The sequence below is a fragment of the Oncorhynchus mykiss genome, chromosome 18, assembly GCF_013265735.2.
Source record: "Oncorhynchus mykiss isolate Arlee chromosome 18, USDA_OmykA_1.1, whole genome shotgun sequence".
NCBI classification, from domain to species: Eukaryota; Metazoa; Chordata; class Actinopteri; order Salmoniformes; family Salmonidae; genus Oncorhynchus; species Oncorhynchus mykiss.
The window spans coordinates 30958587-31102765 of NC_048582.1; the positions used below are offsets into that span (position 1 = coordinate 30958587).

Genomic DNA, 144179 nt, shown 5'->3' on the forward strand with positions numbered 1-144179 from the left:
ATAAAGCAATCACAGGTGTTGATTGGGAGAGCTAGCTAAGACAACAACAGCTAATCAGCTAAGACAACAGGTAAAATGACGATGAATGGGCAGAGAGGGTCAGTTAACTACACACAGGGACCGAGTTCGAGGCTGGGGCCAACAGATAAACAAAGAATAAACAAAATAGAGTACTGGGATCAATGAACAGTCCAGCAGGCATCGGCTATGTAGCAAAGTGATCATAGGGTCCAGTGAACAGCAATAGATGAAACAGGGAAGCCGCTGGGTATTCGTTACTACTTAGCAAGCGGGAGACGCAGCGTTTAAAGTTAGCAGGCTGGGGCTAGTAGAAGCGCCTGCTCCGATGTCCGGCAATGACCGGTTGGAGTCACAGCGGATGTCGTTATGTCTGCAGACCAGTCATGGTGGAACAGCGGAGCCTCGTGTTGACAAAAGGGTCCAGGCCAGTTGGCGAAAGAGATACTGTGGTTGTAGTAATTTTCGTTTGCTAGCCGGGAGATGTGCCTGGCTCGCGGCTATCTTGGTGTAGTAGTGCATCTCTATTAAATTAATTACACTTTATGGACAAATAACTTATGGTCACATCCACACAAAGTCCAACATTTATTTGAAATACCAAAGTGTCAAAATACTGGTAAAACTCAAGCAGATTTCTACCACATCAAATGTTACAATAAACAGTAAAAACTTCATAACCTTGGCAAAGTTGCCCCAGAAAGACATCTGAAAACTACCACATTCAAAGTAAAAATCTCAGCAAATGTACTTAAGGGAGAAAAGTTCATTGTACATTCACTAAAAAGGCAGGCATAATGAGAAGAAATGTACTATTGCACTTCCAATCATATGATTACTCTGTTGGTAGGAAAGCAGATTCAAGCACTGACAAGTTACTCTTGAAATAACTTGTAGCTGCATCTGAAGGAAACATACAAACGGTACACACGACAATAGTAGCAACTACAGCATCAGTATTAATAAATAACCACTACAATTACAGAAATAATTTTAAGGCATTCGAGTGAAAACATTTGCACAGACCAGCGAGATAAATACTTGAAACATAAAATAAGGAACAGGATAGAGAAAGGCTATTAAGAAGGGTGAGAGGTAATGGAAAGAATAGAGATGGAGTGGAATTCACCCACGATTCAAACCATTGTGCATGTAGCGGATTGTCATAAATATCTGATGTATACAGCAGGAAGAGTAGGAAAGTGTAAGCCCCAGAAAAGTACATAGCCCTCACAGTACAGTCAAAAGTCAAAATAACCACAAAGAATACCAAAACCAAAGGAAGGTGAATGTGAGCACCTGCATCGACCACTTGAAGCCACTGTACAATAAAGTACAGCTTAACATGCCCATGTAAATACAACAACATTGTACTGAAAATAACTCAACTGTCATAAGTGACCAATATGTTTGCCACCTTTTGGTTTGAGAGTAGCATGTATCTTTGGTCGCTCTGTGTTGTCTCTCTATTCATGCGTGTTTTGTCCTAGATTTTTTATTTTATTTTTAATCCCAGCCCCCGACTCCGCAGGAGGCCTTTTGCCATTTGGTAGGCCGTCATTGTAAATAAGACTTTGTTCTTAACGGACTTCCTAGTTAAATACAATTTTAAAAAGTATCAGAAGAGAGATTGCGTGTGAACACGCATGTGCATGTGAAAAGGCTTGCCAAGAATTTAAACTACGTACTGCATTGAAACTTTTTCTGCTGTGTTAATATCCCACCACAAGTCAGTGTAAAGGTGCTGTAAAACATTCAAGCAAGTATTCTTATAAAACATCAAAGTCAAGTTGAGGCACAGCAAAACCCTGTGATTCCAAGTTCATGTGTGTGTCCCAAATGGCACCCTATTCCCTATACAGTGCACTACTTTTGACCAGAGTTTTTTGGGCCCTTGGCTTAGTCAATCTACAAAATATCTCAGATTTTAACTGACAAAAGAAAATAAGAAAATTATGGTGCCAGGATGACAGTTGATTGTACTGGCAACCAACCTCTGACACAGCAATCTAGTTCTCATAAAACCAGAAAAATAACTGCAAGTCAATTTCGTAGTGCTTGGCATGTTAGCTACTTCATGTAGAGTCCTGAGTACCTCCCTCTAACCAGCTATATTTCAATCTATTAATTTAATATATAAAAAAATCTCTCCCTAGCAATTGGTGGTATGTAATTGTCCCTCAGTGAGGATGGAGGCGATGCTGTTGTCGTAAAAACCATCCTCGTCCTCAGAACTGAGGTTGGAGGCTCCCAGGACAGGTCGACGCGTCTGATACACCTTCCGCCTGAACAAGTGAACAAGACACGGTTGTCATTGACTGTAGTTGTTACTAAAAAGGGACACAAATTCCAGTATATTCAGTAGGAACTGAGTATTTTTTGTTGTTCCCTGAACCATTCCAATGTCTGCTAATGCATTTCAAAAGAGGACTAAAACAAGAAATAGGTATTTCTCAATTTGTGCAGGTTTGAGCAGCGGGCTGAGTGACATTGAAGCACCACCTGCTGGCCCCCGAGGGGTTTGACAACACTGGTGAAGGTGTCTGTACAGGAGTGTGGATTATAATACATAATCATATCTGGCATAACTGGTATAATAACTGGTATGACAAGATGCAACGCTGTACAGAACAGTCATATAGAGGGTATGGGATACTAGAGAATACATTTGGTGTATACTGCTAGTATGTACTGTAGATAGATGTGTCAGAGAGGGAACTCACTTTAGCTCACTCTCCAGTGCTGTGGCTTTTGCCTGCAGATACTAAGGAATTTGTTTGTTTGTGTGTGTGTGTGTGTGTGTGTGTGTGTGTGTGTGTGTGTGTGTGTGTGTGTGTGTGTGTGTGTGTGTGTGTGTGTATGTATGTATGTATGTATATATATATGTATATATGTATATATGTATATATATATATATGTATATATGTATATATGTATATATGTATATATGTATATATATATATATATATATATATATATATATATATATATATATATATATATATATATATATATATATTTTTTTTTATATCAGGGAACTCACTTCTCAGACTCCAGTGATGTGACTTTGGCCTGCAGTGCTTCCTGCAGCTCCTGCTGCTCCTCCAGGTCCCTAAGAGCCTTCCTGCGGACCCCCTCTAGTCGTTCCACCTCGCCTTCGCTCTCGTCCAGCTGACGCTTCAGGGCCTTCACACGCAGGGACAGCTGGGGACAGAGGTGGACAGGTGGTTAGGATACTGTAGCACCTAGAGTTTAGGATACGGTCACACAGCACAAGGGACCAAGGAAAGGTCCACGATCAGCAGGACACAGCAAGTCCGCTATTAAATGCATAGAAAAGACAACGTCCTGAAGAAAATGTGTGCTTGCTTGACTTGAAGTATTTATCGTATGTAGTTGTAGAGTGAGGAGACAATAGGAATCTCCACCAAAAACCACCTAGTTCTCTGTCATTACATTCATTTTCATGTTATAGTATACATACTGTATGTACATAGACGTGAATGTACTAAGTGATAATGAATGAGGGGCTATGCGTTCCCTGGAAATTAATGAACATGGAAGGTGTGCTCCATGACGCGCTAGCTTTCAAAAGCAACTCAAACATACAGTAGAACATGTAAGAACTATAGCCATTGAATTCTACCGTGTGTTATAGGGAAATAATGAACATTCAAGAATGCCCTTCAAGCCAAGCAAAAACTAGTATTCAACAATGTATGAAATAATAATAAAAATAAATGCCATTTAGCAGACACTTTTATCCAAAGCGACTTAGTCATGGGTGTATACATGTTACATAATGGTGGTCCCGGGAATCAAACCCACTATCCCGGCGTTGCAACCGCCAAACTCTGCCAACTGAGCTACAGAGGACCAACCGTATCCATTAACATGTACCTGTTCTAGTTGCTCAGCATGCTGGTTCCTCTCAAACCGTTGTGCATGAAGCGGATTGTCACAAATATCTCATGTATACAGCAGGAAGAGTAGGAAAGTGTAAGCCCCAGAAAAGTATATAACCCTTTGTTACAGTACAGTTAAAAGTAAAAATAACCACAAAGAATACCAAAACCAAAGGAAGGTGAATGTGAGCACCTGCATCTACCACCTGAAGCCACTGTACGATAAAGTACAGCTTAACATGCCCAAGTAGATACAACATCATTGTACAGAAAATTACTAAACCGTTAAACATAAGTGACCAATACGTTTGTCACTTTTTGATTTGAGAGTAGCATGTATCAGAAGGAAGAGTGCATGTGTGAACACATACAGTACCAGTCAAAAGTTTTGAATGTGTAGGTGTGTCCAGAGTTTTTATTTTTACTATTTTCTACATTGTAGAATAATAATGAAGACATAAAAACTATGAAACAACATATGGAATCATGTAGTGACCAAAAAAACAAAACTTAAAATCAGAATATATTTTATATTTGAGATTCTTCAAAGTAGCCACCCTTTGCCTTGATGACAGCTTCGCACATTCTTGGCATTCTCTCAACCAGCTTCATGAGGTAGTCTCCTGGAATGCATTTCAATTAACAGGTGTGCCTTGTTAAAAGTTCATTTGTCGAATTTCTTTCCTTCTTAGTGTGTTTGAGCCAATCAGTTGTGTTGTGACAAAGTAGGGGTGGTATACAGAAGATATCCTTATTTGATAAAATACCAAGAACAGCTCAAATAAGTAAAGAGAAACAGTCCATCATTACTTTAAGACATGAAGGTCAATCAATACGGAACATTTCTAAAAAAAACGTTAAAAGTTTCTTCAAGTGCAGTTGCAAAAACCATCAAGCGCTATGATGAAACTGGCTCGTGAGGACTGTCATGGTCGAATTACTGCAAAGAAACTACTTTAAAGGACACCAATAACAAGAAGACACTTGCTAGGGCCAAGAAACACGAGCAATGGACATTAGACCGGTGGAAATCTGTCCTTTGGTCTGATGAGTTAGAATTCAAAGCACGCTTAACCAGCATGGCTAACACAGCATTCTGCAGCGATACACCATCCCATCTGGTTTGTGCTTAGTGGGACTATCATTTGTTTTTCAACAGGACAATGACCCAACACACCTCCAGGCTGTGTTGGGGCTATTTGACCAAGGAGTGATGAGCGCTGCATCATTAGACCTAGCCTCCACAATCACCCGACTTCAACCCATTTGAGATGGTTTGGGATGAGTTGCTAAAGCAGCCAACAAGTGCTTAGCATATGGGGGAACTCTTTCAAGACTGTTGGAAAAGCATTCCAGGTGAAGCTGGTTGAGAGAATGCCAAAAGTGTGCAAAGCTGTCAAGGCACATGGTGGCTAATTTGAACAATATAACATATATTTTGATTTGTTTAACACTTTTTTGCTTACTACATGATTCCATATATGTTATTTCATAGTTGATGTCTTAACACTATTATTCTACAATGTAAAAATTAAGAAACTCTTGAATGAGTAGGTGTGTCCAAACTTTTGAGTGGTACTGTATGTGCATTTTGAAGAAGCTTGCCAAGATTTCACACTATTCCTGCTGTGTTACTATCACACCAAAATTGTCATCAGTGTAAAGGTGCTGAAAATCGAATTCAACAATGTTTTCAATTCGACTTTTGCTTTCAAAAGCAGCTCAAACACAGAACATGTAAAAATTTTAGCCATTGAATTTTACCGTGTGTTATAGGGAAATAATGCACACTTGAATGCCCTTCAAGCCAATCAGAAACAAGTATTCAACAATGCCATGGTATAAAATAATATGCCATTTATCAGACTATTTTCTCCAAAGCAACTTACAGTGATGCGTGTAAACACTTCACATATTGGTGGTCCCGGGAATTGAACCCACAATTCTGGCGTTGCAAGTGCCATGCTCTACCAACTGAGCTACAGAGGACCACCAGTATCCATTAACATGTACCTGGTCTCGTTGCTCAGCGTGCTGGTTCCTCTCCTGGTCCAGAGTGACGATTATTTCCTTAAGCTTTCTCTCTACTCTCCTCTGGGAGGCCTGGATACTCAGCTTCTCTCTGAACACGGAAACATATCATTACACACAATATTCATTCTATTCAGATCAACTATAGTATCCACAAAGCCAGGACTACTGCTAGTTAAAATGATGGTGGGTGTCATGTTAGTTCTTCATGTAGTATCCATAGTACTTGAGCAGTTACACATCATGGCTAAGTATAGCATGTACACACCTCTCTTCACTGTGTAGCCTCTCCTCCAGCTCCTGCACTTTACCCTCTAACAAAGTCATTCCAGTGGAGGGACGGGACTGTGTCTCCATGTCTGCCACACGGGACCTCAACTCCTTCACCTGAGGAGAGCGCGTTGGCATATCAAGATGTGTTTGAGCAAAAATGTTTTTGAGGGTGATGAAACTTAGAATTAGGCATTTTCTGTTACATAAAATGTTGGATATGAAAAGTGAAATCTATACCTGTCTCTCTAGGACACTCTTGTCCATCTCCAGGTCGTGTACGGTTGAGCGCTCCTTCATCAGGTCTCCACGCAGCTGGTCAATCTGAGAGAGAATGGAAGAAAGAGAATAAGCAAACATTCTGAGTGACTTAGTCTGTATGGAAATCAGTACCTGCTTGTGTGTATTCAAGTGTGTGTGTGTATTGAAGTACAGTACCTGTTCTCGACTGCGTGCAACACGATCATTGAGAAGCTCCACGCTGCTCTTCTCCTCATCCAATTCAATTTCCATCGTCTTCACTTTGTCCTGACACACATCCATCCAAGTTGTAAACAAATTAGTTTGACCATGTCTTTTCAAGCTCTCCTCCCCTTCCCAACATCATATACTCCATGCTGATAGTCCAAGGCAAGTCTTTCACATACAATTCCCAAAGCCCTCAGAAGAACCCTTGACCTCTAACCTTCATTTCTCAGACATACAGTATTTCCACACCTATAATTCACCCCAAAATCTTTGACATTTAAAGGTAATGACCTTTGACCCCTCACCTCCAGGCCTCTGAGTTCCCTGTTGCGGTCCGTCTGAGAGCTCCTCTCAGAGTCCAGTTCGCTTTCCAGATGTTTGAGGCGGCTGCTGAGCAGGTCTCTCTCCAGCTGGGCGCTGTCCCTCTCCTCCCCACACACCAGCAGCTCTTTCTTCAAACGAGAAACCTGGACCACGGAATGGGGATGGAGTCAGTGGTTCAACATTTGGAAAGGGGACATAATATTCCCAATATATTGATAAGCCACGTAAGGATCACCTCAGGTTTGTCTCATCAACTAACTCCCTTCATACCGTATCTTTATATTTTCTTTCTTCTCTTCCCTCAAATCCTTTTCTTCTCCTTTCTCTCTAAAATATACCTGCAAACTCTCTCTCCACTGTTTACTCCTTTCTCTGTACCTGAACACCATCTTCCGGTCCTTTCCTTTGCTCTGCTCTCCCTCCCCTCATCCTGAAGTGTCTTTAGGTTGGCCTGGGGCGTCTGTAGCTCAGCCAGTCTGTCCTTTCTCGCTCCCTACTCTCCTCCACCCCCCCGCTCTCTACCTCACCTCTTCCTGCAGTGTCTTCAAGTTGGCCTGGGCCCTCTGCAGTTCAGCCAGTCTGTCTTTGCCCTGCCGCTGGGCATCCTGTAGGTCTCTCCTGGAGCGCTCCCTGTATTCATCCATCTGGCTCTGCAGGGCCTGCACCGACTGACGGGAGTCCCCAAGCATCACCTCCATCTGACGGGTAGAGAAAGGGTGGGTGGAAAGGGCATGGATGGGAAAGAAGGATAGGGTGATCTTTGTCAATTCAGTTTTAAAGCAACCCAAAATCCATACCAGGGCAACAGAAAATAAGTGCATAAAAAAGCAGATGAGCGCACACACACAATGCCGCACCTCCTTGCTAATCTTCTCCAGGGCCCGGTCTAACAGTCTCTTCTGCTCCTCCAGGTCACTCTTGCCCTTGCGCAGCGCATCTCTCTCCAGATCTCTCTCCTCCAGCCGTTGGCCCAGCTCATCCCTGTCCTTGCCCAGACGGGAGGCTCCTCGCCTGGCTTCCTCCAGTTGGGACCTCAGGGAGCGGTTCTCGTCTTCCAGTGCCTGCTCAGCCTCCGAGGTCTGGGGCACGCTGGAGTGAAGCCTCGTCTGTGGAACAGAAAAATACTCCTAAATAAATGGGTGTGTGTATTTAGGTATACCTTAACGTAATAACAGATCAGAGAGTTTATGAATCCATGCATTACTGTGTAGTAATTATGTGTCCTTTTCTAAGATATAAAAGTCTCACACTTGCATTTGTGCCTAGAGGTGTAGCTTATGTTTGCCAAGTGTTACTCCTGTGTGTTTTTCCATAGCTATATACGCATGCTGCGGTTTTGGTAAGTGTATTTTACCATGAGAGTCAGTCTCTCTCTCAGCCTTGTGTTGGCTTCCTGAAGCTCCAGACTCCCCTGATCCAATGGTGAGGACCCACCTGATGACTAGAGACCGCGAGAGAGAGGTAAAAACTCAGTCAAAGTTTAGTTGTAGCAAGTTGATGTCACCTCACCTGCTTTGCCTTCTCAAGTGCCATCTCGAGCTCATCTTTCCCCTGCCGTGATTGGTCCTTCAGTCGGTCATTCTCTGACCTCAATTCAGACTCCCTTACTTGGCTAGCCCTCCTCAAGGCTTGAAGCTCCGCCTCCTTCTCATTTAGCTCAACCTTTTGTCTGTCGACCTCCATGCGAGCCTGCTTAATATCATCATTACAACGCTGAAGATCCTTGGAAAAAGCAAATTGTGACCAAGATGAATAAAGAGGATGAGGAACAGGATGTGTGAAACTGCCTTTTGTGTGTGAGTGTGTGGGAGAGAATGAGTTAGAATGTGGGTGTATTAATTGTGTAAAGTGCCTTCAGAAAGTATTCATACCCCTTGACCTAATCCACATTTTGTTGTGTTACAGCCTGAATTCAAAATGGATTAAATAAATATATATATATATATATAATCCATTTAATCCATGTTTCTCACCCATCTACACACAATACCACATAATGACAAAATTAAAACATGTTAAAAATTTCAGCAAATGTATGGAAAATGAAATACAGAAATGTATTTTACATATGTATTCACACCCCAGAGTAAATACTTTTTATTAGCACCTTTGGTAGCAATTTCTGGGTAAGTCTCGAAGAGCTTTACACACCTGGATTGTGCAACATTTGCCTATTATTCCTTTCAAAAGTCTTCAAGCTCCTGTCAAATTTGATGTTGATCATTGCTAGACAACCATTAAGTCAAATGTTTTAACTTGCCCACTCAGGAACATTCACTGTGTTCTTGGTAAGCAACTCCAGTGTAGATTTGTCCTTGTGTTTCAGGTTATTGTCCTGCTGAAAGGTGAATTAATCTCCCAATGTCTTACAGGAAGCAGACTGAACCAGGTTTTCCTCTAAGATTTTGCCTGTGCTTAGCTCCATTCAGTAAATGTTTATTCCTGAAACTCCAGTCCATAACGATTACAAGCATATCCATAACATAATACAGCCACCACTATGCTTGAAAATATGGAGAGTGGTACTCAGTAATGTGTTGTATTTGCACCAAACAACACTTTGTATTTAGGACAAAAATGTAATTACTTTGCAATTGTAGTGCCTTGTTGCAAACAGGATGCATGTTTTGTCATTTAAAAAAATAAAAAATTACAAAATATTTTCACTCTGTCAATTAGGTTAGTATAGTGGAGTAACTACAATGTTCTTGATCCATCCTCAAATTTCCTCCTATCACAGCCATTAAACTCCGTAACTTTTAAAGTCACCGTTGGCCTCGGTGAAATCCCTGAGTGGTTTCCTTCCTCTACGGCAACGGAGTTAGGAAGGACACCTGTATCTTTGTAGTGCCTGGGTGTATTCATACACCATTCAAAGTGTAATTAATAACTTCCCCATAGTCAAAGTTGTATTCAATGTCTGCTGTTTTTAGTTTTACTCATCTACCAATAGGTGCCCTTCTTTGTGAGGCATTGGAAAACCTCCCGTCTTTGTGGTTGAATCTGTGTTTAAAATTCACTGTTCAACTGAGGGACCTTACAGATAATTGCATGTGTTGGGTACAGAGATGAGGTAGTCATTCAAAAATCATGTTAAATACTATTATTGCACACAGATTGCATGCAAGTCATTATGTGCCTTAAGCCATTTTTTACTCCTGAACTTATTTAGGCTTGCTATAAAAAGCATTCTACTTTGACATTATGGGGTATGGTGTGTAGGCCAATGACAAAAAAAAATCTAAACTGAATCCATTTTAAATTCCAGTGGCAACACAACAAAACGTGGAAAAAGTAAAGCGGTGTGAATACTTTCGGAAGGCACTGTGTGTAAGAATGTGTGTATTGTGACCATGAAGAAGCTTACCTCTGCATAAGAGTCTGCCTCGTCAAAGCCAGGCATCTGCTTCTTCATGGACATCAATGAATCCTGAAGCTCCTTCAGCTCCCCCTCAAACTCTTCCTTCTCCAAACGTGCTCTCATGAGCCTACACAAACACAGAGCATGTACAATAACCATGTGAACACAACAGCTAATGCACAACAAACAATGAACACTTTTTGAATCTTCACACCGTCACAAACCTGTTGCCTTCTAGGAATCTGAACAAATCTCAATACATTGAAAACTGTATCATCGTTCACTTCAATAGTTTAGATCATATGTCTGTTTATAATTTGTCAAGATGGCTTGATTAATAAAAATAGCTTGAGATTCATTTGAGAAGTTATAGAAATTGGTAAATAAATCTTGATTGATATTTGCTCAGTAGATTGTAGTTAGTATTTATTCTTCTAATGATCAGATCAAAAGTCACTTTGGCCAGCATCAAAACTTGATACGAGCATGTTATTTGCGGAACAGAACTCAAGTTAAAGATTTGGCCCCATGAGACTAAACTATTCTACTCAAACCAAACAGTCAGTTTGAGTTTCTTGCTCATGTTGGTGTGTTGCTCTGCTCCCCGTTCCTGCTAAGGCACATGTATTAAAGGGAGGGAATAGAATAACATTTAACATTTCAGGTCAGAACCCAAGCCACTGGACACATTAGTTTCAACAAAAAATGTAAGTATTCAAATGCAATCCAAAAAAAAATAAAAAAAATAAAGGTGTGACCATCGGCAAACATCTTAGGAAAGTGTGACATTGCTAACTCAGGTGTTCCGAAACAGACTCCTATTAAAATTAAAATACTCGGGAGCAAACGGTCTCCCTTTAGCAGGGCTGGGAATTTCCAGGGACCATACAATATTATCACAATGCTTAGGTGCCGATACGATATGTATTGAGATTCGCATGACTCATGATTCTATATGTACTGCAATTCGATACTCTGATTTTGTTGCAATGTTATGTTACAAACATAGTGCTTACTATGTCTGCTGCAGAGAGAGCGAGCATGAAGAAATTTGTTTTGATCAGTCCTGGAAACAAAAGTGCTGAAAACATGTGTGCTCACTACTTAAAAGATGGAGAACAAGCTATAGGATGAAAATTACAGGTGTTTTGGAGCAGGTACAGCAGACTAGCGCTAGCTGAAAAGATACTTTCAAATCAAATTTTATTTGACACATGCACCGAATACAAAAACTACAATCTACTTACAGTGAAATGTTTACAAGGCCTTAACCAGCAATGGGGCGGCAGGGTAGCCTTGTGGTGGCAGGGTAGCCTTGTGGTTAGAGCGTTGGACTAGTGACCGGAAGGTTGCAAGTTCAAACCCCCGAGCTGACAAGATACAAATCTGTCGTTCTGCCCCTGAACAGGCAATATGCAAGTAGTCTGGGTAGCCATTTGATTAGATGTTCAGTAGTCTTATGGCTTGGGGCAGAAGCTGTTTAGAAGCCTCTTGGACCTGGACTCTGGTACCACTTGCAGTGCGGTAGCGGAGAGAAAAGTCTATGACTAGGGTGGCTGGAGTCTGACAATTTTTAGGGCCTTCCTCTGACACCACCTAGAGGTCCTGGATGGCAGGAAGCTTGGCCCCAGTGATGTATTGGGCTGTACGCACAATTTTAAACCCTTTGCGGTCGGAGGCCGAGCAGTGATGCAATCCGTTAGGATGCTCTCGATGGTGAGGATCGGAGGACCCATGCCAAATCTTTTTAGTCTCCTGAGGGGGAATAGATGTTGTCGTGCCCTCTTCACCTTGGTGCCTTGGTGTGCTCGGACCATGTTAGTTTGTTGGTGATGTGGACACCAAGGAACTTGAAGCTCTCAACCTGCTCCAACTGCAGCCCCGTTGATGAGAATGGGGGTGTGCTCGGTTCCTTTTTTCCTGTAGTCCACAATCCTCTCCTTTGTATTAATCACGTTGAGGGAGAGGTTGTTGTCCTGGCACTACACGGCCAGGTCTCTGACCTCCTCCTTATATGCTGTCTTATCGTTGTAAGTGATCAAACCTACCACTATTGTGTCATCGGCAAATGATGGTGTTAGAGTCGTGCCTGGCCGTGCAGTCATGAGTGAACAGGGAGTTCAGGGGGCTGAGCACGCACCCGAGGAGCCCCCGTGATAAGGATCTGTGTGGCGGATGTGTTGTTACGTACCCTTACCACCTGGAGGCAGCCTGTCAGGAAGTCCAGGATCCAGTAGCAGGTGTTTAGTCCCAGGGTCCTTAGCTTAGTGATGAGTTTTGAGGGCACAATGGTGTTGACCGCTGAGCTGTAGTCAATTAATTGCATTCTCACATAGGTGTTCCTTTTGTCCAGGTGTGAAAGTGCAGTGCAATAGAGATTGTATTACCTGTGGCTCTGTTGGGACGGTATGCAAATTGGAGTGGGTCTAGGATTTCTGGGATAATGGTGTTGATGTGAGCCATGACCAGCCTTTCTAAGCACTTCATGGCTACAGACATGAGTGCTACGGGTCGGTAGTCATTTAGGGAGGGCAGGGCAGGCACCACCAAAATCAGTACTCTTTAGCAATCATGTGTAAGTTTGCCTTAGAACAGTATTTCCCAACCCTGGTCCTCAAGTACCCCCAACATTACACATTTGTATTGTAACTCTGGACAAGCACACGTGATTCAACTTCTCAACTAATCATGAAGTTCTCAATGAGTTCAATGAGGTGTGTTTGTCAAGGGCTACAACGAAACTATGTAATGTTGGGGGTATTTGAGGACCAGCGTTGCTAAACACTGCCTTAGAATACCAGTGATGCCACTGAAAAGGTGCCACAATCTGGTATTTTGGATCATAGGTCAAGACAATAGAAAACTGACCTGACAAAGACTACTAGTTTAAAGCTAATATTAAGACGACTTCATAGGTGTAGAGACGTGTATGACGCACCATTGATATACTACAGCCAATGAAATAATTATATTGAGGCACTCACTCCTGCTTGGTGCTGTGAAGCTCCTCTGTGGTGGTTTCCAGCTGCTTCCTCCACTGGCCTCCCTGGTCCCTGCAGCTCTCTAGTTCCTCCTCCAGGCTGAGCATGGCATCATTCACCCTCTGCCTCTCCTCCTCAATCTGCTGCTGGGACTAACACATAGCAGGAAGAGATCAGACATATGGTACACATACTGTCAGAAGTTTACATACACCTTATCCAAATACATTTTTAAAAAAACTCAGTTTCCCACAATCTCTGACATTTAATCCTAGTCAAAATTCCCTGTCTTTGGTCAGTTACGATCACCACTTTATTTTAAGAAAGTGAAATGTCAGAATAACAGTAGAGAGAATGATTTATTTCAGTTTTTATTTCTTTCATCACATTCCCAGTGGGTCAGAATTTTACATATACTAATTGAGTGTTTGGTAGCAATGTCTTAAAATGGTTTAACTTGGGTCAAATGTTTTGGATAGACTTCCACAAGCTTCCAACAATAAATTGGATGAATTTTGGCCCATTCCTCCTGACAGAGCTGGTGTAACTGAATTAGGTTTGTAGGCCTCCTTGCTCGCACACACTTTCAGTTCTGCCCACATATTTTCTATTGGATTGAAGTCAGGGCTTTGTGATGGCCACTCCAATACCTTTAATTTGTTGTCTTTAAGCCATTTTGCCACAACTTTGGAAGTATGCTTGGGGTCATTGTACATTTGGAAAGACCCATTTGATGTCTTGAGATGTTGCATCAATATATCCACAATTTTCCTCCCTCAAGATGCCATCTATTTTGTGAAGCGCACCAGTCCCTCCTGCAGCAAAGCAACTCCACAACATGATGCTGCCACCCCCGTGCTTCACGGTTGGGATGGTGTTCTTCGGCTTGCAAGCATCACCCTTTTCCCTCCAAACATAACGATGGTCATTATGGCCAAACAGTCCTATTTTTGTTTTATCAGACCAGAGGACATTTCTCCAAAAAATACAATCTTTGTAATTGCGGTTTTGGAGCAGTGGCTTCTTCTTTGCTGAGCGGCATTTCAGGTTATGTCAATTATAGGACTCGTTTTACTGTGGATAGATACTTTTGTTCCTGTTGTTTCCTCCAGTATCTTCACAAGGTCCTTTGCTGTTGTTCTGGAATTGATTTTCACTTTTCGCACCTAAATCTCTAGGAGACAGAACACATCTCCTTTGTGAGTGGTATGATGGCTGTGTGGTCCCATGGTGTTTATACTTTCATTCTATTGTTTGTACAGATGAACGTGGTACCTTCAGGTGTTTGGAAATTGCTCCCAAGGATGAACCAAACTTGTGGAGGTCTACAATTTATTTTCTGATGTCTTGATTTTCTCACGATGTCAAGCAAAGAGGCACTGAGTTTGAAGGTAGGCCTTGAAATACATCCACAGGTACACCTCCAATTGACTCAAATTATGTCAATTAGCCTATCAGAAGCTTCTAAAGCCATGACATCATTTTCTGGAATTTTCCAAGCTGTTTAAAGGCACAGTCAACTTCGTGTATGTTAACTTCTGACACACTGGAATTGTGATACAGTAAATAAGTGAAATAATCTGTAAACAATAATCATCTGTAAACCATTTTTGGAAGAATGACTTGTGTCATGCACAAAGTAGACGTCCTAACCGACTTGCCAAAACCATAGCTTGTTAACAAGAAATTTGTGGAGTGGTTGAAAAACAAGTTTTAATGACTCCAACCTAAGTGTATGTACACTTCTGACTTCCAATGTACATACAGTGCATTCGGAAAGTATTCAGACCCCTTGACCTTTTCCACATGTTTTTACGTTACAGCCTAAAATGGATTAAACTGTTTTAAATACTCTCTCGGAGCTCTACGAACAATTTCTTCAACCTCATGGCTTGGTTTTTGCTCTGACAGAGTCTCTTTCCAAATCATGTCCAAGCAATTGAATTAACCACAGGTGAACTCCAAGTTGAATAAACACCTCAAGGATTATCAATGGAAACAGGATGCGCCTGAGCTCAATTTAAGTTTCATAGCAAAAGGTCTGAATACTTATGCAAGTAAGGTTTCTGTTTTTTATTTGTAATACATTTGCAAAATGTCATTATGGGGCATTCTGTGTAGATTGATGAGGATTTTTTTTTTTTTTATTCAGTTTCAGTTTGTTTGGGGAAAAAGTCAAGGGGTCGGACTACTTTCCGAATGCACTGCACATACCACAGGAGGTTGGTGGCACCTTCATCGGGGAGGACGGGCTCGTGGGAATGTCTGGAGCAGCCAGTGGAATAGTATAAAATACGTCAAACATGGTTTCATGTGTTTGATGCCATTCCATTTGCGCCGTCCCAGCAATTATTATGAGCCTTCATCCCCTGATACATACAGACGGACATAAATAAACCAGTCCCCGTTTCTCAGGGACCTCCAACCAATGCATATACTGTGTTGTTCCATTTCAGCACTACCATACCGGATTTAACTAATGAAGGGGTAAATTGGGATTGGATGGCGAAACACTGAACATTTGACATATGAAGGGTTAATTTCCAAAACGCTATATCCACCAATTTCGCATGTGTTATTTCATCAGAAATGATTTCTTATGGGTACCTTCATGTGTGTGTAAATTATTACTGTTCAGTTTTTTTTATCCATAGATTTTTTGGGGCAAAACGTTATATATCCGTTGTTTAGCTGGAATGTAATGTTTGTATCCTGTATATTCACAGTGATATGTGGTTGTCTCACCTAGCCATCTTAAGATGAATGCACTTCATGTTTATTGCTCTGGATAAGAACATCTGCTAATGACTAACATTTCAAATGTAAATGTTTTACATACAGATCTCATATTACTGTGTTGAATATTTATTATTATTATTTTTTAAATAGTGATGTCAAATGTATACTTTGTACAGTTCATTAATTTCGTTATGTTATATTTGACCGTGTAAAAACTAGCGTACTACTTATTTCTCTGACAGCGAGGCGGATATGTCAAGTGATAGATTTGAAACAAATACATGTCTGTCATTGAACAACCCCATGCCATGCTTAGATAGTTTTCACTCACTAATCTCTCAACAGCTTTAAAACAATAAAAGCTAATTTACCAAGATTTCTGAAAATGGATATATAGCATTTTGGAATGAAACTTCCACACAAACACAAACCAACGTATCCACCTGTGACACCTGTTCCATGGTGCTTCTCAGGGTTTCCATGTCCTGGCTGTATTGCTCCCTGAGGGCCTCCATCTCCTGGTCGTGGCTCCCCACCTCTTCCTTCAGTGCCCCCTTCAGGGCTGTCAGCGCTCTCTCCCTCTGACGCAGTACCTCCTCCTGACGCTGGCGCAACATTGCCGCCTCCGCCAGGTCCGCCTGCAACGACATCACATCCTGCAAGGGAGAGAGAGTGTGTGTAAATAGCACTGAATGGCTGCCGTTCATCACCTGGGAGTTCATAAAATGCCCCCAAACAATGTAAAGCACTTTGAAGAGTGCAACATAAATGCAAGACATCATCATTGGGGCGGCAGGTACCCTAATGGTTAGTAACCGAAAGGTTGCTAGATCGAATCCCCGAGCTGACAAGGTACAAATCTGTCGTTCTGCCCCTGAACAAGGCAGTTAAACCCACTGTTCCTAGGCCATCATTGTAAATAAGAATGTTGTTAACTGGCTAGTTAAATATAGGTTAAATATATATATTTTTTTTTAAATCATCCTTGCCGTACCGTCTGCAGTGACATGGAGTCGGTTTGTGGTGTGTTCTCTGGCATTCCCCTCAGCTCCTCCTGAAGCTCAGCCAGCTGGTCTTCCTGTTGACGCACCCGAGACTCTGCCCCCTCTCTGGCCATCCGCAGCTGGGTCAACCTGATAGGGAAGACAGAAATCGATACCTCAATCAATATACTCATTAACGTGTCAGTCAATTAGACAATCAATCCATCAACCGAACAATTAAAGCAGCAGGAGATGAATGGGCTGCTTAAAAGGTGCAATCCATAGGTTGTCTATATTCTGACAACAAAATGTAGAATAAATACATACGGTGACTTTTGGGGGTCTTAACACACGTGCACTGCAAATGCACACAGATTCCAGACAGATTAAACCTAGTCTATTTAAAAGTGCATTTTAGTCCAGGGCTAGGCCTAATCTGTGACAAGCAAAACCGGCCATAGGTGTGTGAAGCCTAGCTTACTCTTCTTGGGCCATCTGTAGTTCGGTTTTGTTGCGGTCCAGTTGTTCCTGAAGCTGGTGGTTCTCATTCAGACGCTGCTCCAACTCCTTCTTCAGATTCTCATGAGACCCTTGTTTAGGAGGAACCTGAGAGGAGACAAGTCAATGTACATACTATATATTGTACGGCATTCAGCGGTGTACTCAGGTAGCCTAGTGGTTAGCGCATTAGGCCAGTAACCGAAAGGTTGTTGGATCGAATCCCCTGAGCTGACAAGGTAAAAATCTGTCGTTCTGTCTCTGAGCAAGGCAGTTAACCCACTGTTCCCCGGGCGCCGAAGACGTGGATGTCGATTAAGGCAGCCCTCTGTACCTCTGATTCAGAGACTGACTAGGTATCCCCCTTTCAATCTATAATTCACTACCCCATCAGAAATGCCTGGTTTCTATGCGTTTCATGCATGGCACAGTCACGTGAAACTGTATAATGGCTCTGCGTCCCAAATAGCACCCCATAAAGTGCACTACTCTTGACCAGGGCCCACAGTAGGGTACCATGTAGGGAATAGGTTGGCATTTAGAACACAGACTGGATGTTGCTCAGTGACAATACGGATGAGGGTAAAGTTTTGCCCTGCGGAACTAACATTCCTCTGACAATTTCCTCTCACATTATCAGTGATAGATTATGGTCTGTGCTGCAGAGATTCTGCTCTCCTCAAGGAAACTGGCAAATCACTTTGTTTTGGTTTTATCTGTTTGTAAAGAGGGGTAATGTAATGTAGAGTTGAATTGACTATGAACTGGACAGTAGATATAATATAATTTAGCCAATGGACAGGACAGTTAGCTACTAGCTATATCCTTGCGGGAAATCTATAAATGAATAGTACATTCAATACTGAATATCATACAAATTAGATAACAGGTGTTCCTTCTGGCCGTAGGAGGCACGCACGCACACCACCTGCTTCAAGTAACCCAACACACCAGCTTGTGTTCCACCACACAGGTAGCAGAGAAACTCTATATATATATGTCTGCTATTTCACTGATACCAGTATACCATTTAACACTGCCCTAGAGCCAGCCAAAACAATCTACTGATGTTCAGAGAGCACTTAAACACGGAGTTGAACCAACAATCATATCTAGTAGAGTGAAGAGAACACGTTATACTATATTTGTACTAGGATTGTCAAATCTCTGGCTGCCTATACAGTATGCTTAAGCAGAATTAAACTATTACTAATGGTATCCAAGCTATTAAGAAATGTTGATACACTACTTGATCAAAAGTATGTGGAGACCTGCTCCATCTCATTCCAAAATCATGGGCATTACTTTGGAGTTGGTCCCCCCTTTGCTGCTAGAAAAAGCCTCCACTCTTCTGGGAAGACTTCCACTAGTTGTTGGAACAATCCTGTGGGGGTGGGGGGGTGGGACTTGTTTCCATTCAGCCACAAGAGCTTTAGTGAGGTTGTGCACCAATGTTGGGCAATTAGCCCTGGCTCGCAGTCGGCGTTCCAAATCATCCCAAAGGTGTTCAATGGGGTTGAGGTCAGGAATCTGTGCAGGCCAGTCAAGTTCTTCTACACCGATCTCAACAAGCCATTTTTGTATGGACCTTGCTTTGTGCACGGGGCATTGTCATGCTGAAACAGGAAAGGGCCCTCCACAAACTATTGCCAAGGTTGGAAGCACAGAATCGTCTAGAATGTGATTGTATGCTGTAGGATTAAGATTTCCCCTCACTGGAATTTAGGGGCCTAGCCCAAACCATGAAGAAACAACCCCAGACTATTATTCATCCTCCAAACTTTGCAGTGGGGCAGGTAGCGTTCTCCTGTCATCCGCCAAACCCAGGTTAGTCCGTCGGACTGCCAGATGGTGAAACTTGATTCACCACTCCACAGAATGCGTTTCCACTGCTCCAGAGTCCAATGCCAGCAAGCTTTACACCACTCCAGCCGACACTTGGCATTCAGATGTTGATCTTAGACTTGTGTGCGTGCGGCTGCTCGGCCAGGGATACCCATTTAACGTGGCTCCCGACGAACAGTCCTTCTGCTGACGTTGCTTCCGGAGGCAGTTTGGAACTCGATAGTGAGTGTTGCAACTGAGGACAGACGATTTTTACGCGTTTCAGCACCCTGCGGTCCCGTTCTGTGAGCTTGGCTGAGCCGCGAAGTGTTGCTCCGAGACATTTCCCCTTCACAATAACAGCACTTGCAGTTGACCGGGGCAGCTCTAACAGGGCAGAAATTTGACAAACTGACTTGTTGGAAAGGTGGCATCCTATGTATGAAGGTACCAAGTTGAAAGCCACTGAGCTCTTCAGTAAGGCCATTCTACTGACAATGTTTGTCAAAGGAGATTGCGTGACGGTGTACTCGATTTTATACACCTGTCAACAAGGGGTATAGCTTAAATAGCAAAATCCACTAATTTGAAGTGGTGTCCATAAACTTTGTATATAAAGTGTATAGGTGTAGTATTTAGACCTAAACGGTGTTCGAAAACTCATACTAACCGCATTATTTAAGACATAAATTGTGTATGTAGTATGCTTATTGGTCATAGTATGGATATAAAAGGGAAAGGGGGATACCTAGTCAGTTACACTCAGTTGAATGCATTGTTGTGAGTCTTCCGCATTTAACCCAACCCCTCTGAATCAGAGAGGTGCAGGAGGCTGCCTTAAATCTAAATCCACATCCTCGGCATCTGGGTAACAGTGGGTTAACTGCCTTGCTTAGGGGCAGAATATATTTTTACCTTGTCAGTCCGGGGATTCGATCCAGCGACCTTTCGGTTACTTGCCCAACACTCCTACCAGGCTACCTGCCACCCCAATATAGTTAGTATGCCAAAGGTTCACGGATGTCGTACTACATTCACCAAAATACAAAGTATACAAGCAGTAGACAGTATTTCCATGCTTTTAGGGCCCATGATGAAATTCTTCAGAAAATGGGCAGGCTTCATTAGATTTTCAGATTTGAAGAACATTTTGGAAAATATGCAGCCTAAATCCGACAAGAGCGGCTACAAATTCTTACTTTAACTAATTATGACAAATGTTAAGCTATGTAATAAAGTAATGACTTTTCAATAAGTTATGTTGGCTGACAATTTGTAGGCTAAGCTAGCCTTACGAACCGCATATCATAACAGTACATACAAGCAACTACTGTAATGTTAGTGAGCTACCTAACGTTAGTTGGCTACTAAGACATGAAAATTGCCAGTATATTAACGATATGCTAACTACCAAACGTTTATTAACTTGATTATTCATGTCATTCTTAGCTTAGCTAAGTGGTATAGTTGTGCTTTTTCAATGGACATTGTTAATGAAGTCGTAAGATGTCTAGCTAGTAATTGTTATGGTAACAAGCTTGGAAGAAGTTGCATAGCAACAGCATCAACTTCCGGTAGACAGGTGAAGCGCTAGTACACGCAACTGAAAGGATACCGTTCGTTTACAGTATACTAAAATGAACTAATGGTATATATATTAAGTGTTATACCGTATGTTAGTATGGGTATTCAAACAAAGCGCAAGTCTTGAACCAGAACTAGCCTGGGGAACAGTGGTGTTAGAAAATGGCATCTCATTATTAGAGCAGTCCTATAACGGTGCCAGTCCATTTTACCACCCCCCTCAGGCCAAAATGTCTCAAGAGCCACCACTTGTGGTGATGAGTTAAGACGGCCACCCTTCACAGCATCACCATGGATACCACCATAACACTGGGCCCCACACAATTATTGATAGATCCCAATGACAGAGCTCTTAAAACACTGACTGGGCCCATCCTAATCAGCTTTTCTCTTCAGATGCTCTGTTGTCAAGATACCCCACAGATGATGTACATGGTTAGTAGCTACAATCACACAAAAGGCTATGTAATGAGATATAAATGACAGCTCATATACATACACAAGTGGTCATACCTGGAGGTTGCCATGTGCACACATAAAATGAATGTCTGCATAGAATTAATACTAGGCCAAGGCTGTGGATCTGTAGGTAACCGTCCTGTCCCACACGCCTGTATCCCTTTCCCCTACAGCTAAAGTCCAAATCAAGTTCTGTGCATGTTTCTTTACCTCTAATTTAACACAAAACATGTTGGTCACCCTCCCTTCAGATTTCTCACTGTCAATCATGAACGATAAGTTTGACAGGTGAAATATCCATGCAGCATCTGCATACCAACCACTTAATCTCAATCAGTTTCATGGGGATATGATTTTAGACCTTGAGTTATACAGTGTTGTAGTGTTGTTTTGAATTATGTACAGTGTGCAAAGTTTAGAGCAGATGGTGTTAAAGGCCCAGTGCAGCAAAAAACGTGATTTGTCTGTGTTTTATATACATTTCCACCCTACGAGGTTGGAATAATACTATGAAATTGTGAAAAGTATGGTAATATTATTTTCATATGAGAGCTGTTGGGGAAAAAAACACCTGAAATTTCAGCCTGTGGGATGGAGTTTGGCCTGCCTGGTGACATCACTAGAAGGTACATTTGCTAATAAACCAATAAGAGAGTTCCAAACCTCTCTGCCAATAACAGCTATTTTTCAGTTTTCCCCTCCCCACTCGGACCACTTCCACAATTCTAACTCTTCACTAAGAAGCCATTTATATATATACATTTTTTTTTTAATTGAAAACAATCACAGTAAGCTACTTAATTGTTCCCCGAAAATTAGGGCCTAATGCATTTATTTCAATTCACTGATTTCCTTATCTGAACCATAACTCAGTAAAATTGTTGAAATTGTTGCTTTCTTTTCAGTATCTTTTTTTCTAGTGGTGCGCGCTGCAAAGTTTTGGCAACATGTGAGAAATTTTACCATTTGCACAATCATCCTAAAATCTCATCACAAATGAAGTGATGTTCTGTCTTACAGTAACGTTATACTATTATATTCAGTTATGTAGAATACCAGCTTTGTGATCTTGCAGACATTGATTCAGCTTTGATCTAACTTTATTAAAACGAGCACCATTTGCCAAACTAGCCTGTTCTCTACAAGTAGAACAGAAACTGTGCATGAAGTAGAAAATAGACTTTTAGCTGTCAGGAAGAGGGGTTCAGAAAAACTTGGATCCTCAGCCACTCTGTAAATATCATATGCATAAAGAAAATAAGACTGCTGTACACAAATATAGGCTACTGACAGCAGGAACAAACTGTACAGAGGAGAATACAATTTTGACAGTGCAAAAATGCTGACTGTTGCCAAAACTGACCGTATCATTTTAAATACCCTGCGAGCCGCTTGATCTAATCTCCACATTTTTGGGGTGTCAAAACGGAGCTCTTGGAGACACAGAATATTACTATAAAGGTTATACAAACTCCCTCTTATATGTACAGAGAACACACACATCCTCAAGCTGTTACTCTTACATACAAAGCTCAAACACACACATTTATAAACAAAAACACTTTTTCTTTGATATGAGCACACTAAAATGGGTCAATCTCGGCTGAATAAGCACACAGCAGTACAAACACTTTCCCCCCTTTTTCGTGATTATCTAATTGGTAGGTAAAGTCCCATCGCTGCAACTCCCTTATGGACTTGGGAGAGGCGAAGGTCGAGAGCCAATGCGTTCCCCGAAACACGACCCTGCCAAGCTGCACTGCTTCTTGACACACTGCTCGCTTAACCCGGAAGCCAACTGTACCAATGTGTCGGAGGAAAAACCGGCCAACTGGCGACCGGAGTCAGCTTGTAAGGCGCCAAGCCAGCCACAAGGAGTCGCTAGAGCGTAATGGGACAAGGAAATCCCCGGCCAGCCAAACCCTCATGACGTTGGGCCCAATTGTGAAGCGCCTTATGGTCTCCCAGTCGCAGCCAGCTGTGACACACCCTGGGATCGAACCCGGTCTGTAGTGACGCCTCAATGCCTTAGACTGTTGCACAACTCGGGAGGCCATAATTTCCTTAAAAAAAACAACACTTTCATTCTTACCTTAGCACCACTGGTCGTCTCGTAGACTAGGTTTCCTTTACGTTTGATGGATAAATCACTCTCACTGGTCCTAATGCAGAGGGCAGAAAATTACATGAAGTTGAGCTTTAGTAAGATAAGGATACCTATGAATGCAAGTGGTAAACATTATAATTAAGCAATAAGGCCCGAGGGGGTATGGCCAACATACCACGGCTAAGGGCTGTTCTTAGGCACGACGCAAAGGTATATTAGCCATATATCACAAACCCCAGAGGTGCCTTATTGCTACTATAAACTGTTTACCAACATAATTAGAGCAGGAAAAACAAATGGTTTTGTCATACCGTGGTATACGGTCTGATATACCACGGCTGTCAGCCAATCAGCATTCACACACACACATATTATACATTACTCATATGAGCAATTGTTGTCTGAGAGTACAGGACATTTTTGGTACAGGAGTAAGAAAATAAATTATAATTTACAGTGAAACATTGCCCAATTCAAGCTTGTGTAGGATCTCTTGGTTTTTACCACCACCACGATAACGTCTATCACAATGTAACAGCAGAGACTTGGAAGCAACAGTGTTCCAGGTCACATGTTTGTAAATTTCTTTACCCCTCTTTCAGGATGGTGTAGATAGCTTGTTTGGTTTGTGGTTCCTCTCCACTGATGACCTCTACATTCCTCAGAGGGGCCGGCATACCCTTCAATGGTAAAAGATATTGAGGGTCAGAACAAATACATTATACTGCTCAAACACAAAAAAACTAAACTTGTTACTTACTGTCTTCTTTGGTGGGATGGCAGGAGGGGTATCCTTGACTAACTTCCCAGGTGACTTTATAAAGCTCAGCTTGGGGCCAGGGAGGGCTGTCACCTTGGCAACTGAGACAGGGCTCATTCCTAGGCTACTGTACGGAGGTGTGGATGACGTGGATGAGGAGGTGGAGGAGAAGAGCAAGGAGGTAGTGTTGGGAGTTGGCGAAGGAGGGGAGACCTCATGATGAACGTCTTTGCAGGCATCCAGACTTCTGGAGCGTCTGCGTTCATCGAACTTGAGCCGCAGCCTTGTTCCGGAGCGCCCCCTACTCTGTCCAGTAGGAGTGCCAATGTTGAACTTGCTGATCAGCTTGTTGATAGGCGCCAGGGAGGTCTTGTCGATGGCAGGAACAATCGCCTCATTGAATGACGCTGGAGGAAGGGGTTCTGGGATGGACGAATCAAGTCCATTTCTGCCCAGCAAACCACCGAGCCCCACCCCATTCTGTCTGGCCCCTCTGGGACTAACCGGTTTGAGCCCTGCCTCATTAAATTCCTCCCCATTGACCCAACCTCTCTCTTTCATATCCACTCTGTATGGTTCTGCTGCTGTGGGACTGGGTTCTTCCTTGACCTTTACCTTCATCTGTCCTTCCCTCCGGGGCCCACCCTCACCCTCTCTCTGGCTCCCAGCCTGGCCATCCCCAGGAGGTCTCTTGAAAGGACTCCCAAAGTCCTCCCTGCCCTCGCCCTCTGGTGTGGACTTTGGAGAGACCGGAAAGCTGAGTGTTTGTCCAGTAGGGGCGTAAGGGTTCTGGATCTCCCCCCCTTCCTTTCTCTGGGGCAGACTGTTGTAGGGCGAGGAGAGGCCTGAGTTGGGGTTCTGTGACTGGGCCTGCTGGGTCTTCAGCTGCACCCCATACGAGTCTCCCTTCTCCCCATCCTTCAGCACCACGTAGGGCTGGCCGGAGATGCCCTGTACCCGGACAGCCACCCCGTACTTGTTGGAGGGGGGCATGGCGCCGCTGCCCCCTCTGGTCTTCTCGGGGTAGCCCCCGCCAGTGTCATGGAGGTCCTTGATGAAGCGGATCTGGACACCGTAGTCAAGTGGAGGCTTCCTGTCTGTGGAGAGGGCCATTTTGACTTCCTGGTTGGGCTAGAGGATACTTGGGCAGAGGGTGAAATTCTAAATCAGTCCACACACACACACACACACACATTGCAGTTGACAGCCAGCTTCACAAGTAATTTTTTAAAGAACAGTTGTACAGAAGTCAAAATAATATTTGTTCTCTTCATCCTAACAAGTCTCTCCATTTCTATCAAAGCTATTGTGTTTCAGGTTCTACACCTGACAATGAGCAGGTTACTGGCACAATGCATTCACTGAAACTGACTCGCATCACACAGTTAATCATCCACTTAGTGCACCGCTTTCATTCTCACAAAGACATACTGTCCACAAGAAATAAACATCGCAGTCTGGTGTCTCACTGTTTCTCTACTGGTCTAGAATTTGCCTGGGGCTGTTTAGTTTCCTCTTAGTCACTGCTGCCTGCCACCACAGTACGGCCATTGATGGGGTTTGCATATGACCTCCATTATACGGATTGACATCCGCTTGGATCTTCTTCATATTTCTCCTACTTCAATTCCCAGACCTTACTTTATACTTGCATAGTGTATGACCCACTGTTGCATAAGGACAAAAAGTATGATGCAACTGCTATAGTATGAGATATGGCATATCTTCATGATACCCTATTCTTTACAATAGCTTTTCTCACAGGATGTAAAGTATTCATTGAGACAATTATGCCACTAGGCCACTGAGCATTTCTTTGTGCTGGTGTAGTCCTTTCTGCGTGGGTGTAATGCGTGAGAGTAGGAGAAAGAGAATGACTGAAGAGAGTGGGTTTTGAGGGCCTGCGGGTCTGATAGCGACCATTGTGACGTGGTCAGAATTTTTCATGCTGCCCGCTCATAAAAAGATAAGCTATATCCTATATGCAAAACGTAGCTCAAGAGAATGTGCAAGTGTCCACGCTCATCATTCTTGGTGATTCAAGTTCAATAGCCATAGCCTACCTCTGCGTCCGAGATCAGGTGTGCATGTGGTCTCCATTAAATAGAATAATAGGCTATAGCCTATGCATTGGCGGAGAAGCACACAGTTATCTTTCTAAATAGTTTAACTACATTGCCTAGAAATAAATGTTGATCACCCATATGTCTCCATCTGAAAATACCTCTCCTAAAAAAGGTAGGCTATATGCAAAACGTAGTTCAAGAGAAAGTGTCCGCTTTCTCTCCAACTTTGTTTTATGTCCACGATCCCATTTTGATATCTGAAATTTCACAACAATGTGAAAAAAACAACCTAATTTAACAGCAAATGTTAACTTTTTTTATTTGAGTCTATGGCAGTCACTGTTATACTGATATACGACTTCAGGTGTGTTAATATACTGGCAAATCCGATGTATTAGTAGCCAACTAACATTACGTTAGGTAGCTAGCTAACATACGGTACATACTGCCGTAATGACATGCTATGCGTTTTGTAAGATATCTAACAAATTGTCAGCCAACATAACGTGAAACGTAACCTATTTGAAAAGTCATCACATTGCTTTAATTAATAATAATTAATTTAATTATGACAAATGTTGAGCAAAACATTTTCATCCACGCTCATCGGACTTCGGCTGCATATTTTCTGCCATTTACTTAAAATCTGAAAATGTTGTGAAGCCATGCCCATTTTCTGAAGAATTGCATTATGGGCCTTAAAAGAACGGAAATAGTGTTCACTACTTGAATACTTCATATTTTGGCTAATTTAGTACGACATCTGGGAACCTTTGGCATACTAACTATTAGAGGTCGACCGATTATGATTTTTCAACACCGATACTGATTACTGGAGGACCAAAAAAGTCTGATGTCGATTTTTATATATTTGTAATAATGACAATTACAACAATACTGAATGAACTTTTATTTTAACTTAATATACATAAATAAAAATCAATTTAGTCTCAAATAAAATGAATATGTTCAATATGTTCAATTTGGTTTAAATAATGCAAAAACAAAGTGTTAGAGAAGAAAGTAAAAGTACCATGTAAAAAAACTAACATTTAAGTTCCTTGTTCAGAACATATGAAAGCTGGTGGTTCCTTTTAACATGTCTTCAATATTCCCAGTTAAGAAGTTTTAGGTTGTAGTTATAGGACTCTCTCTCTCTCTCTCTCTCTCTCTCTCTCTCTCTCTCTCTATACCATTTGTATTTCATATACCTTTGACTATTGGATGTTCTTATAGGCACTATAGTATTTCCAGCCTAATCTCGGGAGTTGATAGGCTTGAAGTCATAAACAGCGCAATGTTTGACGCACAGTGAAGAGCTGGTGGTGTAACCGATGTGAAATGGCTAGCTAGTTAGCGGTGGTGTGCGCTATTAGCGCTTCAATCGTCGACGTTACTCGCTGAGACCTTGAAGTAGTTGTTCCCCTTGCTCTGCAAGGGCCGCGGCTTTTGTGGTGCGATGGGTAACGATGCTTCGAGGGTGGCTGTTGTCGATGTGTAGTCAGCCTGCCACGCAGTCTCCTCGTGGAGTGCAATGTCATCGGCCATAATCGGTGTCCAAAAATGCAGATTACCGATTGTTATGAAAACTTGAAATAGGCCCTAATTAAAAAATAAATAAATAAATATATAAAACAAATATATTTTATTTTTTTATTTTTTTAAAAACGGCCATTCCGATTAAATCGGTCGACATCTACTAACTAAAAGCATACTACATACTCAATTTACATCACAAATAGTACAGTTAGTATTACTATTCGAACACAGCTACATTGTTCCTTCTCAGTATCTATACACCATCTTGATATTATTGACCATAACCTGCCGAGTGGCACAGTGGTCTAAGGCACTGCATCTTGGTGCTAGAGGCGTCACTACAGGCCCTGGTTTGATTCCAGGCTGTACCTCACGGCACAACGCCTCTCCCCTATTTGACCTTGATAGTGTGTGTGTTTGTATTGGTATAGATATATAGGCTACATGTGCCTTGAGCTGTTCTCGTCTATTAATGTTCTGTATTATGTAATGTTTCAAGTTGTGTGGACCCCAGGAAGAGTAGCTGCTGCTTTTGCTACAGCTAATGGGGAGCCTAATAAAATACCCCCCCCACAAAAAATGGGTAAACATACCATTGTTCCACCTCACCTGGAAAGTGCTTTGATTTATAAATCAGTAGTACTCAACATGAACATGACCTTATTCTGAACAAAAATATAAAAACACAACATGTAGTGTTAGTCCCATGTTTATGAGCTGAAATAAAAGATCCCAGAAATGTTCCATATCCACAAAAAGCCAATCTCAAATATCCAGCAACTTCGCATAGCCAATGAATAGGAGTGAGACAACATTCCACAGGCCACAATCAACAGCTTGATCAACTCTATGCGAAGGAGATGTGTCGCGCTGCATGAGGCAAATGGTGGTCACACCAGATACAGACTGGTTTTTCTGATCCATGCCCCTAACTTTTTTTAAAGCCATCTGTATTCCCAGTCATGTGCAATCCATAGATTTAGGCCTAATGAATTTATGTAAATTGATTTTCTTATATGAACTATCTCAGTAAAAATCATAGAAATTGCTTTTATATTTTTGTTCAGTGTATATAATACATACACAATGCACACTTACAATAACCCCTAATGACAATTAATTGATGTCAATGTATCAATCATGTAATGATTTGGATCAGCAGTAGATCGTTTCAGATAGCACATTGGACTGGAGTATGCATTGGCTGTTATAAAACTGTTGTGAATGCTTATTGCCTACGACAGGTATCATGCTATGGTTAAATTGCCGTTGTACAAGCTTTATGACACAGTTTCAGTTACATGTGGCCCATCAACCATGTAGCCTTCAGTATAACCTACCAATACAGGGGTTAAATGTCAAACCTCTCCCCCAAAAACACTGGGAGCGGGGGGTGGACAGGATACTCCTATTGTCCCAACTCCTTGGAGCATGATCCACCAGTGGCTATGCTAGGAATGGGCCTTTCTCCTCTCAGCTACCACAGAGCCATCTCCCACAGACTTCATAGACCCATCAGTCAGAGTGTGTTTGCAATGGGCACACCTGCAGTGTGCACACCCCCCACCCATCGGTCTCAATACAGAAGCTGCCTCACTCCTCTTTCCTTAAATTTTCTTGCTAGTTTCGGGTTACAGATGCTGCCAAACTGCTCGAGTTTATCCCACAGCAGTTGAGTGAGGGACGATTAATTGGTAACCGGAGGGTAATGAATCAATAACCAGAGGTAATGAGCTATTGGTTTACACGGTAACAGCCCATGCATTGACCATTAGGCATTAAGTGAGATTAACAAGTCAAAGTCAGCCTTTTTCAAAAAATTCTCAGGATTCCAGACATTCTCTCTATACTAAAATGTTCTGCGTGAGTTTCCATTGGTTTAAGAAGCAGATTATGAGGAAGTTGTACAATTGGAAAATTGGGGCATCTAATGTATGAGTAGGGAGGTTTTAGTTTGAGGGTTTAAACAGAGTTGATCGAAGGGGTTAGTAAAGGCTAACTGCCATCTCATTCCAAAATCATGAGTAGCAATATGGAGTTGGTCCCCCTTTGCTTCTATAAACAGCCTCAGTAGTGAGTGTTGCAAAAATCATCTGTCCTCGTTTGCACGCTAAGCGCTTCAGCACTCCCATTCTGTGAGCTTGTGTGGCCTACCACTTTGCGGCTGAGTCGTTGTTGCTCCTAGACGTTTCCGCTTAACAACAACAGTACTTACAGTTGACTGGGGTAGCTCTTGCAGGGCAGAAATTTGATGAACTGACTTGTTGGAAAGGTGGCATACTATGACAGTGCCATGTTGAAAGTTACGGATCTCTTCAGTAAGGCTATTTTACTGACAATGTTATTCTATGGAGATTGCATGGCTTTGTGCTCGATTTTATACACCTGTCAGCAACAGGTGTGGGTGAAATAGCCAAATCCACTAATTTGAAGGGGTGTCCACATACTTTTGTACATATAGTGTACAATAGGACAGAGAGTAAACATATCTATATTAAGTTAACTGGCAAATATTATTACAAGGGAGACTCCTTGTCAAAACATGGATGAATCAACTGTGTTGTGGTACTTTGCCATTAGAGAAACTACAGGATTTTCAAATGGGAGACATAAACCCGGATGGCAATGTTTGGTGAACGTATTGGGAGGCTACGCCGTTACAACCCAGTAGCTGGCCAGGGTTTTGCGCCATTGGTCTCACTCTATCCCACACTCTCAGACAAGGCCACGTCACAATGCATTACTATGTCAACAGAGAGCGGAATGTCACCGAACAGGACTATTTGCCAGCCAGCCAGCCATCGTCCTTCCCTCTCCCACTCGCCCCTCCCACTCGCCCTCTCTGCCCCACTTTCTCACCCATGCCGTTTGCCCTATATGTGACACACACACACAAGGGTGAGAAAGCACCACCACTGGAGTCAAAATACAGTATGAATGGATTTTTTTTTTTTAAGTATGGGGGTTTGAATGACTAAATTACATTTTTTTTATATCACAACTAATGCCACTCTTGCAACACGAGGGAGTACTGTAAAACTAAACAAATCTACACAACCCTAAAGCCTAAAAAAGGTGACAAATCGTTTTTTTTTATTCAAAGAACACCTGGATTGTACAATATTTGCACAAGCTCTCAAGTTCATTGTTATTCATTACTAGACAGCCATTTTCAAGTGTTGACAGATTTTCAAGCCGATTTAGGTCCAAACTGTAACTAGGCCACTCAGGAACATTCAATGTCATCTTGGTAAGCGACTCGAGTATATTTGGCCTTGTGTTTTAGGTCATCGGCCTGCTGAAAAGGTGAATTTGTTACCCAGTATCTATTAAAAACAGAACCAGGCTTTTCTTTAAGATTTTGCCTGTGTTTAGCTGTATTCTTACTTTTTATCATTATTATTATTTAATTTTTTAACTCCCGGAGTCCTTGCCGATGACAAGCATACCCATGATGCAGTCACCACCATGCTTGAAAATATGAAAGCGGTACTCAGTAATGTGTTGGATTTGCCTCAAACATAACACTTTGTATTCAGAACATAACGTTCATTTCTTTGCCACATTTCTTGCAGTTTTACTTTAGTGCAACAGGACGCATGTTTTGGAATAAAACATTCTGTAGAGGCCTCCTTATTTTCACCCTATTGTGAACTACAATGTTGATCCATCCTCAGTTTAATTGCTATAATAAGAGAAACTGTTTAAAAGTCAGCATTAGCCTCATGGTGAAATTCTTGAGCACTTTATTTCCTCTCTGGCAAGTTAGGAAGGACCCCTGTATATTTGTAGGGACATCTACCGATAGGTGCCCTTCTTTGCGAGACATTGGAAAACCTCCCTCGTTTTGTGGTTAATTCTGTGTTACTCGAACAGTGTATTTCAGAGGGACCTTGCAGCTTGATGTGCACCCACACTGCCCGTTCATCATTTCACAATAAATAAGAAATGATGGCATAGCACTGGGAGTCATTACTTGAATGTGTCACCCATGTATGGGATAGTCGCTTGTTGCCCGTTTCCACCTAAGTGGAAAGCCTGAGTCTCATTGCTCAACTTGCACACATAATTATCTGAGAAGTTAATGTGGACGACCATCTAATTGTGCTTAATATTCTCTTTGATTTATCTGAACTGACCTGGTGAATCCATTTGTTGTGTTGACTGCCATTCTCCTCCAGCTCTCTGTTGAACTCTTTAAATCAACTCCCCTATGATTCCTATTTTGGTTCTTTACACAGTTTTTATAGTTATCACCAACTGCGACATTCTCTCTGCGAGTGCTCCCATGTGGCCTTTCCATTAGGGTTGTGATCAGCAAACTGTACTTCATCGAAGCAACATTCAGTGCATTCACGGCACATGCATCTTTTGTCCTCTTTACTACATGTTATACTTGACAGGAGTGGGGACAGACTTTTAGTAGGAACCATGTCTCCGTTTGCCAAACTGTCAATGAGAAGATTCTGGTACTTATGTGGATGGCATGCACATGTATTGCGGTCACTATGCTTAGTCTCGAACATAGAATGTCCTGTATCTTCTGAACTATCTGTAGGACAAGCGGTGCTGCCTCTTACACTTTTGAGTGAAGTCCTTGTGCAGTATTCTCCTATCTTTCTTCTTTCCTTTCAACAGTGTCTCTTCCCTGGGAGCAGAATGTTTTTTTGCTTTTCACTGGTAGATTTATTTTTCTGTTGCATGATGGGCAATCGTATTCCTCACTGACCGTTGACATTAGGACTACAGAACAAAAACATAACTTTTCTGTACTTGAGCCTTTCATCTCATCAGCATCTTATTTTTGCTCTAAGGTTTTTCCATCTCCCCTTTGAGTTTCACTCGCTCTGCCAGGGCCTAGTGTTGATCTTTGTCTGTTCCTTGGTAGGATAGGTGAATGCTCTGGTGTGCTGAATTGTACAAGGGCTGGGTCTCCCTGGATTTCCTGCTCTTAGATTAATTAGTTCATGAAGGTTATTTTCACTACACCTCTTCTTTGAGTTTCTCCATTTCTCCCGAAGCTTCCCTTTACATTTTTCAACTGTTTTTATTACAATCTCAAAAGTAAGCCTAATATTCAATTAGGACAACAATTTAGATTTGCATAATGACTTCCTTTCTCCTCTCAGGATCAGCATTTTGTCTCTCCCTGTATCTCAGTGTTCTCACATCCTCAAGCTGACATTAATAAAAATAAAATTAGTCTATAGCCAACCCTTCTTTCCCCCCAGTACAACAGTGCCTCTTCAACCTCAGGAGGCTGAAGATATGTAGCTTCCTGTCGGGCTGTATCACCGCCTGGTACGGCAACTGCACCAACCGCAGGGCTCTCCCAGAGGGTGGTGCGGTCTGCCCAACGGGGACAAACTACCTGCCCTCCAGGACACCTACACCATCCGATGTCACAGGAAGGCCAAAAAGATCATCAAGGACAACAACCACCTGAGCCACTGCCTCTTCACCCCGCTATTATTCAGAATACTAGGTCAGTACAGGTGCATCAAAGCTGGGACCGAGAGACTGAAAAACAGCTTCTATCTCAAGGCCATTAGAACGTTAAACAGCCATTACTAGGCAGCTTCCACCCGGTTATGTAACCCTGCAGCTTAGAGGCTGCTGCACTACATACATAGACTTGAAATCACTGGCCACTTTAATAAAGGAACACAAGTCACTTTAATGATGCTGACATATTTTTGCTTTACATATATATACACATATATACACACACACACACACACTATTCTACTGTACTTTAGTCTATGCCACTGACATTGCTAATCCTAATATTTATATATTCTTTAATTCCATTATTTTACTTAGGTTTGTGTGTATTGTTAGATATTACTGCACTGTTGGAGCTAGCGTTTTACTACACCCGCAATAACATATGCTAAACACGTGTATGTGACCAATAAAATGTTATTTGATTTATAACTATACTGAACAAAAATATATAAATGCAACGCGCAACAATTTCAAATATTTTACTGAGTTATGAACTGTAAGGAAATCAGTCAAATTTAATAAATGCATGTGGCAGTAATCTATGGATTTCACATGACTGGGAATACAGACATGCATCATTTGGTCAAAGATACCATAATACCATAATTTGTATTTATTTTATAAAGTCAATACCTGGTGTGACCACCATTTGCCTCATGCAGCATGACACATCTCCTTGGCATTGATATGATCAAGCTGTTGATTGTGGCCTGTGGGAGAGATGTCCCACTCCTTTTCAATGGCTGTGTGAAGTTGCTGGATATTGGCGGAAACTGGAACATGCCGTTGTACACCTTGATCCAGAGTATCCCAAACAGGCTCAACGGGTGACATGTCTGGTGAGTATACAGGCCATGGAAGAACTGGGACATTTTCAGTTTCCAGGAATTGTGTACAGATCTTTGCGACATTGGTTTGTGCATTATCGTGCTGAAACATGAGGTGACAGCAGCAGACGAATGACACGACAATGGGCCTCAGGATCTCATCACGGTATCTCTGTGCATTCAAATTGCCATCGATAAAATGCAATTGTGTTTGTTGTCTGTAGCTTATGTCTGTCCATACCATAACCCCACCATGGGGCACTGCTGATGTCAACTTTTAGAACAAACTGCTCGCCCACACGACGCCATACACGTACGTGGTCTGCGGTTGATCATGATTGGACATGATTTGGAAAGGCACACACCCGTCTATATAAGGTCCCACAGTTGACAGTGCACGTCAGAGCAAAAACCATGCAATGAGGTCAAAGGAATTGTCCATAGAGCTTGTCCAATTGTCCATACAGGATTGTATCGAGGCACAGATCTGGGGAAGGGTACCAAAAATGTCTGCAACATTGGTCCAAGAACACAGTGGCCTCGATCATTCGTAAATGGAAGAAGTTTGGACTAATCCATTTTAGAATAAGGCTGTAATGTAACAAAATGAGGAAAAAGTCAAGGGGTCTGAACATTTTTTTTAATGCACCGTATGGCCACTATATCTAGGAAAACCAAAGTCCCAAAGGCTGGGCCTAATAGTGTATAACAGGTCATACAAGACGTTTTGTAGTGATTCCTATGTTGTTGATGTAAAGAATAGTTGTTGGTCCGTGGTGTGTAATCAAGAGCAAACAGACGCAGTTGACATGAAATGACTTCCCCCAGTTACTAATAAGCACGCACACATTAAGAAAATGACTAAACTTGAATCTCAGTGGATTGATGAGGAATTGAAAAACTATGGTTGAAAGGGATGAAGCAAAAGGAATGGCAAATAGGTCTGGCTAAACAATCAATTGGGAAACGTACTGCAAATTTAGAAATCAATTGACTAAACTGAATTAAAAAAGTAACTACACTATGAAACAAAGATAAATGACATCTAGAACGATATTAAAAAGCGTTGGCGCACCTTCAATATAATTTTGGGGAAAAAGGCAGACTCCGGTCCATCATTCATTGAATCAGAAGGCTCATTCGTCACAAAACCGACTGATATTGCTACTTTAATTACATTTTCATTGGCAAGATCAGCATAATGAAGCATGACATGCCAGCAACAAATGCTGACACTACACATCCAAGTATATCTGACGGAATTTTGAATTCCATAAAGTGAGTGTGGAAGAGGTGAAACTATTGTGTATCAACAATGACAAGGCACCGGGGACTGACAACTTGGATGGAAAATGGCTGAGGATAATAGCAGACGATATTGCCAGTCTTATTTGCCATATCTACAATTTAAGCCTCCTCTTAGGCCTGGAGAAAAGCAAAAGTAATTCAATTATCCAAGAATAGTAAAGCCCCCTTTACTGGCCCAAATAGCCAACCAATCAGCCTGTTACCAACCCTTCTCAAACTTTTGGAAAAAATGGAGTTTGACCAGATGCAATGCTATTTTACAGCAAAGAAAAATTGACAAAGGTTCAGCATGCTTATAGGTGAAGGACATTCAACAAGCACAGCACACAAATAACTGATGTTTGCCTGAGAGAAATTAATGATACAAAGATGGCGGGGGCTGTTTTGTTAAACTTCAGTGCGGCTTTTGACAATATTGATCAGTCTGCTGCTGGAAAAATGTACAGTTGAAGTCAACATACACTTAGGTTGGAGTCATTAAAACTTGATTTTCAACCACTCCACAAATTTCTTCTTAAATTAACAAACTGTAGTTTTGGCAAGTCAGTTTGGACATCTACTTTGTGCATGACAAGTAATTTTTCCAACAATTGTTGACAGATTATTTCACTTATAATTCACCGTATCACAATTCCAGTGGGTCAGAAGTTTACATACACTAAATTGACTGTGCCTTTAAACAGCTTGGAATATTCCAACAAATGAGGTCATGGCTTTAGAAGCTTCTGATAGGCTAAATGACATAATTTGAGTCAATTGGAGGTGTACCTGTGGATGTATTTCAAGGCCTACCTTCAAACTCAGTGCCTCTTTGCTTGACATCATGGGAAAATCAAAAGAAAATCAGCCAATAACTCAGAAAATAATTGTAGACCTCCACAAGTCTGGCTCATCCTTGGGAGGAATTTCCAAACACCTGAAGGTACCATGTTCATCTGTACAAACAATAGTACGTAAGTATAAACACCATGGGACCACGCATCCATTATACCACTCAGGAAGGAGACGCGTTCTGTCTCCTATAGATTAACGCATTTTGGTGCGAAAAGTGCAAATCAATCCCAGAACAGCAGCAAAGGACCTTGTGAAGATGCTGGAGGAAACCGTTACAAAAGTATCTATATCCACAGTAAAAGGAAGAATGAAAGGAAGAAGCCACTGCTCCAAAACCGCCATAAAAAAGCCAGACTACGGTTTGCAACTGCACACGGGGACAAAGATTGTATTTTTCGGTGCTCTGGTATGATGAAACAAAAATAGAACTGTTTGGCTGTAATGACCATCATTATGTTTGGAGGAAAAAGGGTGAGGCTTGCAAGCCAAAGAACACCATCCCAACCGTGAAGCACAGGGGTGGCAGCACCATGTTGTGAAGGTGCTTTGCTGCAGGACGGACTGGTGCACTTCACAAAGTGAAGTATGTGGATATATTGAAGCAGCATCTCAAGACATCAGTCGGGAAGTTAAAGCTTGGTCGCAAGTGGGTCTTCCAAATGAACAATGACACCAGGCATACATCCAAAGTTGTGGCAAAATGGCTTAAGGACAACAAAGTCAAGGTGTGGGCCATCACAAAGCCCTGACCTCAATCCTGTCGAAAATTTGCAGAATTGGCAGAACGGAAAAAGCGTGTGCGAGCAAGGAGGCCTACAAACCTAATTCAGTTACACCAGCTCTGTCAGGAGGATTGGGCCAAAATTCAACCACCTTATTGTGGGAAGCTTGTGGAAGGCTACCCAAAACATTCGACCCAAGTTAAACAATTTAAAGGCAATGCTACCAAATACTAATCGAGTGTATGTAAACTTCTGACCCACTGGGAATGTGATGAAAGAAATAAAAGCCTAAATAAATCACTACTATTATTCTGACATTTCACATTCTTAAAATAAAAAAGTGGTGATCCTAAGACAGGGAATTTTTAGTAGGATTAAATGACAGGCATTGTGACAAACTGAGTTTAAATGCATTTGGCTAAATTCCACCTTCAACTATGTATTATGGCTTTACATCCCCTGCTATATTGTGGATAAAGAGTTACCCATCTAACAGAACAGTGTTCTTTAATGGAAGCATCGCCAACATAATCCAGGTAGAATCAGGAATTCCCCAGGGCAGCAGTTTAGGCCCCTTACTTTTTACTAACGACATGCCACTGCCTTTGAGTAAAACCAGTGTGTATGTATGCAGCTGACTCAACACGTCAGCTACTACAGTGCGTGAAATGACTGCAACGGTTAACAAAGAGCTGTAGTTAGCTTCAGAATGAGTGGCAAGGAATAATTTATTCTTAAATATTTCAAAACTCAAAGCATTGTATTTTGGACAAATCATTCACTAAACCCTAAACCTCAACTAAATCTAAATGTGGAAATTGAGCAAGTTGAGGTAACTAAACTGCTTGGAGTAACCCTGGATTTGTAAACGATCATGGTCAAAACATTGATACAACAGTAGCTAAAATGGGGAGAAGTCTGTCCATAAAGCGCTACTCTTGTCTTCTTAACAGCACTATAAACGAGGCAGTTCCACCAGGCTTTTGTCACACCTGGACTGCTGTTCAGTCGTGTGGTCAGGTGCCACAAAAAGGGACTTAGGAAAATTGCTATTGGCTCAGAACAGGGCAGCACAGCCGGCCCTTGGATGTACACACAGCGCAAATAATAATATACATGTCAATCTCAAAGTGGAGGAGAGATTGACTTCATCACTAATTGTATTTGTGAGAGGTATTGACATGAAAGCACTGGAGCTGTCTGTTTAAACAACTAGCACACAGCTCTACATAGAGCCATGACTACATGGAACTCTATTCCACATCAGGTAACAGATGCAAGCAGTAGAAAACAGACAACAAAAAAAAACATAAATACACACCTTATGGAACAGCGGGGACTGTGAAGCAACACAAAACACATGCACACACGATAACATACAAACTATACAGATGTCCACATGAATTTTGTGTTGTAGATATGTGGTAGTGGAGTAGGGCCCGAGGGAACACAGTGTGCTGTGAAATGTTATGAATGTAATGTTTTTTAAATTGTATAACTGCCTTCATTTTTCTGTACTGTCTTGGTAGCAGCTAATGGGGATCCATTTGAAATACAACCGGAGTGACTGGACATCACTGGCTACAACAAAATGGTTCCAGTCTGGCTATCTACATTGTCAGATTACATTTCTAATTTTGTCAGATAGTGCACTTGAACTTGCAATGAAAATGACTGTTAGCTAGCGAAAGTTAGCTTGCTGACTAGCTACTTGTATGATCTGTGTAGTAATATTATTCAAATCAGAAACCATTTGCATTGCTAGTTATAGCCTAATGTTAGCTGACTAACGTTGAACCTAGTTGGTTAGCCCTTTAGCTACCTGTACATGCATACAACAGCTATGACAATGTTTGCATTGGTAGTGGTACGAGTTGGGATTATGCCGGTTCATTATAGCTATCTAGATGAACCGACACACAAGTTTCTACTTTAATTCAACGTAAAAAAAGACTATTTAAAATTTAAGACTAGATTGAGATGGTCGTTCACATGAGATGGGGAGACAGGCAAATGGGAGAAACAGTGGTTGGAAGTAGGGATTGTTCCCTGTTCTCAGGTGGAAAGTTGTATGTGACATGTGCCGGAGATTGTTGGCACTACACCAAGGCTCTGCACAGGAAATTATAATATTAAATGGTTGATGGCAGTGGGTAACCAAATCACAGATTGCATTCGTCTTGTCCAAACATTTTGGGACGGCTGATCTACGTTTCCCAAGTGCTGGGTGTTTGAAAGCACTCGTTATCACAATTTCTCCCAACAAAAAAAATCTCCCAACCTTCAAGAAAAATCAAATGAATTTCAATATTCCTACTAGTTGAAAATCATTGCCATTTTCTTACTCTACATAAACAAAATATGAGTTTGAGTTGTGCACAATAATAAATTGTCAAATTATATTGGAGGCCTGGAGCATTTAATATCCAATTATTTTTTGGAGCTAGGGACTGCGTAAATAGGTATCGCCACTGACGTGGGCATGTCTTCAATACAGACTCCTTTTGTTGCACAGTATTCCATATAAGGCATCCAGCCAGACCTTATGAAAGTTGCACAGTTTACCCTTAATCTTAAAAACAAATCTAGTGATATTGTACATAACTTTCTATTTATTCCATGCATTGTGGAAGGATAACCAACCTTCCAATCAATGGCAATTCATTTAATAGCCAACATAAATGCTAGGTTGTACAGTTTATTCTGATAATTGCGTAAATAAAGAATTCTCCACTATTATTCTGACATTTCACATTCTTAAAATAAAGTGGTGATCCTAACTGACCTAAGACAGTTAGGATCTCCAGTATCAACATTTCCCAGAAAACAAAAACAGGGACAAGGGAGAACCGGTAGACATGCTGAGCAAAGAACATACTCTTTGCCAGAATTCAGCCAGCCTTCACAAGACCACAACATACAGTTGAAGTCAGAAGTTTACATACACCTTAGCCAAATACATTTAAACTCAGTTTCACAATTCCTTACATTTAATCCTAGTAAAAATTCCATGTCTTAGGTCAGTTAGGATCACCGCTTTATTTAAGAATGTGAAATGTCAGAATAATAGTAGAGAGAATGATTTATTTCAGCTTTTATTTCTTTCATCACATTCCCAGTGGGTCAGAAGTTTACATATACCAATTGTTTGGCAGCATTGCCTATAAATTGTTTAACTTGGGTCAAACGTTTTGGGTAGCCTTCCACAAGCTTCCCACAATAAGTTTGGTGAATTTGGGGCCATTCCTCATGACAGAGCTGGTGTAACCGAGTCAAGTTTGTAGGCCTTCTTGCTCGCACAAGCTTTTTCCTGTTCTGCCCACAGATCTTCTATTGGATTGAGGTCAGGGCTTTGTGATGGCCACTCCAATACCTTGACTTTGTTGTCCTTAAGCCATTTTGCCACAACTTTGGAAGTATGCTTGGGGTTATTGTCCATTTGGAGGACCCATTTGCAACCAAGCTTTAACTTCCTGACTGATGTCTTGAGATGTTGCATCAATATCGCCACATAATTTTCCTTCCTCATGAAGCCATCTATTTTGTAAAGTGCACCAGTCTGCAGCAAAACACCCCCACAACATGATGCTGCCACCCCCATGCTTCACGGTTGGGATGGTGTTCTTCAGCTTGCAAGCCTCCCCCTTTCTCCTCCAAACATAATGGTCATTACAGCCAAACAGTTATATTTTTGTTTCATTAAACCAGAAGACATTTCTCCAAAAGTACCATCTTTGTCCCCATGTGCAGTTGCAAACAGTAGCTTTTTTTTTTAAACGGTGGTTTTGGAGCAGTAGTTTCTTCCTTGCTGAGCGGCCTTTCAGGTTATGTCGTGGATATAGATACTGTGGATATAGATACTTTTGTACATGTTTTTTTCTTCCAGTAGCTTCACAAGGTCCTTTGCTGTTCTGGGATTGAGTTGCACTTTTGCGTGTGGAAATTGCTCCCAAGGATGAACCAGACTTGTGGAGGTCTACAATTATTTTCTGAGTTATTGGCTGATTTATTTTGATTTTCCCATGATGTCAAGCAAAGAGGCACTGAGTTTGAAGGCAGGCCTTGAAATACATCCACAGCTACCTCTCCAATTGACTCAACTGATATCAGAAGCTTCTAAAGCTATTACATCATTTTCCAAGCAGTTTAAAGACACAGACAACTTAGTGTATGTAACTTCTGACCCACTGGAATTGTGATACAGTAAATTACGTAAAATAATCTGTCAATTGTTGGAAGAATGTCCTAACCGACTTGCCAAAACTAGTTTGTTAAGAAGAAATTTGTGGAGTGGTTGAAAAACGAGTTTTAATGACTCCAACCTAAGTGCATGTAAACTTCCGACTTCAACTGCATGTCCCCTTGTGCTTTACACCTCCAGGAGAATAATCATATTTCTGAGTGCATGATATTCAATTTCACTGGCATATAGTACGTTCTATGGAGGTTCTTAAACTGCAGTCATTTACAGCTGAGATTATATGAACATGTCTGGGTATGCTAACATATATGTACCCATTCATCATCAATAGCGTCTCCCAAGTCTTTCTCACAGTTTTGTTTTACATGTTTTGCTTCATCGGGAAAAGCCTCTATCAACCCTTCATAAAGTTTGGAAATCAACTTGAGGTTTGTCAGACTTCCATAAAATAGGATCTGGACAATCCAGAAAACATTGGACAGACTGGTCTTCCCTGGCTGCCTGACCCTGCAGAGACCCCTATCAACATCTAATCCTCCTAAAATGAGGCATGACAAAGAATGACCTTGGTGTACATTTATACATTATCCCAGAACAGAATCAATGGTTCAATAATTGAAATAACCATTTATCCCAGACTGTAGCTTTAAGCTTAAACTGCTGTCCTGTAGCTACTGAATGTCTACCCATCAATGCAAGATGGAACTTTGTTTCATTCACTGAATTTACTGCAAAATCACATTGCAGTTAACGTGAATATGAAGAAAAGAAAAACGTAAATATGATTACCCTGCAGTTTACTAGTGTCTGTAAATAAATATTGATAATGAAAAGGGTGCTCAACCAAAGTAAGTCGAAGTGCAATCAAAACATGTAATCATTGAAAACGGCACAACGCGCACATAGGTTAGGCTAGTATGGTGAGCGAGAATTGCGCCTTTTTTTTCAATAAGTATGGATTTATTACCCATTTATTTGTCTTGGCCTGCCAATCGTCCTCCTAAAAAGTTAGGGTATATCCTATAGGACTCTGAGCTGTGTCAGATATGCATAAAATAACATTGCAGGACTGCAGTTGGGTTTGGAACCCGTTCTTGCGGTAGCGGGTGGTAGTGGATAGAAATCCAGCAGGTGTGGGTGCGCAGACCTCTAGTGTGCACCATGACAGTGACGCCTGTAATTTTAGAGCTGTTTGTTATTGTGTCAGTGTAAAAAGTAGGGAATTAGCAAGGGAAACTGACAGATCAATAACGTTACATTGACATGATGACTAATACAACTCACATTGCACTGAGAAAACAGAAAATCAATCTTCAATCGTTATACTGATGGTTTCATCGTTTGATTCAGGTCTAGTTTGATTGAGGAAAAAAATAGTTAATGTAGGCCAACTTTTTGCCAGCTCTCTCCCACTTGCCAAGTTAATTTACTTCTGAAACAGGACAAAACAAAGTTCAGTTGTTTGTATGGAAATGTTTGCTGTTAGATAGGGATGCTAGTGCTGACCTGGCTGTGGTAGTTACTCACTAGCACAGCTTATTTCATTCATCTCAGTCGAGAAAGGATGAAACATTAGCTGACGTTACATGTCAGCACTGCGAATAAACACTAGTTAACAGATTTTTTTTTAGTTAAACAGCAGTTACATGGCCAGCTACATCAGTCAACTAAAGAGTAGCAATTTTCTGTTCTGCATCCGTTCACAACTTGGTGAAAGAGCGCAACGCAGACACACTGAACGATGCTCAACTCTCCCGTGCTGGTCCAGCCAGCCTTCCAGAAGTTGCCTTCACACAGCCCGGTCCTAAATCCAGTCAGATAAAAACACCAAACAGCCTACCCAACCGCTCGGAGGCATCCACATGGTCCTAAAGCACACAGTTGCCATGTTATGGATCATATGCCAATTTGTTTGTTATTCGATGCCCTCAGTTTGTGAATATCAGAGCTTTGCCTGGCTATTTCTGGTGGGCCCATGAACCATTTGACAGGAATCTAGTTGTCATGATGACTGCTTTAAGCCTATTTTTGCCAGGGTTGTCCATCCAGTTGATATTGAAGTCACCAAAAACCAGCCATGCAGACTTGGATTTAAGATATTTAAGTAGTTCTTCTAATTTTGCATAATATTGTACATCACATGCAGGGGGATTATACACAACTAGAATAAAAAAATGCATTTGTGATGACAGGAACACATTTACACCAAGACATTCCATAGGCAGCTCACTTCCCAGGAGCACTTCTTCACACTTAATGGAGTCCTTTATGTACATCAAACCCGCCCCTCCTCTCCCAGTGGTTCTCTCTTTTTAAAACATTTGTATCCAGGAACAATCAATCATATTAATTAAAATGTTACTATGAAACCAGGTAAGACAACAAATATAGATTCGACCCAGGAAGCAATGATCTAATCTCATCACTACTTATATTCAGATGTCCTCCAAATATGCCTTTTGGTTTCACTCTGGGACCACTTTAGCACAATTGAACATATTGATCTAGCAGTGTTCTTCAACCATGACAACCATATTGTCAATCAATACTGTTCACACTACTTCAGTACTGGGAGCGAATGAGTTTGGACAAAATGGGATGGGCAGGCTGGGTTGCGTAAAACAACATTGCAGTGAAAGTTTCACATTGTTGCTCTACGTATCTGTTTAACCAGTTTCTCATTGTAGCTCTACATATCTGTTAAACCATACACTTTCTATTGAGCTATGAATGTCAACCCTTAAGCACAGGTTTTAGGCCAAGTTCTGCTCTATTAACACAATTTGCTTAGAATTTGTGTTCAAATGTAGCCTACTGGTAGCAACCCTTCACCCTAGCCACCTATTCTCCAATCAGATTGGAAGATATACGAAAGGAAGATTAGAAGAGGACACAGGTATCATCATGCCCAGGTGATAGTGAAGTCTTGTGGTGAATGTTTACAGGGAAACTATTTTATAATACAGGCTACACCAACAAATCAAATCTTTGTCACACTTCCTGCCTGAATGACGTGCCCAAAGTAAACTGCTTGTAGCTCCAGATATGCATATAATTGGTACCATTGGAAAGAAAACACTTTGAAGAAGTTTGTAGAAATGTTAAAATAATGTAGGAGAATATAACACATAACACTCCCTGGATGCAATTCATATGGCTTCCACAGGGTGTCAGCAGTCTATGTTCAAGGTTTCAGGCTTGTAACTTCATAAACGAATAAGAAATAAAAGTTTTGGTAGAGGGACACAGCTACTGTAAATCGGATTTAGCAGTTAGATTAACGAGAATTTAAGCTTTCAGCCGATATAAGACAAATGTTTAAAATCCATAATATTTATGATTATTATTTGAATTGCGCACCCTCCAGTTTCACAGGAAGTTGTAGCGGGATTCTAACCTTACCCAACAATGCTGTTTAAAAATATATATACACACGAGTAAGAATAAGAAATAAAAGGTAACAAGTAATTAAAGAGCAACAGTAAAATAACAATAGTGAGACTATACACAGGGGGGTACCGGTAGAGTCAATGTGCGGGGGCACCGGTTAGTTGAGGTAATATGTACATGTAAGTAGAGTTATTAAAGTGACGACGCATAGATAAAAACAGAGTAGCAGCCACGTAAAAGGGGGGGGGGGGGGGGGGGGGGGGGGGGGGGGGGGGGTAATGCAAATAGTCTGGGTAGCCATTTGATTAGATGTTCAAGAGTCTTATGGCTTGGGGTTAGAAACTGTTTAGAAGCATCTTGGACCTAGACTTGGCGCTTAGGTACCACCGTAGGGTAGCAGAGAGAACAGTCTGTGTCTAGGATGGCTGGAGTCTGACAATTTTTAGGGCCTTCCTCTGACATCTCCTGGTGTAGAGGTCCTGGACGGCAGAAAGCTTAGCTCCAGTGATGTACTGGGCCGTGCGCACTACCTTCTGTAGTGCCTTGCGGTCGGAGGCCAAAAAGTTGCCATACCAGGCAGTGATGCAACCATTCAGGATGCTCTCGATGGTGCAGCTGTAGATCCCTTTGAGGATCTGAGGACTCGTGACAAATCTTTTCAATCTCCTGAGGGGGAATAGATTTTTTTGTGCCCTCTTCACGACTGTCTTGGTGTGCTCGGACCATGATAGTTTGTTGGTGATGTGGACACCAAGGAACTTGAAGCTCTCAATTCTGCTCCACTGCAGCTTCATCGATGTGAATGGGGGTGTGCTCTGTCCTCTCATCTTACCAGACGCCACTGTTCTGTCCTGCCAATACAGAGTATAACCAGCCAGCCATGTTGATAATTTCGTTGTTCAGCCACGACTCCATGAAGCATCAGATATTACAGTTTTGAACGTTCCAGTCATTGCTTAATTTTCTGCGTAGGTCATCAATTTTATTTTCCAAAGATTGCACATTAGCTAGCAGAATGGAAGGAAGTGGGGGTTTATTCAATCGCCTACGAATTCTCAGATGGCAGCTCGCCCCCTGGCCCCTTTTTCTCCGCTTTCTCTTCACGCAAATGACAGGATCTGGTCTGGGCCTGTTCCCGGCTTGTCGACTCAATAAAGGAAAATAAGGATTCTGCCAGTCCTGGGGAGTAATCACAGTTCTGATGCCCAGAAGTTATTTTCGGTCATAAGAGATGGTAGCAGCGACGTTATGTATGTATCAAATAAGTTAAAAAAGTTAAACGCAAAGAAACAAACTAAAAACACTATTGGTTGGGAATACGTAAAATGTCAGCCTTGTTCTATGGTGCCATATTAAAAAGGTGAACTTCAGAGGAGTAATTGTTAACATACAGAGTAGGCCTAACTCAATTTGACCTGAATTATTTTCATGTTCAAAATCTTTATAAGGTGACAGGAATAAATACACGCAAACTCTGCTAATTAGGAAAACTGAAATAATTTCTCAAATTTCCTCAGAACATCAACACGTAGCTTATTATTTAGCAGACAGTTGCTTTTAGATATATATAAAAATGATGTTTATATTATAGGCCTATGACAAATAATAAGCATTATTGAGGGCCTAAAGACTAACTGTCACCTGACCTCATCGAAATAATTGCGTCACACCCACCCAGTATCTGTGTGAACGAAACTAGGGATGCGTGTGGCACGATGACCACAGAGAAGCGGAAAGATACTCGAATATGACCAGATATCAGCCTGTATCACGTAACACTTGCGACCTACTCTATCTATCAACCTACACGGAGATATGTGTTCACTATTCTATCTACAAAATGCTCAGGGTAGGCTGCTATTGCCTATCGACCCCGATATGCAGCTTATAGGCTACGTGTCAATATGCATACAATTACAGCGCGATAATACGATTTATATCATCACTCTGTAGTTGTGGCCAGGAAAAGCGGAGTATAAGTAAGACTGCTGCCAACGCACCACAAAGCCACAGGTGTCCCCCTCTGTGCTTATCCCAAATGAACGCTCGCTCTCCAAAACGCTGATCAGCGAAATGCAGAGAGAGGCTATTTAATACGAACGATTCAACAATTCCCTTTGACGTTCCTTTACTGGCCCCGACCGACGCCAATAACAAATAGACAATAACCTAAGCAAATAATAAGTAGGCTACCCCAGTATATGGGCGTTATAAATGTCGGCGATGAGTAGGCTATGGTTGACGTCTCTAACGCAGATACTGGAGAAAATAAGTAGCGTCGCTGAATGCAGGCGCGTTGTTATACTCTGTCGCCTACCTGCTAGAATGGAGGAAGGTCCAGGCGAGATATCAGAAGCGACGTCTAAAGTACCCTTCGATTATCAAGAGATGCGTGTGCTCACTTGCCGTGTTGTATCCCAGAATATGTTTCACAATACACTGCAGACATGAACAAACTCCTCCGGCTTCTGCTACCACCGCCGCCGCTAAAGCAACCTGTTTGCCAGTAGGCTACGTCAGATAACATCACCCCGCCCTCGAAACAAGCCGATTGGCGCGGCGCATATTGAATGTAAGGTCTTTTCTATATCGGCGGGACAGTGCTGCCAATCAAGGGTCTATCTATTACGAATATCTCACGCCTATTTGCGCTCCATGGCACCATTTGCTATAGGCTACATGAGTACATTAATGCGGTTCATTTGCATTAGACTAAAGAATGTTGTAGGGCTATTCTCAGATAGTCTAGAGATATATGATAATTTATTGATCACCAATGACCATTGATTGATCACAATTCATATTGTAATTAAATATCACAGTTGAATGCTACAGGAGAAATCTGGCAGGAGCTTAACATGCGTGTTTACGCTACAAAATTATATAAAGTGTCCTGTACTCCGAGCATGCGGCTGACCAACTGGTAAATTGGGGCGGCAGGTAGCCTAGTGGTTAGCGCATTGGGCCAGTAACCGAAAAGTTACTAGAGCTAATAAGGTAAAAGGGTAAGGTAAAGGTAAAAATCTGTTGTTCTGCCCCTGAACAAGGCAGTTAACCCATTGTTCCTAGGCCGTCAATGTAAATAAGAATTTGTTCTTAACTGACTTGCCTAGTTAAACATAAAAGTGTCGGTAATAACATGTTTCAAGCAGACCACCATGTGCCCAAGAACACTAAAGTAACCTGCCTGTAGCCATGAAGTGCTTTGAAAGGCTTGTCAAGGCTCACATCAACACCATTATCCCCGAAACCCTAGACCCACTCCAATTTGCATACCACCCCCACAGACGATGCAATCTCTATTGCACTCAACACTGCCCTTTCCCACCTGGACAAAAGGAACACCTATATGAGAATGCTATTCATTGACTACAGCACAGCGTTCAACACCATAGTGCCCTCAAAGCTCATCACAAAGCTAAGGACCCTGGGACTAAACACCTCCCACTGCTACTGGATCCTGGACTTCCTGAAAGGCTGCCCCCAGGTGGTAAGGGTAGGTAACACATCTGCCACACTGATGCTCAACACGGGGGCCCTGTCCCTATTCACTCATGACTGATTGGCCAGGCATGACTTCCAACACCATTGTCAAGTTTGCCGATGACACAACAGTGGTAGGACTGATCACCAACAACGATGAGACAGCCTATGGGGAGGAGGTCAGAGACCTGGCCATGTGGTGCCAGGACAACAACTTCTCCCTCAAAGTGATCAAGACAAAGGAGATGATTGTGAACTACAGGAAAAGGAGGACCTTTCTCATCGACGGGTCTGCAGTGGAGCAGGTTGAGAGCTTCAAGTTCATTGGTGTCCACATCACCAACAAACTATCATGGTCCAAACACACCAAGACAGTCGTGAAGATGGCACGACAAAACCTATTCCCCCTCAGGAGACTGAAAAGATTTGGCATGGGTCCTCAGATCCTCAAAAGGTTCTACAGCTGCACCATCGAGAGCATCCTGAATGGTTGCATCACTGCCTGGTATGGCAACTGCTCGGCCTCCAACCGCAAGGCACTACAGAGGGTAGTGCGTATGGCCCAGTACCTCACTGGGGCCAAGCTTCCTGCCATCCAGGACCTCCATACCAGGCGGTGTCAGAGGAAGGCCCTAAAAATTGTCAAAGACTCCAGCCACCCTAATCATACTGTTCTATCTGCTACCGCACGGCAAACAGTACCGGAGCACCAAGTCCAGGTCCAAATGGCTTCATAACAGCTTCTACCACCAAGCCATAAGACTCCTGAACAGCTAATCAAAGGGCTACCCAGACCCCCGTTTTACACTGCTGCTACTCTGTTTATCTATGCATGGTCACTTTAACTCTACCTATGTGTACATATTACCTCAACTACCTTGACTAACCGGTGCCCCCACACATTGACTCTGTACTGGTACCTCCTGTATATAGCCGCGCTATTGTTATTTTACTGCTGCTGTTTATTATTTATATTCTTTGTCTATTTTTTCCTTCTCAAAGCATTGTTGGTTAAGGGCTTGTCAGCAAGGTATATACTGTTGTATTTGGCGCATGTGACAAATACAATCTGATTTGATAAGGTTGCAGTTCCCCTGTGACCATATCAGGTATGCATTTGAGGTGATTTTTGCGTGAATGCAACTAAGGGTTCATTTAGTTTTTGATCATGACTGGTAATATAGTTGTTGGAGTGCAGTTTCTCCTGGCCCATAGACAGACTACTTACATCATGCCATGGTAATAAACAAATCTCTAACATGACATTTCTTCATAGCTCGCCTATCACCAAAAATAAGTTCCGTTGGATTGTTATGCATCAGTGGAAAGTTATGAACTCAATACATTTCCACAGAGCAGAACACAATTCTCTTTCTCAGACATCAAGAGTGCATTTAGATGGATATAATCCCCATGATAGACACTGAAGGATGGAAATGGCATAATGGTTATCAAAGCTCATGCGAGGGTTGGTCAGTAACGTTCAGGGTTTGGGTAAAAAAAAAAATATATATATATATATTCACTCAAATCACTCTCAGAAATCCCAGACCTAGGGCAATAGCACTATATGTCGTAACATTGTGGGAGGCAACCCATCTGCCTAGGGCTGGGTTCCCGTACTGGCGGCCTGCAGGTGGTTTTATTTGGCCCCACAAGTTCTCTGAGCAAAAAAACATACTTTAAAAACAATTGTTGGACATAAGACTAAGGAAAACATTTTAATTTTGGGAATCTTTTCCAAAGTACTCCCACGGCTAGATGTGATCGTATAGGGAAAAAAAAATGAGAAAAATTTAGATTTCAGTTTACTACCTGAATTGACTGATTTGAAAGGGAAATGACTCAACCCTGGTACTGCCATTAGACAATTTGAAGTAACTAGACTAGAGTAGCAGCATATCTGTTTTAGCAGGTTTAGTGTATCCCCATGTTTAATACAACAAAAGCCACAAATAAAAAGATTTGACAAGGGCGAGTACAAAAACAATTCTCTTTACTTCTTCAGAGTTCAGTATCTTTCCCACACTGTGTGGGCTGGTCAGTGCCTCAGGTTCCCACCAGAGGGCGCCTGAGTAGAGCACATTATTATACAGCAGATAGCAGTACAAAAAAAATGAATGGGGTGAGAAAAAGGCAACTTGGACAGAATGTTTTTTTTTTTTTTTTAAGAAGGAAAATTACAAACACCTGACATGACAATAATATGAACATTGATATTATTTGCTCTGTTATTTGGTCTACTTCGAGGCCTCTAGCAGAGACCAAATTACAAAAAAAACAGATTGGACAAAGTTACTGCATTTGTTCACATGCATTCCCAAAAGACTAGTACACACATTGGATATGACCATGATGTCACTACTTGTAGCTATGCCAACACCATCCAACAGCACTGATATCACAACTTCTGTGTCCAGTGAAGGAGATATAAAACGGTTGATTCAATGTATAAAAACAAAAAGTCCATTGACATAACCAAGACATTATATAATTACATTTTTTTGTTCATTGGTTGATTCTCCTGCATTCCAAGATGGACAGAGGCGTGTTTTGGGCAAACGTTCAGGCTGCATATCTACACATTTTTCTGTGGCGCCATTCTTTTCTCTCTGGAGGTGTGGGTGGGAGGACAGTCTAGTACATTGAGGAGTGGCCTGGGTCTCCTTTGGATTCATCTGCTCTGGGTCAAAACCAGGTATGTATGTGTGTGTAAGATGACCACGCTCCCACCAGGGGTCAGTCAGTCTGTCAGTGAGGCGTCTGTGTTGGTCAGTCACAAAGTATGAGGTAGTGTGTTGGTGTCAGTGCTTTGCTTGTCTCCAGGCCAAATGTCTGGGGGGGGGGGATAATGTGGACAGGGCATTGTCATGTACGGGGAAATCAGTTGTTCAGTCCAAAAGAGTCACTAAAAGTGCTTCATGTACTCACTAGCCAGTTTATTAGGTACACACATCTAGTACCGGGTCGGACACAGCTTTGCTTCCAGAACAGCCTGAATGTTCCATGCAATGTTTTTCCACTCAATTGTCCAATGTTGGTGATCACGTGCCCACTGAAGTCGCTTCTTTTTGTTTTTAGCTGATAGGAGTGGAACCCGGTGTGGTCATCTGCTGCAACAGCCCATCCTTGACAAGGATTGATGAGTTGTGGGTTCCGAGATGCCATTCTGCACTTCACTGTTGTACTGCACGGTTATTTATTTGTTTGTTTGTGGCCCACCTGATAGCTTGCACAATTCTGGATGTTTTGTTTGTCACATCATTCTTGGTAAACCCTAGACACTGTTGTGCGTGAAAAGCCCAGGAGGGAGTCTGTGATCCTGGACCCGGTGCGCCTGGCACCGACAATCATACTACGCTCAAAGTCACTTGCTTAGGTCACTTGTGTTGCCCATTCTAACATTCAATCGAACAGTAACTGAATGACTCGATGCCGGTCTGCCTGCTTTACATAGCAAGCCACGGCCACATGACTCATTGTCTACAGGAGCGATCCGTTTTCGTGAAAGAGGCGCTGTACCCAATAAACTGTCCAGTGGGTGTAAGTGTTTTTGAGTATGTAAAAGAGAGATTTGGGCATTGTAAACAGCTTATCAGATAAGGTTGGGCGAGAGAGATCAGAGCAGTCATTGTCTCTTCCCCTGCAGCCCTCCCAGTCTCTCCTCCTCCGCCTCCTGTTCCTCAGCCTTCATTGGCAGCCACCAGCTGGCCCAGGCCCTGGCGGACGTACACAGCCTGGATCTCCTTGGTTTTGAGGCAGAAGTCGCAGGCCCAGACGGCAGAGCTCTCCCGGGTCAGCAGCCCGTAGGCCGGCTCAGTCAGGCCCGTGCAGTCACGGTGGAACCAGCGCTGGCACGAAGCCTCGCACAAGATGGCATCCTGGTCGTCGTGCACCTCTGACAGACAGAAGCCACAGGGGAACACCATTCCCGGGCCCCCCAGCTTTCCTGGACCGACGCCTGGGCCCGTGGAAGTGTTGGCGGGGCCGGGGGGCAGCGGAGACTGGGTGTTGGGAGTGGAGTTGGAAGGGGGGTTAGGGTTGCTGGCGGGGGTGTTGCCCCCGCTGTTGGTCAAGTTGTTCTGGGCAGAGTTGGGGGGAGCATTGGGCATGGGGCATCCACCAGGAGCGTTGTTCTGCTGGTTGTAAGGGGTGGAGCCAGGGGCAGAATTGGGCAGAGTCGACTGCTGCTGGGGCGGGTTATTGGAAGAGGGGGTGTTGGTAGAGTTGGGCCCCTGCAGCTGATTTGGCGGCACCTGCTGAGGCTGGGATCCGTTGAGGGGGCCGGTGGGGGAGGAGTTAGGGTTGGGCTGGGGCGGTGCTGAGGGGGGCTGACCAGTTGTGTTGGGGTTGGGATGCTGGTCAGGGTGTCCAGGGAAGCCTCCTCCAGGCTGGGGAGGGCCAGAGTTGGGAGGCCCGGGGGGAGTATTGTTGGGACCTGGGGGACCAGAGGAGTTTAAGTTAGGCTGCTGAGGAGGCCCAGACTGGGGCCCACCTCCACCAAAGTTCTTCCCCTCCTCATTTCCTGGACCCGGGGGGCTGGGTCCTGGGTAGGGCCCATCTTGTGAAGGAGGGAACTGTCCTTGAGGGGGTAGACTTGGCATCCCTCCCATGTTTCCTCCTGGGCCACCTCCCATGGCCCCCATCATGTTCATCCCTCCAGGCATGCCCCCCATGGGGTTCATGGGGCCATGTGGGGGTCCCCTGGGGCCTCCGCCACCTGTTAAAGGGGGGCTGTTGAAGGGGTGCCCACCCTGTCCGTGCTGTTGCTGCGGGGGCATCCCAAACCGAGGGTGCGGTGGCCCCCCTCCTCCAGGACCCCCCATACCACCAGGGGACAGCATGGGGTTGAACGCCGGTCCAGGGTGCATGGGGGGACTGAAATTGGGGGGCATGTTAAATTGCGACGGACCCCCAGGCCCCGGGAAACCTCCCCCACCCCCGAAGCCAGGCATCCCCCCAAAGCCCAGCTGGTGGTGCGGTCCTGCGTTGGGTGGTCCTGGACCGAAAGGCGGTCTCCGACCTGGACCTCCAGGGCCTCCTACGGGTCCTCCGGGGCCCCCCATGAAGCCCATGCCCCCAGGGCCCATCCTGCCTCCACCCCCATACGGCCCTCCTCCTCCACCTGCCCCGGGGCTGGGGAGGAAGGGACCCCCTCCTGGACCTCCAGCCCCACCGGGTCGGGACGGCAGTGACGGGGGGCCAAAGTCATCGTCAAAAGGGTTGGAGGCAACCAGGTGGTCCACCATGGGGGTGGGAGGGGGCGCAAACTCAGAGAGGTGGGAGAACGCGCCACCAGGCCCCTGAAACACACAATGAGTAGAGACAAGAGAGAAAGGATTATTGAGATTGAACGATGTCAGTTTGGTAAGAGCAGAGAAGCTACACATAGTGTAGAATGGTTGAATAGTAAACTAGTGAAACCACTGATCGATGTAACAAGTTGTCAACTATGTTACCACAAAAACTAACTTGACGAGTTTAGATCATGATTAAATGTGTAACAAATCACAAGACCAGCACAAGAAAAAGTGAACACAACAAGTAAAACCTTCTCCCAGACAAGGCCACCAGTCAAACATGTTTACGTTAAGGAAGAATGTCTTCAGATCAGAATTGCCAAGGCAGTCGTTACCTGAGCATTGGATTTCCTCTTCTTCTTCTCTGGGCTCTTCATTTGTCCACCTAAAGAGGGGAAGAGGAGAACAGGAGAGATAAGAGGGACATTCTAGCAGTATCTTTCCGGTTTACAGATTAACATACACATGGTCTATTTTCCCCTCATTCCCTAAGAAATGCTTTTTGTGAGGGTGGGTTTGGAGTAAGTAGTGGGAAGATTAACCATGTTGACATTGCTATAAATACAACGCAATACTTTACATTTGTAACACAGAACCCAGATGTAAAGATCAAAGTCCAGAACCAGGAGAGGACAGAGACAACATTCCTGACTGACTGGCATGAGGACAGTGTGTGGAGGTGAGGACCACAGTCACCCAAGCCACGGACTGTTCACTCAGCTACCTTCAGACAGGTGCATCAGAGCAAAGACAGAATAAAAACAGCTTCTATTACCAGGCCATCAGACTGTTGAACAGCCATTACTAGCCATCTACCATGTGATGCACACCCACAAAAAAAAATATATATAGATATACATAAAAACAACTCATACTGCTGAACATACCCTTCTTAGTGTCTCGTGTAAATGTATCCTGGGTAAATATGTATAGATTGCTCGAAACAGAAGTATATCACATCACTCGCAACCAATACACTCATTTGATTTCAGTGTTGAACAGCCAAGCAGAGAGATGCCAGGTTTGGCTGAGTATGAGACACAGAGAGGAAAATAATGGACATCATGAGAATGTAGAAATTAAGTTAATACCAGGCCATTTACCAGCATGCAAGACATGCGAGTAGCAGGACAAAAACGATGAGACAGAACAACTGACTGCAGACACGTGGATTTGCAGCAGTGGTAACTAATGGTTAGTTCTGATCTGAGACAGACGGGATGGATGGATAAATTATCAAAATCCTACCTTTGCCTCGCTTTCCTTGGCCTTGTCCCGCCAGGAGTCTCCCCGATTCGGCAGCCATTAATATGACTGTTGGTGCTGTGCAATGTCACCGTTCATATCATGTAAGAAAAATGTAAAATGACGAATAGTCTTGAGAATTTGGACCCGAGCAATACTAGCATGTGGAGTCAAACAGTCTTTGGATTTGAGGACAGTTTCTATAGATAGATAAGTAATGTGCGTCTTCCCTTGCAATTTACAACTCGATATCTTGTTCCCCACACTTTGACTGTCACGGGGTTTGCTGGCCAACACACATGCTCAAAAACTGTGGCTAGCCAGGTTTACTTTCAGCAGCCAGCTTGTACAAAATGAAGAGCTGGGCTGAATGAAACTTAACACCCCCCCCCCCCCCCCCCCTCTAAAAATGATCACTTACAGATGTGTAACGTTAGCAATTAAGCGAGCTAGCTGTATAGCAACGTTAGCTATCACATTTGGGTAACATTAGTCATTCGTTTTTTTTATAGATTACATGTAGATTATGATTTATAACAATGAATAACCTACATTCAATTTGGTTAATTTACACATTTCGCCTCTATAATAGCCAGCGGCGCAAAATAACCGGTCTCTAGTTAATAAAATGTTGATTAACGTTAGCTAGCTAGCCTGTTAGCATTATTGGGAAGCAAACTATACCCTTTCTCCGTTGCTTGCTCTGTAGTCGTTAATATGAACCTCTCCAGTGTGTCATTGCCGATATACCAGTCCTCACACGGTATATGCTTTCTTTTGTGGTACAGCTTAAAATAATAATTGAAACAAACACACACATTTTGCCATATTAATCACGGCCTACTATCGCCGCCGGACAAAGAGGGCCAGGCAAGAGAGACGCGCATCCGGGAACATTACAACTCAGAGGGAAAGTAAGGTTGTCCTAAAAACGAGTTTTCTTAATTAAAGTCACTTTCTGCATCTAGATGAACAATAAACGTAATCACACTTATCAATAATTGTAAGTGTAGTTTAACTGATTTATTTTGTGTAGTAAATAGCACACATGATATAATTAATTTGTTCATTTCTGAAATTAGCACCCCTTTAATTTCAGGTTATGGAGCAGTCTAGAACGGACCACTTTCAACGCTGAGGTAGGGATGGACACACATAGGCGTTCCGTTTTACAATGCAATCTGGAATCCTTGGGGCGTCCCTAACCTAAACCCCAACGCTAACCTTAAAAGTAGCTATTACTGTAACCTTACCATTAACATTTCAACTTTAATGGGGCAGGGACGTCCCAAGGGTCCCGGATAGCAAGGGGCAGGGACGTCCCAAGGGTCCCAGATAGCAAGGACCATGGGGGTGGCTATCAATCATAGGGCAAGGTATCAAGTGGCTCCAGCAACTTGTACTTAGTCTACTCTATTGTCCATACATTGAATGAAACGTATAATATATATATATATATATATATATATATGAAAAAAAGGAAAGTAAAGAGAATCTATCAAAACAGAGAAATAATTATGAACACTTAAAATGCTGTCAACAATATATATACACAATATATACAATATATATATATACAATATATATATATTGTTGACACCATTTTAAGTGTCATTCAATGTATGGACAATAGAGTAGACTAAGTATAAGTTGCTGGAGCCTCTTGATACCTTGCCCTATGATTGATAAAATTCAAACCCAAATTTTAACCCAATTTTAACCCCAAAAAATAGACTCTATTTGGGTTAAAATTTGGGTTTGAATTTTGCAGAAAAGCTGTGCCACCTGGTACCTATGTCACACAATGTTGCTATGTAGCTTTTTTCATAGTCTGCTGTGTATAAATCATAAAACTGCATAAGAATGTCATATTCATGACTGAGTCTGTTTTTCGATGAGGATTATAGACCCAGGTCAGCCTGGTCTCATAGACTAGATGTAACATAGTAAACGTCAATCTGAGACACACAAATGAGTATGATATCAAATCAAAATCAAATCAAATTTTATTTGTCACATGCGCCAAATACAACAGTGAAACCTTACAGTGAAACGCTTACTTTACAAGCCCTTAACCAACAATGCAGTTTTAGGAAAAATACAAAAACAGAAGAAAATAACATATAATTAAAGTAACAAATAATTAAAGAGCAGCAGTAAAATAACAAAAGCGAGGCCATATACAGGGGGAACAGAGTCAATGTGCGGGGGCACCGGTTAGTCGAGGTAATTGAGGTAATAATGTACATGTAGGTAGAGCTATTAAAGTGACTTATGCATAGATAATAACAGAGAGTTGCAGCAGCGTAAAAGGGGGGTCTGGGTAGCCCTTTTTCACGCTGCTGGGTAGCCATTTGATTAGATGTTCAGGAGTCTTATGGCTTGGGTGTTGAAGCTGTTTAGAAGCCTCTTGGACTTGACGCTCCGGTACCGCTTGCCGTGCGGTTGCAGAGAGAACAGTCTGTGTCTAGGATGGCTGGAGTCTTTGACAACTTTTAGGGCCTTCCCTCTGACACCACCTGGTATAGAGGTTCTGGATGGCAGGAAGCTTGGCCCCAGTGAGGTACTGGGCCGTACGCACTACCCTCTGTAGTGCCTTGCGGTCGGAGGCCGAGCAGTTGCCATACCAGGCAGTGATGCAACCATTCAGGATGCTCTCGATGGTGCAGCTGTAGATCCCTTTGAGGATCTGAGGACCCATGCTAAATCTCCTGAGGGGGAATAGGTTTTGTCAAGCCCTCTTCACGACTGTCTTGGTGTGCTTGATGTATGGTTACATAAGTCAGAAGGTTACATTAGGGTTGATGGGTATTGTATTGCAATTTGTAACATATCATACAAATTGTAAATCATAATATATCATACAAAATGGATGATGGACATCCACAAATTAAAACATACCATACTATGTAATTGTACTGTCCTGGACTTACATTTACTATGTTTTGTCTACCCCTGAGTCCAGGTTTCCCTAGTGAAGACAACTCTGCAAAACAAGGTTGTTGGGAAGGATGAAGTAGTCTAGCCAATCCTTTGGTCCAAGCTATTAACATCATGGACAAAAACCTATAAAAATACTTTCCTCATCTTGCATCCATGACACAGGCAGCCAGGATAGTAGACCACTCTAGAAATAATCACCTCCCACTGTAGGCTAGTCTGTGTTCCTGCTATGTTATCCCACCCCTCTTTCCCACCCCTCTCAACTTTTGGCCACAGTCAGTGGGCTACATTGTAAGAATAGACAGCCACAAGATTTGACACTCTGGGAATGGGATCACTAATAAGAACCAAGAAAAACTTTCAATTCTTTCGAGTTTTCCCACTCCAAAGACTTCTCTTCATCCAAAGGGAATAACTCTACATGCAGCTAAATGGAAGAGGGATACGACCTGACTTAAAGAAAATCACAAATGGGATAAAAGTAGGAAGAAATCTTCCAATATAGGCTACAGCAGGTTTTTATTTTGTTATAAGCTATCACATGTAGGATATTTGTTATTTATTTAATTTTGGTTTAATCTAGTGGCCTTTATTAGAAAACGAAATTGAACATGCCTATTAAGTTAGCCTAATCAATGTTTCATCGGATTATCAAATGAAAAGAATCATATTCTATTTAATTTGGAATTTCTTATAGCCCAGAATTAGACAATTTGACTATTAAAACAATATACGCTATTTTTTTCTCAAAGTAAAAGATAAGCCAGTTAGGACTTTGGACTACATGCAGAACATCTCAAAAAACAGCCTTGTGTTGAAGCAACGCAAGTCTTTTGTGTCAGAATAGCCTACTCTGATTTCTAAAGGTGCGTCTTTGGGGCTGGCACAGTGCATGGCGCATAAAGGTGTTGGACCAAAGAGAGTATTAGCTTTATACAGAGACCATGGCAAAGTGGTTCAAAGAATTCCCCATCAATTTGAAGAATGGTACTGATAGGATCCGCTCAGCTTCAGAATCAGGTTCCCAATCCAGGGGTAAACTTGGACTGGTAGCTGGCATTGGCACCAAAGTAACCAGCTCCAAAGTGAGTTCGAGCAAAAACTCGGGAACGGATAGTAGTGTTGGTGGTGGAGCTGTTGGTGCTCTACCGTCTGGAAGAAATAGAAAAAATTCTGCCGAACTGGGAAGGAATGGCACACGTTCGATAAAGGATGGAAAAGTTTGGGATAGCCTTATAGGTAAAAGTCGCAAAAATTCCAAAGCAGAGACGCCAGTGTTTGATGAGCACCAGCCACTGAAAAGTTCCAGATCTGCGAATGCCTACATCAGTCGTCTGATTAAAGTCGATAAGAAGGACAAGAGCCCAAACTTCAACAGCAGCCCAGTGGTACTCGATACAGAGAAATCACAGCCACTGTGCAAAACAGAGACGGTAAGAAATGTTGAAGCACTTTAGAAATTGTAGACTATTTCTATTTTCAACTGTGATGCTGGACTCGGGGGTAGACCTAACATTGTAAATGTAAATCTGTCTCCCTACATTTAGTATGATATGTTACGTTTCATATGGTATGTACAATGCCTTCAGAAAGTATTCACCCTTTACCTTTTCCACATTTTGTTGTGTTACAGCCTGAATTGAAAATGGACTAAATTGAGCTTTTGTGTCACTGAGCAACACACAATACGACATAGTGTCGAAGTGGAATTTAGTTTGTAGAACATTTAAGAAATTAATACAAAATGAAAAACTGAAATGTCTTGAGTCTATAAGTATTCAACCCCTTTGTTATGGCAAGCCTAACTAAGTTCAAGAGTAAAAATGTGCTTAACATGATTTTAGAATAACTGCCCCATCTCTGTACTCCACACATACAATAATCTGTAAGGTCTGTCAAATCATCAAATCAAATCAAAGTTTATTTGTCACATGCATCGAATACAACAGGTGTAGTAGACTTTACAGTGAAATGCTTACTTACTGTACAAGCCCTTAGTCCTTAACCAACAATGCAGGTTTAAGAAAAATAAGTCTTAAGAAAGTTTTTATTAAAATAAACTGAATTTAAAAAAATAAAATAAGAATAATAATAGTAAAATAACAATAAACAATAACAATAAAATAACAGTAGCGAGGCTATATACAGGGGGCACCGGTCAATGTGCTGGGGCACAGTTTAGTTGAGGTAATTGAGGTAATATATACATTTAGGTAGAGGTAAAGTGACTATGATAATAATGAACAGAGTAGCAGCAGGGTAAAAATGGGGGTGGGGGATGTCAATGCAAATAGTTTGTGTAGCTATTTGATTAGCTGATCAGGAGTCTTATGGCTTGGGGGTTGAAGCTGTTAAGAAGCCTTTTGGACCTAGACTTGGTAGCAGAAAGAACAGTCTATGACCAGGGTGGCTGGAGCCTTTGGCAATTTATAGGGCCTTCCTCTGACACTGCCTGGTACAGAGATCCTGGATGGCAGGAAGCTTGGCCCCAGTGATGTACTGGGCCGTACGCACTACCTGTATGTACTACCCACTAGTGTCTTGCGGTCGGAGGCCGAGCAGTTTCCATACCAGGTGGTAATGCAGCCAGTCAGAATGCTCTTGATGGTGCAGATGCAGAACGTTTTCAGGATCTGAGGACCCATGCCAAATCTTTTCAGTCTCCTGAGGGGGAATAGGCATTGTCGTGACCTCTTCACGACTGTCATGGTGTGACAGTTTTTCACAATTCCTGACATTTAATCATAGTAAAAATTCCCTGTCTTAGGTCAGTTACGATCACCACTTTATTTTAAGAATGTGAAATGTCAGAATAATAGTAGAGAGAATGATTTATTTCAGCTTTTATTTCTTTCATCACATTCCCAGTGGGCCAGAAGTTTACATACACTCAATTACCATTGCCTTTAAATTGTTTATCTTGGCTCAAACGTTTTGGGTAGCCTTCCACAAGCTTCCCACAATAAGTTGGGTGAATTTTGGCCCATTCCTCCTGACAGAGCTGGTGTAACTGAGTCAGGTTTGTAAGCCTCCTTGCTGACGCACACGCTTTTTCAGTTCTGCCCACAAATTTTCTATATGATTGAGGTCAAGGCTTTGTGATGGCCACTCCAAGACCTTGACTTTGTTGTCCTTAAGCCATTTTGCCACAACTTTGGAAGTATTGTCCATTTGGAAGACCCATTTGCGACCAAACTTTAACTTCCTGACAGATGTCTAAAGATGTTGCTTCAATATATCCACATAAATGTCCCTCCTCATGATGCCATCTATTTTGTGAAGTGCACCAGTCCCTCTTGCAGCAAAGCACCCCCACAGCATGATGCTGCCACCCCCGTGCTTCCTGGTTGGGATGGTGTTCTTCGGCTTGCAAGCCTCCCCCTTTTTCCTCCAAACATAATGATGGTCATTATCGCCAAACAGTTCTATTTTCGTTTCATCAGACCAGTGGACATTTCTCCAAAAAGTATGATCTTTGTCCCCATGTGCAGTTGCAAACCGTATTCTGGCTTTTTTATGGCGGTTTTGGAGCAGTGGCTTCTTCCTTGCTGAGCGGCCTTTCAGGTGATGTCAATGTAGGACTAATTTTACTGTGGATATAGATACTTCTGTCCCTGTTTCCTCCAGCATCTTCAAAAGGTCCTTTACTGTTGTTCTGCGAATGATTTGCACTTTTCGTAACCCAAAGCACGTTCATCTCTAGGAGACAGAACGCATCTCCTTCCTGAGCGGTATTCGTGGTCCCATACTGTTTATACTTGCGTACTATTGTTTGTACAGATGAACGTGGTACCTTCAGGCGTTTGGAAATGACTCCCAAGGATGAATCGGACTTGTGGAGGTCTACAATTTTTTTCTGAGGCCTTGGCTTCTTTTGATTTTTCCACGATGTCAAGCAGAGGCACTGAGTTTGAAGGTAGGCCTTGAAATACGTCAACAGGTACACCTCTAATTGACTCAAATGATGTCAATTACACTATTAAAAGCTTCTAAAGCCATGACATCATTTTTGAATTTTCCAAGCTGTTTAAAGGCACAGTCAACTTAGTGTATGTACACTTCTGACCACTGGAATTGTGATACAGTGAATTATAAGTGAAATAATCTGTCTGTAAACAATTGTTGGAAAAATGACTTGTGTCATGCACAAAGTAGATGTCCGAACCAACATGCCAAAACTACTTTGTTAACAAGAAATTTGTGGAGTGGTTGAAAAATGAGTTTTAATGACTCCAACCTAAGTGTATGTAAACTTCCGACTTCAACTGTAGGTAGGAATAAAGTATAAATATATCAATGATGTCGCTCTTGCTGCTGGTAATTCTCTGATCCACCTCTACGCAGACGACATCATTCTGTTTACTTCTGACCCTTCTTTAGACACTGTGTTAACAAACCTCCAGAGGTGCGTCAATGCCATACAACACTCCTTCCATGGACTGCAACTGCTCTTAAATGCTTGTAAAACTAAATGCATGCTTTTCAACCGATCGCTGCCCGCACCTGCCCGCCTGACAAGCATCACTACTTTGGACGATTCTGACTTAGAATATGCGGACAACTGCATATCCCTAGGTGTCTGGTTAGACTGCAAACTCTCCTTCCAGACTCACATTGTGCATCTCCAATCCATAATTAAATCTAGAATCGGCTTCCTTTTTCGCAACAAAGCCTCCTTCACTCATGCTGCTAAACATACCCTCGTAAAACTGACTATCCTACCGATCCTTGACTTTGGCGATGTCATTTACAAAATAGCCTCCAACACTCTCCTCAGCAAAGATGTAGTCTATCACAGTGCCATCCGTTTTGTCACCAAAACCCCATATACAACACACCACTGCGACCTGTATGCTCTCGTTGGCTGGCCCTCGCTTCATACTCATCGCCAAATCCACTGGCTCCAGGTTATCTATAAGTCTTTGCTTGGTAAAGCCCCGCCTTATCTCAGCTCACTGGTCACCATAGCAACACCCACCCATAGCACGAGCTCCAGCAGGTATATTTCACTGGTCATCCCCAAAGCCAACTCCTCCTTTGGCCGCCTTTCCTTCCAGATCTCTGCTGCCAATGACCGGAACAAATTGCAAAAATCACTGAAGCTGGAGACTTATATCTCCCTCACTAACTTGAAGCATCAGCTGTCAGAGCAGCTTACCGTTCACTGATCCTGTACACAGCCCATCTGTAAATAGCCCAACCGTCTACCTCATTCCCCAAATTGTTATTTATTTTTGCTCTTTTGGACCCCAGTATCTCTACTTGCACATCATCATCTTCACATCTATCACTCCAGGGTTAATGCTAAATTGTAATTATTTCACCACTATAGCCTATTTATTGCATTACCTCCCTAATCTTACTACATTTGCACACACTAGACATAGATTTTTCTATTGTGTTAGTGACTGTACGTTTGTTTATTCCATGTGTAACTCTGTGCTGTTGTTTTTGTCGCACTGCTTTGCTTTATCTTGGCCAGGTCACAGTTGTACATGAGAACTTGTTCTCAACTGGCCTACCTGGTTGAATAAAGGTGAAATAAAATTTTAAAAAGTGACTAGGCAACAGGATATATAATAAACAGTAACAGCAGCATATGTGATGAGTCAAAAGAGTTAGTGCACAAAGGGTCAATGCAGATAGTCCCGGTAGCTATTTTAACTAACTATTCAGTAGTCTCATTGCTTGGGGGTAGAAGCTGTTCAGGGTCCTGTTATTTCTAAACTTGGTGCGGTAGCAAAGAGAACAGTCTATGACTTGGGTGGCTGGAGTCTTTGACCATTTTTATCAAATCAAATCAAATCAAATCAAATTTTATTTGTCACATACACATGGTTAGCAGATGTTAATGCGAGTGTAGCGAAATGCTTGTGCTTCTAGTTCCGACAATGCAGTAATAACAAGTAATCTAACTAACAATTCCAAAACTACTGTCTTGTACACAGTGTAAGGGGATAAAGAATATGTACATAAGGATATATGAATGAGTGATGGTACAGAGCAGCATAGGCAAGATACAGTAGATGGTATCGAGTACAGTATGTACAAATGAGATGAGTATGTAAACAAAGTGGCATAGTTTAAAGTGGCTAGTGATACATGTATTACATAAGGATACAGTCGATGATATAGAGTACAGTATATACGTATGCATATGAGATGGATAATGTAGGGTAAGTAACATTATATAAGGTAGCATTGTTTAAAGTGGCTAGTGATATATTTACATCATTTCCCATCAATTCCCATTATTAAAGTGGCTGGAGTTGAGTCAGTGTCAGTGTGTTGGCAGCAGCCACTCAGTGTTAGTGGTGGCTGTTTAACAGTCTGATGGCCTTGAGATAGAAGCTGTTTTTCAGTCTCTCGGTCCCAGCTTTGATGCACCTGTACTGACCTCGCCTTCTGGATGATAGCGGGGTGAACAGGCAGTGGCTCGGGTAGTTGATGTCCTTGATGATCTTTATGGCCTTCCTGTGACATCGGGTGGTGTAGGTGTCCTGGAGGGCAGGTAGTTTGCCTCCGGTGATGCGTTGTGCAGACCTCACTACCCTCTGGAGAGCCTTACGGTTGAGGGCGGTGCAGTTGCCATACCAGGATGCATATACAGCCCGCCAGGATGCTCTCGATTGTGCATCTGTAGAAGTTTGTGAGTGCTTTTGGTGACAAGCCGAATTTCTTCAGCCACCTGAGGTTGAAGAGGCGCTGCTGCGCCTTCTTCACGATGCTGTCTTTGTGAGTGGACCAATTCAGTTTGTCTGTGATGTGTATGCCGAGGAACTTAAAACTTGCTACCCTCTCCACTACTGTTCCATCGATGTGGATAGGGGGGTGTTCCCTCTGCTGTTTCCTGAAGTCCACAATCATCTCCTTAGTTTTGTTGACGTTGAGTGTGAGGTTATTTTCCTGACACCACACTCCGAGGGCCCTCACCTCCTCCCTGTAGGCTGTCTCGTCGTTGTTGGTAATCAAGCCTACCACTGTTGTGTCGTCCGCAAACTTGATGATTGAGTTGGAGGCGTGCGTGGCCACGCAGTCGTGGGTGAACAGGGAGTACAGGAGAGGGCTCAGAACGCACCCTTGTGGGGCCCCAGTGTTGAGGATCAGCGGGGAGGAGATGTTTTTGCCTACCCTCACCACCTGGGGGCGGCCCGTCAGGAAGTCCAGTACCCAGTTGCACAGGGCGGGGTCGAGACCCAGGGTCTCGAGCTTGATGACGAGCTTGGAGGGTACTATGGTGTTGAATGCCGAGCTGTAGTCGATGAACAGCATTCTCACATAGGTATTCCTCTTGTCCAGATGGGTTAGGGCAGTGTGCAGTGTGGTTGAGATTGCATCGTCTGTGGACCTATTTGGGCGGTAAGCAAATTGGAGTGGGTCTAGGGTGTCAGGTAGGGTGGAGGTGATATGGTCCTTGACTAGTCTCTCAAAGCACTTCATGATGACGGATGTGAGTGCTACGGGGCGGTAGTCGTTTAGCTCAGTTACCTTAGCTTTCTTGGGAACAGGAACAATGGTGGCCCTCTTGAAGCATGTGGGAACAGCAGACTGGCATAGGGATTGATTGAATATGTCCGTAAACACACCGGCCAGCTGGTCTGCGCATGCTCTGAGGGCGCGGCTGGGGATGCCGTCTGGGCCTGCAGCCTTGCGAGGGTTAACACGTTTAAATGTCTTACTCACCTCGGCTGCAGTGAAGGAGAGACCGCATGTTTTCGTTGCAGGCCGTGTCAGTGGCACTGTATTGTCCTCAAAGCGGGCAAAAAAGTTATTTAGTCTGCCTGGGAGCAAGACATCCTGGTCCGTGACTGGGCTGGATTTCTTCCTGTAGTCCGTGATTGACTGTAGACCCTGCCACATGCCTCTTGTGTCTGAGCCGTTGAATTGAGATTCTACTTTGTCTCTGTACTGGCGCTTAGCTTGTTTGATAGCCTTGCGGAGGGAATAGCTGCACTGTTTGTATTCGGTCATGTTACCAGACACCTTGCCCTGATTAAAAGCAGTGGTTCGCGCTTTCAGTTTCAAGGGGCCTTCTTCTGACACCGCCTGGTATAGAGGTCCTGGATGCCAGGGAGCTCGGCCCCAGTGTGATGCTAATGATAAATTCTAATAATACATGTGATAATTAGTCTTTATTTGTTTTTTTGTTTAGCTTGCAATAAGTTGTATTATGGGGGTATAGGCCTATATAGCAGTAATTGTATGAGGGGTGTATAATGACTACAAATTCAAAGTATAAACTTGAACTTGGATGACTATCAATCAATCAATGAAGCATAACTATTATATTATATTAACAGCCATGATTATTATAAGCTATAGTAGGCTGTAACAGGAATCCTACTCAAAAATAACATGTGGTGTCATTAATACTGTTGACACTGAAAAGCAAAGGAACAGTCGAAGCTGTGAAAGTTGATATCATTGTTTCAGTTTTCCTCCCTCCCCTTTGTCTCTGAATCTCATTGTATCCACTCCTCCTTGTCTGCCTATCTTTCCCTTCCTTTCCATCTCCCTCTAAATTAAATTAAATTAAATTAAATTCAAAGGGCTTTATTGGCATGGGAAACGTATGTTTACAAGTGAAATAGATAATAAACAAAAGTGAAATAAACAATACAAAATGAACAGTAAACATTACACTCACAAAAGTTCCAATGGAATAAAGACATTTCATATTTTCACCCCTATTGAAAGTTATCCCTCCAATCCCCTCTGTTCCTGGCACAGTGTTCCCCCTCTCTCACCCTTCCACCCCATCCTTCTCTTTTCTCTCATTCAAGCCCCAGGTGAAGGCTATCATGTTGTAAAAAGCATTGTGTGCTAATCCAGGTCCCCTCTGGCTAGGCTTTGAAAATAAAAAAGCGAGTGAAAACGATGTAGAGAGATGGTGTGAAGAAAAAAAACATAAAAGAGGGAGGAGAAATAGAGAGTTTTATGTTTTGAGGGGTAAATCCCTTCCCTGACTCCTGAGTGCCCCAGTCGCTGGGGTTGTCAATCTGCCTGTCTTTGTTTGGCTTTGAAAGGGGAATATCTCTCAGGGGCCTCAGAGGAAGCTACAGTTTTTCAGCATTTCCATTATAAGACTTTATCCCGGTGTTTGGCTTAAAGACACAGACTTTTGTGTTTCCACCTATGAGGCCTGGCCCAAAAAAAGTATACCTGGCCCTAAAAAGACCAAATCTGACATGGGGCTGAGTAACTCAGGGTGTGATAAGTTGTAGCCTATATATAATTTCGCTTATCCTACACACCATATTGTGGTCAGGTCACAGGAAGTGCTAAAGCATGTGTGTGTGAGACAGAGATTGTGTCTGTGTGTGTTGTTGGAGTTGTCCCTAAAAGTGCTAAAGCCATCACCAGTTGAATCAGATTTGGCATACTCTGTGCTATTAGATCCTGGTAGAAGGATGGATGGATGCATTGGGGCCTACAGATGAAGGATCCTAATTTGATCAGTCTTTTGTTGATGATAATTTTCCTTGCACAGCAGGAAATGCAAACTTGTAGTGTATTCAAGTTTTTAAAAGTTTGTAATTTCCACTTTAACATTTCAGACTTGATTTGCCCTAACGTAAAATGTTTAATTCCCTACAAAAAAATGTCCAAGAATTATGATCCACATAATTATTCACATTTCCTGTTGCTACAGCAATGTTTTCCTGCTGTAGAAAACTGTCTCAATTTAATATCCTACATCTGTATCAGTCATTGTCATTTACCATTATCATGCTTGTTAAATAACCTTTATTTAACTAGGCAAGTCAGTTAAGAACCAATTCTGATTTACAATGACAGCCTACACCGGCCAAACCCAGACGATGCTGGGCCAATTGTCCGCTGCCCTATGGGACTCCCAATCACAGCCGGATATGAAACAGCCTGGATTCAAACCAGGGACTGTAGTGACGCCTCTTGCACTGAGATGCAGTCCCTTAGACCGCTGCGCCACATGGGAGCCCAGGTTAGGGATGACAGAACAAGAACATTTATTACAGCAAAACGACCCCCTGTACAGACACTGACCTGGTATCTAATATCAGGCAGTGAGAAACTTGAAAGGCCTTGGCACTGATAAAAAGACAGAGCAGAGCAGTCAAGTGTGAATGAAATCCTTTTGCAATGGTGGAATTTACCAGATACTGTAGGTGGTGTTGTTAGGATAATGGTTCTGGGACAAAGAAGATGAAACAATGATACCGCGGTACTCTCTTTGAACATTGACAATAGATGGGCCTGATTGGGTACTACTTTGTATGACTGATGATATATGTCTGTTTGATCTCTTTGGGAAGCAGGGCAATTTAGATAATATATAAGATAATGTCACCAAAAAACCCTTGACGTCTCTTTGTTGTTATCTCACCTCTTCCTTTCCCTCTAGTGAATCATACTTCTACTCAGTGGGCACAGATTAAGACTAGTCTTGGACTAAAAACCATGCTCAATGGATAATCTCAATTGGAATAGTTTTGAAATCTAGGACTAGCCTTAATTTGTGTCTGGGAAACCAGAGTCTTTGAGTAGTTTTCATGCGTATTAATTTTGCTGTGCTCCTTTGCTTCAGGTGATCATTCAGGACTATGCAGATCCCTTTGACGCCCACAAGACTCGGGAGCAGAGGGATGCGGAGAGAGAGGGGGAGAATGATGGATACATGGAGCCTTACGATGCGCAGCAGATGATCACAGGTGACACATACTATTCAGTATTTTGGCCTACTAAAATGTGGATAACAAGCATTGATTTTGGATTAGGTCCCAGCTTTGAAGATGAGGGATTGGCCGTTGGTAATCTGATCTGATATCAGTGGCCAGGAAAGAGCAGAGTTTTGGCTGTTTTTTTCTATTGTTGTTCGTATGCATATTTTTTGTTTTAGACCTATGTGTGTTGGTTTGTGCAGGCATGTGTGCGCCAGGCCTCATTGGCTGAATTCTATGTATGTGTGTCTTTCATGGGTGAATGATTGGACTGCCATTTTCAATCTAGCCAGAAAAGAGCGATTAGAAATGTTGAAGAACGTGAACTCAATCGCCTAGCACTGGAGGTTGCTATGGCAACTGTGTTGTGCTAGGACAATGGGTGAAGTTTCCTGTCTCTGCTTCCTTTTTCCTGTCTCTGTTTCCTTGTACTTTTCTCCTGAAAGGAAGTTGCCCCCCCCCCCCCCCCCCCCCCCATCCGCTATCCTCAGACAGAGCCCCTGCATGGCCCCCTATATGGGCAGGCTCTGACCATTTCTCAAAACATCCAGGAAGACAACTGATCAGTCGACCAATCACTTACTCTCTTGACCTCCTTTGATTCTGTCGCTTCATTGTTTTACCCAACATGGTACAATACACTGCTGTGACACTGAAAATGGCCTGTTACACACTAATCATCAAGGCTTTACCAATGTATATCTTACTACCTGGCTAATTTGGGAAAGCCCGTTTATATTGCCCTGGGGAATATGGCCGACCGCAGATAACAACATTTTAGTAGCGTGTCATACTTAAGTACATTCTCATATTGAAGTGGTGCAGGAACACATGTGACCAGTGCATTGTGACATACAGTATTTAACAGTGGTGAAGTATTTTGTGACAGTCCAAGCTCAGCACATAATGTTTTGGCTTTGACATCATACAACAGCTGACATCACTCATCAGCTGCATGCTATGTCAAGTGAATAACTCAATGGCTCAACTGTTCAAAGCCCCTTTACGCTTATTATATTATTATTTATTCCATTTTATAAACACATCATGTTTTCTCGAAACACATCATGTTTTCTCTATTCCTCATTGTTGCACTGACCATAATTGGTAGTTATGTTCTAGGATCAGTTAACCGACATTTATCAGATACTGATATGGACGTGTGAGGCAAAATACTAGCCTAGGATCAGTTGTCTGGGAATGGTAACTCTAGCTGTTTCCTGTAATGTTGGGTCGGACACACCGTGACGACGAACAGCTAAAAGCTGGGTGCCGGCGAACGGTGGTTACTGATTCAACATGTAGAATAATCTGAAAATGAACAGAAAATGGCGGCCAATACTCTGGTCAGGGGCACTCTGGTGTGTTTTCTCTAACAAGAGTCTCTGCTTTTTTTTAACAGAGATCAGACGGAGGGGTTCCAAGGACATGCTGAAGATGTGTGTCCTGCTGGAGGGGGTTGAGGGGGAGGTGGAGGAGGGGCGACCCGTGCCTCCCCAGATCTACGACATGACCTATGAGGGAGGTGTGGAGGGTGACGGAGGGAGCGTGAAGACCCCGGTCACCAGGCCAGAGTTAGATCCCCGGCTCCCTGCTGAGTACCAGCTGCCCTGGGAGTGGAAGAAGGAACAGATTGTCAAGGCTCTGCCTGGTACTATAGTCTAGACAAAAGACAAGACCTACTGCACAATCATACACAATTCTAGAACACTACCACTGGCTATGCAGCTATGCAACCCCTATCACAGCTATCTGCTGATGCAATGATGCATCTATTAAGTGGCTGACCCCTCAAGCTCTAAGGTCTATAATGTAATTAGACCTTCTAAACCAGTACACCAGATCAATATCAATATACCGTATTTGCTACACAGAAGTTGACCACCCCTTTTACATATTTTCTCCCTCTGCTCTGACCCCTCCTCATCCCCAGCCCAGTTTAACTGCCCTGAGCTCCCCACCCCAACCAAAGAGGACCCCCCCGCACTCACCCTCACACGGCAGCCCCAGCAGCAGCCCCTGCAGCAGCCCCAACAGCAGCAGCAGCATCTGCGACAAAAGAGTTGGAGCCAGAAGATCCTGAAGTCCTCTCCTACTTTCTTGCCCTCCCTCTCGTGCCCGCCCAGTATCAGCCCTGAGGCTGAGGTGTGCCGGGTGGACCCCACCCTGCCCCTGGAGAAACAGAGGTGAGGAGGGGAGACAAGGGAGGGAGACACGGTTTATAGGTCAACGGCAGGGGCAGATTCAATAGATTGTTGCTTTAAAAAAAAAAAATGTTAGATATGTAGATATGTACCTGTCACTCTCTCCATGTACAGGTATGGGAGAGTGGGGTAAGTTGAGTCATTTTTACATTCAGCATCACTATGTCAAGGGAAATATAGTGTTTTTTTCTAACCAAGGTATCTACATATATTTCAGAATGTTGTGTATCTCTAGAAATAATCAGAATTCATGTGAACATAACAGTTTTGAAAACATATCTTGTCCAAAAAAAGTGTTCTCTTGGCACAACTTACCACAGGTATTGAGTAAGCTGAGCATAGGGAAAGGGTAGGTTGAGCTGACTTGGGGTAGTTGTCCTTGTGCCTCTGCTACTCTATCATAGCCTCTCTTTCGACAGACAGATGTTTTTTTTTCTTCCCTGCCAATGTAACTCTTCCGTGTCATTCAGTCAATTTCTTTCATCCCTTGCTGCTGCTCAAATTGACTTTTTTTCCTTCTCTCACTTCCTTGGCTGCTCTCTCAAGAAACTCAAGGGACCCCTGCTTGTTTTATGTTTGTATACACAGGACATGATGAATAAATATTTTGAGTTCATGTGCCTGACACATTGCAAAAATACTATACATATTATGCATAAACTGGACAAAATGTAATCCCCCATTGACTCAACATTTTGACTATATTAGCCCACACAGCTACAAGGATGCACTTTAATGCTATTTTCAGGACCTCATATTGTAACTTGTAAAGACCCCAATGTATAAATGTATAAAACAATCTTAAAACGATCTACTTTGGTTTCAATACAAGCATCATGAAACCTATAACACGAATTCATTTGACTTTGTGAAAATCTGTTTTATTTTGGACCTAACTTATTTACAATTTTTTTTAAATGTGTTTTTTTCTGTCAGAAATTACATGAAATTATGATCTCTTCCTAAATCTTTGGTCACATGATTAATTTAGTGTTGGTTTCATACTTACAAGTGGTGGCACATCCAGGGGAGAACGACGGCCCCCTCTGATTGAAGCCACGGAAGTTCAAGGCCAACTGCGGTACTGCAGGCATTGTTGGCAGAAAACAGGACTCCCCAAATATAGTGAATAGAAAAATGCCAATCTTTGAGTAATTTTTTTACGAAGACAATCATGGTACCAATAATTTATTATTATACAGCAGATGTATGTAATTGAACAGACTATTTAAAATTGCACACATATAAGGATAATTTAGTTGGTAATGTCAGCCTGCAGTTCCCCGGTCGGCCTTCAACTTGAGGTACTCAATTAGAAGACGCAGTACTGAGATAGCCTGCAATGGCACTTCCTGGAGTAGGTCAAACTGTGCACGTTATCTTTCCATGAGACGCCATCTTAACCGACTTCATTTGGCTTCAATACACTATTGAGTCTTCACATAGGAATGAATGGTGTCACATGACCGATGGCTTTGTCCATTCATATATACAGTCAACGAACCCTTTAGCTCAACCTACCCCACTCTCCCCTATACCTTGCAGAGTTACCTTATGTTGTTCAGATATTCTATTGTTGATATTAGTGAACCACTTCAATACAGGACTCATGTACTATTTTGTAAGCCCTTTGTACTTTGTTAGCTTCATGTGCTCAGGAGGGGCGCAGCAGTCTAAGGCACTGCATCTCAGTGCTAGAGGTGTCACTACAGACACCCTGGTTTGAATCCAGGCTGTATCCCAACCGGCCGTGATCGGGAGTCCCATAGGGCGGCATCCGGGTTTAGCCGGGGTAGGCCGCCATTGTGAATAAGAATTTGTTCTTAACTGACTTGCCTAGTTCAATAAAGGTTCAATATAAAAATCCTCCTCTGTTTTCTGACCCCTGTGCCTTCCGTTCCCTCTGTCCTTCGGTTGCTCTAGCTGGTACCATGGCTGTGTAACACGCCAGGAGGCAGAGTCTCAGCTCCAGTCCTGCAAAGAGGCCAGTTTCCTGGTGAGGAACAGTGAATCAGGAACCAGCAAATACTCCATTGCGTTAAAGTGAGTATACTAGTCACTAGTACATCTGTTTATTCTCTTCAGAGCTGATACCATACACAATATGTCCAAAAATAATTGCAGTTGATGCATTGGATCCCTTAATACTAATTTAAGGCTACATCTTATGAATTGTGTGGAAGAGCGAGCCAGTGTTTGAATTTGAGATTTCAATTAAGTAATCAATCCTTTTTAACTCTGTACCCTTTTTTACTCCCTCTCTCTCAGGACAAGCCAAGGCTGTGTTCACATCATTGTTGCCCAGACAAAGGAGAATGGCTACACGCTGGACCAGAGTAGCTGTGTGTTTCCCAGCATTCCAGAGGTGGTGCACCACTACAGCACTCAGCGGCTGCCTTTCAATGGGGCCGAGCACATGACCCTGCTGTACCCCGTGCCACGCCCTTACTGACTCCACCCCCACCACACTCAGGTGCACCCCAACAACCCCATGCCTCTGCTTCTGCATGAAATCATCCTCAACGAACATATCCAATCTAATGCTGGCCCCCAACAGCCTCAATCTCTTTATCTATTATCATTCACTTTTCAGTCCCTCTCTCTTTAATGTTATTTAATCCATATCAAAATGTTTTTTTTCAGTCTTATTTTCTCCTGGATAAACAGAAGACAGCAAGCTCAGAGACCTGGGTATTGCTCTTGCTGTACAATAATTCTCTCACCTTTCATATGCAGCTAATGCAAAACACCCAGGCTTCTGTTTTGCATGTGAATTTGGGAGAAACTCAACCCACGCCTTGATTGTACAAACGGGGCAGAAATGAATGATCAAATGAGTCAGAGCCCTGCCAGTTAGAATTTAGTCTCAATTCAAAGATGTGTAGAGAATACAGTATCATTAATCATAATTTTGGTTTAAGATGGTTTAAGCTGCAAAGGGATAAAGCTAGTGCTTTGTTCGAAGAAAATCAGTAAAGTGACTCTCTCACCCTCTGGTGGATGTGCTGGCTCACTGCACCAACTGTACACAACCCTGTGGAGAACAACAACTACTGTACCCGACAAAGACTACTATAGGGAAAGAGTGATACCTAGTCAGTTGTACAACTGAATGCATTCAACTGAAATGTGTCTTCTGTATTTAACCCAACCCCTCTGAATCAAAGAGGTGCTGGGGGCTGCCTTAATCAACATCCACATCATCGGTACCCGGGGAACAGTGGGTTAACTGCCTTGCTCGGGGGCAAAACGACAGATTTTTACCTTGTCAGCTCGGGGATTCGATCCAGCAACATTTCGGTTACTGGCCCAACGCTATACAACACTGTACAAAGACTACTTCACATCTACGCTCACAGCAAACATTTAAGTTGTGTTCTTAGCCTTCTTTTTTTATATAAAGGAGAGATATCCTCCCATCACCCAATTTTCGTCATCAGTGAACAGTGACAGTTGTGTGACTATCTGTACCACCTGCACTGTGAACCATTGAGTGAATCACCCTAATGTAATGTGCCATGTGTTAGGCTAGCGTCACCCTATGGGATTGAATATCCCTTGATAATTACATTAAACCACAGGCTCCTAATCCTGGTCTTCAAGTACCCACATGTATGCTGGCTTTCACCTCATATGATCTCTGCGTCATTAATAGAATTGTTGATTGAGCACTCTCATATGACTGGTTCGATTGTTGTGGTCTGTCACTGTAAATCCAAGACCATGGCCAATTTGCCTAAAGTGAGTGACTGTAAAACTGAGCATCAACAACTAGTTAAGATGTTGTTGGAAAGCTGATGGAGTTGTTCTATGTGTTAACTACTGACTGACACAAACCAAGAAACAAAATACTTGATTTAGATGCACAGCGCTATGGAATATGACTGAAAATGTGTCAACAGACCCCATGTTAATTTCCAATGTAAATTGGTGAGATATTTGGTGGGAAAAAAATCTTTCCCTGTTTCTTACCTTCCCTGTCACATTGCACCACCTGGTGCTAACAAATAAAAAGTGGCAATGCATGATTGCTTTGATTTGATACTACGTTATCTCGCTCACCTGCTGGCTCTCTCTTCAATTCGAGCCTGGGGACGAGGTTAGATACCATTTAACCCTAGATAATGACTTGTGTGTACTCGTTATGAAAAGATATGCTGATACCATTGTCAAACCTACTTTGTCTTTTGGTGTGTATGTAGATACCTGCTATTGAAACAAGAATGAGTTACTGATGTTACTGATTGAAATAAAATGTCCTTAGATAGTCCATGGTTGTTTACCTATATCCTGTGGACATTTGTAGTCTCTCTTTTATTATTATTCAAGTGGAGCATACACGTAGGAATCTCGAATGATTATTATACACTTGGTTAAGTAGCCAATGTCTAGTTGCTATTATTGACAGCTCTGATCGACATGTTCAATTGACATGGCTGATGTAACGTTCCCCTGTGGGGTGAAATAGGTTCCTCCCAACTTTTTCTACTCAAGGCTCTGATGAAGGCGAACTCCACCGAAACTTACACCTGTTTGTTTGTCCAGTTAATAAATCAATCAGATCTATGCAGAAAAAGAGTGCTCCTTTTTCTTTACTTCCCTGCATAGTCATCTGTTGAAGTGTCCTGGGGTAAGGAATGTTTTTGGATGGAGTGGTCTGTGTTTGGATTGTACTGCCTTAAAAGCAGATAATATGTGAAGAAAGTCATACTGTATGGGATCAAGATGTTGTGATAGTAGTGTATGCGGCCATATGGAGGCGTGCTATGGGATGATCAAGGTCAGTACAGGCACCTCTATACACATCTGTGAATCCAAATGCATGCAGTTCATTAGTGACTACAGTTTTGTCTGTAAACATTTCAAAGATCATAGGCATATTGTAATATAATCTACTTAATTTAAAGAATACAGCTATTTAGACATTGCCCACTTACTATATTTCCCACACCAATTATCTGTAGGCTTTTGTAAACCCATTTTTCAACGTCTATGTTGTTGAAAAATGTCAACGTCTATGTTGTTGAAAAATGTAGAACTTTGTCAGTATCGGGTGTGCTGCAGAGTGCATTAAATTGGTCAGCTTTCAAGCAGCTTCTATTGCCGTATTGAAATGTGTAGTTCAGAGTGTAAAGGGAAAGAGTCTGGGGATAGATTGGGTGTAGCGTGGACGCAGCAGAGTGAGGATCGGGTGTAGGGTTGGGCCTGGGACAAACAGTTAAGGTAGACGTTAAGAGCAGGGGCACTCAGGTACAATTGAGGTAAATGCATCACAAAAAAATGCATAAGTGTAACATCATTACACCCAGTGGTATCAGGGATACTTAACGAGAAGGAAGGATGAACACCATCCCTCTCTCCGTCCTTGACTGTCTGTTTCTCACCCTCTCCTTTGTCACTATATCACTGTGTTATCTGAGTCTGATGATCTATCAACAGAATCACCTTGTCTTATTGAGAGGACATTCCATATGTGTTGGTCCTGAGTCAGGTTAACGTGAACATTGAGATGGTTAGAGTTTCAAGTCCACTTGTGAATGCAAGTCCTGGGACCTAAGTTTGGGTATACTATTCCTGAAAGAAACACAAACTAAGCACAAGGTTTTTGTACCTCAGTTGTCTGGTACCTCAATTGTCTGCATTCTTATAATACATGCCATTTAGCAGATGCTTTGATCCAAAGCAACACACAGTTATGCGTGCATCCATTTTTTTACATATGGGTGGTCCCAGGAATCAAACCCACTATCCTGAACTGAACTACAGAGGAACACTTCTTAGAAAATCCTACATCTAGCTAGTTAGTTCAGGTTAACTTAAAAAAGAAGGTAAGGCAACCAAAGCACCATTTAAATAAAAAAAATACAGCAGTTATGGTCCTAAATTGTCCTGGTCATTGAGTCCTTTGGCACACCATTATAGTGCACAACTCAAGTGGCCATAAGAGACATCAACATGTTCTATCAAGATGGACTACTTATACATGATCAAGGTGTGCCTTTTTAAATTCTACTTGAGTGATACAGTAAGATAAGTGCTAGATATACATTAGGATGGGGTCCTAGTCTAGAGCGGTAGTTGGGCTACAGTTGGATGAATATACAGGATACAGAATATCTATTTTCTTTGTGTTTGATACCATCTTTCCCTCATGCTATCTCAGCCCCTCCGGCTCCTTAGGCTTGCGTGACAGACAGGACCGTCTGACTGTGACTGATGGACGGCGCAGTTTGTCATCTTGTTGTCGCTTGACCTGGCCCGCCGGTAACCGAAGTGTCCCTATCATCCTTATCTGGTTGTGCTGTCTGCTTCCCCAGTGACAGGATCAGGCTCTGTGTCCCACATCTCCTTACCTTACCCAGGCTGGCCCAGCCATGTGTGTCTCAAAGGCTGAGTGAAAGGTCCAGGCCAAGGTCAAATGTGTATTTGATACAAGTATTTTGTATGAGGTGCTGGTTCAGTTGTTTTGGTTTGTAAATAGCTAGGCAATCGTTCTGTGTGTCCAAGAGATGTACTGTAAAACTTCAATTAATAGCCCAGGTGTTTCTTTGCTTCAATCACTGAACAACAGGTTAGAGACAGGTTAGACAGATTAGAGACAGGCTGAGACAGGATTCTATTTCCTTAATGCACACAGCTTTTGCAGAATAAAATTGTGAAAGACTACCACACTGTTAATTGTTACCAATATGACCAGTATAAACATTATAATAACAAATTCATCACAGACTTGCAATGACTAGGATGCCCATCATACACCCCGATTTTAGCTTCAGCACCATTCTCTCACTCATTGAGCTTCTTGTATACACCGAAGTTGCAGTGACCATGTCAAGCCACACTGCTGTCTCATCCATGGCAATGACATTGCTCTCCTCTCACTGGGCACACAAAACGTCCTGTCACTGGGCACACACTGTTTGAATCAACGTTGTTTACACGGCATCGCAATGAAATCATGCTGAACCAACGTGAAATTGACATTGAATTGACGTCTGTGCCCAGTGATCTGTATCTTCTTTTGCGCAATCTTTACCATACTCACTGAAGTTCACTGATAAACAATTAATTTAGACCCAGTGTTTATTTGAAACAAAGTATTTATTTGCTAAACTGTCTGCCGATGCCCGGCTATTAAAAGGGACAGGTGGCTATTTAGACTCGCCATTTAATTGAAGTTTTACAATATTACTCAATTTATCACTTGTAGATTAAGACATATTTGTCCTACACCCAATTACAGTGTCTCCTTATATCAAAGTGGTTGGCTAAGTTATACTATGATCAAAGTAAATCTGTCAATTCTGTGTTATATAAGTGTTCATCCTCACCGAACAGACAATAACTTGAAGCTACACTCTCCAGAGCCTGCATTTGAGTGTAATGCTATGCTTCACCTATAGTGATGTCATACCTTTGAGGCTAAATATTTGCTTTTGAAGGAATGAATGTCCCCTATCGTTTTCACTGAGCAAAACACAGTCTGATGTATTTGAATCATCCAATGACTAAAGACCTCTGAACACTCCTGTGACCAAGTGGAATGATATTGAGATACTCAAGCAGGAAGGGGAGGGTCTGTGTCTCTGTGGTCAAAACATGTTTTCACTTCACACCATTCCTTTCACAGACACACCTGGACAAAAGGAACACCTATGTGAGAATGCTATTCATTGACTACAGCTCAGCGTTCAACACCATAGTACCCTCAAAGCTCATCACTATCAATCAATCAAAATGTATTTATAAAGCCCATCTTAAATCAGCTGATGTCACAAAGTACAGAAACCCAGCCTAAAACCCCAAACAGAAAGAAATGCAGGTGTAGAAGCATGGTGACTGGGAAAAACTCCCTAGAAAGGCCAGAACCTAGGAAGAAACCTAGAGAGGAACCAGGCTATGAGGGGTGGCCAATCCTCTTCTGGCTGTGCCGGGTGGAGATTATAACAGAACATGGCCAAGATGTTCAAATGTTCATAGATGACCAGCAGGGTCAAATAATAATAATCACAGTGGTTGTAGAGGGTGCAACAGGTCAGCACCTCAGGAGTAAATGTCAGTTGGCTTTTCATAGCCAATCATTCAGAGTATCTCTACCACTCCTGCTGTCTCCAGAGAGTTGAAAACAGCAGGTCTGGGACAGGTAGCACATCCGGTGAACAGGTCAGGGTTCCATAACTGCAGGCAGAACAGTTGAAACTGGAGCAGAGGAACGACCAGGTGGACTGGGGACAGCAAGGAGTCATCAGGCCAGGTAGTCCTGAGGCATGGTCCTAGGGCTCAGGTCCTCCGAGAGAGAGAAAGCAAGAGAGAGAGAGAGAGAGAGAGAGAGAGAGAGAGAGAGAGAGAGAGAGAGAGAGAGAGAGAGAGAGAGAGAGAGAGAGAGAGAGAGAGAGAGAGAGAGAGAGAGAGAGAGAGAGAGAGAGAGAGAGAGAGAGAGAGAGAGAGAGAGAGAGAGAGAGAGAGAGAGAGAGAGAGAGAGAGAGAGAGAGAGAGAGAGAGAGAGAGAGAGAGAAAAAGAGAGAATTAGAGAGAGCATACTTAAATTCACACAGGACACTAGATAAGACAGGAGAAATACTCCAGATATAACAGACTGACCCTAGCCCCCCGACACATGAACTACTGCAGCATAAATACTGGAGGCTGAGACAGGAGGGGTCGGGAGACACTGTGGCCCCGTCCGACGAAACCCCCGGACAGGGCCAAACAGGCAGGATATAACCCTACCCACTTTGCCAAAGCACAGCCCCCACACCACTAGAGGGATATCTCCAACCACCAACTTACCATCCTGAGACAAGGCCGAGTATAGCCCACATAGATCTCCCCCATGGCACAACCCAAGGACAGGAAGATCACATCAGTGACTCAACCCACTCAAGTGACGCACCCCTCCTAGGGATGGCATGGAAGAGCACCAGTAAGCCAGTGACTTAGCCCCTGTAATAGGGTTTGAGGCAGAAAATCCCAGTGGAGAGAGGGGAACCAGCCAGGCAGAGACAGTAAGGGCGGTCTGTTGCTCCAGTGCCTTTCTGTTCACCTTCACACTCCTTGGCCAGACTACACTCAATCATATGACCCACTGAAGAGATGAGTCTTCAGTAAAGACTTAAAGGTTGAGACCAAGTCTGCGTCTCTCACATGGATAGGCAGACCATCCCATAAAAATGGAGCTCTATAGGAGAAAGCCCTGCCTCCAGCTGATTGCTTAGAAATTCTAGGGGTAATAAGGAGGCCTGCATCTTGTGACCGTTGCATACGTGTAGGTATGTCTGTCAGGACCAAATCGGAACAATAGGTAGGAGGAAGCCCATGTAATGCTTTGTAGGTTAGCAGTAAAACCTTGAAATCAGCCCTTTCCTTAACAGGAAGTCAGTGTAGAGAGGCTAGCCCTGGAGTAATATGATCAAATTTTGGGGTTCTAGTCAAGATTCTAGCAGCCGTGTTTAGTACTAACTGAAGTTTATTTATTGCTTTTTCCGGGTAGCTGGAAAGTAGAGCATTGCAGTGGTCTAAAGCATGGATACATTTTTCTGCATCATTTTTGCACAGAAAGTTTCTGATTTTTGCAATGTTACACAGATGGAAAAAGTAAGTAAACATTTCACTGTAAGGTATTCGGCGCGTGTGACAAATAAAATTTGATTTGATCAGATTTAGGGACAGCTATGAAAGCCAATGAGGGATATGCTGATTGTAATTTAGATGTAGACTATAGTATGAAATCATCCATTAGGCAATTATACAATAGATTTCCAGACAATATAGTTCACTGAAAGGCTGAAGTTTTCAAGCCTACAGCCTTTTGTTATTACCCAACACACACACACAATCTTCTGAGGCAATTTATCCGCAGCAGGTCCAAGTCAAACATCTGGGTCAACTTACAGTATATCTGGTCGAGCAGGACTTGCAGGATACAGTTGTCAGGATGTGTGCGCTGGAGCAGTTTTCTCTGCGTGAATCCCCACTCTGCGCGCACACACACATGGGTTGGCAGGTAGGCTAGTGGTTAGAGCATTGGGCCAGTAATTGAAAGGTTGCTAGATCAAATCTCCAAGCTGACAAGGTAAAAAAAAAAAAATCTGTAATTCTGTTGCTGAACAAGGCTAACACAGTTAACACACTGTTCCTATGCTGTCATTGTAATTAAGAATTTGTTCTTAATTGATTTGCCTAGTTATATAAACATGTTTCGGGTCATGAGAAGTTGTGTGGAAGAAGGACAGATAGGTGGCGGACGGGTTGAATAAAGAGAAAACAATGTATTAAAAAGCCAGGAATGTATCATTCTGTTGCAATTCATATCTATAGGCTACACTGAGGTTTTTCTTTCATTATTTTTATATGCCATTAGTGTGTGAGCCTAAGCTTGCCTCGGTCACACCTACAGCGTCATTGCGTTTTGGTACACCAGAAGTAAGCCCTACATTAATTTCCAATGGAACGCTGCATTTGCATTGCGTTGCAGAGGCAGTGGCAGTGCGTTCTGTGTAGTGCATTCGTTGGATTTATCCAACTTACAGAGCCTTCAGAAAGTATTCATACCCCTTGACTTAATCCACATTTAGTTGTGTTACAGGCTGTATTAAAAATTGTATTTAAAAAACAATCTCACCCATCTACATACCATAATGACAAAGTGAAAACATATTTTAGACATTTGAGGCCAGTTGAGGACATGTGAGACGTCTCTTTCTCAAACTAGACACTCTAATGTACTTGTCCTCTTGCTCAGTTGTACACCGGGGCCTCCCACTCCTCTTTTTATTCTGGTTAGAGCCAGTTCTGTGAAGGGAGTAGTACACAGCATTGTATGAGATCTTCAGTTTCTTGGCAATTTCCCGCATGGAATAACCTTAGCCTTAATTCCTCTGAACAAGAATAGACTGACGAGTTTCAGAAGAAAGTTCTTAGTGTTTGGCCATTTTGAGCCTGTAATCGAATCCACAAATGCTGACGCTCCAGATACTCAACTAACTCAACCCAGAGTTTGTAAGGTTTTGGTTGAAATGAAACAGACAGATTTCCCAGCTTACAATAGCCAAAATTCATGAGAGCACTCCGAAGTCCATTATACAAAGGCATCCATTTTATACCTTGCTCCTTGCTTACGCACATACTTCCACACAAACAGTAGATATCCTACGCACATACATACACAGGAACAGTAGGTGAGTTGTATCCTTCTCCAGAGTTCTCACCACTGTGTATCACTACCCAGCCAACAGCTCCATTCCCCCGAGATTAGAGGAACCTTGAGAAGGACTCCCTGTCCTATCATAAGTTTCTCAGAGTTCTAGCCAGGTCGGGTCAAACACAGTTTAATTGTTCTCTGTATTTTCTTAGGCACACACATACAAGCTCAAATCTTAAGACTTGGTAAGACAATCGGTGTTTTTCCACTACACAGATACATTGTTTAATCTGCAACATGTTTCATAATTTTCTGCAAGCCTAATAGTTTCTCCCCTCCAGAATGTCAGAATGTCCTGTAAGGAACACAGTAGTACAACTCGTCTGTCGATAGCTCCTCTTATCATTTGTTTCCCACTTGCACCCTGCTTACATACTAAAAAGGAACAAAAGGTCCTTGTTCAAATTCTGACTAAAACTACACACATCATCAGATTATAGTTTCTGATTCTAATACATTTCATACAATTATATGGTTTCAGGGTGGAATATTTGAATCATTACCATTAAGCATGTAAATGCTTTTTAAATGTATTTTAATCAAATTATAAAATGACTAACTATAAGATTTCACCTTCCTTATAACTGTAAAAATGAAACATCTTCCCCCTTCGCTGTGAATGGCTTCCTGAAGTCCTTAGGAACTCGCCTTTCATCTCATATGAATCTTGTCTGTCTATGACAAACAGAACGTTTTTTTTAATGGCTGGCTATAAATCGATCTCTGAATGTGCCACAGTGATGAAACCACTCTCTCCTTCTGGGCTATGGTGTAAGGATTACAGTAGGGAAGTAGGGTTCAGCCAGGAGTTGATGGAAAGTCGGAAGAGCGAATGAAATGGTAGGAGGGGCATCCCAGCTTAAAGTGGTTTGAGATTTCACATCCTACCTCACACAGGCTCAGAAAATATAGAACTGTGTCTGTGGGAACCAGGGCTATTGCTCAATGCAAGCCATTTTGGTGTCCACAGATCAAATTTATAAGCTAAAATGTCAATCGGAACCGGTACCAGAACCACGCAGGTCCCCTTAACAGAGGACTTTACATCTAAGAGGTTTTAAATAGGCTCTGTCTAAATACAGTTACAGGCATCATAATTGCTCCCAGTGGGCATATAATACAGACAAGGCAACTTTGGAGGGTTTTACGCACATCCAATCTTTTCACAGGAGCTGGATAAAGATCCATTGTAAAGAGAAAGGGTGAATGTCCACTCACCATTATACTGCTCACAAATGTAATGTTTATAAACATCATGGAACCATCTTACAGATCATATTTGCACTTCTAGCTGATGAAATTGCATTGCATGTAGCCTACGTTCTGACCATAAACCCATGGGCAGTGAATTTATTTAAGAAATAGGATCGGGTCAGAAGCATGATATCATAAATTGTTTCTCTCAATCCATGGCACTATGTGCACACTTATGCATAACTGGTTTTGCTCATAACATCATACTCCAAAACAAACTACTAGGCACCTGTCAATTGTATCGTTGCCTGAGTGTGAGGCAGATTCTCAAACAGAAATCTGCCATCAAGGCATTGTAGTTTGAAAATGGGGATGGATAGCTTACTCGAACAAGCAAAATTAAGTACGCAGGTATGTGAATTGGGAATAATGAAAAGGCATGAGGGCAAAAACCTCCAAAATATTTCTAAGCACTCTCAATAGACCATTTTAAACATTCAAAGGCTAGTTGGTTTATGGCCAGGCAAAAAAGTCGCACTGTGTAGAAGTCAGCCTGTTGTTGTGATTCTGGATGGCCAGATTGCTAGCAAGAATGACAAGAAACTGCCATGTGGAGAGTGGCTCATTTCAGCTTGTTTAATATTTTTATTGATACCATGTCTTGTTTTGAGGTGTTTTGACTGATTTCATGTCAAAGTTAATATGGCACAAAATGCACATCTCTCTTCCATGGGCACTGTGCATCATGGCAGGATAGGCTGCACTTTCGCTCTCAAAATCCATGCCATTATCCACTGCGCAGTAGCGATGTGTGGGTAAAATGGCTTGGGAAGCCTTGCCAGTGAAAAAGCCTTATTACCACCTATGTGTTTGCTCTATAACCTGTTAGTACATATGCCTTGCCACCGTGATATATAGGCCTAAGGCCAAGACAATTAGACACAGTAGCAGAATAAATTCAACCACACCTTTGTTTCATCATAAAACGGGAGAGCAACCTCTGTCAGGTGAAGTCCACAAAGCATATTGCAGGTAACAAACAGTTACATGACCTACAGCATGGTCAAGCAAGTTAATGTTTCTGACATTTTCGGACGACAAAACAACAAACGATTTAGAACCAAGGAAAGTTACCGCAAGTCACAAAGAAAACAGGAGCTGCCTCCACTATTCCAGCACCATTTCAACATCATCAAATCACCTATGTTTAGTCTAATACAGTGACAACTGAAAAGATACCCAAAACAATTTGGTCCAATCAACGTAAGCTAAATATGATGTGGCTGTCCATGGTTCTGATTTCTGTGTGTGTGTGTGTGTGTGTGTGTGTGTGTGTGTGTGTGTGTGTGTGTGTGTGTGTGTGTGCGTGTTCATACAAGTAGAAAAAACATGCTGGCTCACCCTACTTGTAGAGAAATGCCAATGCCAACGGTTTGTGACTGTAATACAGTACACGCTTGTAGTTTTAGTTTTATCAGGCTACTTGGCTAAAATACTTGCTCGCTAGTCTAACTTCCTTACATGGGCAACGATGATTCAGCTAGTTAACATTAGCCTACTACATCTAGCTTCATATTGAATTTCCATCCTCTCAGGCCAGGGGCACAACATAAGCATTTCTGGTTGGATCAGAATCGATTTTATAATCATTGGCCTGTACAGAGAATTAAGTAAAACCAGTCCAAATCTCTATCTCCATCCATAACTAATTTAGGGAATGGGCAATGTTAGCTAGCTTACTAGCAACCAGAGGACAACAACACAACGAGATGAAAAAAATCATGTTTTTTGTCTGTCAATTTTGATGTGATGTGATTGGTGTGAATTGAAGGAAAATTATGAATCATGGACAGACGAAAGATACATTATTTTATATGTTTTGTATTTTTTTATAATTGGTCAACTATATATACATGCCACTGCAACTACTGTTAAGACCAGATTTTTGTGGGTCTTAAAACATAGCGCTGCATGAAATTATCACTTTTGTGCATGTTTTTCAGGAAACATCTCAAATGAGCTGATGTTAGACAGGTAAATTGCCGTACCTGGCGTTAGGGCTGGAAAATACCAGTGCACCAGTTTTTACATAACAAGATTGGTGCGTTTGACACCTGCGCCTTCAAAAATAGAGCCTGGAGGGTTGAAAATAAAGGGAAGGGAGAGCAAGAACAGTATCCTAATGTTTGCAAAAGATGTTACGTGTGATAAATGTGAGGCGCTATACCAGGGCTCTCCAACGATGTTCCTGGAGAGCTACCCACCTCTAGGTTTTTGCTTCAATCTCAGTTGTAACTAACCTGATTCAGATTATCAACAAACTAATTATTAGAATCAGGTGCGCTAGATTACAGTTGGAGCGAAAACGTACTGGATGGTAGCTCTCCAAGAACATGGTTGAGGAGCCCTGCACCAGACCAGTTTGACACAGGGTGTTCAAATATGGCACGTCAAGGGAACTGTACTGTTCAGATGGGTTAAATTAAATAGTAACTGGAATCTGGACACTGACTGTAGGCCTATAACCTCTAACATAGCCTAATATTATATTAACTCCTGAAGAATGAACCTCTCTGGGATATGTGACCCACCTGGCCAAAAGCCAGTGAAAATGCAGAGCGCCAAATTAAAATAAATTACTATAAAAATCTAACTTTCATGAAATCACACATGTAAGATACCAAATTAAAGCTACACTTGTTGTGAATCCAGCCAACATGTCAGATTTCAAAAAGGCTTTTTGGCGAAAGCAAACGACGCTATTATCTGAGGATAGCACCTCTGTAAACAAAGAGAGAAAAGCATATTTCAACCCTGCAGGTGCGACACAAAACGCATAAATAAAAATATAATTCATGCCTTACCTTTGACGAGCTTCTTTTGTTGGCACTCCAATATGTCCCATAAACATCACAAATGGTCCTTTTGTTCGATTAATTCCGTTGATATATCCAAAATGTCCATTTATTTGGCGCGTTTGATCCAGAAAACCACCGGTTCCAACTTGCGCAACGTGACTACAAAATATCTCAAAAGTTACCTGTAATCTTGCCAAAACATTTCAGACTACTTTTCTAATACAACTTTAGGTCTTTTTTTTACGTAAATAATCGTTAAAATTGAAGACGGGATGATCTGTGTTCAATACAGGAAGAAAACAAACTGTAGCTAGCTTTCTGGTCATGAGCCTCTATCTAACAGTACACTTGAAGTGACCCTCGTTCTGAGGGCTACTTCTTCATTACACAAAGGAAAAACTTCAACCAATTTCTAAAGACTGGTGACATCCAGTGGAAGCGGTAGGAACTGCAAGAAGGTCCCTTAGAAATCTGGATTCCCAATGAAAACTCATTGAAAAGAGAGTGACCTCAAAAAAAATTCTGAATGGTTTGTCCTCTGGGTTTCGCCTGCTAAATAAGTCCTATTATACTCACAGACATGATTCAAACAGTTTTAGAAACTGCAGAGTGTTTTCTATCCAAATCTACTAATATTATGCATATCTTATCATCTGGGTATGAGTAGCAGGCAGTTAAATTTGGGCATGCATTTCATCCGGATGTGAAAATACTGGTGGACAGTCTCCTTTCAGGCCTCCCTGCCTCAAACTTCAGCGCATTTCCCTCCTGTCCAATTACTTGAACTGCACTAAACTGCACTAAACATCAGCTGCTTTCACTGCTGGCCAACCAAATGATTCCCTCAGGATCATCACTCAAGGCTGCTCCCTCCTGTCCCACCTTCTCTCCCAGGCCGTCTCCATGCTGTCGCTGCTTCACACTGTGGTCTTCAACCTCGTGTCGCTCAGGTTTTGGTACCTCAGTCATTGGAACTGTATCACCTTTTTTCTATGATGACTGTCTCTTCTCCTGAATACGTACAGCTGTTCCATCAGGTACGGGGGGTTCTGCAACGGTTGTTGGTTTGCTACCGCATGGCCCCCAACTTGCCTCTCTGTGGCCTCCTCCGCCCTGTTCGAGTTGTACCCCATCGTCGTAGCTGCCTTTTTTCTGGGGGCACGACATGTCCAGAAGGGCCATTCTCATTCCATGATAACCTTCCAGGCAACCATCCACTCCTTCGCCTCATCACCCAGTCATGAAACTGCATCCTATTAGCTGTTGCACAAAGTACCTAGTATTCTTACTGGACGACCTGGAGATGCTTCCAGATGCATACCTTCTATCACTTGCCATTTTCCCTCTGATGACTTGGTCATCATGTCTGCCTTCATCACCCATATCAGGTCATCCCTCTCCATGCAGACATCCTCCATTCAGACTTACCTGGCCGAGATCGGTTCCTATCTAAAGTTACTTACTGGGTCTCCATGTTATTCCTCTCACCTGCAACTCTCCCTTTTCCTCAAGTGTCTCCAACTTACAAGTCCGCCAGCCAATCACACTCGACATCCTGTCTGCCTGCATCCAAACGGTTTATGATTGGGCCCTCCCACTCTGGTCTGGTTACATATCCATTGCATTCTCTTCCACACTACAATCAATGTTATTTTGGGGGGTTTCCTGAGATGTTCAGAGTTTACATCCTCATCTACAACATTCTTGTCATCCCAATGTGTCAGATGTCACCATCCTCTACAAATATATCCTCAACTTTACCATCAAATACAGCAAAACCGATCAGTTTGGCAGAACCACACCAGTCTACCTGTTCCGGCTACCTTCTACCCTCAGCCCTTACGAACCACTTACCTACTTCCTGCAGCTCAGAATCTCAACAAGCCTCACCATCCGATCCACTATTCTTCTACAATTCTGGTTCCATCGCCTCTTGCCAATGGTTCCGTTTCCCTCCATGGAATCCAGACCACACTGTGCAACTCCTTGGCCCCTGGTCCTCTCAAGCCTATCATTCCTACATCCGCTCTGACAACATCACGACAGCCCACAACATGCTTGTCTCTCAGAACCTGCATTAACACAAGCACATACCAGTCTCTGCCTCATTTACGGACACCATCTACCTCTCACATTGCATCCTACCCAACCAGCCATAAGAGGATTGGCACCCCAGCTGAGTCTGGTTCCTCAAGGGAGTTTTTTTTCTTGCCATCGCTTCTGCTTGCTCTCCTGGGGTTTAAGGTTGGTTCAATCTGTGGGCATCTCGTCCGTATGCCTGTACTACCTCCACTATATCGTATATCAACTATTCATTACCTGCAGTCCAGGACAGCTCACTTCCTCTCCAGGGTCCAACTAACTTGGAGTTCTCTTTTTGGGGATTGCCTTCACCACAGCTGCCTAACTACCACACCATGACAGGGATACCTACCTGAGATGCCAAACTCTACAGTCAACCCTTCCGGATCCTTCATCTGCAGCCCTTGGCTTCATCCGGTCCATTTTCCTTAAATATTCCAAATTTCATGTCTGGTCCCTAAACTCGTGAAATGGTGTTAAGAATGATCAAACATTCAGCAGCGAGGACCAGACTTGAATGCAACACGTAACTAGTTGCCTTGAACACAGCTCTCTAAACTCAACAAGCACTAGTTGCTAACCATTGCCAATCAGTCTCCGCTACGGTTTGCAACACTTAATTAGTTGCCTTGACTGCTTTTCCTCAAACAAGCTCCAGTTGCTACTAACTGTTAATCAGCCTCCACACCTGTTCTCACTCTCCTTAATCACCACTTCCAACCTATTTAAACCTGACCAAACAGTCATTCCTCTGTCACATCCCTTCTCCACCTAACTACCATGGCCTGATGGTGATGTCTCCATCTGCAGCCCTTGGCTTCATCCGGTCCATTCTCCTCCTGGAAACTCATTCTCACATCCATTCCATTTCCTCAAATATTCTACATTTGTTTCGTGTCTGGTCCTTTAACTTGTGAAAACCACAAAATATGCATCCAAGCTGAAACGAAATTCTTATCAGAAACATGTTGGGTCGTTTTCACAGCTTTTTGGGTTATGGATGTCACGGAATGTGGGGTTGGTTTTCACAATCAACTCAATTATAAAAATGTTGGGGGCTGGTTGTGTGACGTTTCATGGTAACAGAACTACATCATTGGTCCCTGATCTGTAATATACAGAAGTGCATAATTATGAATGTCATTATTTTTATAGTGATGTATCCTGAATAGGTATGCAAAACAGAAATGTAGAATTATCCTTTGCATGTTTGTATCATTCTACACATTGGCTATTAATTCTAATGAGCTCTGTCCCATTCAAGACCAATTTTGGTTGGACCGGACCAAATCTGTACCAATCATAGACGTCTGTTTCACAGATTTGGACAGGACAATAGAGCACAGTAGAATAGAGTTCAGTAGATTTCAGTACAATACAGTAAATTGTACTGTCATGTTTGAGCTGACTGTTCCATGGGAGGAGATGATTGAGGAAACCAACAAGGAAGCTGTTAAAGTACCATGCACTTGTGGACGAAGAATGTACTGACAAGGGATGGAAGGCCAAGTGTCTATACCAGTGGCGGTTGGGGCAAGAGGCATCCCAGGCTAGTCTCTGTAGAGCGCACTAAGTGTCCTTGGAGTAAAGGGAGCTCAAAGGAAGATATGTCACACAGCTGGGCAAAAGACAGAGAGGGCATCACAATGGCTGTGGAGGGTGGAGCAGTGGTTAAGCCAACCTGGTTGTGATCGGGCCTGATCAACACGTTCGTCGCACCCTTCAGAAGGAGTAGTGAGCAGTGCCTAAACATCTAATGAACAGTGGACCTCACCCGAGGATGACCCAGGTGCAGCACAACCACTGTTTGCAGGGAAAAGTGTGACAACAAACCCCGGTCTACCCTGCTGTGTATAAAGCAGTGCTGACCCACTCCATCCTGTGGATCATCTTACACATCACTCCTTGCTTCCTTGTATTCAATGCTGTCTGTTTGCACTCTGCAGCTCTGGGATGGTGAAGGCTTACATCTGATTTGTACTTAACCCAAATCCATCAACCATTTCACACTTAATTGGTGTGTATCACTATCGTGCTAGGAAGGATCACAGTTTTTGACACGGAAAAGACCAAGCAATATTCATAGCTGATTAAATGTCATGTTTAATGTTTGGAAGAACACATTGGTAATTACCAAAAACAGATTACAAAATATGTGCAAAGAAATGTAAATTATATTAAAATGTTCAACTCTGAGTACATAACCTATTCTAAATATTTAAGATATTTATTATCTATGATATAATCTTTATATTCATGACAGTATCACCCTGTTGTGCTTTAGGCCCCGATCTGACTCCATTGGTGGTTGTGTGTTACAATAACATCCACTGAAATAATTCATATTTTCAATTAAATCCATCCTGAATATGCATCCAAATCATTTAAACAGTTGATTTGGAATTTGAGACTGAATAGAGAACACAACTGATCTCACACATACTACCCTGTATACCAGGGGTAGGCAACTAGATTCAGCCGGGGGTTGATTTTTGTTGGAGAGGATGGTCAGAGGGCTGGAACATAATTCAAATAATCTGTACACTGCAAATGTACCACAACTAAGCCCAAAAAGAGATTGTATTTTAATCATTTCATACATTGATTACATTGAGACACGATCACATATTTAAAAAAAATAACTTTGTGTGAATACTTGAACAGATTTCCTAAATGAAACACATTTTTGCTTAATTCCTGGTGATTTTACAGTAAAAAGGTAAAATCACCAGAAAATATTTTTCACCAAAAAGGGGTGGCAAAGAAAATCACTCGCATGCCACAGGACGCCTGTTGCTGACCCCTACTGTATACAGTGCCACTCATGCATTTGAGGACACAGAGTAACTGACTCCGGATCTGTGCCTTAACTATGGTATGAAAAGTATTTGGATAGTTGCAGATGGAACACACTGTTCTTCCATCAGCGAAACCTTACTTAGTGAAGTGAAGTTCCCTCAGCCTCTTTTCACACATTTCATTTGCACGGTTAAGAAATTTGCATAACATGACCATACAACCATCAATTGTACCCTTTTACTGTTGCTCCACAGTTCATTTCCCCTTTCCATCCATCTCCCCCTTCCCTCCTCCCAGTCCCTCCCCACTCCTCCCTTTTTTCCTTCACTCTTTCTTCTCCGATGTTGCCTCCTTTTTCTCAAAGGGTGTGTGGACAAGTTTCTCGGGCTTGTATTCCATGAAGAAGTCGTTGCAAGCCACTGTCAGGGCTCCCATCAGGATGATGAACTCTGTGAAGTCCACCTCACCGTCGCTGTTGGCGTCCAGGTCGTTCATCACCTTCTCAACCCCTTCTCCATCCCGGGCGTTCTGGATTAGAAGAGGGAGAGGGGAGGAGGGGACGGGAGGTTAAAGATTGTGTGTGTGTGTGCGCCAGTCACTCGTGGTGTACACTCCTCTTACCCCTAGGTAACTTCCCAGCTCCTCTGTTAACAGCTCTCTCAGCTCTCCCCGGCTCAGAGTATACTTGTCACCCTCCTTCCCTGAGTACTTGTGGAAGGTTTTGATCAGCATCTGCATGGCATTCTCCAGGTTGGAAGAGGGTTCCTTGGACATACTGGAGGGAAGGGCAGAGGGCATAGGTCAGACACTATGACAGTTTGCACGCTCCATCCCAGCCGCATGTGCGGTCACATGACGAATATGGGTGTGAAGCCTCCACCGAGACAGAGTGAAACACACACACCGGACAGAAGAATATCAGCAAACTAGAGGTGTCCCAATTATATGCCTAGGTTACTATATACAAAGTTTAAATTACAGGCCACACATGAGCTATTCCTTCTCAACATACAGTGGCTATTGGACAGTGTTTTGTAAACTTAATTGGTTGACATGTGAAAGATGTGAGGGATATGAGACGAAGAGACGGCTTTTGAAAAGCAACAGTCTTACACACATTGTGTCCGGCATCTTGGAATCTTCTTGAGTTGATTTCGTTGGAAAGACTGTGCACACACAGACACAGATTTGTCAATGACACTGACTCACATAATAGTTAGGGTGAAAAGCCTTCAACATGGTTAGCGTGAACACACCAAGAATTCAACATTATACTGTACATCATTTTCAAATTCGAACATTGTGAGAGGGTCCATTTCAAAAAAATCTTTCTCAGTTGACAGACTTGTAAGCTGCTTGTTAAGTAAATGTAACGTCATTGAGGTAACTTGAGATAGAGGTCTCAGGGTTTCACAATCATATCGATCATGTAACAATGACAGAACGGAACCGCAAGTATAATGCAAATAAACCACCTGGCAATCACAATCAGGAGCTCAGGACAGGCTCTATCCATTCTGAAAAATGAAAAGTATTCCTTTGCAGATGTTCACTGAGCGATCAATAATACAGAAGTGCTCAATATAATTTGAATCGGAGATCCTCTACTGAGGAATTCAAATTTTTATCAAATAACTGCAGCATAGAAGAGTCTGGCTATAAAATCACTAATTTGCGTAGTAAAGAAAGAGAGGTAAGGTCAGTGAAGAGGACAGAAGAGAAGAAAATAGGTCAGTAGAGAAGAGACACCACAGCTGACTGGAAAGTCTATAGGGGTCAGCTGCCCCATTGACGGACAGAAGACAATGGGAAACCATGGCGACCCAACTGTAGACAGTAAAATATTACTGAGCTTTGGAATCATTGCAGAAAAATGCTTCTCCAACAGATTCCTCTTAAAGTACATTTATTTTCACCCTTTTAACAATTTCCCGTATAGACAGTTGACTATTTTATCTTAAAATTAAGATATTTCAGATATAAAAAGTTAGAACCAACTAAACTTTTTAAACCTCCTTTACAACAGGCAAACCAATTGTAGTTTGAGGTGATGAGCTCAACTTATTGCCCCATAAGTCTTATTGCTCTGGATACCACAAGATGCCCCTCAGCCCTGGGAATCTTACCGTGAAAAATACCAGTGTTCCACTATTCACAAAGCACATATAAAAACATTGTTAAACTGATCCCAGAAAACATTTATCAGTTACAGAGAAGGAGAATGGAGAAGGGCACAACAGTCCTGTAATCTATCCATCTTACCTGATGGAGTGCTGATGGAGGGCCTCCTTTGTCTTTGGTGAAGAGGGAGAGAGAGAGAGAGACAAGGAAAGACGGATGAGGAGAGAGTCGGACAGCGGCTTAAATATCACCTGTACCCTCCTCCTCCCCTCTCCCACGTACGCACCACCATCCCTGCGTCTATTTCTCTATCACTCTTTCCTCTCCCCACTCCCTTCCCTCCCTCTCTTCTCAGGTGCTCACACATGCAGATAGGGTACCTCAGCACACAACATTATCATCAGGACAGATTAGACAACAGGCTTAGCATCAATGTATATTATTTTATTATGGGTCTTTACACAGTGGTTACATAAATACTATTAGTGTAGCTTAGTGAAAATGATACAGCATTGAAGGTGTAACATTGGTTCATTACTATGGCTTTTGGTGAGCATGGCAGTGGCTCTGTGGAGAACTTGTGTCCAAAAGCTAATTGTTTTGTGGTGGGATGATCGACCTGTAAACACTCTACTTCTATCTATTTAATATAGTATACGACTGGAAAAGAGACCATCTCCTGGAAACAGAAAAGATCATGTGTATCTGTGTATCCTGTACATATCAGATTTGTGGTCAATTTGATTTTTATTTAGCCAATTGACAAAATTGCTGTTTACTTTTGGTTATCATTTTGTTGAAATAGATCCCAACCCAACACAGCTAGCTCATGAATACAGTACAAAGTGCTAGTAGATGAAACCTATGCATATAGCCATGGGAAGTAGTTTGGGGGTGGGGGGGGGGGGGCAGCAAATTATTACAAGAAAAATAAAAAAAATGTGTCTGCGCTGAACAAGTCTATAGGCTATTGGTCCACTAGTACAGGACTAGTAAAGGCCCAGTTACTTTTGTGAAAAGAAAATGAAACTAAATGTATTTGATGGTACCAGCATTTGTAACTTGCTTAATATATGTTTTCCAGTTTCTTGAAATACAAATGCAACTTATTTCTATGTGAAAACTGAAATGGTCTATTTATTCCTTTTCCCTTTTAGTAGACACTCTTATCCAGAGCAATTTACAATAGTGAGTGCATACATTTTCTAACTTTTTCGTACCTGTCCCCCATGGAAAACAAACCCACAACCCTAGCATTGCAAGGGCCATGCTCTACCAACTGAGCCACATGATCAAATTACATCCTCACAATCCACTTGATGACTCAATGTACTCAATTACTGTATTGTACATTGTTTATCTTCATGGTGATGGAAAGTCTACAGGTACAAACCTAGATGACCAGCCTATGTACAATGCAGTAATGTACATTTACATTAAGTGGTTTGTAAGGATGGTAAATTAACACAGATTAAAAAGTGTTATTTCAAGAAAAATATTTAATTTGATGAGGATGCGTTTTGTCTTTACCCATAACTTTGCACCTTTTGATGTAAATGTTTGAGGACAGGGTTTTGTTCTTTCTAGATTCCATTAAATGATAATCGCAGAAGAAGGGACAGGGCAACAACTCTGACAATTCTAACTATTGAATCCTGCAAGATACTGTTCTTAATGAAACCTTTTTTGCCAAAGCAGAGATGCTGATTTTTTTGTTGTTGCCTGCACAATTTTTCAGTTTTTGATTTGTTAAAAAAGTTTGAAATATCCAATAAATGTCGTTCCACTTCATGATTGTGTCCCACTTGTTGTTGATTCTTCACAAAAAAATACAGTTTTATATCTTTATGTTTGAAGCCTGAAATGTGGCAAAAGGTCGCAAAGTTCAAGGGGGCCGAATACTTTCGCAAGGCACTGTATATAAATTAGATTTCTGTATTTCATTTTCAATACGTTTGCAAACATTTCTAAAAACATGTTTTCACATTGTCATTATGGGGTATTGTGTGTAGACGGGTGTTTTTGAATTCAGGCTGTAACACAACAAGATGTGAAATAAGTTTCTGAAGGCACTGTATGTCCTGGTCGGTGGTGCTATGTGGTTGCACGTAATGATGCAACATGAGCTTTTTCTGATGGTTGTATTATTAATGATGCGACAATTTACAAATCATTAAACTACAATTAAGAAATTGTCTGTGTACATCTGACAAATAATTGCTAGTGTGTAAATAACCTGTGTGTTGGGCTGTACAGTACAACCCCCGTGTTCCCTTAAAGTAAGTGTCCAGGGTTTCCAGATTTCTCTGAAATATGACCTAAAATGAATTACAATATCAGTGTAATAGTATTCTTTCCCAGAAATGGTAACAAAGTACATTAAAAAGCGGCTTCTCTGTGTTTCAGTGGTGTGGGCATATTACTGATCGTTAAAAATATCATAAAAAGTCATGCAAAAACAGCTTTCTACCACTCCCTTCTGGTTAGTTTAGTCAGTCAGCTGAAGCTAATTGACCAGCTCAGCCATTGAGCCAATGTGACTCATATTAAATGAGGAAATATATGCTTGGCCACAAAACAAGAAAAGGACGAGTCAACAAAAACATTTTTTTTAACCTTTATTTAACTAGGCAAGTCTGTTTAGAACACATTCTTATTTTTTAGGAACAGTGGGTTAATCTGTTGTTCTGCCTGTTCAGGGGCAGAATGACAGATTTGTACCTTGTCAGCTCGGTGATTTGAACTTGCAACCTTCCGGTTGCTAGTCCATCACTCTAACCACTAGGCTACCCTGCCACCCCAGGGTGATTTGTGTATACGTTTTTAAAAGGGAGATTTTCACTGGACAGTTATTTTAAGGCTTCCAAAATTTGTTAATTTGTTAAACATACGTAATAAAATTGTACCATATTACATGCAAGTTATACAATTCAAGCCATTAGAATGGCTGGAGTAATAATAGTTATATTATCAAATAATAGTAGCTGTTTAATCAATAAAAGGTAGTAATATTAAAAAATAATATATAGCAAACAATAGTTACATGCTGTGTAACACTACTGGGCTAAGGGGTAAAGCAGTTTACAGACCTGGGTTCAAATACTAAGATTACCAAGATTTCCTTGCTTAATGGACCAATAGAATAGTCAAAAAACTGCAAACCCTGCCCATCTGGCACTCCAGGCAGGCTAGAACAAACACTGAAAGTATTTAAAAGATTTCAAATAGTATTTGAACCCAGGTCTGACAGTTTCATTGGAACTCAGGATCTTCAGATGAGTCACAGATAGCTATCAGTAATCAAGTAACTCTTGTGTTGGTTTTTGTCCAAGGATGTGGCCACTATGGTTAAGGCAATGGTATTAAGCCATGGCTAAGTCAATGGTTTTAAGCACTGGGAAAATAGTTGCAGGTCAAACAGGGTTTCTCAACACAGAGAACAGGGGTGTGACCAGGTAACACAGCATACCTGATGGTAGCAGAACCAGGAAGAAAACAAAAACAACAAAAATATACAACAACAAAAAAAGATTCCAAAAGGGTTCTTCAGCTGCCCCCATAGTAGTATCCTTATTGGTTCCAGGTCGAACCCTTTTGGCCCTCTGTGGAAAGGGTTCTACATGGACAACCTTCAATAGGGACAACCGAAGAACCCTTTTAGGTTATACATAGCAAAATAAATTCTAAGAGTGTAGAAAAAATACCTGCACAATACCTAAACAAGGGTCAAGTTTCTGTTGTCAGGTGTGATGTCTCCAATAGGCTATAAGAGCCCCTTTTCTTAACGTTTGGGTGTGTTTTTTCCCTCCTTTCTTCCTGGTTCTGGTTCCGGTGGATTGGGTTGCATGGAGAAACGGCTTGGGCCCAATCTCAAGGGCCCCTAGGGGTCTTCCAGGGTCAGTGGCTTGCAGCTTGAGGGCTATTTCGGGCTCCCTTGGGGCCACAAGGGTCCCCTGGTGTTAATTCCATCCTGGGCCCCTTAATTATTTACTAGGCCATTATTAGGACACACCACACCTGATCTTCCAGCTCCAAATCCATGGCTATTGGCTAGCTAGTAGCGGAGAGGAGTCCATAAACTCTAGATGCTGCCCTGCTTGGATCTTCCAGAAAATGAGATAGACAAAGCAAAGACAGAGAAAGAGAGAAAGACTAGTCTGAACTAAGTAAGAACCCCAGCAACACAATTGGTTTATTGTCATGACATGCCAGAGCTTAATTTCAATGACAGAGTTGCAATGGAAGAGAACAAAGAGAGAGAGAGAGAGAACTTACAAATTCACTCTGTAAGTGTTACAGCAACACTCATTGGTGTACAATAATCCCAGTGTTGGTTTTAATAACCAGTGTTAAACTGAAACCAAGCACATCATTATCATATTTCCCAGCATGCTCTATTGCAGGTAGAGTTTTAGAATTGTTTCAATAAACAGTACCAGTAAAAGGTTTGGAAACACCTACTCATTCAAGGGTTTTTCTAGATTTTTACTATTTTTAATTTGAAATAACACATATGGAATCACGTAGTAAACAAAAAAGTTTTAAACAAATCAAAATATATTTTATATGTGAGATTCTTCAAAGTAGCAACCCTTTACCTTGATGACAGCTTTGCACAGTCTTGGTATTCTCTCAGCCAGCTTCATGAGGTAGTCACCTGGAATGCATTTCAATTAACAGGTGTGCCTTGTTAAAAGTCAATATGTGGAATTTCTTTCAAGGTAGGGGTGGTATACAGAAAATAGCCCTATTTAGTTAAAGACCAATCTATATAATGGCAAAAACAGCAGAAATAAGCAAAGAGAAATCAGTCCATCATTACTTTAAGACATGAAGGTCAGTCAATCCAGAAAATGTCAAGAACTTTGAGTTTATTCAAGTGCAATCGCAAAACCATCAAGCGCTATGATGAAACTGGCTCTCATGAGGACTACCACAGGAAAGGAAGACCCAGAGTTACCTCTGCTGCAGAGGATAAGTGCATTAGAGTTAACTGCACCTCAGATTGCAGCTCAAATAAATACTTCACAGAGTTCAAGTAACAGACACATCTCAACATCAACTATTCAAAGGAGACTGTGAATCAGGCCTTCATGGCCAAATTGCTGCAAAGAAACCACTACTAAAGGACACCAATAATAAGAAGAGACTTGCTTGGGCCAAGAAACATGAGCAATGGACATTAGATCTGTGGAAATCTGTCCTTTGGTCGGATTAGTCAAAATGTGATATTTTTGGTTCCAACCACCGTGTCGCAGAGTAGGTGAATTGATGATCTCTGTATGTGTAGTTCCCACCGTGAAGCATGGAGGAAGAGGTGTGATGGTGCTTTTCTGGTGACACTGCCAGTGATTTATTTAGAATTCAAGGCACACTGAACCAGCATGGCTACCACAGCATTCTGCAACGATACGCCATCCCATCTAGTATGTGCTTAGTGGGACTATCATTTGTTTTTCAACAGGCTGTGTAAGGGCTATATACCAAGAAGGAGAGTGATGCAGTGCTGCATCAGATGACCTGGCCTCCACAATCCCCTGACATCAACCCAATTGAGATGGTTTGGGATGAGTTGGACCGCAGAGTGAAGGAGAAGCAGCCAACAAGTGTTCAGCATATGTTGGGAGTTCTTCAAGACTGTTGGGAAAGCATTCCAGGACTACCTCATGAAGCAGGTTGAGAGAATGTCAAGAGTGTCTAAAACTGTCATCAAGGCCAAGGGTGGCTACTTTGAAGAATCTAAAATATAACATACATTTTGATTTGTTTAACACTTTTTTTGGTTACTACATGATTCCATATGTGTTATTTCATAGTTTTGATGTATTCACTATTATTCAACAATGTAGAAAATAGTACAAATCAAGAAAAACCCTTGAATGAGTAGGTGTGTTCAAACTTTTGACTGGTACTGTCTATGTTTTTTTTGCATGTAATCCAATCTGTGCCACTTGGGACTCTCGCAGCTGTTACTGAAATGGTTGTTCCAGTTAAGATGGTTTAGGTAGGGCCTCCCGAGTGGCACAGTGGTCTAAGGCACTGCCACTAGAGATCCTGGTTCGAGACCAGGCTCTGGCTGTGACCGGGAGACCCATGGGGTGGTGCACAATTGGCCATTTGTCCCATTGTGCATTAGCGACTCCTGTGGTGGGCTGGGCGCAGTGTACACTGACAAAGTTGCCAGGTGTACCGCATTTCCTCTTACACATTGGTGTGGCTGGCTTCTGGGTTGAGCAGGCAGTGCGGCTTGGCTGGGTTGTGTTTTGGAGGACACACGGCTCTCGACCTTCGCCTCTCCCGAGTCCGTACGGGAGTTGCAGCGATGGGACAAGATTGTAACTACCAATTGGATACCACGAAATTGGGGAGAAAAAGGAATAAAAAAAGATGGTAGTCTCATATTTTAATCTTCTCAACCCGGCAGTCAATCTGAATTAAAGTTGTGGTTGATTAAAAATCCCAAATGTTTGATATCCCCAAGCAAGTATAATGTTGCTTGCAGGCCTGATGTGGCCTGTAAAACCATGAGTTTCAGGTTACTGTATTAGGGTAAAACTAAGGCCTTGTGAAATACATGTTGTATTGTGTTAAATAATTCAATTTTAATGAGAACATATTTACTTAGGACTTCACTTGGTGAAGGCCACAGGACTTAAAGCTGATGAATGCAACAACCATGTTTCTGTCAGGAACAAATACAGTCATGGGTGGTAACTCTGCACTTCACTTGAAAGGCAAGGCACTCTGGGAAATATGCAAATAAGGCTTTACACTAAGCAGTGTGTTAATTCAACACTGACAAGTGTGGACTGTATAGACACTGGACCAGTGTTAAATGTAACACTGTCAGTGTTGATTTAACACTAGATAATTTGCTGTGTTGAATATGGCATGCATCTGTGCTTACTTGCATCATGCGAAGCCATTAAGCCAAGCATCCTTCTCAGAAGAACGAGTTGAGATGGCCTGACTTGACTGTACATTGTGGAATGTACTGTAGTATAGTTTTGCATTACGTCATTGTAGATATGCAAAGGGAGAGCGAAGGAATGCAAATATAACTCAATTTAGTATTGCTTCATACAATGACACACATAGTGGCATGTGTGTCAGTGTATGTCAAGGTCATTGAGTTCTCCATGTGTGGAAATGTGCCAACATTTCAGGGGGTGTGTCAAAATGTCACATGTCAATCAATGGCAGAATGTATTAAATATCCATATAATGAGCTATAGTGTGCTATATAGTGGAAAGTATATCAACATATCAGCATGTCCTGCTGTAATGTAAGTAATTATAGTGTAATGTATGTTAGTAATACTAAGTATACTGTATATCAAGAAAGTATGGATTGAGGTGTATAGTATGTTGCAGTGTGTACTAGTGTATTTTAGGACCAAATACTGATTGTATGTATGTGTGTATGAAAATAAATGTGTTAAATGTGGGGTTCCAACATATACTGTAATGTTGTGGTATTATTGCAGCACACCTGTTTCGAGGGTGGGTTGTATAGTGTACTGTAGTGTGTATTAGGGTAGTGTGGTGTATATCAGTTTGGTGTTGGTGTGTATTGTAATGTCCGGACAGGACCGGTGGTAAACTCCTATGACGCCTCCTCTATCTTCTCCCCAGCTGCTGCTGGCTCCTCCACCTTTTCCGCCTCTTCCACCTTTTCTACCACTTCAACCTTCTCTTCCTCTACAGCTGTGGCTGCCTCTGGCTGTGCCTCCGCTTCTGCCTTCTCTTCCTCTACGTCTGCTGGCGTACTCCCGATCTCCGGTGCGGTGGCAGCGCTCTCGGCTGGCGTCTCCACGGCAGCAGTACATTGCACACTCAGCGAGGTTGCCAGGTAGCCCACCAGGTCCATGTACTCCTCGAAGTTGACTTTACCGTCCTGGTTGGAGTCCAGGCCCTGTCGCATTTTCTTCACCGCCTCGGAGCTGTCCGTGTCCTGGGTGCAGAGTAGATACAGAGACGGGCAGACATGACTCAGTGGCGATGCCAGCAGAGTTGACCTCAGTAGTAACTGACCCCTTACATCACAAGGTGCAGTATTGTTTTGTGCAGCATGATTAATAGACATTCCTTGATTTAACCCAGTTTAAGAATTTATTCATTTTAGGTGCAACCCACCCTATTTTATTATGTTAGTCTCAAGGTCATCAGACTGCTAAACAGCCATCTCCAGCACATCAGAGGCAGCTGCCTATAGACATAGATTAGGAATCACTGGCCACTTTTAGAAATGGATCACTAGCCACTTTAAAAATGTTTCAGTCTCATATGTATAAAATGCACACTATTCTACGGTATCTTAGTCACTTTTAAATTGTGTTTACATATTGCATCACCCATTTCAAATGTATATACTGTATTGTATTCTATACTACACCACTGACTGTTAAACAGCCACCTCCAGCACATCAGAGGCTGCTGCCTACAGACATAGATTAGGAATCACTGGCCACTTTAAGGAAATGAAACACTAGCCACTTGAATAATGTCTCCGTTTCTTGCATTACTGATCTCATATGTATAAATTGAACTGTGCTAAATACTATTCTACGGTATCTTAGTCACTTTAATTGTGTGTAAAAATTGCATCACCCATTTCATATGTATATACTGTACTCTATACTATGCCACTGTATCTTAGTCCAATGCTGCTCTGACATATATGTATATATATTCTTAATCCATTCCTTACTTATATGTACAGTTGAAGTCGGAAGTTTACATACACTTAGGTTGGAGTCATTAAAACTCGTTGTTCAACCACTCCACAAATTTCTTGTTAACAAACTATAGTTTTGGCAAGTCAGTTAGGATATCTACCTTGTGCATATGACACAAGTCATTTTTCCAACAATTGTTTACAGGCGGATTATTTCACTGTATCACAATTCCAGTGTGGGTACATCATGTTGTGGGGGTGCTTTGCTGCAGGAGGGACTGGTGCACTTCACCAAATAGATGGCATCATGAGGTAGGAAAATTATGTGCATATATTGAAGCAACATCTCAAGGCAACAGTCAGGAGGTTAAAGCTTGGTCGCAAATCGGTCTTCCAAATGGACAATAACTCCAAGCATACTTCCAGAGCAAAATGGCTTAAGGAAAACAAAGTCAATGTATTGGAGTGGCCATAACAAAGCCCTGACCTCAATTCTATAGAACATTTGTGGGCAGCACTGAAAAAGCGTGTGCGAGCAAGGAGGCCTACAAACCTGACTCAATTACACCAGCTCTGTCACGAGGAATGGGCCAAAATTCACCAAACTTATTGTGGGAAGCTTGTGAGTCTACCCGAAATGTTTGACCCAAGTTAAACGATTTAAAGGCAATGCTGCCAAATACTAATTGAGTAAACTTTGCATGTAAACTTCTGACCCACTGGCAATGTGATGAAAGAAATAAAAGCTGAAATGAATCATTCTCTCTACTATTATTCTGACATTTCACATTCTTAAAATAAAGTGGTGATCCTAACTCACAATTCCTGACATTTAACCTAGTAAAAATTCGGTACCTTCCGGCATTTAGAAATTGTTCCCAAGGATGAACCAGACTTGTGGAGGTCTTGGCTGATTTCTTTTGATTTTCCCATGATGTCAAGCAAAGAGGCACTGAGTTTGAAGGTTGACCTTGAAATACATCCACAGGTACACCTCCAATTGACTCAAATGATGTCATTTAGTCTATCAGAAGCTTCTAAAGCCATGACATAATTTTCTGGGATTTTCCAAGCTGTTTAAAGACAGCTTCTGACCCAGTGAAAATGTGATACAGTGAATTGTAAGTGAGATAATCTGTCTGTAAACAATTGTTGGAAAAATGATGTGCTAACAAGAAATTTGTGGAGTGGTTGAAAAACTAGGTTTAATGACAGCAACCTAAGTGTATGTAAACTTACGACTTCAACTATATATATATATATATATGTATATATATATATATATATATATATATACATATATACACACACTACTGTTCAAAAGTTTGATGTCACTTAGAAATGTCCTTATTTTTGAATAAAGAAAAAAAGAAAGAAAAGCACATTTTTTTGTCCATTAAAATAACATCAAATTGATCAGAAATACAATGTAGACATTGCAAATGTTGTAAATGACTATTGTAGCTGGAAACTGCAGATTTTTCTATGGAATATCTACATAGGCGTACAGAGGCCCATTATCAGCAACCATCACTCCTATTTTCCAATGGCACGTTTTGTTAGCTAATCCAAGATTATAATTTTAAAAGGCTAATTGTTCATTAGAAAACGCTTTTACAATTATGATAGCACAGCTGAAAACTGTTGTCCTGTTTAAAGAAGCAATAAAACTGGCCTTCTTTAGACTAGTTGAGTATCAGGAGCATCAGCATTTGTGGGTTCGATTACAGGCTCAAAATGACCAGAAACAAAGATCCTTCTTCTGAAACTCGTCAGTCTATTCTTGTTCTGAGAAATGAAGTCTATTCCATGCAAGAAATTGCCATGAAACTGAAGATCTCGTACAACGCTGTGTACTACTCCCTTCACAGAACTGCGCAAACTGGCTCTAACCAGAATAGAAAGAGGTGTGGGAGGCCCCGGTGCACAAATGAGCAAGACGACAAGTACATTAGAGTGTCTGGTTTGAGAAACAGACGCCTCACAAGTCCTCAACTGGCAGCTTTATTAATTGTAACTACCCATCCCGGATCCGGGAGTGTTGTCATCAACTGACACTAATTAGCATAACGCAACAGACATAAATATTACTAGAAAATATTCATATTCATGAAATCACAAGTGAAATATATTGAAACACAGCTTAGCCTTTTGTTAATCAACCCATCATCTCAGATTTTGAAAATATGCTTTACAGCCAAAGCAAGACAAGCATTTGTGTAAGTTTATCGATAGCCTAGCATAGCATTATGCCTAGCTAGCAGCAGGCAACCTGGTCATGAAAATCAGAAAAGCAATCAAATTAAATCGTTTACCTTTGATGAGCATCGGATGTTTTCACTCACAAGACTCCCAGTTAGATAGCAAATGTTCCTTTTTTCAAAAAATATTATTTTTGTAGCCGAAATAACTCCGTTAGTTCTTCACGTTTGGCTGAGAATTCGGTCACGACAACGCCAAAAAATATTCAAAATTAGCTCCATAATATCGACAGAAACATGGCAAACGTTGTTTATAATCAATCCTCAAGGGGTTTTTCAAATATCTATTCGATAATATATCAACCGGGACAGGTGGCTTCTTAGTAGCAAAGAGAGAAACAATGGCTGCATTTGTCTTTTACGCACAAAACACTCTGAGAGACTCCAGCTGACCACTGACGCAATGTTGACGTTCAGGCTCATTTTTCAAAATAAAAGCCTGAAACTATGTATTGTGACACTAGAAACATTAGGGAAGCCATAGAAAAAGGAATCTGGTTGATATCTCATTCACTGCTCAATAGGGACGCATAGGAACGCAGAGCTTTCTAAATAAGAGTCCCTTCCTGATTGGATTTTTCTCAGACTTTCGCCTGCAATATCAGTTCTGTTATACTCACAGACAATATTTTTTTGGAAACTTTAGAGTGTTTTCTATCCTAAGCTGTCAATTATATGCATTATTCTAGCATCTTGTCCTGACAAAATAGCCTGTTTACTTTGGGAACGTTATTTTTCCGAAAATGACAATAGTGCCCCCTAGATTCAACAGGTTAAATAGTACCCGCAAAACACTAGTCTTAACTTCAACAGTGAGGACCTGTTCTTGGCACAGTTGCAAAGAAAAAGCCATATCTCAGACTGGCCAATAAAAATAAAAGATTAAGATGGGCAAAAGAACACAGACACTGGACAGAGGAAGATAGGGAAAAACGTGTTATGGACAGACGAATCTAAGTTTGAGGTGTTTGGATCACAAAGAAGAACATTCATGAGATGCAGAAAAAATGAAAAGATGCTGGAGGAGTGCTTGACGCCATCTGTCAAGCATGGTGGAGGCAATGTGATGTTCTGGGGGTGCTTTGGTAGTGGTAAAGTGGGAGATTTGTACAGGGTAAAAGGGAACTTGAAGAAGGAAGGCTATCACTCCATTTTGCAACACCATGATATATCCTGTGGACAGCGCTTAATTGGAGCCAAATTCATCCTACAACAGGACAATGACCCAAAGCACAGCTCCAAACTATTTTTAACCTTCATGTAACTTGGCAAGTCAGTTAAGAACATTCTGTATTCTGTCTATAATGGAGTGGCCAGCACAGTCACCGGATCTCAATCGTATTGAGCTGTTATGGGAGCAGCTTGACCGTAAGAAGTGCCCATCAAGCCAACCCAACTTGTGGAAGGTGCTTCAGGAAGCATGGGGTGAAATATCTTCAGATTACCTCAACAAACTGGAATGCCAAAGGTCTACAAAGCTGTATTGCTGCAAATGGAGGATTCTTTGACGAAAGCAAAGTTTGAAGGACACCATTATTATTTCAATTAAAAATCATTATTTATAACCTTGTCAACGTCTTGACTATATTTCCTATTCATTTTGCAAGTAATTTCATTTATGTTTTCATGGAAAACAAGGACATTTCTAAGTGACCCCAAACTTTTGAACGGTAGTGTATATAACATTTTATTGGTTGTAAGAAGAGTCACAAGCTTGATATGGTCATTGGAATAAGGGACCAAATACTAAACATTTGACTACTTTATTCATAAGAATCTTTAGGTGTCAATAATTTTGACCCATACCTTTTTGAGAAAACATTTTATTACTTGTTAAACAAAATCTCTTTCTCTGAGCAATTGAATTAGTATAAATAATATAGCTCAGCAAAAAATAATATAGCTTAGCATTTGAATTACTTATTTTATGTAGTCATTATTGATCCTCTTTATCAAGGGTGACAATAATTTCGGACCACCACTGTATGTGTGACGAATAAAGTGATATTAAGCTTAACAAATATAGTTCAGTCAAAGAGTTCAGAAAGGTGTAGTATTTATAGCTGGTGAGTGTGGAGGCTGCTGTCTAACTGACCATCATGATGTTGTGGAGTTGGCTCTTCACCAGCTTCTGGAAGTCATTCCCTCCCAAACTCTCCTTCCCCTTGGCTGACTTCAGGAAGACACCAACTATAGTCTGAATGGCCGACTCCATGACTGCTCTCTCTGCCCAGAGAAAGAAGGGTAGGGTGTGGTAAGTTTTTTTTGACAAGGTGGTTGAGAGAGAGAGAGAGAGAGAGAGAGAGAGAGAGAGAGAGAGAGAGAGAGAGAGAATTTTATTTGTCACGTGCCAAATGCCTTAGTGAAATGCTTACTTACAAGCCCTTAACCAACAAAACAGTTGTAACAAATAAATGTAACAAATAATTAAAGAGCAGCAGTAAAATAACAATAGCGAGGCTATATACAGGGGGTACTGGTACAGAGTCAATGTGCGGGGGCACCGGTTAGTCGTGGTAATCAAGGTAATATGTACATGTAGGTAGAGTTATTAAAGTGACTATGCATAGATAATAACAGAGAGTAGCAGCAGTGTAAAAGAGGGGGGGCAATGCAAATAGTCTGGGTAGCTATTTGATTAGATGTTCAGGAGTCTTATGGCTTGGGGGTAGAAGCTGTTTTAGAAGCCTCTTGGACCTAGACTTGGCTGGAGTCTATGACAATTTTTATGGCCTTCCTCTGACACAGCCTGGTATAGAGGTCCTGTATGGCAGGAAGCTTGGCCCCAGTGATGTACTTGCGGTCAGAGACCGAGCAGTTGCCTAACCAGGCAGTGATGCAACCCGTCAGGATGCTCTCGATGGTGCAGTTGTATCCTTTTGAGGATCTGGTGACCCATGACAAATCTTTTCAGTCTCCTGAGGGGGAATAGGTTTTGTTGTGCCCTCTTCACAATTGTCTTGGTGTGTTTGGAACATGTTTTTTTGCTAGTGATGTGGACACTAAGGAACTTGAAGCTCTCAACCTGCCCCACTACAGAGCCTCTTCGATGAGAATGGGGGCATGCACGGTCCTCATTTTCCTGTAGTCCACAATGATCTCCTTTATCTTGATCACGTTGAGGGAGGGTTTATTGTTCTGGCACCACACGGCAGCGTCTCAGATCTCCTCCCTATAGGCTGTCTAGTCGTTGTCTGTGATCAGGCCTACCACTGTTGTTTCATCTGCAAACTTAACGATGGTGTTGGAGTCGTGCCTGGCAGTGCAGTCATGAGTGAACAGGGAGTACAGGAGGGGACTGAGCATGCACCCCTAATGGGCCCCTGTGTTGAGGATCAGTGTGGCGGATGTGTTATTACCTACCCATACCACCTGGGGGTGGCCCGTCAGGAAGTTCAGGATCCAGTTGCAGAGGGAGGTGTTTAGTCCCAGGGTCCTTAGGTTAGTAATGAGTTTCGAGGGCACTATGGTGTTGAACGCTGAGTTGTAGTCAATGATTAGCATTCTCACATAGGTGTTTCTTTTGTCCAGGTGTGAAGGAGCAGTGTGGAGTGAAATAGTGATTGCATCATCTGTGGACCTGTTGGGGCGGTATGCAAATTGGAGAGGGTCTAGGGTTTCTGGGATAATGGTGTTGATGTGAGCCATGACCAGCCTTTCAAAGCATTTCATGGCTACAGACGTGAGTGCTACGGGTCGGTAGTCATTTAGGCAGGTTACCTTAGTGTTCTTCTGCACAGTGACTATGTTGGTCTGCTTGAAACATGTTGTTATTACAGACTCAGACAGGGAGAGGTTGAAAATGTCAGTGAAGACACTTACCAGTTGGTCAGACCATGCTCAGAGTATACGTCCTGGTAATCCATCTGGGCCTGCGGCCTTGTGAATGTTGACCTGTTTAAAGGTCTTACTCACATTGGCTGCGGAGAGCGTGATCACACAGTCATCCGGAACAGCTGATGCTCTCATGCATGTTTCAGTGTTACTCGCCATGAAGCAAGCATAGAAGTAATTTAGCTTGTCTGGTAGGCACTGGGCAGCTCTCGGCTGTGCATCTCTTTGTAGTCTGTAATAGTTTGCAAGCCCTTCCACATCCGATGAGCGTCGGAGCCGGTGTAGCACAATTCGATCTTAGTTGACGCTTTGACTGTTTGATGGTTCATTGGAGGGCATAGCGGGATTTCTTAAAAGCGTCCGGGTTAGAGTCTCGCTCCTTGAAAGCGGCAGCTCCACCCTTTAGCTCAGTGCGGATGTTGCCTGTAATCCATGGCTTCCTGTTGGGGTATGTCACTGTAGGGCCGACGTCATCGATGCAATTATTATTGATCATTGATGAAGCCAGTGACTGATGTGGTGTACTCCTCAATGCCATCGGAAGAATCCCGGAACATATTCCAGTCTGAGAGTCACTGGTGCTTCCTGTTGTCTTTTTTGCTTGTTGAGCAGGAATCAGGAGGATAGAATTATGGTCAGATTTGCCAAATGGGGGTCGAGGGAGAGCTTTGTACACGTCTCTCCAGATCCTCTCAAGTTCTGTCAAGTTGGATGGGAGCGTTGCGGCACAGCTATTTTCAGGTGTCTCCAGAAATGTTTGATCAGGTTCAATTCCGGGCTCTGGCTGGGCCACTCAAGGACATTCAGAGACTTCTCCCGAAGCCACTCCTGCATTGTCTTGGCTGTGTGCTTAAGGTCGTTGTCCTGATGGAAGGTAAACCTTCGCCCCAGTCCGAGGTCCTGAGCAATATGGAGCAGGTTTTTATCAAGGATCTCTCTGTACATTACTCCGCTCATCTTTCCTTCGATCCTGACTAGTCTCCCAGTCTCTGCCACTGAAAAACAACCCTACAGCATGATGCTGCCACCACCATGCTTCACCGTAGGGATGCCAGGTTTCCTCCAGACGTGACGCTTGACATTCAGGCCAAAGAGTTCAATCTTGTTTTTTTCAGACCAGAGAATCTTGTTTCTCATGGTCTGAGAGTCCTTTAGGTGCTTTTTGACGAACTCCAAGCGGGCTGTAATGTGCCTTTTACTGAGGAGTGGCTTCCGTCTGGCCACTCTACCATCGAGGCCTGATTGGTGGAGTGCTGCAGAGATGGTTGTCCTTCTGGAAGGTTCTTCCATATCCACAGAGGAACTCTGGAGTTCTGTCAGAGTGACCATCGGGTTCTTGTTCACCTCCCTGACCAAGGCCCTTCTCCCGCAATTGCTCAGTTTGGCCGGGCGGCCAGCTCTAGGAAGAGGCTTGGTGGTTCCAAACTTCTTCCATTTAAGAATGAAGGAGGCCACTGTGATCTTGCGGACCTTCAACGCTACAGACATTTTTTGGTACCCTTCCCCAGATCTGTGCCTCGACACAATCATGTCTCGGAGCTCTACGGAGCTATCGTGTCTCGGAGCTCTAATTCCTTCGACATCATGGTTTGGTTTTTGCTTTGACATGCACTGTCAATTGTGGGACCTTATATAGACCAAATCATGTCCAATCAATTAAATTTACCACAGGTGAGATCAAGTTTTAGAATCAACAACTTGTAGAATTTCTCCAATCAAGTTGTAGAAACTAGAGGTCGACCAATTATGATTTTTCAACGCCGATACCGATACCGGTTATTGGAGGACCAAAAAAAAGCCAATACCGATTAATCGGACGATTTTTTACATTTATTGTAATAATGACAATTACAACAATACTGAATGAACACTTATTTTAACTTAATATAATACATAAATAAAATCAATTTAGCCTCAAAAAAATAATGAAACATGTTCAATTTGGTGTAAATAATGCAAAAACAAAGTGTTGGAGAAGAAAGTAAAAGTGCAATATGTGCCATGTAAGAAAGCTAACGTTTAAGTTCCTTGCTCAGAACATGAGAACATATGAAAGCTAAGAAGTTTTAGGTTGTAGTTATTATAGGACTATTTATCTCTATGCCATTTGTATTTCATATACCTTTGACTATTGGATGTTCTTATAGGCACTTTAGTATTGCCAGTGTAACAGTATAGCTTCCGTCCCTCTCCTCCTACCTGGGCTCGAACCTGGAACACAACGACAACAGCCACCCTCGAAGCAGCATTACCCATGCAGAGAAAGGGGAACAACAACTCCAAGTCTCAGAGCAAGTGACGTTTGAAAGGCTATTAGCGCGCACCCCGCTAACGAGCTAGCCATTTCACATTGGTTACACAAACCTAATCTCGGGAGTTGATAGGCTTGAAGTCATAAACAGCGCAATGTTTGACGCACAACGAAGAGCTGCTGGCAAAACGCACAAAAGTGCTGTTTGAATGAATGCTTACGAGCCTGCTGTTGCCTACCACCGCTCATTCAGAATGCTCTATCAAATAATAGACTTAATTATTTTATTTTACCTTTATTTATATATATAACATAATAACACACAGAAATACAAGCCTTAGATCATTAATATGATCGAATCCGGAAACTATCATCTCGAAAACAAGACGTTTATTCTTTCAGTGAAATACGGTACCGTTCCGTATTTTATCTAAGGGGTGGCATCCATTAGTCTAAATATACCTGTTACATTCCACAACCTTCAATGTTATGTCATAATTACGTAAAATCCTGGCAAATTAGGCGGCCCAAACTGTTGCATATACACTGACTCTGCGTGCAATAAACTCAAGAGAAGTGACACAATTTCACCTGGTTAATATTGCCTTCTAACCTGGATTTCTGTTAGATAAATATGCAGGTTTAAAAATATATACTTCTGTGTATTGATTTTAAGAAAGGCATTGATGTTCATGGTTAGGTACACAATGGAGCAACGATACGCACCGCATCGATTATATTTAACGCAGGACACGCTAGATAAACTAGTAATATCATCAACCATGTGTAGTTAACTAGTGATTATGATTGATTGATTGATTGATTTTTATAAAATAAGGTTAATGCTAGCTAGCAACTTACCTTGGCTTACTGCATTCGCGTAACAGGCAGTCTCCTCGTGGAGTGCAATGAGAGGCAGGTGGTTAGAGCGTTGGACTAGTTAACAGGTTGCAAGATTGAATCCCCCGAGCTGACAAGGTGAAAATCTGTTGTTCTGCCCCTGAACGAGGCAGTTAACCCACCGTTCCTAGGCCATCATTGAAAATAAGAATGTGTTCTTAACTGGCTTGCCTAGTTAAATAAAGATTAAATAAAGATGCGTACATTTTTTTGTTATGAAAACTTGAAATCGGCCCTAATTAATCGGCCATTCTGATTAATCGGTCGTCCTCTAGTTGAAACATCTCAAGGATGATCAATGGAAACGAGATGCACCTGATCTCAATTTTGAATTTTTATTTTTAATACATGGCAAACATTTCTAAAAACCTGTTTTCGCTTTGCCATTATGGGGCATTGTGTGCAGATTGATGAGGAACATTTTTATTTCTATTTTAGAATAAGGCTGTAACGTAACTAAATGTGGAAAAAGGGTAGGGGTCTGAATACTTACTGAATGCACTGTAATTATTTTTGTGACAATCTAATTTAAGGAGACAAAAATAGGCACCACAGTGGAAAAATAAACAGTGAATATCCCTGAGATATACAAAGGCTTGTCGTTTCAGGTGTTGTGTCTGGAACTTCTTGGTAGGATAGGGTAGGTAGGCGACAGACAGGCGATGCGCGATAAACTAAGAAGGTGATAGAGAGTCTGACTGAGAGACAAGCGGCGATGCACAATGGAAGTTCTGATCTTTGATAGGTCATCTGATCTACTGAAGCCACCACACGGCCAGGGCTTCAGATTACCTCAGGGATTACCTGCCTGCTCTCAACCTTTTTCTAGCTCTCTCTTGCGATCTTTCTCTCTTTCTTTATGTCTCTCTCTCGCTTCCTCTATCTCTCTTTTTCATTCTTTATCTGTCTCGCTCTGTCTCTTTTATGTCTCTCTCTATCTCTGTTACCTTACTCACACCCTTATGCACTGCACACACTCATGTGATTTCAAAAGGCATTTCAAGATTTTGTGAGGGACAGACATTTTACATAGTGAATATGTTAGTGTGTGTGTGTATGTGTGTGCTGTATGCCCCTGAGTTTATATATGAGTAATACGGTTGTATGTACAGTATCAGTCAAAAGTTTGGACACACCTACTCATTCAAGGATTTTTCTTTATCTTTACTATTTTCTACATTGTAGAATAATAGTGAAGGCATCAAAACTATTAAATAACACATATGGAATCATGTAGTAACCAAAAAAGTGTTAAACTAATCTAAATATATTTTAGATTTAATTTTCTTTAAAGTGGCCACCCTTTGCCTTGACAACAACTTTGCACACGCTTGGCATTCTCTCAACCAGCTTCACCTGGAATCCAACAGTCTTGAAGGAGTTTCTACATATGCTGTGCACTTTTTGGGTGCTTTTCCTTCACTCTACAGTCCAACTCATTCAGAACTATCTCAATTGAGTTGAGGTTGGGTGATTGTGGAGGCCTGGTCACCTGATGCAGCACTACATCACTCACCTTCTTGGTCAAGTGGGGCGGCAGGGTAGCCTAGTGGTTAGAGCGTTGGACTAGTAACCGGAAGGTTGCGAGTTCAAACCCCCGAGCTGACAAGGTACAAATCTGTCGTTCTGCCCCTGAACAGGCAGTTAACCCACTGTTCCCAGGCCGTCATTGAAAATAAGAATTTGTTCTTAACTGACTTGCCTGGTTAAATAAAGGTAAAATAAAATAAAATAAAAAAAAGTAGCCCTTACACAGCCTGGAGGTGTGTTGGGTCATTGTCCTGTTGAAAAACAAATGATAGTCCACTAAGCGCAAACCAGATGGGATGGCGTATTGCTGCAGAACGCTGTGGTAGCCATGCTGGCTAAGTGTGCCTTGAATTCAAAATAAATTACAGACAGTGTCACCAGCGAAGAACCCTGCACCATCACACCTCCTCCTCCATGCATCACGGTGGGAACCACACATGCGACGATAATCAGTTCACCTACTCTGAGTCTCACAAAGACACAGCGGTTGAAAGAAAATATTTCAAATTTGGATTCATCAGACCAAAGGGCAGATTTCCACTGGTCTAATGTAAATTGCTCATGTTTCTTGGTCCAAGCAAGTCACTTCTTATTGGTGTCCTTTAGTAGTGGTTTCTTTGCAGCAATTCGACCATGAAGGCCTGAACAGTTGTTGAGATGTGTGTGTTACTTGAACTTTGTGAAGCATTTATTTGGGCTGCAATCGGGGGGTGCAGTTAACTCTAATGAACTTATCCTCTGCAGCAGAGGTAACTCTGGGGCTTCCTTTCCTGTGGCAGTCCTCATGAGAGACAGTTTCATCATATAGCTTGATGGTTTTTGCGACTGCACTTGAAGAAACTTTCAAAGTTCTTGAAATTTTCCGGATTGACTGACCGTCATGTCTTAAAGCAATGATGGACTCGATGGACTCAATGATAGAGTCGTTGCTCTTAGCTTTTTTGAGCTGTTCTTGCCATAATATGAACTTGGTCTTTTACCAAATAGGGTTATCTTCTGTATACCACCCCTACCTTGCCACAACACAACTGATTGGCTCAAACGCATTAAGAAGGAAAGAAATTCCACAAATGTACTTTTAATAAGGCACACCTGTTAATTGAAATACATTCCAGGTGACTACCTAATGAAGCTGGTTGAGAGAACGCCAAGAGTGTGCCAAGCTGTCATCAAGGCAAAGGGTGGCTATTTTGAAGAATCTAAAATCTAAAATATATTTAGATTTGTTAACACTTTTTTGGTTACTACATGACTCCATATGTTTTATTTCATAGTTTTGATGTATTCACTATTATTCTACAATGTAGAAAATAGTCCAAATAAAGAAAACCCCTGAAATGAGTAGGTGTTTCCAAACTTTTGCCTGGTACTGCATGTAATATAGGCCATGAGTGTAGGACTGATTGCACGAGATATGCGTGATATGTGTCCTATTACTCACAATAGACAGCTGTATGTGTAAGATTGCCCTCACACTGAGCAAAAATACAATGCATGCCAGTGAGTGACACATCCATGCAGGAATTTCATAAATTTTTGTCAGTGGAGATCAGTTAAACATGATAGGAATTTACAGGCCAACTCTGCACCAAGCTAGTGAACGGAGATGTTAAGTTGGCCAACCTCACTCGTTTGTCAACTTATTTAAATGTAGCACACAAAGTACACACACACATCTGCCAAGAAAAAGCATACACTGTAAAGGGGTTACTGTGAATTTGACAGTAGTTTACAGGCAGCTCGGTGGCACGTGAAAATCTGTATTTCATATTACAGTACACCTACTGTAATATAGATACAGTATCAAAGAAAGTCCTGTGTAAATGATACACAGTACAATAAAGTAATATTCACTGTATTATACTGTAAAAAAGTAAATGCTACCATAATCGGAATGAATGAATGGATTAATTAAATGTTTTTTACTGTAAATACTAGGGATTGGTGCAAGTAGATTAGATCCTAAGTGTTTACACATTACAGTACAGTATATTACTGAATATTTGGTGTTTAATTTCACTTTCACTTCTAGAGGTCTTAAAGAAAGGTCTAAGCCATCTGACCAAGATGTTTTAATGGGGTCAAGTTTAAGGAGCTCCTTTAGCACCTCGGACTCAGTGACCGCCTGCAGGGAGAAACTTTGTAGCGGGGCTGGGGAATAAGATGGAGAAGCGTCGAGGCTAGTCGCATTAGAAGGGGTGAGAGATGAGGAAATGTTGGACGGGCCAGGAGGCATGGCTGAGTAAAATAGGAATCCTGACTTATTAAAGTGCTCAGCCATGTGCTTCTTGTTACAGTGCACCTTATAGCTTTTTACAATAGACTTTCGCTTGTTAAATCTGTTTTTGGAAATCCAAGGGGGCTTTTGAGAAGGTAAATAAATCTGCCATTGTAAAGAAACATGTCACACTTCAGCACCCCCTCATCACCTTCTTCTCCCCTCTCTTCCAACCCCTCCTTCTCCTAGTGCAATCACCACATCCACAGGCTACAGGCAATTAGGAAACATGGATATTAGCCTAATTATGCTGAGAAAGAGCGTGGGCAACAGATTAAAAGCTACACTTTCATTGTCCACTCTGACAAGCTCCAAGAAATACTGTCAACCGCAACCGGTACTAAGTCTGACCCTGTGGTTCTAACACTCTTTACTGTTACTAAATCTACATTAACACCATACATTGATTGATACCAATTACCGAAGAGACATGTGTTATTATGTGGTTATATATAGACCTACCATATATGTGATTGAAAAGAGCCAACTGATAAGGGTAAAGTCCAAAGAGAGTGTAGTAGCTACTCTCTATACTCTTTATAGACTCTTTATAGACTTGAGGCATTAGAGTAGGCTGTTTGGATAAACATATATTCTTTCTGATTATTGAAATGTAAAAAGTTGTACAGTTAGATTGTTTTTAATTGCACTATGAATTGACATGCAAAATCTAAATAAAAAGGTGAAGCCCAAGGAGAAACATTGATAAGTAGGCCTAACGGATCCATGCGCACCAGAGTTCACACCTTCGCGGATGTTGGCCTACATGAACCACAATGACCTGTCATTCCATGGTAATCCTCAAACTCTTTACAACAAAACCCACAGTCACTATTCTTGCACTGCCATTTCTGTCCTATTCTTACATGTATTATTTACTTGGTGGACTGGCTGCAACCTGGCTATGCCTTCTCACAGTCAAGGTCAGTGACAGTCAACCTCATCTCCAAACTAATGAACACAGGGCTTCTATTACTTAGCCAACGTCACAAGGACAGCTCTGACCCCACCTCAGTTCCGACACACACCAACTATTATGTCGAGCAAAGGCCAAAAAACAACTCAGCAAATAATTAAATATAGACACCCAGAGGTTTTCCGTTTCACTCCAGAGCCCAAAGTAGATTGAGTGTTGCCTTTCCAAATGGGCGAATGTGATACAGTACGTGCTCTGAGTAATGACAATACTACCGCTTGTGTGGCATGAAATATTAAGAGAGGAACAAGTTAGGTTGTGGCTATATACTTTAGCTAAAATGCAAAAAGTTGTCTGTGATGAGATTCGAACTCGCAAGGGTGGTTGAGTGGGCGTATAACGCAAACGTCTAGCAACCCAAAGGTCACAGACAACTTTAGCATTTTAGCAACTTTCAATTACTTACTACTTTTTAGATACGTTGCAACTACTTAGCATGTTAGATAACCCTTCCCCTAACTCTAATCTTAACCCTTTTAACTAACCCTTCCCCTAACCTTAACCCTTCCCCTAAACCTAACCTTAATAACCCTTTAACCTAACTCCTAAACTTAACCCTAACCCCTAGTCTAGCTAACATTAGAAAGCTAATTAACGTTAGCCACCTAGCAACATAGCTAAATTCGTAACATTTGATCGTTTTTGCAAATTCGCAACATATAATACAAATCATACAAAATGGGTGATGTACATCCACAATTAATAGATACCACCGTAACATGTCATACTAAATGGAGTGTCTCACATTTATGTACAGAACAATGCGAAATGCTCTGAGGCCAGGTTGATTGGAGTGGCAGCAAGTCTTAAACCTTTAATTACAGTAAAATACTGTGAAATACAAATCCTTCCCCTCAACTAATTTAATGAATCCATTAATTCATTCCGATTACGGTAGCATTTACTTTTACAGTTGAATACAGTCATGTACTGTGCGTCATTAAAGTGCTTGCTTTGATACCATATTACAGTAGGTGTACTGTACTGTAATATGAAATACAGGTAACATCTTTACAGTGTAGGTTTAATATGTTCTTTAAATAGTCAATACATTTTAGGCCAGTTGTACAAACCAAACAGGCTCATATTGCTCATGGTAGGCTAGATGATCGATCCGTTTTACAAAAGAGGCACACTTATCGGCTATTTTTGGGTTGAGAGTGCACTCGCTATGACTGATCAATAATGATCAAGAAGGGCTATGCAATTATGATAAATAATGCACTACTGACATATATTTAAATCGTTTTTTTGCCCTTTAAAATCGAACGTTACTTGCTACTTAAAAAAAACAAACAGTCTTTCTTGAAGTCTCTAACAGCTTCGTCATTGGCACTGTCTCTTAGAGCGTATACGTTTCACGAGACAGTTCCTGCAAGGGTGTATCTAAAACGTGGCATAAGCGTTATGATTTAAGCACGTTTACAGTGCAAAACTTTTTCAATAAAGCATGATCAAAATATGTAACTCACCAAATACTTCCTACAGGGCAAGCAAACAGTGCAAATGTGCCCAATTTTGTGTTTATTTTCCCGTCTATGTCCTCGGTTTGAGAACCCCCCCAAAAACGTGCCAAACTACAGCTGCAGAATCTCTTCCTTGATTTAGTTTTTTCTTAAACGTTTTTCCCCTGACAAGTCAAAGGGCGTGTACCTGGGAGAGTGCGAAAGTGGGGAATGTGTAAGAGAATGTGTAAGAGAGGGTAAAATGTATATCAACCTTGGAACATATTTTCTCTCTATTCTATTATCTTTGGCATGTGGTGCTAGTTTATGTCGTCTGATTTGCTTTGTTCGAGGCCAATAATTTGAGTAGGAGGGATATTCAGATTAATAGATGAGACAGGGAGAGATTTGAGTGTTGAGTTGCTTTTAACCCTTTATATCCAAAATTAACTGCCAGTTTCATTTTATGAAATTAACACAAGTTTAGATTTACACCTAGATCACACCAACACTGTCATTCCATAAAATGGTACGCAACATCTGGATGTGTGCAGCAAAAGTTCAACATTCATCCTCTACTACCATTTCTGTTACACCTTCGATGCATACAGTTTGATGCATACTTTCGATAAATCCTACATATGCACCACACAGAAGGCACTGAAATTTTCTCTGCAACGAAATGCTGCAAGGCAAATTCAGCGTTCCATTGGAAATGAATGTACTGTGGGTGTGATTGAGGCATTAGGCTAATTTGTGGACAATAGTGATCTTTACCCCTCTCATACACCCAGACTCAAGTCAAGCAAGTGGTAACTGCCTTAGGAGGATGTCCAGACCACTCCAGGACCACTGAAGTGAAATGCATGTGCTCTCTCTCTCTCACACACACACACACAACCTTTGATCCCACTTCGAAGTCTAGTCCTGTCCAATCTCTCGCCCTAGGGGGGGGTCACAGGCTGTTTCTCATTGCTGACAGTGATTTGTCAGCCGTCACACCCACACTGGCACCTTGTGTTTAATTAGGATATAAAGTCCACAGTCTGATGCCCAGTATCAAAATTGCAATGGAAACATCTACTTCCCCATATAGTGCACTATTTTTGGCCATTCACTAAACAAACAAAATGTACATGTAATTAAACAATAGAGTACTTTCCTGTTTCCTGTATCCAATGTATTGTTGTTGACCTAGGATAAAATGTAGACTGGTAATGGAGACACAGAGATGGTAGTTAGCAGCAGGGATGTAGACTGCACTTACATCACTGTGTAACAATTGGAAAGGCTGCTTTGTACAGGCATTATGAACCCCTATAGGATCGTTGTAACTCATGTAATTGTGGGAGCAGAATAGTGTTACTATCCAATTATGCTATTAAATAAAGGTTGTAATACACCCACACTAAATGAGAGGATGTACAAAAGGGTGGTGGACAGTGCCGGACTGGGACCAGAAATCTCCCCCGCGGCATTTCCAACGAGCAGGCCCATTTTCCCCCCTCAAGGCCTCCAAGCCACCATTTAGACAGGCCCATTGAGCTAAAGATGGACCAGCTAATCTGGCATTTTCCAGAATTGCCCTATGGCCAGTCCGTCTCTGAGTAATAGATGTCAATGAACCAAAAATAGACAGAAGGAGAGTTAAGACAATGGATCCTTTTATTCAAAGTCTCCTGCTTTAGAAAATGATCAACTGAATAATTGTGCATGTCAATTCAGATTAAAAGCTTGCCACACAGCTACATAGAGGATAATTTAATTGCACATTGATACACATCCAACGGAATCCCACACATTGTTTTTATTGGGTAAAAGCCCCGTTGCTTGTTGACAAGTTTTCCAATCAGCTGCCAGAACTTCCAGCTCCCTGTCGTTGTTTTCATCCAACGAACCTATGAGCTGCTCGATGACGCCTGTATCGCTGGTATTCTACAGGCAATCAGAGAGGAAAGAGGGGACAGTGACACATTCAGGCCCAGACTGGGTTAGCAATGAGCTGCATGGAAAGGCTACTCTGCCATCTAATGGTCAAGAATACTACAGATCATATGGCACTGAGTCGGAGTTCGACAAACTTTGGTTAGTGTCATTTTGCAGAATAAAATGGAAGGTTTATGCCAGAGCAAATATCAGTGACTGCGTCCCAAAAAGCATCCTATTCCCTATATAGTGCACTACTTTGGGTGCGTGAGTGTGTTGTTTGGGTATGCAAGCTCATCCGAGAGCAATAGAAATTGCACAGACAAGGATTAGGCCTGCAATCACCCACATATAGGATGCTTGTTTTCAGGCTGTCATTCAGCCACTCACTCACTGCTCTAGATAATAATGTACTGCGAAATGGATGCCAAGTATTAAGTGGGTGCTAAAGAGGGCTAAGGCTACATCCCAAATGGTACACTATGCCCGATGTAGTGCACTACTTATGACCATTTACCTTAACAAAAGCAAGTAGTTGAGAGGCCACCAGGCTGCTGAACTCCTCTTTGTTCAGGGTGTTTGAGGATCCATCATTCCCAGCAAAGGTCTTGAACTGGGAGACAACTACGTTGATGACAGAGTCCATTGTATTGATTCAATATGGAGTGACTGCAAATACATGCGAAATAAACAAGTCTGCTTATAAAGTCTACATGTTACATTTATATCCATTGTAGAGATACTGAAATAAAGCCAGCAACTAAATCATGATAATCCAGAAAACGACATAAAATCAAGAGGAAAGACAAAACAGTATTAAAAGGAAAACCAGTCATATTCATCCCACCTCGTGAGGTATGGTCTGGTTGCAGCAGCCAGCAGGTGTGGAGAATCGTCATCTCTCCACTCTTTCCTTTTCTTTCTCCATCCTGTTCACTATGTAGCTCGGCCTAGTGAGGAGGCCCAGTATTAGAGCCTCTGGCTGACCACGTGTTTGTGGGATGTAGAATGATAGGTATGACAGCCTCTGCGGGTTTAAAGTGTTGGACAGAAAACATCCATCATTACTGACTGTTTTACTAATCAGTTCATCTGGTCAGGATCTGTCCAGTCACTCATAGGTTACGCACCCTATTCCCCGTTTAGGCCATTTGTATAGGACCCTGGTCAAAAGTAGTGGACTATAAAGGGAATAGGGTGCCATTTGGGACGCACAGAGAGTGCTAAGGGGGTGTGTTACGTGTGGACATGAACGTGTCGTCATGTGCATGTTTCTTTGAGGTTCTTAGTTTCATTATTACTTACAAGGGATTAGTCTGCATCATAAATGTCTAGTAATGTGGACACAAAAGATTAATTCCACACATTTATGTACTTCCCCCTCCGCCAGTAGCGTAAGTGACGTACACCTAAGCCTTGTTCACACTGCCTAAATTCTCAAATCAGTTGTTAATCAAATTCATTTTAGGATACTGATTGTCCAAACAGCAAGTTAAGTGACCAAATTGTATATATGCGTGTTCAGACAGCAGTTATTTGCTGATATGGCTATTTGTCATAGTAACGACAGGTGTGAGCACATTGGTGTAGGCTGATTGGCGGTGGTGCTCGTGCTTCCTGTAACTCAAAAGTTATGTAGCAAGCTACAAACTGCCAGTGTGAACAAGCCTTTAGACAGAGGGAAATATATATATATTTATAAAAAAATAAAAATACATTATCTTTCAAGATGAAGATTTTTATTGTAATCTTAAAAGTCCAACACAAACCCACTAAGAGAGACGGCTGCTGAGACTAGACTACTCATTCAACTTAACTAAATTTTATTAAAACGCTAAACTGGGACTGTCCTGACTCCTAAGTTATCTAAAGAATATGTCCATTGTAAAATAACATTTTGTTACACATGTAATCCTCATTTTATGCAGTTTGTTTATAACCACTCAAGTTGCTTATTATTGTAAGTATTTATCCACATCATCGCTAGACTTCTTTGGTCAAAAAGCTTGAACAATGAATTTACATTTACAGGTTTTAAATTCAACCAAAAACATTAAAATATTACTTACTATATCTTATTAAATTCACAAAAGGAGTAACCTCCTACATTTCTTTCTCTTCACAAAAGACCCCAAAAAAATAACCGGACCATAACCAATCAAGTTAACAAATAGTTTGAATTCTTCAGCTTACAGAAGCAAACCAATTTAGTTGTCTGTCAAACACTGTCAATCCAAGTGTGAAAATTGACTTATAAATTTTTTAAAAAGGCACGTCGCTGGAAGAAACAAAATCTTCAAAATAAAACGTAAGCAATTTCTTTCACATTATATACTTTAAAGAACATAGTGTTGGTTTGATGTTAAAATTCTAAGTTAAATTAGAGACGAGTCTTATCCTTCTTAAAAATTTTTTTTTTAAAAGCTATTAAAACCTGAAAGCCTAATGTAATTGATACAGTGAGTGTGACAACAGAATAAATTAAAAACAGTCATCCAGAAATGTATACAGGTTCAACTCTTGTAAAGTACCATCCATTTCTTTTAATATGTACTAATGTCATAACCTTGTACTTAGTTTGACTTTGAAATCTGGCATGAACTCAAGGTAAATGGCATTGCGTGACAAAACATCAGTTAAACCGATCTCAGACATATTTTCCAGGTTATATCACTGTAATCAAAATAACTATAAAAAGGAAAATGCAACCAATAAGAGTGCTTATTGAAAATACCATTGACTGATCAAAATGTGTCAAAAACAATAGTTCAGATGTATCAAATTGCCAATTTGGTTTTGCACTCCTTTATCAATGGCTAACGCAGCATAGTACACTGAGCTATATTAGAATTGATTCCTGCCACGTTAGGACACCACATGATCTCAGTGTGAATAAGTAGTAAGAACTCCTGCTTGTGCCAAAGCGATTGAGGCAGCAGAGCTGGGCCCCCGTCCTGGCACCTTCTGCTTTCATTAAAATGTTCCAGAATGTTCTGCTTTCACCGACCATTATACTCAAATGGTAAGACAATTAGCAAAAAACAGAAACCAACCACTAAGGGCCTAGCGCCTACACAGCACTGTATAGAGCTGATACAACAGAAGCTATCAGAGCCGATACAGAACCGGTTCAACTAGATCTGATCCTGACGATGACAACAGAGGAGAGACTGATCGGCAATCAGTTGTTGTGGGAACATAGAGTTCACATTGCTGTGAATCTTATCCTGTTTTAATCTTGAACTGCGACATTACAAGTGCCAAACACTTTATGCAAACCAACTCCACAAAACTGTCAACATGTAGGGCTTGGAATTGAAAACATGACATGAACTGACATAAGGAGGTAACGACCGAGTCCCAAAAGACAAGAACGATTTCAGCTAATTATAGATGCAGAGATAGGGACATGTTTACGAAATGCAAGATCACTCCTTGTTTCGGAAGCTTTAAAACACCTGCTGTATACCACAATGGAATACCAGTGCTGTGTCTTGATGTTGCATCTTCTTCTGGATTATTTATATCTATGTAGTGGCTGCAAACTTCCACAAAGCTTCTCGCTCAAACTCCTCCATCGCCTCCTCCAGGGAGTCATCATCCTCCAAAATGTTCACCATGTCCTCTAAAATGTCCGCCACATCTTCAACGAAGTCACTGAAGAGAACTTTGTCATGGACGAACACACCGTCTCGGAAAAACATGGCGGCCAGCTTCTGGATCTCGGCCTTGCTGTCCGACGTAGACCCCTCCAGCTTGCTCAGGTAGCCATCTAACAGCTCCTCAAATTCAGACAGTTCCACGGGAACGAGCCCTTCCTGGCTAGCGCAGTCCTCAACACTGCTGCAGCCCGCCAGGGGGCGAACGTTGCGTCCAAGTTTCTCTTCCTGGTGCTTCCAGAAGCTGATGTGTTCATATTGGTGGGGCTGATGTTGCTCCTGATAGTTGGAGTCTTGTTGATGGTGATTGGACTCTTTCTTGTAGTCTTTCCTGGACTGCCAGAGCCTCTCCTGCTTTCTTTTATCCCTGTCCAGCCTGCGCTCGTTCTCCTCCCTCTCCCATTTATCCTGAGATTTCTTGCAGGCCTCTTTATGAGAGTTTTCTTTGTTAGCCTTCCAGTCCCTCTCATCTTTCTCCTTCCATCTGCCCTCCATGCAGTGTTTCCAGTACTTCTCTCCCTTCCACTCCTTCTCTTCCTTTTTCCAGTGGCCTTTGCTGTGGTCCTTGCCTTTTTTCCCATCCTTGTTCCTGCTTTCCCATGGATTTTTCTTGCCCTCACTCCTCCCCATCTTCTCCACCTGCTCACTGAGCCTCCTCTGGATATCAGCCAGGCTCTCCCTTACCCTCTTCTGGTACCCTTCATCCTTCTTCCTCCCCTCCAGTCTCTTCCTGCTTTCCTCCAACAGCACCTTCTGCCTCTGAAGCTCTTCCTTCACCCTGGCACCCTCTCTCAGGTCACTCCTCCTTTCGGGCACTACTGTGGTGCTACTCTGGTTGCTAATTCCAGGTTGGCCAGTAGGTGGTGGAGTTGGGCTTGAGGGCAGTGGGGCTGTATCCTGGTTGGCTGAGGTAGACATTATCAGAACAAAATCAGTGAGTTACAGCACATTCAGCTACCAAACCAGAGCTGTGATTGAATACCCATACTAACATACTATATACTTAATGAGCATATACACACACACTACATACTTTTAGTATACTGTAAACAAACGGTAACCTTTCAGTTGAGTGTACTAGCTCTTCACCTGTCTACCGGAAGTTAATGCTGTTGCTATGTAACCTCCTGCTAGCTAGTTAGCATAACAAATTACTAGTTAGACATTTGAACTATTGTCCTTAAATTCAATCTGGAGTGCTAAAGTCTGCTCGTAGACTCAGAGCGTGTCGCTCTCGGAGCGCACACTGGACACTCGGGCTGAGGAGTAGGGTTGATGTGAGCCGTCTGACCTTACAACTGTCAAGCACCTAAGCGAACATTGGCTAGCTTGCCAGCTACTTCCAGACAAAAATGAGACCACCAGGACCATTTTACTCGCCCTAACAGAGCTGGTTTGGCCGTTTATGTTATCCAGAGCATTGGAGACTAACTGTGCTGTTGGCAAAAAAGCGTAATTATATTGTTGCCAACGGTTACTGACACTGGCCATATTCAACGGGTGTTGAGCTCTCGTAAATGCATTATTCTGTGCTCTGGTACACACAGACGAGTGCTCAAATCTGAGTAGATATCCAAAGCGAATTTACAAAAGCACCCGAATGAATTCCCATTGAGAACTCACAACGACTATACCATTTAGCTAAGCGAAGAATGACGGGAATAATCAAGGCAATAAACGTTGGGTAGTTAGATAGCATATAGTTAATATACTGGCAAGTTTGATGTATAAGTAGCCAACTAATGTTAGGTAACGTTAGCTAGCTAACATACCGGTACATAGTGTAATAGTATGCTATGTGGTTCGTAAGGACAGCATAGCTAACAAATTGTCAGCCAACATAACGTGTAAGGTAACTTATTTGAAAAGTCATTACATTGCTCAACATTTGTCAGAAATTCATTGCTTTAACTAATTATATCTGCTCTCGTTGTACTTCGCCTGCATATTTTCCACCATTCTATTCAAATCTGAAAACGATGTGAAGCATGCCCATTTCCTGAAGAATTGCATTATGGGCCGTAAAGTACAGATAGTGTCCACTGCGTGTATACTTCATATTTTGGCAAATTTAGTACGACATCCGCAAACTTTTGGCATACTAACTACATCCATACTATGACCAATAAGCATACTATATACACTCAAGTCAAGTCACAAATAGTACGGTTAGTATGGAGTATTCTAAAACAGCTCGTATGATGGTCACATGCATGTTGAAGCAGAGACTTACAGCAGCAATAAAACCTCCACTGAACCATACAGTTCACTTTGATCAGGGTGAGGGTAAACTCAAATTGAAGGCATTCAATTAATTATTTGAATAAAAAACTACAATAAAAAGGAACAACTTGAAATAAAAAGCTTACAGTTTTTAGCTTATTGAGAAGTTATTGGAATTTCAGTTGTTTTCTTCCTTACATTTAACTGTTAACAAGGCAAGTCAGTTAACAAATTCTTATTTACAATGACACCCACCCCAGCCAAACCCTAACCTGGACGGTGCTGGGCCAATTGTGCGCCGCCCTATGGGACTCCCAATCACATCCGGTTGTGATACAGCCTGGAATCGAACAAGGGTCTGTAGTGACGACTCTAGCACCGAGACGCATTGCCTTAGACCACAGCGCCACTCAGGAGCTCCGGGTGCATTATTATTCAAATTTACCAAAATTGACTTCTATGTATAATGTCGAGGCCAAAAGTTGAGAATGACACAAATATAAATTTCAAAGTTTGACAAAAATATCTAAAGACATTGAAGCAGCAGATGTTACTACGGAATACTGAGGTATAATTACAAGCATTTCATAAGTGTCAAAGGCTTTTATTGACAATTACATGAAGTTGATGCAGAGTCATTATTTGCAGTGTTGACCCTTCTTTTTCAAGACCTCTGCAATCCGCCCTGGCATGCTGTCACATCCTGACTGATGGCAGCCCATTCTTCTTGCATAATCAATGCTTGGAGTTTGGGTTTTTGTTTGTCCACCGGTCTCTTGAGGATTGACCACAAGTTCTCAATGGGATTAAGGTCTGGGGAGTTTCCTGGCCATGGACCCAAAATATCGATGTTTTGTTCCCGAGCCACTTATCACTTCTGTCTTTTGGGAAGGTGCTCCATCATGCTGGAAAAAGCATTGTTCATCACCAAACTGTTCCTGGATGGTTGGGAGAAGTTGCTCTCAGGATGTGTTGGTACCATTCTTTATTCATGGCTGTGTTCTTAGGCAAAATTGTGAGTGAGCCCACTCCCTTGACTGTGAAGCAACCCCACACATGAATGGTCTCAGGATGCTTTACCGTTGGCACGACACAGGACTGATTGTAGCGCTCACCTTGTCTTCTCCGGACAAGCTTTTTTTCCAGATGTCCCAAACAATCGGAAAGGGGAATCAGAGAAAACTTAACCCCAGTTCTCAGCAGTCCGATCCCTGTAACTTTTGCAGAATATCAGTCTGTCCCTGATGTTTTTCCTGGAGAAAAGTGGCTTCTTTGCTGCCCTTGACACCAGGCCATCCTCCAAAAGTCTTTGCCTCACTGTGCGTGCAGATGCACTCACACCTGCCTGCTGCCATTCCTGAACAAGCTCTGTACTCGTGGTGCCCCGATCCCGCAGCTGAATCAACTTTAGGAGATGGTCCTGGTGCTTGCTGGACTTTCTTGGGCGCCCTGGAGCCTTCTTCGCAACCGCTCTCCTTGAAGTTCTTGATGAGCCGATAAACGGTTGATTTAGGTGCAATCTTACTGGCAGCAATATCCTTGCCTGTGAAGCCCTTTTTGTGCAAAGCAATAATGACGGCACGTGTTTCCTTGCAGGTAACCATGGTTGACAGAGGAAGAACAATGATTCCAAGCACCACCATTCTTTTTGAAGCTTCCAGTCTGTTATTCAAACTCAAATCAGCATGACGGAGTGATCTCCAGCCTTGTCCTCCTCAACACTCACACCTGTGTTAACGAGAGGATCACTGACATGTCAGCTGGTCCTTTTGTGGCAGGGCTGAAATGCACTGGAAATGTTTTTTGGTGATTCAGTTCATTTGGCAAAAAGGGACTTTGCAATTAATCTGATCACTCTTCATAACATTCTGGAGTATATGCAAATTGCCATCATACAAATTGAGGCAGAAGACTGAAAAATAATGTGTAATTCCCAACTTTTGGCCACGACTGTACATTACCAAACAAATTAATATATGAGCAGTGGAAGAAAGGCACTAATGATTCATTAAGGAATTCACAGTGAGATGAAAATACTATACCTGAAGTGAGTTGGGACAGTTCGGTCACTCTGGCCCTCAGCGACTCCAGCTCCTCCTTCAGGCCAGGCAGGGATGACAGCTCTTCTTTCATAGTATTTTCTTGCTCCAGATCTCCTTTTCTGTTTTCATTACCCGTTGCTGATCCTGCATTTAGTGCTGAGTCAAGTTCTTCTTTATGGGCCTATAACAGAGAGGGGGGAAAAGTTCTTAGACAGGTAGGACATAATAATGATTCTAAAAATATTTCTTAAAAATAATTAGGCCGTGGCTCCGACTTTTTTGGGATCTTTAAGTCCAAAGATCCGTAGCTTCTGAGTATGCTCGTGCCACTCAGACATTGCTCGTCCTAATATTTATATATTTCTTTATTATTTTACATTTAGAATTAAGTGTATTGATGTGAATTGTTAGCTACTACTGCACTTTTGGAGCTAGCAAAATGCTTGTGTTCCTACACCTGCAATAACATCTGCTAAATATGTGAATGTGACCAACAAAATTTGATTTGTGCGGCTCAAAGTTCTGCACATGTATATTCTCTCCTTTACCCGCAGAAAACAGAGTACTCAGGCGAATGGTGCTTGTTTAATAAAAGTTACATCAAAACTGAATTATTGTCTACAAGATCACATAATGATCATAGTAAGTACATAACAGAACCAAATATAATAGTAATTATGAAACGTAGAATGCTGTGATCATTGTGATATTGCAGACATGAATTCAGCTTTGATCTAACTTTATTAAACAAGCAATTCGCTTGAGTAGCCCGTTCTCGGTGCTTAAAGTACAGAATATACACATGCTCAGATTGTGATCCACACATATGCAGAGGCGTCGGGAAGCAATGGATCTTTTAGTCCAGTGGACTGAAGATCACGAAAAAGTTGGATCCGCAGCCACTCCAAAATAATAATATGGTTCATGGGCTGACCTGGGGCTGTGTTTCTAACTGGGAGATTTGATTATTTTCTTGTGTCAGTTTGTCCAAAAGCTCCTTCATTTTCTGAGGATCGTTTAGCCAGTCCTGTCCAGCAGAATACAAATCACAGACAATCAACAACACAGCACTATACACAGTACCAGTCAAAAGTTTGAACACCTATTCATTCATGGGTTTCTCTTTATTTTTACTATTTTCTCAATTGTAGAATAATAGTGACGACATCAATACTACGAAATCATGTAGTAACCAAAAAAAAAAAAAAAAAAGTGTTAAACTAGTTTAAATATATTTTATATTCTTCAAAGTAGCCACCCTTTGCTTGGCATTCTCTCAACCAGCTTCATGAGGTTTTCAATTAAAAGGTGTGCCTTGTTAAAAGTTCATTTGAGGAATTTCTTTCCTTCTTAATGCATTTGAGCCAATCAGTTGTGACAAGGTAGGGGTGGTATACAGCAGAAAGCCCTATTTGGTCAAAAGTCCATATTATGGCAAGAACAGCTCAAATAAGCAAAGAGAAACGACAGTCCATTACTTCAAGACATGAAGTTCAGGGAATTCGGAAAATCAAGAACTTTGAAAGTTTCTTCAAGTGCAGTCTCAAAAACCATCATGTGCTATGATGAAACTGGCTCTCATGAGGACCGCCACAGGAAAGGAAGCCCCAGAGTTACCTATGCTGCAGAGGATAAGTTTAGTTACCAGCCTCAGAAATTGCAGACCAACTAAATGCTTCAGAGTTCAAATAACAGACATCAACTGTTCAGATTGCTGCAAAGAAACCACTACTCAAAGGACACCAATAAGAATATTTTGTTTAGGCTAAGAAACATGAGCAATGGACATTAGACCAGTGGAAATCTGTCCTTTGGTCTGATGAGTCCAAATATGAGATTTGGGTTCCAACCTCCATGTCTTTGTGAGACGCAGAGTAGGTGAACAGATGATCTCTGCATGTGAGGTTTTGTATGTGTGATTCATTTAGAATTCAAGGCAGATGACCTGGCCTCCACAACCACCAACCCAATTGAGATGGTTCGGGATGAGTTGGACTGCAGAGTGAAGGAAAAGCAGCCAACAAGTGCTCAGCATATGTGGGAACTCCTTCAAGACTGTTAGAACATTCCAGGTGAAGCTGGTTGAGAGAATGCCAATAGTGTGCAAAGCTGTCATTGCTGCAAAGGGTGGACACTGATTTGTTTAACACTTATTTGGTTACTAGATTATTCCATATGTTACTTCATAGTTTTGATGTCTTCACTATTCCTCCACAATGCAGAACATATTAAAAAACCCTTGAATGGAAGTATCCAACATTGATTATATTGTGTTGTGGATTTACAAGATAGGTACAATAAATCAGCATTATATACAATCAACACAGTAGTTATATACAGTTGAAGTCAGAAGTTTACATAAACTAGTTTTAATGATTCAAGTGTTTCAACCACTCCACAAATTTCTTCTTAACAAACTAGTTTTGGAAAGTCGGTTCAGACATCTACTTTGTGCATGACAAGTAATTTTTCCAACAATTGTTTACAGACAGATTATTTCACTGTATCACAATTCCAGTGGGTCAGAAGTTGACATACACTAAGTTGACTGTCTTTAAACAGCTTGGAAAATTCCAGAAAATGATATCATGGCTTTAGAAGCTTCTGATAGGCTAATTGACAACATTGGAATCAATTGGAGGTGTATCTGTGGATGTATTTCAAGGTCTACCTTCAAACTCAGTGCCTCTTTCCTTGACATCATGGGAAAAATCAAAAGTAAATCAGGGAAGACATCAGAAAAAAAAAGTGTAGACCTCCACAAGTCTGGTTCATCCTTGGGAGCAATTTCCAAACGCCTGAAGGTACCATGTTCATCTATACAAACAATAGTATGTCATATCGCTCAGCAACAGCAAAGGACCTTGTGAAAATGCTGGAGGAAACAGGTACAAAATTATCTATATCCACAGTAATACAAGTCCTATATCGACATAACCTGAAAGGCAGCTCAGCAAGGAAGAAGTCACTGCTCCAAAACCTCCATAAAAAAGCTAGACTGCGGTTTGCAACTTCATATGGGAGAAATGTCCTCTGGTCTGATGAAAGAAAAATATAACTGTTTAGCCATAATGACCATCGTTATGTTTGGAGGAAAAGGGGGAGGCTGGCGAGCTCGAAGAACACCATCCCAACAGTGAAGCACAGGGGTGGCAGCCCCTGTGGGGGTGCTTTGCTGCAGGAGGGACTGGTGCACTTCACAAAATAGATGGAATCATGAGGTAGGAATATTATGTGGATATATTGAAGCAACATCAAGACATCAACTCGGGAAGTTAAAGCTTGGTCGCAAATGGGTTGTCCAAATGGACCCCAAGCATACTTTCAAAGTTGTGGCAAAATGGCTTAAGGACAACAAAGTCCTTTGTGGGCAGAACTGAAAAAGCATGTGCGGGCAAGGAGGCCTACAAACCTGACTCAGTTACACCAGCTCTGTCAGGAGGACTGGGCCAAAACTCACCCAACTTATGGTGGGAAGCTTGTGGAAGGCTACCTGACACATTTGACCCAAGCTAAACAATTTAAAAGCAATGCTACCAAACACACTCAATTAGTATGTCAACTTCTGACCCACTGGGAATGTGATAAAATAAATAAAAGCTCAAATAAATATATTATTCTGACATTTCACATTCTAAAATAAAGTGGTGAGCCTAACTGACCTAAAACAGCAAATTTTTACTAGGATTAAATGTCAGGAATTGTGAAAAACTGAGTTTAAAATGTATTTGGCTAAGGTGTATGTAAACTTCCGACCTCAACTGTGTATGGGCAAACAGTGTAAAGCGAATATTGGAACAATGCATATCTTATAAAAGTTTAATCTAATAAGGAAGATGTTAATTACTGATTTAAAGGGTCAATCTGCCATTGGTACATCAATTTCTTGACTTAAATGAAATACACCCATAGATTTATTTTTATATATAACAAATACCATCAGAACCCAAAATATAAGCTTGTTATACACCAATGTAAAATTGTAAATACTGTATAGCCTTAAAAGATGGGTAAAACTATCATTTGGATCTCATGGATGGTCAGTCGTCGAGTCCATAGCTTTGTGTATGAATTTAAAAGTTACATTTCTCCAGCCCCATCCCTCAGCCGTTTACCAAAACAGTGGCAGCGTGGTCGCTTTGTCGTTGTTTCAACAGCAGATTGCCCCTTTAATATCATTCTATTACACATTTTTCTCTAAATTTGTCCAATTCCTTTAACTTCCACCCCAATAGAACATTGTTGAAAGGTAGGAAGTAGGATAGAGGAACAGACCTGGTTTTGTTCTGCCCCACTCAGCTCATCCGAGTCATCTGTCAAAAAATAAAACATTTTCCAAACTTTTGTAACGTATATTAAAAAGGCACATGACTAAATAGTTTATTTCCAAAATAAAAACACTGATGCCATTGCAGTCTATTGCATTAATGACCTTGAAGTGTAATTTGTCAGCTCTCTCAACTTGTCTAATTTCAGTTTTCAAAGCATTAGCACAGTTGTTAAACCTCAAGTCCTCTGCGCTGCAGGATGAAAGAACTCCCTGCTGCAATGACGACTACTGATGATTACTAGATACAAAGCCAATAGAAAGACTACACCAAAAAAACACTTTCAAAAGCTTGGGGTTACTTAGAAAAATGTCCTTGTTTTTTAAAGAAAAACACATTTTGTCCATTAAAATATCAAATTGATCAGAAAATATAATGTAGACATTGTTAATATTGTAAATTACTATTGTAGCTGGAAACGGAATATCTACATAGGTGTACAGAGGCCCATTATCAGCAACCATCACTCCTGTGTTCCAATGACACGGTGTGTTAGCTAATCCAGGTTTATCATTTTAAAAGGCTAATTGATCATTAGAAAACCCTTTTGCAATTATTTTAGCACAGCTGAAAACTGTTGTTCTAATTAAAGAAGCAATAAAACTGGCCTTCTTTAGACTAGTTGAGTATCTGGAGCATGAGCATTTGTGGGTTCACAATGGCCAGAAACAAATAACTCTTCTGAAACTCATCAGTCTATTCTTGTTTTGAGAAATGAAGGCTATTCCATGCATGAAATTGCCAAAAAACGGAAGATCTCGTACAACGCTGTGTACTACTCCCTTCACAGAAAAGCCTAGAAGGCCAGCATTCCGGAGTTGCCTCTTCACTGTTGAAGTCGAGACTGGTGTTTTGTGGGTACAATTTAATGAGGCTGCCAGTTGAGGACTTATGAGGCGAAATTTCTAAGTGACCTCAAACTTTAATGGTAGTGTTATATATAAATAATAAAAAAAGGTTACAAATTGATCTACACAAAAAAGTCAATGTCAAAGTTTTTTAAACAAATTCAGAAAAATGTCATAACTCAAAACCTTTGGCTTAACAAATCACATAAGTTATATGGACTCCATGTGGAATAATAGGGGCTGACATGATTTTTGAATGACCACTCCATCCCTTGTCCCCTACAACATCTGTAAAATGCCTCAGTCAAGTATTGAATTTCAAGCACAGATTCAACTACAAATACGAGGGAGCTTTTGAAAGCCTCATGAAGGGCAGTGACTGGTAGCTGGATAACAATAACAAATCAGACATTGAATATATCTTTAAGCATGGTCAAGTTAATAATTATGCTGTAGATGATGTATTAAACCATCCCGACACATCAAAGATGCAGTCGTCCTTCTGAACTGAGCTGTTGGACAGGAAGGAAACTGCTTAGGGATGTCACCATGACGCCACTGGTGATTTTAACTTAGGATAACCTAAATGACAGGGCAAAAAGAAAAATATACAGAACATGAAAGTAATACTGAAAAAAAACACAGCAAAGGAATACACTTTTTGGCCTTAATCCAAAGCCTTATGTTCGGGGCAAATCCAACATCACTGAGTAACTGCCTCTATTTGCAACCATGGTGGTGGCTGCATCATGTTATGGGTATGCTTGACATTGCAAAAACTGTGGCATTTTTTTTTAGGATGAAAACAAACGGGATGGCGCTAAGCACTGACAAAACCGGCTTCAGTCTGTTTTACACCAGACACTGGGAGAATAATTAACCTTTTAGCTGAACAATTATCTACAACACAAAGCCAAATCTACACTGGAGTTGCTTACCAAGAAGACAGTGAATGTTCCTGAGCGGCCAAGTAACAGTTTTGACTTAAATTTGCTCGAAAATCTATGGCAAGACTTAAATTTCTGTCCAGCCATGATCCCCAACACCTTGACAAAGCTTGAAGAATAAAACATTTTTAAAAAATGGGCAAATACTGCACAATACAGGTGTGCAAAGCTCTTATTACTTACCCAAGACTCACAGCTGTAATCACTGCCAAAAGTTGTTTCTAACATGTATTGATTCGGGGGGGGGGGGGGTGAATACTTATCTAATCAAGGTATATTAGGGTTTTATTTTTAATTAATTGTTTAAATATAGTTTCTAATTATATAGTTTTTCCTTCAAGTATTTTGTTGACAAAAAAAATGACAAATCAATTTTAATCCCAATTAGGAAGACAATAGAATGTGAAGAAATCCAAGGGGGCTGTAGACTTTCTATAGATCAAAATAATTAAGCATTGTTGAGCCACTGTGTATTAAACTGTCCATTCCATAAGGAATTACATTTTAAAAATTAAACAAAACCTGGTTCAGGCTGAACTTACCGGAAAGGAAGAGGGACCCTAGACAGAGCAGGACCAGGGCTGCCACAATGCATGTGTTCATAGAGAAGCCCTTCTTCCCCCCTTTCCTCTCTGCCAGTTTGAACTCCACCTCCTCATCATCATCATCTTCCTCCTCCGATGTCATTGTTGGTGCCACATTTCTCCTCCTCAGACCATTTCCTTCCTCAGCACTCGTGTCAGCTCTTCCAAAGTCAAAGCTACTGGGAGATTCTAGCAGAGGGAGAGAGAATAATAGCAGAAAGATTGATAATATGCACAGAAAAAAAAGTAATCATGCACTAAAGGTATTGAAACTATTTATGCAAAAGTATTAGATGGTAGAGAATGCTCTGAATGTAGATTTGTCTTGAGGAATTCTAACGCAAATGTTGTTTTTGTAGCTGTGCGTTAACAATAGAACCGCCATAGTCCAACGGTCACGGACATTTGAATTTGAATGAACTGGAGTCGGATGGCGGATATTGAGCCTGAAATCCACTATGGCGATGACAATGTGGGGTCTTTATCTGATGTTGGCTTTCTATTACATTTGTTTGCAACACTTGTTGGCAAATTATTTTGACTGGATGTGAATTCAAATCCAAACTTGGAGTACAGAGCCAAAAGAAGAAAAAATGCTTCACGTTACTCTTAACGTGGAAACCAGTCGACACAAATGCCTTTCCATTTCTTTTAGAATTAAAAAAAAAGTATGTTTTTTTAAACATTTGTAATCATTCATGTATTATGCATTTGTAAGAATTCATATTTTATAATTTTTTTGACTGGATTATATTACCTACCATTACTCATCAAATGTACAAATAAAATGGATACAATTTGTAGTCTTTATTGCAAGAAAGTGTTGAAGTAGGCCTTTGTAGAATAATACATACAGTACCAGTCAAAGTTGACACACCTACTCATTCAAGGGTTTTTCTTTATTTTTTACTATTTTCTACATTGTAGAATAATAGTGAAGACATCAACACTATGAAATAACACATATGGAATCATGTAGTAACCAGAAAAAGTGTTTAACACTTTTGGTTACTACACGATACCATGTGTAATTTCATAGTTGAGGTCTTCACTATTATTCTACAATGTAGAAAATAGTAAAAAATAAAGAAAAACCCTTGAATGAGTAGGTATCCAAACTGTTGACTGGTACTTCACATGTGTATGCGCATGTTATGTACTTCAAAATATACAAATAATCCAAATAAACCAAATATTCTTAAGACATGACTACATTAAATCAAACAAATTATTATATTTTTATACAAAGGTAGATTTTTAGGTTGATTACAGCACAGTAGGTGAATCTGATGTGTAGGCTTAAAGGGACTTCAGACTGCGTTCTCTAGCGGGTACTTGCAGGCTGAGAAAGCCAGCAGTTCTAGTGTTAATTGTATGTCATCTCAGAAAATGTTTCCTGATTTCCAACCTAGTGTACACATCCATACCTTTTTCCTTTGGTATATTGGTGACGGTTTCAGGTAATTCTGTCTCCCCCGTTTCCAGTGATGGCGCTTGTGCTGCATCCTCTGAACCAATGGTATCTGGAGGAGGACTATCAGGGGCAGGGCCAATATCAGTGACAGTGTCAGATGGGGGGCCCGTTGGGGTGGGAGTCTCTGTGTGAATGCTTAGGTCGTGTTTGGCACTAGGGGCACTAGTCTCTAGGGCAATACTCTCAGGTACAGGGCCTGTATCAGTGTGGGTATCAAGAGGAGAGCTCTCAGGGACGGGGCTCAACTCAGGCTCAACCTCTGAGGGGGGTGGTTCTGTGAAGGATGCATCCAATGGCACAACCAGGTCGACATGAGTGACAAAGGGCATGGCAGCGAGTTGCTCATTGTCAGTGGGGGAGCTGGTTACCATAGAATGGATGATGGGGGGTTCAGGTTGACTCTCCAGGTCATGGTCAAGGGGCACACCGCTAGTGGGGGATGGGCTTAACAGGGTAGGTCTGGAGGGGACAGGGCCCTCACAGGTATCAGGAGCCATTTCCTGGCAATCAGAGGAGAATAAAAGCACAAACCTTAATAGTCATTGGTAATAAGGAGTTATAACCATAGACATATGCCATATAACAAGACACAATTTTTTACTTTGTATTATGAAAGATTATGCAGTGAGAATGATGCCCTCAGAAAGAAGTGTGTTCATTAGGGATTCACAGTACAGACCTGTTGGCCCTTCTCTGACAACACTGTTTCTATTGGAGTCTCCTGGTCACTCGGCTTAGACTCTTCAGTGGCCCCTGGAACAGAATTAACATAATGTTAACACGTAAATAACATTGACATAACACATTGAATAATAAATTACATACACACACAACTTCATTATGCAACAGCCATACATTAGGGCAATAACACAATACTCCACACAGAAAGCATAGGGAAACCGTATTGGTGTGAGATAGAGCCCAGGTACCTGCGACTTCCTCTGACAGACTAGGGACATCACAAAGACACTCAGTCCCACCATCCACAGGATCAACAATTTCAGCAGCTTCCTGAAATGTAGAAGGCAGTAGGTTATTATGATAACCGTTATCTATTCATCTAATGGAAATGTAATATAAAACTAATTGAAAATACTAACCTGACATCCAATACTGTGTTGAGGTGATCAGACTATTCTCTTGTCATTACAGTTGGCACCAGACCTGGATTTTAATTACTTTCAGCATTTGTTTGAATCTGCCTGGAGTGCCAGATGGGCAGTGTTTGTAGTTTTAGGACTTTTGCTAGGCAAGCTCAAACAGGCACATAAAGTATTTGAATTGATTTAAGTATTTGAAACACAAGTCTGGTTGGCACACCATAGACACCCTGTACCAACCTATCTTACCTCTGGGGACAGCATGGTCCAACTGGTGGTCAAGGATCCGCTGCGGCTGCTGCCTGTGCTGCTGCTGTTGTCAGACATCGCCCCCTTGAGGCTCAGCACAGAAACTACAACGTATTCTGCAGAGATTCACTCACTTGTAACAAATATGTAATTATGAATGACTAAATAAGAACTCCGTGGTTTCACAATGTCTGCTGTATCTACATATAGGCCAGGAGGACTGTGATCTACTTGCACTGGGTTCTCATCATGCATTTGCACAAATTAAATTAATATAGAACTAATAAAGTATCAGTAGAGAAAAAAAAATATCATGCCAGTGTATTGGAAAAGTGCCTTTCAAACCAACATTGTATCAGAGATCATATTACACTAAATTGTTAACCTACAGTGAAGAATCTGACATTAATAGAAAAACAGAAATACTGCATAGCCTACATTCTAGCTCGTTGCAATCAATGTAATTTGTAGCAAACCCTAACATTAAGATAAACTACATTATTGCAACTTAAATTGAGACAACTGATAAGTGACAAACATTGAAGGAATCGCGATAAAGTGGCTATTTTAAAGAAAGGCGGACCCTCATTATTGCTTGGTTAGGGCCTCAATTGTTTCTATACTTCTGTGCCGCTCAGATACGACCAAAAAATGTCAGATCCAGTTGGCAATGAGGCTGGAGGCTAGTTGTTAAAGGTAGCTAACACATTCAGAACTGTGGGTTAATCTTTGACAAACCCAGGCGACATGTTATCTTTTTTGCCTGAGTCTTACATTTCCGTCGTGTGAATTATCAGTTTGCTCCTGTGAGAAGTGTTGTGAAGTAAAGTAAGAGAAGTCATGACGCCAAATTCACTGGAAACAAAATGTTTGTAGCTACTATATAGCGTACTTTGTTCAACTTCCAATGGTAAACGAAGGCTGCATGCAATCACTCCCACATTTAAGCACTCGCTTCCGCGTACAATAGCCACGCGTTGACCACACACACACAATACTTTCCCCTAAATAATAAAATACATGTAAATAGCATATTCTTACCCCGCTTATTTCACTTCAATTTCACCGTTTTAGCTCCGATAGTCCTCGTAATTTTATTTTACATGCAGCATTCCGGTCGTGATCATCGGATATTTGGGAATTCCAAGCTGCGTCACTCCGATGCTGCACAGTGTTTTCCAATGGGATGTCAATATGGCCGTTTGCGTTACCTCCCTTAAAAAGAACAACCAACCAAAGTGATGTGTTGTGTAACGAAAACGGCTTGATTGACGCGCGCAGGTGAAATTGGTGTCAGGTAATGGATACAGACCCCTTCTTTCACTGATGATAAGATGCTTGCATGTGCACATTATATACCGGAGGGGAGGCATCTTCAACCAGCCGTACATTGACACGTCTGTACTGAGCTATATTTGTCCGGACTTCCCGCCTGACTTCAACCCTGTTGCAGGGGATTGCCCATCTGTTCCACCATTGCTTCCCACTTTCGTCAGATTCTAAAATAAACTGTACAGTTTTGTCTCTGTCTGTGTTGGACACCTGTAGGCCTATTGCAATTTTTTGTAACCCTTAAATCTTCATCCTGAACCACATTTGACCACTTTAATAAAACCTTAAATATTGAATACACATTTACAAAATTAAGAAAACCTATATTATGCTCGTATGTAATTGTCTTTTTTTTTAACACAGTTATGTATCTGATACTTTCTGAAGGGGCACTAATGGCATCAATTTATACCATACATTACTACAGTCAAAGATTGTCTATTATATTGACAAGATAGTCGATTGAGCGCTCTAAAAATGGAAATACATGTCCTTAAAGATGGAAGGCAGGCGGGAGGAAGAGAGATCAGGTGGGACCATTCTAGGCAATAAGAGGGCAGATACACAGTTTTAACAGCAAGCCATATAGAAAAATAGAGGATGAAAGCATGGCAGCGTCATTGAGGACATCTCCATTTTTAAGTGATCAATTATCATTTTTTGCATTGGATGATTGCTCCCAACACATAAAGTGTTAAAGTTGACTACTTTAAAATGATTGAATCCCATCAACGGCAATGTCTATGTTAAAACAGGTTATAGCCACGATGAGGCCTATCTCCATGACAACAGGCACAACTCCAATATAAAGTAGTTTTTTTTAAGTTGCCAAAATGCCACGTGTGTCCACTTTTACCAGTGCATTCGTAACAACCTAACCATTAAGAAAATTATCTTAGGAAATGAGCAATTACATTTTTTGTTGATCAAATTTGACATACCCATACTAAAATGCATTACTACCTGGGCTTATTTTTGTGGACAGATTTTGGGTGGAGTAAAACCTCTTATTTTGCCTTTTCCTCTCTGCTACAGTGTGTAACTACACTGTAGCCTACTACACTATACCACAGAGAAGTAATAATCAAGTTTTAATTGGATGAAAATAAGGGTTCATCTAGGGTAAATCTAGGCCTTCTATAGTGATGTTGTGAATCAAATTAACCTAGATTAACCACCCTAGTCACACCCCGACCTAACCAAAATAGAGAATAAAAAGGCTCTCTATGGTCATTGCGTGACAGTACCCTCCCCCCAAAAGGTGCAGACTCCGGCCGCAAAACCTGACTCTTTCGGGGAGGGTCCGGGTGGGCATCTAGCGTCGGTGGTGGCTCTAGTGCGGGACTTTTCCCTCGCCCAGACCACGGGTCCAGCCATGGAGCCGGGTAGAACGACGTGCCTGGACTGGGCCTCGGCGCATAGGAAGGCTCCGGCCATGGAGCAGGACTGGACGCTGTGCCTGGACTGGACATTGGCACAGAGGAAGGCTCCGGCCATGGAGCAGGACTGGACGCTGTGCCTGGACTGGACATTGGCACAGAGAAAAACTCCTGCCATGAAGCGGGACCGGAAGCCGTACCTGGACTGGGCACCGGCGCAGAGGAAGGCTCCTGCCCTGGAGCTGGAATGGACACCTTGCCTGGAAGCTCCGGACTGTGGACCGTCGTAGGAGGTTCCGGACTGTGGACCGTCGCAGGAGGTTCCGGACTGTGGACCGTCGCGGGAGGTCCCGGACTGTTGACCATCGCAGGAGGTTCTGGACTGTGAACCGTCGCTGGAAACTCTGAACTGTGAACCGTCACTGGAAGCTCTGGACTGGGGACTGTCGCCGGAAGCTCTAGACTGAGAACCTTCGCCGGAAGTTCTGGACTGGGGACCGTCGCCGGAAGCTCTGGACTGGGGACTGTTGCCGGAAGCTCTGGACTGGGGACCGTCGCCGGAAGCTCTGGACTGGGGACCGTCGCCGGAAGCTCTGAACTGTGAACCGTCGCCGGAAGCCTGGTGCATGGAGCCGGCACAGGTGGCACCGGACTGGTGACACGCACTTCAGGGCGAGTGTGAGGAGCAGGCACAGGATGTACCGGACTGGGAAGGCGCGCTGGAGGCCTAGAGCATGGAGCCGGCACTGGTGGCACCGGACTTGTGACACGCACTTCAGGGCGAGTGTGAGGAGCAGGCACAGGACGTACCGGACTGGGAAGGCGCACTGGAGGCCTAGAGCGTGGAGCCAGCACAGGTGACTCACACTTCAGGGCGAGTGCGAAGAGCAGGCACAGGACATACTGGATGGAGGCATGCATGGCCACGCAGTCGTGGGTGAACAGGGAGTATAGGAGAGGGCTGAGAATGCACCCTTGTGGGGCCCCAGTGTTGAGGATCAGCGGGGTGGAGATGTTGTTACCTACCCTCACCACCTGGGGCCGGCCCGTCAGGAACTCCAGGACCCAGTTGCACAGAGCGGGGTCGACACTAGCGTCCCACCTCGACAACAGCCAGTGAAATTGCAGGGCACCAAATTCAAAACAACAGAAATCCCATTATTAAAATTCCTCAAACATACAAGTATTATCCACCATTTTAAAGATAAACTTCTTGTAAATCCAACCACAGTGTCCGATTTCAAAAAGGCTTTACTGCGAAAGCACACCATGCGATTATGTTAGGTCAGCACCTAGCCACAGAAAACCATACAGCCATTTTTCCAGCCAAAGAGAGGAGTCACAAAAAGCAGAAACAGAGATAAAATTAATCACTAACCTGTGATGATCTTCATCAGATGGCACTCATAGGACTTCATGTTACACAATACATGTATGTTTTGTTCGATAAAGTTCATATTTATATCCAAAAATCTCAGTTTACATTGGAGCGTTATGGTCAAAAATGCATTGTCTCAAACAAACATCCAGTGAAAGTGCAGAGAGCCACATCAAATTACAGAAATACTCATCATAAACATTGATAAACAGTACAAGTGTTATGCATGGAAATATAGATACACTTCTCCTTAATGCAACCGCTGTGTCGGATTTCAAAAAGGCTTTACAGAGAAAGCACACGATGCGATTATGTTAGGTCTGCACCTAGCCACAGAAACCCATACAGCCATTTTCCAGCCAAGGAGAGTGTCACAAAAGTCAGAAACAGCATTAAAATTAATCACTTACCTTTGACGATCTTCATCTGGTGAAACTCCCAGGTCTCCATGTTAGACAATAAATGTTTGTTTTGTTCGATAATGTCCCTCTTTATGACCAAATATCTCCTTTTTGTTTGTGCGGTTTGTCCAGTTATCCTACATTTTAAAAGTACAATAAAAGTTAGTAGAAACATGCCAAACGATGTTTAAAATCAATCCTCCGGTTGTTTTTGTCATAAATAATCAATATTTCAATTGTTCAAAAGCTTTGTCAATAGGAAAGGAGAAACAAGAAAGGCGTTTTCCCGATCAGGCGCATGGCTGATGGATGGAAATTTCCACTGGCCACTGATTGAAAGTGCTGTATCTCCCTCATTTTTCAGAGTAAAAGCCTAAAACAATGCCTAAAGACTGGCCACATGTAGAGGAAGTGAACTGGGTCCTAAGTCTTTGTATGGTGGGGATAGGCTTTCAATGGAAAAACAGCCTTTCAAAATAATTGTACTTCCTGGTTGGATTTCTCGGTTTTTCGCCTGCCATATAAGTTCTGTTATACACACGGACATTTTAACAGTTTTGGAAAATTTAGAGTGTTTTCTATCCAAATCTACTAATTATATGCATATCCTATCTTCTGGGCCTCAGTAGCAGGCAGTTTAATTTGGGCACACTTTTCATCCAAAATTCCGAATGCTGCCCCCTACCCTAGTGAAGTTAATGACCAGTTTGGAAGGTACTATGGTGTGAAATGCTGAGCTGTAGTCGATGAACAGCATTCTTACATCGGTATTCCTCTCATCCAGATGGGTTAGGGCAGTGTGCAGTGTGATTGCGATTGCGTCGTCTGTAGACCTATTGGGGCGGTAAGCAAATTGGAGTGGGTCTAGGGTGTCAGGTAGGGTGGAGGTTTCTTGGGAACAGGAACAATGGTGGCCCTCTTGAAGCATGTGGGAACAGCAGACTGAGATAAATATTGATTGAATATGTCCGTAAACACACCATGCTCTGAGGTCGCGGCTAGGGATGCCGTCTGGGCCGGCAGCCTTGCGAGGGTTAACACGTTTAAATGCTTTACTCACATTGGATGCGGTGAAGGAGAGCTCGCAGGTTTTGGTAGCGGGCCGTGTCAGTTGCACTGTATTGTGCAAAGAAGTTGTTTAGTCTGTCTGGGAGCAAGACATCGTGGTTCGTGACGGGGCTGGTTTTTATTTTGTAGTCCGTGATTGACTGTAGACCCTGCCACAGACCTCTCGTGTCATATAATGTCTCATATAATGCTGTTTGGTGTAACACTGCGGTATGGAAAAAAGCACAGATTACTGTTTTAGTTTACCATCACTTGACGTTAATGTACTAACAGAAATAGGGGATGGCCGATCTCTAACATCTAGGGAAACCAAGAATAACAGAATTCACTGAGTCCAAATCAATCTTTCCTGACACAACAAGATGATTCAAAACACACTTCTTTACCTTTATTTAACTAGGCAAGTCAGTTAAGAACAAATTCTTATTTTCAATGATGGCCTAGGAACAGTGGGTTAACTGCCTGTTCAGGGGCAGAATGACAGATTTGTACCTTGTCAGCTCGGGTTTTGAACTTGCAACCTTCTGATTACTAGTCCAACGCTCTAACCACTAGGCTACCCTGCCGCCCCAATGGGGCTACGCCCTCCAGAATTACATGCATAATGTCTTGCGGAGTTTGTTGTATAATATCAAAGGCTGGGAATTAAACTAACTTGCTCCTTCTATTGATCCCATAGGTTGTTCTCAGATTACTGCGAAGCAAGTCCGTCTTTGCCTTTTCTATTTCATGACACTGTCTGACATGCTTCTCCAATGTCATTTTAGTATATGCATCCTCATTTAAGTGTGACTTCATGTCCCTAAAAGAACACTCACAGTGTCTGCAATTACTGTATGCAAAGCTCACACCCTCTTTGAACCCTGCTAGTTCATGTTGTTTCAGGGTGTCTCCACAGAGAGAGACCATGGCACCATATATAGTTTTCTCTCCGTTAATAGTTAGCATTTAACCACACTGTACAATGCATCCATGTCTTTCTTGATTCTATTCAAAATTACATCTACACCAGATTGACGGAGGTCTGCTGATCTAGCCATGGCAAGTAGCTTGATAGTAAACAGTTTAGGCCTGTATTTTGGATTTATATTTCCTAGGGTGTTGTACCACTATTAACAACTTGTTTTTTGATGCAAAGGATCCAAGTAGATTACAGATCTCTATATTATCCGTGTACAGAACGATCTGCAATGCATTTGGTTTCTCTGAAGATAAGGGATGTGATTTTAGAAGAGCACCATCAACAATGTCATGCACACCTGGGGTCCCTTTTCAACCATAGACAATATCCTTGGGTGTGATAAGAACTGTTCTAGATTTTTGACTAATGGTACATAATGAAATAATTTGTCTTGGATGAAAAACTATTTTGATCCTCCACAGTCCACATATGGTTCGAGCAATGTGAATTTCCTCTGCGTCCAAACAGCTAAACTGCTTCTTAATAACACTGTCCTGTCTAAATGTTGTTCCAACACCAGCAAAAAGGTCAATGAAAATGTCAAATATATCCATGGCATCTTTTTCAAGTTGACCTGATGTGCTTCCTGAATGCTTCTTTAGCACTCCCTCCATCTGCTTCCTGAGGTTGTCCAATAGTGATGATTGATACTGCCTTAGCCCAGCAACAATGTAATTCACACCTTTCCCGAAAATGAGAGAGAGAGAGAGAGGTGGTGATGTCATCAATCATGGAGGTTGGAACACACCATCATGTATACTTATGATATGCAGATTTTGCTTATGACATATTCCTTAACATAAGGACATAAGGGATCAACAATAGTAAGGTGGACCACCTAGCACTGAGAATGAACTCAACCATCACTGAACTACTACAAAATGCTCTGCATAATGTAACTAACCAAATGCTGTGCTCTGTTCAGACAAAGCATCTTACCTGTGAGAGACGATGCTTGGCTCTGGCATTTATCACAAAAGCAGTGGCATGTGTTGTCAGATCCTAAAAAAATGTTGACATTGAATGTAGTATCCTGACATGTGCAGACTGAACATTACTAGTTCATGACATGTATAATGTTTGTGACAGGATTAGTGGTTGCGAAGACTGACTATGAATGCTATTAGTATAACCAAGTACTTAAACAAATATTGTCAATTTCAGTAGATTGCCACCAACAGAGTAACTTACTTGTTGCACTGTGACAGCTCCATGTTGGTCAATGCCCCTTTGCCCTTCATCCGAGTCATGTGTATGGAGTTGCTGATCAGTGATGCTGGAGTTAGCTAGAA

At 41.9% G+C, this 144179-nt stretch overlaps 6 protein-coding genes and 1 pseudogene across 9 annotated transcripts; 1 reads left to right on the forward strand and 6 right to left on the reverse strand.

Moving 5' to 3' along the window:
- Positions 1-587: 587 nt before the first annotated feature.
- On the reverse strand, positions 588-47270 carry cgnb (cingulin b). 3 transcript variants are annotated; one of them, XM_021571593.2, is made up of 20 exons: positions 47025-47270; positions 24313-25443; positions 24144-24232; positions 23538-23607; positions 17562-17686; positions 17092-17230; positions 16541-16753; positions 13362-13510; positions 10384-10504; positions 8526-8738; positions 8371-8457; positions 7874-8122; positions 7544-7714; positions 6998-7159; positions 6663-6752; positions 6465-6548; positions 6223-6341; positions 5937-6045; positions 3062-3222; positions 588-2303 (listed from the first exon to the last, which is right to left on the reverse strand). In XM_021571593.2, the coding sequence occupies exons 2-20, from the start codon at positions 25423-25425 to the stop codon at positions 2171-2173; spliced, it is 3597 nt and encodes a 1198-aa protein (XP_021427268.1). In that variant the 5' UTR covers positions 25426-25443; positions 47025-47270; the 3' UTR covers positions 588-2170. The 3 variants fall into 3 exon arrangements, with proteins under 3 accessions (XP_021427268.1, XP_021427267.1, XP_036808381.1); XM_021571592.2 differs by having other exon boundaries at positions 24313-25453; XM_036952486.1 differs by having other exon boundaries at positions 24313-25453; positions 47110-47258.
- Positions 47271-50169: 2899 nt separating this feature from the next.
- LOC110495994 (pygopus homolog 2 (Drosophila)) lies at positions 50170-55615 on the reverse strand. Of its 2 annotated transcripts, XM_021571594.2 has the most exons (4): positions 55420-55615; positions 54739-54813; positions 53826-53875; positions 50170-53493 (listed from the first exon to the last, which is right to left on the reverse strand). In XM_021571594.2, exons 2-4 carry the CDS (start codon positions 54794-54796, stop codon positions 51874-51876), a joined length of 1728 nt encoding a protein of 575 aa, XP_021427269.1. In that variant the 5' UTR covers positions 54797-54813; positions 55420-55615; the 3' UTR covers positions 50170-51873. The 2 variants fall into 2 exon arrangements, with proteins under 2 accessions (XP_021427269.1, XP_021427270.1); XM_021571595.2 differs by having other exon boundaries at positions 54739-55615.
- Positions 55616-57939: 2324 nt separating this feature from the next.
- LOC110495995 (SH2 domain-containing adapter protein E) lies at positions 57940-75150 on the forward strand. The gene is made up of 6 exons (XM_021571596.2): positions 57940-59111; positions 68246-68369; positions 69781-70029; positions 70312-70564; positions 72506-72625; positions 72851-75150. Exons 1-6 carry the CDS (start codon positions 58623-58625, stop codon positions 73032-73034), a joined length of 1419 nt encoding a protein of 472 aa, XP_021427271.2. The 5' UTR covers positions 57940-58622; the 3' UTR covers positions 73035-75150.
- A 14853-nt stretch (positions 75151-90003) lies between these two features.
- LOC110496925 (protein S100-A1-like) lies at positions 90004-93077 on the reverse strand. Its single transcript, XM_021572935.2, has 4 exons — positions 92978-93077; positions 91833-91881; positions 91337-91490; positions 90004-91243 (listed from the first exon to the last, which is right to left on the reverse strand). Exons 2-4 carry the CDS (start codon positions 91844-91846, stop codon positions 91040-91042), a joined length of 372 nt encoding a protein of 123 aa, XP_021428610.1. The 5' UTR covers positions 91847-91881; positions 92978-93077; the 3' UTR covers positions 90004-91039.
- A 7357-nt stretch (positions 93078-100434) lies between these two features.
- On the reverse strand, positions 100435-117170 carry LOC110495997 (protein S100-A16). Its single transcript, XM_021571598.2, has 3 exons — positions 117016-117170; positions 105870-106000; positions 100435-100790 (listed from the first exon to the last, which is right to left on the reverse strand). The coding sequence occupies exons 2-3, from the start codon at positions 105987-105989 to the stop codon at positions 100443-100445; spliced, it is 468 nt and encodes a 155-aa protein (XP_021427273.2). The 5' UTR covers positions 105990-106000; positions 117016-117170; the 3' UTR covers positions 100435-100442.
- Positions 117171-118589: 1419 nt separating this feature from the next.
- LOC110495999 lies at positions 118590-126857 on the reverse strand (annotated as a pseudogene).
- Positions 126858-132068: 5211 nt separating this feature from the next.
- On the reverse strand, positions 132069-137697 carry LOC110495998 (cell surface glycoprotein 1). Its single transcript, XM_021571599.2, has 7 exons — positions 137410-137697; positions 136369-136484; positions 135949-136030; positions 135699-135772; positions 134973-135519; positions 133504-133734; positions 132069-132596 (listed from the first exon to the last, which is right to left on the reverse strand). Exons 2-7 carry the CDS (start codon positions 136444-136446, stop codon positions 132559-132561), a joined length of 1050 nt encoding a protein of 349 aa, XP_021427274.2. The 5' UTR covers positions 136447-136484; positions 137410-137697; the 3' UTR covers positions 132069-132558.
- Positions 137698-144179: the final 6482 nt, after the last annotated feature.

Bases quoted from the DNA above. Each gene is read 5' to 3' on its own strand.
- LOC110495997 (XM_021571598.2), bottom strand. From the start codon at position 105,989: ATGGAGTCGGCCATTCAGACTATAGTTGGTGTCTTCCTGAAGTCAGCC. The intron at 100,791-105,869 runs GTCAGTTAGACA...CTCTGCACCCAG, and splicing joins AACTCCACAACATCATGATG to GACACGGACAGCTCCGAGGC.
- LOC110495995 (XM_021571596.2), top strand. From the start codon at position 58,623: ATGGCAAAGTGGTTCAAAGAATTCCCCATCAATTTGAAGAATGGTACT. The intron at 68,370-69,780 runs GTGACACATACT...TTTTTTTAACAG, and splicing joins TGCGCAGCAGATGATCACAG to AGATCAGACGGAGGGGTTCC. The intron at 70,565-72,505 runs GTGAGGAGGGGA...CGGTTGCTCTAG, and splicing joins CTGCCCCTGGAGAAACAGAG to CTGGTACCATGGCTGTGTAA.
- LOC110495998 (XM_021571599.2), bottom strand. From the start codon at position 136,446: ATGTCTGACAACAGCAGCAGCACAGGCAGCAGCCGCAGCGGATCCTTG. The intron at 136,031-136,368 runs GTAAGATAGGTT...TCTACATTTCAG, and splicing joins GGACCATGCTGTCCCCAGAG to GAAGCTGCTGAAATTGTTGA. The intron at 135,520-135,698 runs GTCTGTACTGTG...TCTGATTGCCAG, and splicing joins TGTCAGAGAAGGGCCAACAG to GAAATGGCTCCTGATACCTG.
- LOC110495994 (XM_021571594.2), bottom strand. From the start codon at position 54,796: ATGGCTGCCGAATCGGGGAGACTCCTGGCGGGACAAGGCCAAGGAAAG. The intron at 53,876-54,738 runs GTAGGATTTTGA...TCCCCTCTTTAG, and splicing joins CCAAGGAAAGCGAGGCAAAG to GTGGACAAATGAAGAGCCCA. The intron at 53,494-53,825 runs GTAACGACTGCC...TGTGTGTTTCAG, and splicing joins AGAGGAAATCCAATGCTCAG to GGGCCTGGTGGCGCGTTCTC.
- LOC110496925 (XM_021572935.2), bottom strand. The intron at 91,244-91,336 runs GTAAGAGGAGTG...CTTCTAATCCAG, and splicing joins AGCTGGGAAGTTACCTAGGG to AACGCCCGGGATGGAGAAGG.
- cgnb (XM_021571593.2), bottom strand. From the start codon at position 25,425: ATGGCCCTCTCCACAGACAGGAAGCCTCCACTTGACTACGGTGTCCAG. The intron at 8,739-10,383 runs GTAAGCTTCTTC...GCTTTTTCCAAG, and splicing joins AGGCAGACTCTTATGCAGAG to GATCTTCAGCGTTGTAATGA. The intron at 6,753-6,997 runs GTGAGGGGTCAA...GATGTGTGTCAG, and splicing joins GGGAACTCAGAGGCCTGGAG to GACAAAGTGAAGACGATGGA.